Source organism: Diadema setosum, chromosome 6 (genome assembly GCF_964275005.1).
Source record: "Diadema setosum chromosome 6, eeDiaSeto1, whole genome shotgun sequence".
Lineage (NCBI taxonomy): Eukaryota > Metazoa > Echinodermata > Echinoidea > Diadematoida > Diadematidae > Diadema > Diadema setosum.
Window position 1 is genome coordinate 7,800,119 of NC_092690.1, and position 144,179 is coordinate 7,944,297.

A 144,179-nucleotide genomic window follows, 5' to 3' on the forward strand; every position below is an offset into this window, starting at 1 on the left:
GCTTAAAGGGATGGTATAATTATGGTTGAGATGGAGATTTAGAGTTTAACTTTTTTGCGATATACAGTGGGCCCACCTTTTATTAGGACCACTTTGTTTTGCTTTGTTTTTTGGATAAATCAGCCAGTTCAAAATCGATTTTCATTACCCCGGTAATTAAAAAATAATTCCCCTTAAAGTGTTGCATGTTCTTCAATATTTCATTTAAATGGATCCTAATTATCAAAAGTTAAAACCTGAATGTCCATCTCAACCAAAATTATACCATCCCTTTAATTTCACCAAGCTATGTTGTGTGCAGCGAATGGCACCGTAAAAGAAAATGAAAAAAGAGGATATAAAACTTTACAGTAACCACAGCGATGGAATTATCTGATTAAGCTGAAAGATTGCACATTCTATTAACATTTTCGATTCGTGACTGATTCTATTATTAAAGCACCATAGCGTCATCCTTTCAAAAGTGATCAGAGTTGACAGTGAAGAGTGTGTTAAAAAGGTTTTAAAGAAATGAAATGGTGCCTCTATAACCACATAATGAATAACACCCTTCTACTAAAAAAAGATTGTTCTAGAAAAACTGCAAAATACACACACACAATTAGTCAGAAGTGCTCTTTCAAAAAATAGTATAAAAAAACCAAAAAAAAAACAAACTAAAGGTTAAAGGGACTGTACAGTACTGGTTGAGGTGGGGATTCATGTTTTGAACATTCCTAAGTGAGATAATGAAAAGCCTCTTATGAAATATGAAAGAGCATGTAATTTTAAGAAGGATTCAACGTTTATTTGATGAGAATTGGTTTTCAAATGGCTGAGATATCCCAAAAAAAGGCTAATAATAAAAGGCGACATGCCACAACTCACTAGGATCTCTTTGTTTCACCTTGTTTTTGGATACTATTAGCCATTTCAAAACCGATTTTCATCGAATAAACTTTTGATACCCCTTAGAACTGCATGCTCTTTGACATCTCATAGAGTGGTTTCTGAATATCTCGCAAAACGTTAAAAGCTAAATCCTCACCTCGACCAGAACTGTACACACCCTTTAAAGAGATGGTACAGTATTGGTGGAGATAACATAACAATTGGGCTTTTAACTTTTTGTGAGATACCAAGAAAACACTTATGACATAACCATTTTAAGAGGAACTCAAAGTTTAGTTGATGAAAATCGGGTTCGGAATGACTGAAACATCCAACAACAAAGTAAAACAAAACGATCGTAATGAAAGTGTGGGTCCCACACTTTATTAGAATCGTTCTGTTTTGGACATCTCAGCCATTTCAAAAACAATTTTCATCAAATAAACGTTGAATTCCTCATAGAATTACAAGCTCTTTCATATTTCATAAGAGGTCTTTCATTATCTCACCAAAAAATGTTAGAAACCTGAAATTAGGTCTCAACCAAAACTATACGATCCCTTTAAAAAGTTTTGGCCTGTTTTCCTTCATTGAGCTGTCACGTGATATTGAGGCGTGCGACTTTGTGTTGGTTTTGTGATGCACGATCATAGATCATTTTGTTTAATTTGGAGACGGATCAATATCAAATATGACTTTTTATATTCTGAAATCACTGAGTTTTAGCTTCTGAAAATGTTAAGACAGGTCAAGTTCCCAAACTCTTTTCTGATCGACTTTGCTAATGGAAAGTATGAATAATAAGATATGCATATAGGCCTATGTTATACTAAAAGCGAGTCAAACAAAATCATTCTTCTGAAGAAAAAAAAAACGCGACTAAACATCATGACTTCGCAGTGATGCCGGTGTAAATAACGATGATATCGTGAATTCTTGATAAGTTTTTCTCGTTAAATTGCTGTCATCTTTCTTTCTTGTTTTCAATTGAAGTTTTTCTCAGTAGATTTACGATGGCGAGATGAAATAAACATTCATTCATCCATTCATCTCTATTGGTCTATGTCAGACATAGATATTTGGTTTCCATTGACATTGCATTGTACCAAAATAAATGACAATACAAACATATATCACAATTACATAATATATGACAGGCACAATGAATACAAACAACACCCTACATATCTATTACACAATAAATATAATACAATATATCAGTTCGTTATAAACCTATATAACCCAAAGCTATCTTAATCCTTCACAAACCCCAGCATTTTAAATTTACAAAATGATCAATACTACATACAAAACTTATGAAAAAACGCGTGAGAAAAGTCAAAATAACACACTATCACACACACGCGCATGACTAACATGGGTCTCAGTTTACAATTCTCAACAACAGTTTACAATTCAACAACCAGCAATATCAATCATAACTAAATGAAACCTCCTGGGCTTCCCTATGGTTAAATAAATACATCAAAAATACATAAAAATAATATCTCAGTATTAATACTTGCAACAGGGTCACCTGATTATTCAACCTCAGCTTCACCTTACACCCGGAAGTCACCTGTTTGCGTGTCTTTTGGGAATCCTGTTTGATACTATATATAATTTTAACCCTCCCTCACCGGGGTCATCCCACGAGATCGACACCCACGAGTCATTACGGCCCACGAGACAGACATTAAAAATAGGTCCATGAGTTATACAGCTCACGAGTCACACAGCCCATGAGTTCGACACTAGGCAAATAAAGCCCATGAGTTCTACACTAGGCAAATAAAGCCAATGAGTTCGACACTACGCACAAAAGGCTCACGAGACCGACACTATACGCAAACAAATCCCACGAGATCGACACTATGGGTGGGCCTATTTTACTTGATGTCAAACTCACGGGCTTTTTTGCTCACTTTGGCCCGAATTCACGAAGGTGGTACAAATGAAACCATGGTTTAAATCACGGACAAAAACCATGGAGCGCCAAGTTTCGCACGGAATATTTCTTTATGAAATTGGTCATTTCGTCGACAAAATGATCGTTTCGTTAACGAAATTATCATTTCGTGGACGAAATGTTCATTTAGTGACAAAATGTTGTCATTTCGTTACAAAATAATCATTTCATTGACGAAATGACTGATTTCGTAACGAAATATTCCATGCGACACTTGGCGCTCCATAGTTTTTGTCCATGGTTTAAACCATGGTTTCATTTGTACCACCTTCGTGAATTCGGGCCTTAGTGTCGAGCTCAAGGGCTGTATAACTAGTGGGCTTTACGACGATGGGCTGTATGACTTGTGAGCTGTATGACTCGTGGGTGTCGGTGTTGTAACGAGCACCCCCCCCCCCCACACACACACAATCATTTTGCAATTATTATTATCTAAAATTTGATATTGATTTATCAAAACAGAGTCTAGGAAAGAGTATATAATTAAAGGCAAAACAATACTTCTCGTCAACACACATCGACCAAATTTGCGGTAAATCGGACAATCCGTTGGAAAGTTATAAATAATTTTTGCAGTTTCGGAGCAGCCATCGCTGGATGAGAAGACTACTGCATTTAGTGACGCAACTGCAGGACAACGATATAAGAATACATAAAGAGAATTCCACGAAATTTCTTTTCTTATGATAAGTACACATTCCTTCAACATACATATATACATATTTGTACTGACATAATTATGTAAAAAGTGATGTGTCCCCTGATTTCTGAAAGAGGTAAGTACAGTGTTATTTCATTATGCCATAAAAGTGAAAATAATAATTTCATGTCGAATTTTCTTTCTATTTTCTTCATATGTCCATGTGTGACGCTTGTACAAAACGTTGATGGCGGCACCGGCGAAATTTTCAAGATTCATAACTTGAACGGATTGCTCAATTTTCATCCAGTTTCAGTGATGTCTTTTACTGCGGGATATTGCTGCATTCCCTCAATTCATAACACACACACACACACACACACACACACACACACACACACATATATATATATATATATATATATATATATATATATATATATATATATATATATATATAATTGAATTGAGTGGGTTTCATTCTCCTTTAGGAATAAAGACAAAGCAGAATCATGCTCTTAAACCCAGATGTTACCGGTTACATTGGTTCAAAGTCCAAACAGAACTCACCCTCGTATGAAGTTGATCAGAAAAACTTCAAAGAAGAAGAAGAAGCACAGCTGTGTCGGTTGCCCGTGCCCGTGGTGTCACCTACCCGTGCTGTATGAGCGGGAAGTCAGGTTGGCTGAAAACTATATACCACCTCTTCTTCGTGGCTTGCGCGCGAAACGCAGGGTGATCGTCTGCCACGGATCGGTTGGTCGAAACCAAGGAGGACCATCTCGCAGAATTAATAAGGTGCGCTTCCTTATGGTGCGCATGCGCACCATAAGGAAAATGGCTGTCGAACTGACCGCACACTTCGATTCAGTGGCCATTGTTTTCAGGATGGCAGAAAACTGGGACAAACTTTATGGGAGCATTAAATTTAGTTATTCATACCTTTTATTTAAATCATTGAACAGATGAAAAGCTCATATTGATTGTAAATCTTGCTGTAGAAGGTAAAGATGGTTTTGAAGAAGGGGAAGGGGATTAGTTCCCATTTCACAGCCAAATGGTTAAAGAAACATTATATACGTAAAGTAATGGGGGAAATGTCTGAGTATAACTGATTTTTGTAATCGTGAGTGTGCTATTGTACAAAAGCTACAGCAGCGGATGTGAACATCTATAGGTAGGAGTGCTGTAACGTGGATGGGTGGGCGTGAATATGATCATGCTTATTACAAATATGTTCTGTTAATGCTTTGTATATAATTTTCCCTGTTTGTTTAATGGCAATGAAAAACAAAGTTGATTGATTGATTGATTGATTGATTGATTGATTGATTGATTGATTGATTGATTGATTGATTGATTGATTGATTGATTAATTGATTGATTGATTGATTGATTCTATATTTTTTCCCGACCTGTGTATCTCAAAATAACTACATGTATACTGTTATAGAATAGTATATCATTCACTCATTATTTATCTAGCGATCCACGTCCGACAAGCTTTGCTTTTTAGTGGATCACTATTTTCCATAATCGAATTTATTTTCCGCTCGCCCACGTAGTATTTGTACAGTGTTCCTCTTTATTATTGTACATATATGTTGTTCTATAATTTGTCTCGTATATTACATAAATCTTTTGCAAGCGTTGAACAATATCATTTAATGACATGTATACATTGTACTATGTTTTTGATTTTCGTTGATTGGAAATAAACTATGATTGAATTGAATTGAATTGATTGATTGATTGATTGATGCTTTGTGCGTACTCTTTGTGAGCGTTCGCGTACAGCGATAGTGGTGCATGGTAATAGGCGCCACAGAACTCTACATTGAGAGTTCTTTGGTCGTGTGTCATTGATTATATGTGAAGATTAATTTTGTAGCAGCATCTCTGGGCGGATTTATGATGATGATGCTGCTGATGATGCTGATGCTGAAGATGATGATGATGATAATAATAATAATAATAATAATAATAATAATAATAATAATAATAATAATAATGATAATAATAACAATTTAATAACATTAATAATGATGATAATAATAATAATAATAATAATAATAATAATAATGATAATAATAATAACAATTTAATAACATTAATAATGATGATAATAATAATAATAATAATAATAATAATAATAACAATTTAATAACATTAATAATGATGATAATAATAATAATAATAATAATAATAATAATAATAATAATAATATGGAAAATGTATAAAGCGCTGAAGACTCTGGTTTTTGTGATTGTTGTATAACTTTTCGCTTTATTCTGTTTTGTTTGTTTTTCAAAGAGCCAAAGGAGGATGCATGTCTGTTTGTGGGGGGGGGGGGGGAGGCGTTCCTCCATTTGTTTTTGTATGAAGTAGGCCAAATACTCTGTCATTACACCGAAAATACGGTTACAGCTCGTTATTCCAAAGGTTCGTTACTCCGAAGGCTCTTCAGTCCGAAGATTCGTTATTCCGAAGGTTCGCTTTTCCGAATTTCATTTTCGGATGAACAAACCTTCGGAATAACGAACCTTTGGAATAACGCCACAAATGTTCGGATTAACGAACCCTTTTTCATTTTCGGATTAACGAACCTCTAGGTATAGGGAATTTGTGTGTTTCGGATTAACGAACCTTCGGAATAACGAACCTTCGGAATATCAAACCTTCGGAATAACGAACAGCATCCGAAAATATATGTACATGTGGAATTCTTTCTATATTTGTTCATATTCGCGACCTACGCTTCACAAGCTCGCTTTTAAGTAGGTTCCATCATATTTCTTTAGCGTTATACATAGAGCCAAACTTACGAAGATTGACCGCTATGTTTTATATGTTTACATTAATTTACTGTGCATCCAAGCTGGATATATGATTCACTTCATTTTATTATGTTTGATGTACATTCCTTCACTGAGAAATATGAAAATAAATTGAAATTGAATTGGATATTGTTGCCCCACTGAGACATCACAATAGTGTAGTAGCATCCTGTCTAATAGTGTATTGACAGTTAATGGATTTTTGCAAATCTTTAAAGGACAAGTCCACCTTCATATACACAAGGATTGCGAGAATGCAGCAATATTAGTAGAACACATCAGTGAAAGTTTGAGAAAAATCGGACAATCCTTGTTTGCCTAGTGTCGCACTCATGGGCCTTATTCGCTTAGTGTCGAACTCATCTGGGCTGGATGACTCGTGGGTTGGATGTAGGCCCTATAACTCGTGGGATGTATACATGGCTCATGGGCTATAATATGACTCGTGAGCAGCTGTATACGATCCGTGTGACCGGTGTCGAACTCGTGCGTGACGTGTGCACCCGAGCTGTCTTACGCACACAGTGCATGCTGATCTGCTGATCCGAACAATCGGCAAATTACACACAAAAAATAACAAGACGAAAACAAACATTCAAACATACAAAACAAAAGTAAGGCTCAAAACATTAGTATTCGCGGTCAATGATGTAATTATAGTTAGACTAGTGACGTGCAAAGGAGACTTTCTGCACATCTATCGATGTAGTCATCGATTAAAAAGCACGGCAAATTTCTTTCCCCCGTGATGGGCGAGAGCAGTCTGCCCAGCGGCGTGCCCTGCGTCTTTGCGGCCGAGCAACAGCCGGTTGCTTGGTTAAAGTTAAAGGGGCCCTGAAATCCAAATGCATGTTGATTTGTGTTGATTTATGATACCTTAAACATCATTCTTGCGGTGAAACGAATACCTAGAAACGATTTTTTATTCTATTTTTCTTCAGATTACTTGGGAACGCCCACAAAAATAATCCTTCCAAACCAATATTCTTGAGATATTCTATGATATTAATGTGACTAACATTATGCTGAGTCGAGGGGAAGGTGCATTCCAATACCCTTTCTTAAACATTTCAGTACTTTAGCAATGATTGACAAATCAGGTAATCTCAAGAATATTGGTTTGGAAGGATTTTTGTGTGTGTGTGTGGGCGTTCCCAAGTAATCTGAAGAAAAATAGAAGAAAAATCGTTAAAAATATATGGAATGGTTCTGGATATTCGTTTCACCGCAAAAATGATGTTGAGGGTATCATAAATCAAGACAAATCAACATGCATTTGGATTTCAGGGCCCCTTTAAACAAAACACTCCGCGTTTCGTGTTTGCCTTTCATTAACAGAGTAACCTAACAGAATCAAACCTAACGAAGGATAGGTTTGTTCAAAATCTGAAAATTTGAAAACTTTGTGCCATTAAAGTTAAAAAAAAACTGAACAACACTACTTAACTGAGGCGATGAAGTGCATGGAACCTCACAAATTTCATCTAAACCAAGTTTCACATCACATTTAACTGTGGCGATGAAGTGAAACCGCATAAAATCGCAATACTTTGCGTGATATTGAATGAATTAATGTCGCATAATAAATCGATTCCTTGGAGCACTACAGCAGAACTGGAGAGAACATGATGACGTCAGCAACACGGTGAGCAAAACTTTACGAAGTTAAACTTGCACTGCGCAAGAATGAGACTTATGTGTATACGTATCATTGTTGCTTAAAGGACAAGTCCACCTTTCATAAACATGGTGATTGAGAGATTGTAGCAATATCAGTGGAACACATTGGTGAAAGTTTGAGTAAAGTCGGACAATCCGTTCAAAAGTTATGACTTCTTGAAGTTTTAGTTGCGGGATCGCTGGATGTGAAAGCTACTGCAGATTGTGATGTCATGTAGAACAATATAAAGGAAACGTAAAGAAAAACAACATATTTTCACTTTTGTCGCATAATAAAAGAGCACATGACTTGCTACCCTTAAAGTGTGTGTACAGTTCTGGTCGAAGTGAGGACTTGGCTTTTAACGTTCTGCGAGATATTCAGAAACCACTCTATGAGATGTCAAAGAGCATGCAATTCTAAGGGGCATCAAAAGTTTATTTGATGAAAATCGATTTTGAAATGGCTGAGATATCCAAAAACAAGGTGAAGCAAATAGATCCTAATAAAAGGCGTGGCTTGTCGCCTTTTATTACTATCGTTTGTTTGTTTGTTGTTTTTTTTTTTTTTGATATCTCAGCCATTTGAAAACCAATTTTCATCAAATAAACGTTGAACCCTTCTTAAAATTATATTATGCTCTTTCATATTTCATGAGGTTTCTCATTATCTCACTTGAATAGGAATGTTCAAAATATGAATCCCCACCTCAACCAGTACTGTACAGTCTCTTTAACATTGTTATGTCAATAACAAGTTAAGAAAATGTGCACTTTTTTCATTAAATGAAAGTTAGTGTGATTCTCGTTATATTTTACTTATAGTGTCCTACGCATGTGACATCATCAACAGTAAACTGTAGTAGTCTTCTCATCAAACAGTGACTACACAGAAACGTTAAAAATTCATAACTTTTTGACGGATTGTCCGATTTTCCTCAACTTTTCACTGATGTGCTCTACCTACTGCAATCAACATGGTGTGTATGAAGGTGAACTTGTCCTTTAAAGGGTTTTCACTTTCGATTCCACAATACCACAAATTGTAAAGCACGTTGTCCGAACGTTGGTTATACACAAGGTCACTGGAACACTTCGTCGCTGCAACACGGCAAATGCAACCAGTGACATTATAGTGATATTCTACAAAGTCATATTGAAGATGACGTTTAAATCATGTTTGAATCAATCATTTAGCACCTACGACCCCATCACGGTTATATAGGTCTTCAACTCTGTGCGATCATTGTTGTTTACATCTATATTGATGTTTTATCTTAATTCTTTTTGTGCGTAAAGAAAGAAATGATTTATGGGATGAAGATGACTTCATCATTTAAATCTAGTCTGTTTAATTGTGTAATTGTAAGAATCTTTGAAATTACAAAACGTTCTTTTTCTTTGTCCGATTGCAGTGGAGTTAAGGAAAAAAAAAAATTCCCCTGTTTACAATGTGGATATTCTTGCGCAAAATATCTTGGTTTAAGAGAAAGAGTGCAGTACATAAACATCAGTTGCAGATGCTAAGCACCGTGTTGAATGAACCTGCAATGAAGGTAGCCTACACGCATGTCTGTATTCCTATGGGGGCATGCTTATGTATGTTAGGCCTGCACATATTGATACTTTATGTTGTGCAATTGATGTGGGTATTTATTGCGTCCATCAGTGCTATGCAAACTAATGTTGCATCAGTATGAAAATAATGACTATCTTTTAACGTTATCCCACAACAAGCAAAGTGTATAATGTTACGCTTGCAATTCCCTTTACGAATTGTAATTCAATAACTGTTTAATTATATACCATGCACAGAGCTGTGAATTCACGGAATGAGTGGTTGCTGCTGACAGCTGACAACTTCCAGCAAGTATCAGACTCAGACATGCAGAGACGATACAGAATCGTTAAGAAATAGAAGGATTCATGGTAGAGCAACACAAGATGTCGTTGAATGTTAATGGGTTTGGGATCGAAATTGGTTCTGTTTCTTTCCTTTCCTTTTTTTTTTTTTTTTTTTTTTTTACTCTCTGGACGTAACTTTCTCTTATGCAAAAGCATTAGACAAAAACATAGAAACGTTTCTATTGTTTGCAAGACAAGATGTCGTTGAATGTTAATGGGTTTGGGCTCTAAATCGATTCTGTCTCTTTCCTTTCTTTCTTTTTTCACTATCAGGACGTAACTTTCTCTTATGCAAAAGCATTAGACAAAAACATATATAGAAACGTTTCAATTGTTTACAAGGATGATGAATTGTGGCTTACACTTTTGGATGCCGTTCACACGCAAACCACAATCTTTTCCTCCACAAAAAAGAGAAAAGAATGGATTGGATTGTCTTGCTTGGATTGATAGTACATACGATAAGCATTCTTTTTTTTTTCCTCTCTCTCTCTCTCTCTCTCTCTCTCTCTTTTGTGAACACGCACTAACATGCACTCAAGCACTGATGACATTCGAGATTGCAGAGCAATCCACTTCAAATTGTTCATACTATACATGAGTTAAAGTAATCTCGATAGTCAGTTAAGAGTTATTTGCTTGCCCTGAAGCCCTCGAGTTATCGGTTTTTCCAATCTTCGTAAGTTCTCTTTGGACCGTTCTTAAATGTGTGAGGTGTACCTTCCCATTATGACTTTTATATCACTTTTTTATATTTTATTTGTTTGTGGGTGTGTTTCTTTTTGAAATCCTTATGATTCTTTTTCCCCTTTGATGGAAAATATTATACAATGATTGATTGAATTAAGGCGTCGTAAGCTTTTTACTGACTTTAAGATTATTGTCGTTTATACTATGTACCATGTAGGTGCCAAGGTCTTTAGTTCTCTTTGCAATAAAATTATTATTTTTGTAAAAATTTAATGAGCAACTTGTTCTGATCTGGCGTAAAACTTGTTATAATAACCGACAGTGCATGCTGTTGTTAAGAGATACACTTTTATGACAACAGCCAGGTGATAATAATATAATAGAACTCAAAAAATGGACATGTATATAATGCTGTCAAAACCAACAGTTTATTTGAAGAACACACACAACACAAAAAAAAAAAACTGTCGGCCGCTTAACAGCATGATTTCTGAGGTTCTGTTCATTATTCATAATAATTATTTGACCAACACGTGGACTACGAATTACTTAACGTTTATATTATATATAATATGTCCCCCCCCCCCCAAAAAAAAAAAAATACAATCAGATTTTCGCATTGATAACACCCAGTATGACTAAACTGTCTAAATGCTACTTCAGGGTCTTAAGATAATAACATCTTAGCTGTATTACTCCATTCAATTTGGTTAAGCGGTCACAGAGAAATGTGGATTGTTGCAAAGCATGTCATGAGTCTGATTCTTCCAAGTTTAGCAGTTGGATGCTCTTGTGTGTGAATTCACACAATAGACAGAACTTGGAGGGAAGAGATTCGTGACATGCTCAACAAAATTCTTCATTTCTCTTTGACCACTGAAGCAAATCGAATGGGGTTTTCTGTAAGATGTTGGCAATGAGTTACTGTAGTATAGTTTCATATCCTGAAATTGTATTTGGATTGATTCACTATTTTTAAAGTTATCATTGCGGAGCTTCCCGTTGTATTTTTTTTGACATACATTATATATATATATATATATATATATATATATATATATATATATAGATATATATATATAAAGCTATATATATATATATATATATATATAGATATAGATATATATATATAGATATAGATATATATATAAAGCTTTCAATAGCTCAGTCGGTAGAGCACCGGTCTAGTAATCCGGAGGTCTCGGGTTCGAATCCCGATGAAAACCCATTTTCTTTGCTCAAAGTTTTCGCTATTTATTATTACAATTGTTTCTGGTCAGTTTTTCCTTCCTTGTTTCAAAATATATTACAAAAAGCTGCATCGCTTCGGCGATCCCTCACATTTATTCCAAAGTTGATTTACATCATTTGGGTTTATGTCAGGTTAATGTGTGTGTGTGGCACACATACACACACTATAGCTTCTGACCACACGAGCAAAGAGAGTTAAGGGTTTGGGACGAACACCGATCTAGTGCTTTCAATAGCTCAGTCGGTAGAGCACCGGTCTAGTAATCCGGAGGTCTCGGGTTCGAATCCCGATGAAAACCCATTTTCTTTGCTCAAAGTTTTCGCTATTTATTATTACAATTGTTTCTGGTCAGTTTTTCCTTCCTTGTTTCAATATATATATATATATATATATATATATATATATATATATATATATATATATATATATACTGTTTCAATATATATATATATATATATATATATATATATATATATTTATATATATATAGATATATGTACGTATTTACATACATACATATATAAATGATAATGATGAAAGTGAGGCCGTAAAGTGGCTATTAAAGTAAAGTCGCATGGGATAGATAATTTTTCTTCCCTTGATTTTGTTTTTATTCATATATTTCTGGGGCTCGTCAGGAAAATAGAATTGTTATATGATTTGAGACAGATTCGTCCTTCTTCTGAATAATCCAATGGAGAGACTACAACATGACGACCGTCTCACTCACAAAGGTTCAAATTGCATGTATATAAACAACCAAAAGTGTGCACAATATAAGAGTTCACATTGTTTTGCACTGCATATCACACTTGCCCACACATCGTTCTCACATAAAGTCAATGACACAGCGACTATACGTAGAAACCGCATATACCCCAAACCTGCTAACGTCTACGTAAGTAGCTAGAAATCCATGTAAATCCCATAAACACGAGTTCAAACTGCACACCCCCAAAAAGTGTGCACATTATTCAGAATCCACACTGTCTTGCACTGCAATCACACTTGCACACACATCGTTCTCACATATAATCACATCGACTACGCAGAAACCGTAAACCCCAAACCTGCTTACGTATATTTAATGAGCTAGAAACTAATGTAAATCCCACTGTAAAGTTTGTTGACTAAAGAACCACATGCACGGCGAACACACTGTATAGTTTAAATGTATAATGGCATGTAAATGTATAGTGGAATGTAAAGCAAGTCATCCTCTGTTTATGATGTCAGTCTAGTTATATTATTGTTTCCCCCACCCCCCCCTTTTTTTTTTACTATGTTATGACTATAGTATGAAGTGACACTATTTTCTTATCTGTGTTTGTGATAATAGGAACTACGCTGTTGCACAATTGACATTTTGAAATTGACAATTTGAATTTGTTGAAATTGACATTTTGAATTTGTTGATACACCTGAACATGCTGAATATTCGGAAATTTGTCTATCCCAAAAGTGTACAAGACAGTGTGTGGAGGAGCACCTAACGTGGGAAGGTGTGGGAGGGAGGGAGTAGGTCCTACGTCCCTCCCACGCAAGAAAACGTTTGTATGCACATAATGAATGGATATGTGACATTTGAAATCTTATTAGGTTTGATAAACATGTGGAGCATTTTGTCATTATCATTTGTCATTGAAGGTGAAGTTATCCTTTCATCTCTATCCGGCATAATATGTTTACCTATGAATTGCACAGTATGTTAAAAATTTATCACCAATTCTACAGACGGGGCTCACTGCACGTAACATATATAAAACAGAGGAAGAGAGAGAGAGAGAGAGAGGAAAAAAATAGTGAGAATCCTGTGTATGCGACAAGATCAGTGGCATTTTAAGTGTTATATTTTGCCTTATCGCAAGGAAGACGAGGAAAAGGTTTAATAGCAATACTGAGATGTTTGTGTTGTTCCCCACAAGCAATTAAGGAAAATTAGTGTCATAAACGTAGGAGTTTTGTTGCGCAATCTGTTGACATTATGAAATGACTTTACAGAATAAGAAATTAGAGTACAAGGAGGGGAAGCTGGTGGTAATTAGGAAAATTACTCCACGTTGATGAAATCCACCTAAAGGCCGACTCTGTTCTGGTTGACGTGAGGATTTCGCTTTTAACCTTTGGCAAGATATTCAGAAACCACTCAAAGAGCATGCAATTCTAAGGGGTTTCAAAAGTTTATTTGATGAAAATCGGTTTTGAAATGGCTGAGATATCAACAACAAAAAAAAAAACACAAAAAAAAAACAAGGCGTGAAGCAAAGAGATCCGAATTATAAAGGCGTGGCCTGTCGCCTATTATTATTTTCACTTTTTTGAGGATATCTCAGCCATTTGAAAACCAATTTTCGTCAAATAAACGTTGAATCCTTCTCAAAATTACATGCTTTTTCATATTTCATAAGAGGTTTCTCATTATCACACTTAGAAATGTTATAAACCTGAATCCCCACCTCAACCAGTACTGCACAGTTTCTCTATCCCCGAGAGGTGGGCGCCACCTCCCTGCTCTACTATGACTATTGTGTGTGCGCGTTTATACTCTTTGTGCGTTCTTTGATGATGAGTTACATTGCTTCTTTCTTTCTTTTTTTCATTGAAAATGAAAGATTAACGATTTGAGCGGAAGTCCTAGCGCTGCCGGAGCCATCATCAACTCGCGCCTTTGGTGATAACACGCCGAGATAATTACGTCACTGAAAGGCTATCTGGAGATAACCTTTGATGGAAAAACATAACTACTGCTTCTCGTTCTGCTTTTACTTATCAAATAGAAAATCTTCAATCTGTCTTTCTCTCTGTTATTACACAAAAGAATTATAGGTAAGAAGTATACCTGAAGGGGGAAATGTAGATCAGCAGTGCGTGGGCAGATTTCTTGTGTCGAATTAGACTATTCGATTCAAGCAAACTGTTTCTGATTGTCAAGCATTAGATAAATTCTTTCTACCTCAAGCGCGCGTTATATATCATTCATGATAATACACGCGTACAACTTTCGTAATCAATAGATATACGGGGGCATATACCATAATGTTACTTCTACTAAACTGGTTAATCAAGGATGCTATACTACAATGTAGGCCTATAGTGCCACTAGTCTACTACTTCCTACTAGGGCCTACATGCATGCTAAAAGAAGAACTGATGATGCAAATTACGAATATTGTCCTGAATAGTATACTCGCAACTACACTGTATGAGACCCCCATCCATTTCAAGCTTAATCGCTTACGATGGTGGTCTCCTGCATTCAATGATCTCTGTTATTTACTGAAAAATACTGTATATTTTATTTTACAGAGACTCCAACTCTCCCGTTTTCGACGGGAGATCTCCCGCCGAAAGCCCATTTTTGCAAAATCTCCCGTTCTCCCGCTTGAGATTTGATTTCTCCCGCCCTGGCTCTGTGTCTCCCGGTGGAAAGCATTTCTTACTTATTGTTATTGTATGTTTAAAAGATAAGCCTTAGATAGCACCAGAGAACATCTAGAACCCTAGGAACTTCGCGCTTCGCACACATCAACTTGGAGTCTCCCGTTTGCTAGGGGTTTCGGGCGGGAGAATCTCCAGATCAGAAGGTGCTTGGGGTTGGAGTCTCTGTATTTTGTGTTTTTGTGTATGTACACTGGTCAATGGAATCACCTATGTGTATCTATATTTGTGTACTGTTATCGGTTTATTTCACTGCACTTGCTATTCTTTGTCTTTGTACTTTTGAAATTTGTATTTAAATTGTATCTGATTGAATGCAGAAATAAAACATATCAAATTCAAATCAAATCAAACTACACTGTATAACCGTTACTGTTAGCAGAACTAATTATCTATTACTATCAATTGCTTGTTGGATTAGCATTACCACAACTGTTGCTATTTTTTTAGTAGAATTACTATAACCATGTATTACTATACTCCTATTGATATCAATATTGCTGTACTTTCACTGTTTATAGTATTGTGATTTCACTTCTGGTATTACTGTCTCTATCATTACTTTTCGCGTTTGCATCTTAGTTTGCTCTGACTATGCCACCTGCCAATAACCTACCAACAAACAAACAAACAAACGAAGTTTCAGGTGCGAGTTTCTTCACTTTCTCTCCCTCTATAGCCTATATGGTGGTAGGTCTCCCTCAGCCTGATAGTGTTGCCCGGAAAGCAGTATAGATGACAGGTTCGAGTCCCATTGGTTCGTTTTTTTCCAACATGTTTGTTAATTTACAGATCAGCAGTTGCGACCTTAACAAATTCAATTTGCAGAGGGAGACAAAATGAAGAAAATATTCACCTTCACCCCTCTGAATAATATCTTTTTTTTAAAGTGTTTTTGTTTTATTTCTTTCACCATATTGTCACTACATCCCCTCTTGTACGCGCTTCTGCTATTATATACGCCAGTGGAGATATGAGAACAGAGAATTGAACGGAAAGACAAAGAAAGGGCAGAAGAACAAAGAACATTCAAATGGAGAAGGGAAAACTTAGACAACAGGTGCGGTAAGACTGGCAAAAGATTGGTAAGTTTAAGATCGCGTAAGTATTCGCGACCAGCCTTCTTAATTGTCGTCGGCTCACACTAATAGACAAACTTCTCTATCTTTGGATCAAGAGAAGTTTGGGTCATTAGTGCCCGTGCGCAAGAAAGAGGACGGAACGCGCCGTCTGATTGCTAATTATTGTGACGTAACAATGAACACCTGTACAACACAATAGCCGTGCGCTTCTGAGGCACCACCCCAAAACAGGTGGTAATGATCACATGACAAACTTCGCGAAGTTTCAGTTCCTTGCGTTCACACTGACAAAAGACCGAGAAGTCTGGCGGGGATGAGGTCAAGTATCCTTTGTTTGAGTAGGAAGTTTCGCGAGAAGTTTTACAGTTTTGGTTAGGATTAGGATTAGGTTCAGGATTAAAGGATTAATGTTAGAGATAGGGGAAGGGTCTGGGGGTAATAACCGTGATTGCCCAGGAGGTAATTGCCCAGACCCCCTAAACACAATAAACTGAGGAAGAAATAGATACATGCTACTCAGTACATACTGCATAATGCCGAAAATGTTGCAAATGGAGGGGAAGCTAAAAAGCATAGCTTGTAGTATGCGTCCCCCTCAAAACCATTATCAATTAAGTACGAGAATGCAATCATGTACGCGCAGATAAAATACAATGTATGAAAATGATATGAAGTGACTAAAACACATAGAACACTGACGACAGTCAATCACTAATCAACTTATCAACTAAAAAAAAAAAAAAAAAAAAAAAAAATATATATATATATAATATATATATATATATATATATATATATATATAAAACGACTAAGAGGAAGGCAAGAGAAACTTGACTAAGAGAGAAATAATACAAAGAGTGCGAGCTTGAGCGGATAGATTGCATTTCAAATACTGTAAACTTTGAAGTGATTTATAGCGGAAGCATGTACATTGTGTTTGTCAATTTTTTTGTGATTGTGTGGCCTGTATCATCCTATTACCCCATGTAGTTGTATGTATCTGAATGAACTTTTGTGTGTGTGCATGCATGTGTGTGTGTGTGTGTGTGTGTGTGTGTGTTGTGAGTAGGTGTGAAGATTTATTCACATTTCGTGTCTCTTTTAAAGCAGTCTTACTGTTTAGAAATCAGAGATGGACACCAAAAATTTGTTTTCGGTGATAAAAGTATGAGAGATATTTTTATAAGGCCCAGAATTTCAACTTTGATTGGAGATCTAAGAGAATTTCAATATAAATTATTACACGGGGCGATTTATACCAAGGAACAGCTTCTAAAGTTTGGTTTTGTGGCTGATGATTAAATATGTTCCTTTTGTGGAAAAAGCTCTGAAACTTACTCGCATTTATTTTGGAACTGTGAAAAGGTTAAATCTTTATGACATGATTTCATTGAGTACTTTCAGTTAGAAGAGTTGCGTAATTTAGTTTGGCGGGATATACATATTGGTTTAGAAGGAATTTCTCACAGAATCAAATTGTACAACACTCTTATTCTTATCCATTATGTTATATAAAGCGAGGTCACAGTTAATAACACCGACATTGACAGAATTAAAAAAGATATTAATGATATGTCGAAAGGAAGAAAATGATATTGCCATTAGAAGAAATAAATCGGGTTTGCATTTGCTGAAATGGAAATGCTTAAAGGATTAGTTTATTCATGCACTCGTACTTCTCCCCTTTTGTGTGTGTTTGATCACTGACTTTTTCTTTTTCTCTAAATATTTTTGAGTTCAGAGATAAGTATTGTGTATATAAAATATATTTGCAGGTAATATGTGGACATGTATATTATGTGTATTATGTGTATGTGCATACATGTATTGTGTGTATGTAGCATAATCATAAGCATAATTAGTATAATTATCTATGTTCTGAATGCGAGCAGAAATAATTGTGTGTTGTGTGTTGTGTGTGCAGGGGGTGTGGATGTGTGTTTAAGTGGATGTGTGTGTGTTAAGTGGATGTGTGTGCAGGGTGGGTGTGTGAATGGGTGAATGGGTGGGTGGATGAGAGGGAGTGTGTCTGTCTCGGGTGGGTAAGGAGGTGGATGTGGTGTAGAGGGCGGGGAGTTGGTTTGGAGATGAGAGGGACGGTTTCTTTTTGTGGGGGGGGGGGTAAAATTATGAGTGGTTGAAGGTTGGGTATGGTGGAAAGGTGAGAATGAGGGTGGTTTTTGTTGTTGTTGTTGTTGTTGTTGTTATTGTTGTTGTTGTTGTTGTTATTGTTCTTTTAATATAATAGAAATTTCTTTTTTTTTAGTGTTTGGCTAAGTTGCCTACAATTGCAAATGAATATTAATTTTTTTGTAGTGAAAAAGGAATGATCGGATAATTCATTCTATTTTCTTTCTTTTGTTTGATTTCTGCCTTAAAATGAATTGAATGATTATTCTTGTCTTATGGATTATGTCTCATACATGTAGGAACATTCTATGACAGATGTTATGTAGAATGTATGTATTTTTTTTTTTTGGAATTGTTATATTTTCAAAGGAAATGGAATTAATAAAAAGATCACTGAAAACAAAAAAAAAGTGTGCATGAGTGTGTGTTTGCATGAGTGTGTACATGAGTGTGTGTTTCGTGTAAGTGTGTGTGTGTGTGTAAGCTTAAATTGGCAATTCAAAGAGAAACTGTCACTTAAGTTGAGTCTATGCTGTTTGTAATCATTTTTTAGGAGTATAATTATATCAGCGTACTTGTATTTCATTTCTTTTTTCGATGAAAATATCATCATAGTGTCTTTACGTGGTAAATAGTTCGTTTTTCTTTTTTTGGGATGAAAAATGACTGGTTTCTCTGAATCACTTTTTTTTTTAATTGCCAATGTGCTCTGCATTTTACAATCCAGAATAAAATGTGTTTTTTTTTCACGTTTTAATTACATTACTTCTTGTACAAGAAAGAAGTCCTACTTGATTTTCGGAACCATTGATTACTTATCATTTCGTGTGAAACTATTTTGCGATCAATAGCCTACTTTGCTTATAATGTTTTTGTGTAAAAATTTATCACACTAATCACCAATATCTCCATTGCAGCATAATGATATACGAGTAGTCATGAACCATCGTTTTGTGAGATCGTGGATGCAATCCATACAGAGTGAATCTTCGAATATCTTCAGAAAAGTTTCTCGTCAAATTGTCTTTTTCACTGCAAATTTTCACATTAAATGTACATTTCCCGCATCCACACTTACATGTACATTTACAACGGCATAAAATCGCTTGATAAAGCCTGAGACATTGTTGTTGTCATATCGATTCAGTTGCAACAATGATTAGAAATATTTTGTACAATCGCATGTTTAAACATTTCCATTTTTTTATCATTATTATTATCAATTTTACTTGTACTTGTAGGGGTCTGAAACCTCAACCGTGGTGCAATGTTCTGGAATTCCAACGTAGAGAGCGCACTTCGCTTTATAATGGCAAAATGGGGGTTCCATCTGCCTAGTCTAATCCTGTGCATGTGTACAACGGTCAACGAGAACGGTGTTCCAGACCCTGCACCAGGCCAGCTGCAAGGCTCAGGCCACAAGCTGCTGTACGAATTTACGAGGCACCTAGTGAGTAGGCATGGAATTTTGATTGTTTTCGAAGACAACACAGCTGATTACACCATCGTGTAGGAGGATACGCGACATATTTCACAGCCAAAATAAGACAAAAATTCTGTGTGATTTTCACCACAGCGTGGCGTAGTCATTTACCATTCAGTTCAAGGAGAGACCAGGGTTGCTGCTTTGGGTCGTTTTAGAAGAAAAAAGAGTTGTAACTTGCTGTGGTCCTACTCGCAGCACGCCAGCAGCGAAGCAGCCCTGCGAACCCAAACATGGACCCCGCGTCCAACGTAACCTCTGCCAAATCCAACGGGGTGCCACCGGCTGCGGAGGAGGGGACAGCCGCGCAGCTAGATCGAGATGCCCTCAAATTGATCCTACCCGGCCAGGGACAACGAGAACAGAGTTCTCCAGTTCTTATAAATGGCAGCGGCTTGGACGAGATGGACCATGGGAGAGGGAGTGGTAAGTGTCGTCTGTTAGTGGTAGGTAGATTTTTTAAATTTATATTGTGAGTTCATCATCTTCCTCTTGTGAATAGTCTGCTACTTCCTTCTTTACATCGACTTCGATCATGATCGTGACAGCTTTCGTGACAGTGTTTGTCGTGGTCGGATAGGGGTAGGTAGAAGGTTCTATGGTGAATGTGCCAATTTTAAATACAACAAGGAGACAAGCAACTAAGGAACAAAATAAAAACTGCCTCAAAACTACCTGCTGGTGCCTTCCGTCAGCAGGAGACAAAAGCAAAAGGCATTGTCTAATTGACTGAGGTCTGAGGAGGCCGTCACAACATTGTCTGGAACTTGGAAGGAGGGCATTGATCTAACCGATCTAGGTATAGGATTAGGAAAGAATGAGTTTTGATGTAATATCGAGTGCGGGATTGAGGGATGAGGTGTACCATCAGATTTAACTATACACAGCCCAGTCGCTGTATAAATAGCGTGCTTCGCACAGCGTCTGGTTGGGCTACATCAAAGTTAACACATTTAGATACCATTTTACAATGTGTACACTGTATGAAGAATATCTTGGGCCCATTTCATAAAATTTGTCATCAGTGACAACTTGTCATACATGTAGATGTGACAACTTGTCATAGATGTGACAAGCTACTGAAATCCTTGCATCTGATTGGCTGAGAGCAAATTTGTCATAGAAATGTGGCAGTTCAGTTGTCATTGATGACAAGTTTTATGAAAGGGCCCCTGATCTATCTTTACTACAGTGTAAGTACAATTGTAGACAAAGCAAATGCATCTAGGTAGACATATAAATTAATTCTAGAATCATACCCAGGTGAGCTGAGTGAGTCCAGGGGGGGCGTTTCATAAAACTTGTCAGTGACAACTGCCACATTTCTATGACAAATTTGCTCTCAGCCAATCAGCTGCAAGGATATCAGTAGCTTGTCACATCTATGACAACTTGTCACTTGCACTAATGACAAGTTTTATGAAATGCCCCCTGGTGCTATTGTGTCTTGCAATGCAGAATTGGCACAGTAATTTACCACTTAGTCATAATGGAATACCAAAGTCAAAGAGAATAATGTTATGATATGACTTCTGAGGGGGAAAACCCTCAAAACTACAACAGAAGTTATTCATCTTTTGATGTGAGTGCAGGTCATGTGTAGAATTAATTGTGACTAGACCAAACGCTTTGGCCCGAATTCACGAAGGTGGTACAAATGAAACCATGGTTTAAACCATGGACAAAAACCATGGAGCGCCTAGTGTGGCATGGAATATTTCTTTACGAAATCAGTCATTTCGTCGATGAAATAATTATTTTGTGACGAAATGACAACATTTTGTAACTAAATGAACATTTCGTCCACGAAATGATAATTTCGTTAACGAAACGGTCATTTTGTCGACGAAATCACCAATTTCGTAACGAAATATTCCGTGCGACACTTGGCGCTCCATGGTTTTTGTCCATGGTTTAAACCATGGTTTCATTTGTACAGCCTTCGTGAATTCGGGCCTATGCGTTTGGGCTGCGCATTGTACTGTAGGATTTGGGATCTGTTAAGGCTTAATATCACGGCTAAATTTCAACTTAAATACAAAATATTTGTCAATTTGAATACATGTACATGTATACATACCGATGTAGTCCAATTATTGACAACAGGATACAGGGAACGTTTGGTTCCGCTAATAGTCCATTTCTGTCCAAATCGACGACTTTAAATGATTCGGTCAGGAGGGATCTGCGAGAACGACAATTGCTCTGTAGGACGAATTTGAAACGTCTGTGCTTGTGCGAGTCGGTAGCAGTGTAGCCTTTTGACCAGGCACTCTTCTGCGTGACATCGTGTGGTGCCCGATTGCTCTCTGCTGGTGTGGGCGCATTTCACTCTAACCCTTTCGCTTGCCACTACACAGCGCGCTGCAAAAGGGCCTTGTTCAAAGGCTAAAATCATTGCGACTCTCATCGATATTCATTTAGCCAGTGCGCAAAGTGCCACGCAAAGGTTGCATTGAAAGCCAAAGAATGAACTAGAGGTATGGAGATGAACTCATAGAAAAATGTCTTTTTAAGACCACATTGGATCAGTGTGGAAATGAACTTAAGTGAACATATCGTATTAGTTGGGTGAGAAACGTACAAATTATAAAAGTAAGCCTTTTGCTGGTAAAATATGAAACTTATAGAGGCGCGAAAATTTGTGTTTCTTTTTCACTGTACAGAGATATCTTGACTCGGGGTGCTCCCACAGTGTGAAGGAGCACCCTGGGGTTGTGTAGAATCTACATACATTGTATTGACCGATTCTGTGACGCGCTATGTGTATTTTTGGCATGGGCAGCGCCATTACTGCGGTGTATCATCCGACCCCCCCTCCTCCCTCCCCACCCCTCTCACGCGCGCAGAATGAAAAACTGATGCATGGTTGTTTTAGCCAATGGGCATCTCATACTGAGTGCGCGAATGCTTGCTTAGTGCGCGAACCTTTGTTACAAGTGCGCGATAAACATGTTGCCCGTGGGGTGGGGGAGAGCAGGGGGGTCGGCTGAGACACCGCAATTTGAGCTCATGGCTGCGCCCAGTGCCATAAAATGTCTGCTGCCCTCAACGAACCTGAATCGGTCAATACTATAACTCACAGATTTGTAGACTTCATTCACAAAAATCACAGCATCCTTTACAAAGCATGCTCACTCTCAAAGCACTCATTTTGACAACTTTTGAACAAGTTAAGAGTGCGATGACGTTGATAAGTGAGAGGCAATGATGTGATAATAACTAGCTAGTATTAAAGGACGTTATGTTGATTAAGTGAATGCAGCAATATTAGTAGAACACTTCAGTGAGAGTTTGAGGAAAATTGGACAACCCATTCAAAAGTTACACGTATGAATTTTTGAAGTTTGTGCTCAGTCACTGCTGGATGAGAAGACTACTACAGCTTGTGACGTCACATACAACAGTCTGTACGTGTACTTTGTGTAACAATATAAAGAAAATTCAACATATTTTCACTTTTTTGCATAATAAAAGAATGCTTGACTTGCCTCTTTCAGAAGGCAGGGGGAATGATATTACCCTTAAAGGAGATGGCTAGTACCTGATCAGTGGGAATCAGTGGGAATGCTGGGGGATGATTGTTCCAATCCTTGTGGGATTCATTTAAGAGTGCATTATATATCTATTGTTTTGTGAAAATTATTTGCTTCAGAATGGTCTCATATTAAAGTTATGTGCAGTTTATACGTGTACGATCGCCCCGTCACTGTACAGGCATGCTAACTTGGAAACGTTAAAATGCACATTACTTGAATATGAGACCATTCTGAAGCAAATAATTTTTACACAACAATGTACAGTTTTTGTATAATGTACATTGTACTCTTAAATGAATCCCACAAGGATTGGAACAATCATCCCCCAACATTTCCACTGATTCATTCCCACTTATCAGTTACCAGCCATACCCTTTAAACATGATACAACAGTGACAGGTTGAGGAAATGTTTTTTTTTCAAAAGATTAAATTTTGTGAAATTTTCTTCTTTTCCTTATACATTTTATTGTTGTACGCATGTAACTGTAGTAGTCTTCTCATACAGTAGTGACTGCACAGATAATTTAAAAAAAAAATCTGAATTTGAACAGATTGTCCAATTTTTCCTAAACTTTCAATAATGTGTTCTAATAATATTGCTGCATTCACTTTTTATCCACATGGTATAGGTTTAAAGGTGAACTTGTCCTTTAAGTACACTACTGGGTGGGTATTCTCCAGAGAAGAAACACAGAATAACATTGCACAGATAACAGAACACAAAACATGGGGATCAGCGTTCTGTCTTCCTCCCGCTATTCTCTGAAAGCCTTCAATGCCCCCAAATATTCTTTTATCATACCGGTAATTCTGTTCTGATCCTAATCCGCCCGTACGAAAGCAGTCAAGCGGTATATGTACATTGTACATGCATGTATCACCTTTCCACAGTCAAGTGCATTCAATGTGCTATTGAACAATGCAGAATATTGATCGGATGTGATAGAGCGTGGCCGTGCCTTGATGGGCTCACAAACTCTCGTGTTATACGGTACACTGTATGTCCCAGAAAAAAATTACAACGGGACCCGCACCAATAACTTTAAAAGTAGTGAATCAATCCAAATATTCTTTAAAGGTGTGAAACTACATGTATATCTTATTACCCACATTTTTATACAGAAAACCCCATTCGATTTGTTTCAGTGGTCAAAGAGAAATGAGGATTTTTTTACATGTAGACCATGTCAGGAATCCCTTCCCTCCAAGTTCTGCCCATTGTGTTTGCACATCGATATGCAGTTCCAGGTGGGTCAGACTCATAGCTTGCTTTGTAATGATCCACATTTCTCTGTGACCACTTAACGAAAATGAATGGGGTTTTCTGCGAAATATAGCTATGAAAGATGTTATATTTTAAGACCCTGAAACAGCATGCAGATACATGTAGTTTAAACATACAATAAATTGGAAGTTATCATTGCGAAAATCTGGTTGTAATTTTTTTGGGGGACATACATGTACTGTGCACTATTAGGGCACCAGACCGAATGTAGTCGGCTAAACAGAAGACAAAATCTAATGAGCTCAGCCTTGATAGTACATCTTCATGGGTTTTGTAGCAAAACCAGCTTTACTACTTTGGTGGAAAAAGGTAGATTAGACAAAAATACATGTATGCAGTTTTGATACAGAAAAAAAAGAACAGACATTGATAGAAGACATACCAATCTTTCAATCAAGGTAATTTTTTCTGGTCAGCATATTAAACACAAATAAACATGAATTTACATGTACAGTAGGCCAAGAATACAGGTACTCTTGTATACGTTTTGCTAACATGGTGTATCGGGTTCCTGTCAATTGACACCACAGGAACCTGGTATACCAGGTTCCTCTATATAAGGAGTGGGAGATAATGATCTTCTCTGAGCTTTTGCAGAAAAAAAGAAAGAAAGTGTTAACAGAATTTGGCATGTTTTTATATCTCTAGCAAAATAAAAGAGGACTAGACTCACCTCTTGCAGAAAGCAGGAGGAACAATATTACCCCTGAAAATGTGTGTGAAGCAACTTGAGGGAATGTGTGTTTTTTCTTCATGAAAAATTATATTTTGTGGAATTGTCTTTATAAATATTTTCTTTATATTGATCATCTAATATCATTCAGTGATGTCACAAGCTGTTTACATTGTACAGTACATGTACTTTAATAATCTTTTTATCCATCAATGGCAACACTTAAACTTTAAAAATTCATAACTTTTGAATGGATTGTCCAATTTTCCCCCAACCTTTACTCACATGTTCTACCGATATTGCTGCATTCACCTACAATGCAGTCCACCGATATTGCTGCATTCACCTACAATGCAGTCCACACATGCGTATTTGGGTGAACGTGTCCTTATACAATAAATAATGCAGCTACAGAACTGACATCTGTCATAGGAAAGTGCCCATTCAAGTTTTGCACAAGTCCAACTGTACAATGTCTATTATGGTCGTGATATAGTCCCCACTCTATGGGAAACTGCGTGCGAATTGCATGTGGTGGGGACGATTTCACGACCATAGAGTAGCCACTCCCCCTCTGTTATGCTCGTGATATAGTCCCCACACAACGATAAACTGTGCGTGTTTTGAATTGAGGTGGGGATCATTCCAACAGTACAATGTACTTCCACTGCAAGCTTTAGCTTAACACAAGTTCAATACTCCCCCTTCCACCCAATTCTTTCTCTCCCCCCCCCAAAAAAAAAGAAGATATATGGTACAAACAAACACCATCAGACACATGTAAAGTGACTGGTCATAAAATCAACGGTGGCAGAGGTGTCTGTGGCAAGCATGGTGTCACAACACTTGAATCCCACACAGAAGCCATTATGATGCAAGAGTGATCACATGGAATGGATACTCCCTTTTCTTTGTCAGTTTTACTTTCAACACCCTTTTGTTAGGCAAAAAAAAAAAAATTGTTGCATTGGCGTAATCCGCCCGACCCTAAAAATTCCGCCGACCCCATGTTTTTTTATTTTTTTTTTTGCTATCGATATCAAATATCTTGTTGATTGCGATCGCAATCGAACAAACCCGGAAGTGGAAACGGCTCTGGGGATATCGGATGTACGAGGGAGAGATCTAGCGCCTCGCATAAGCCTTCCTTGATCAGTATGTCATCTGTTTCCAACACGGACACGTACTCTAACAAGATTTATTCAGTGTATACGTAGCATTCAGACTGCGATGTATTGTGCACAGTTTTGCCATAGGTTTCTTGTGTGGAGAACTTACACGAATCTGTATATGTGGGACTGTAATAGAGATCGCCGTGTGCGATGAAACGATCGTACATATGGGTCAATTTGCATCTATCTTATCTAAGTCAAAATAGTAAAATATGAAGTGAAAACATTCAGGATAGGGATTTCAACATCTTTAAATTCTGTAAAGGGGTATAATTCCAGTAATATCGGCCTCATAAATGATTTGTAGAATAGATGAACACAGCACATTCGGTGCAGCAGTTGTAACTGTTTACTGAGCTGAGCACGAGTTTTACACGTAAAATGCAGGTAGCAAAAAAATAAAATAAAATAAAATAAAAAAAATCCGCCCGACCGACCCTATTTGAAAATCTCATGTTACGCCAATGCAACAATTTTTTTTTTTTTGGCCTTATATATGTAAAGCATGCCAGCTGGTGTGCCCTTTGTGAAACAAAGCACTCTAGGTTGAAGGTACACAGTTGTATCTCCTGCCCCTTTCTAGTCACTAAATACCTTCCAATGTACCTGCCAAATTTTAACTGAATTTGCTGTTTGATGTGATTTAAAGCTGTGATACAATTAGGGTTGAAAATAGACACAAAATGCTGCACTTTCTTTGGAGACCAAACACAGGGTTAAACATTCCTCAAATAAAATCAAAACCTGGGTAAGATTTTATCTCACAAGCATCTTTTTTTTTTATACCAGTGTGTCATCCAGAAACTACCCCAAGTCTTCCCTGCATGGTTTTGGGCAAAATTTACAAGGAGGTTCTATGGAGGCTACCAGGGGACTATCCACTGTGTTGTGTCTTAACCGACATGAGGTAGCAGTGTTCTTCAGGCATCCTACAGAGCCTGCCCAGAGTTCTATGGTCTATTCAGGCAGGGTATATGACTTGTCTGATGACACAGCAACAGTGTGATCCCTTTAGGTTGTGATACACACATGATAATGTACTGTAAAACACAATACATGTACAAGTATACTTTGGCGGCATTAAATTTTCGCTAATAGGAGACAATAGCCTTCTTCGCGGCATGAAATTTTCATGAGATGCCTCTGACATTCAATCATTTAGTGTAGAATCCAATAAGAACTTTCGCGTGCATTTTAATTTTGCAAATCTTGGCTCTAGCAAAATTCGAGAAATTAAAATGCATGCAAACATTCCTCGTACTAATAGTACCGGTATTTCAAGTTTCATCATTCCAGTACTGTGAGATAAATCTACTGGTATTCAGCAACCCCCATCCCCCTACACACGCATGTGCAGACACAATATTTCCCATGTAGGGCCTGTCATGTTTTCGTTTATGAGGCGCCTTTAAATCTTCAAGGTTGACATCACTGTACTCGATGACACACCCCACATTCAGACTAGGTCTTCCGGACAGTCAGGAGAGATCTTATCTTCTTTTAAGACTGACCATCCACTTGAGTTTCCCCGAAGCTGCAAGGACAGTCATGGTTTTCGGCAGTGCATGGAGCTGAAGAGGCGCCCTCTGTCATTTCAGACGAGAGTTCGTGTATGCGCATGTTTAATGAATACAGCACCAGATTAAACAAAGAAATGGTATTGTACATACAGCTGTAGGAGTGCAATTACAAAGCAAAAGGACCAAAGAAAAAAAAAAGGTGTGTGTATAATAAGTTGACAGCTTGTCATTAATAGTCTTTGAATGAAATGATCAACATTGCATGGATATCTCCAAGCAAATTTTGATTCCCCCTCCCCCCCCCCCCCCCCAAAAAAAAAGAGAGAGAGAGAGAGAGAGAGAGAGAGAGAAAGGGAGAGTACAGACATGTTCCACTTTCAGAGAGAAAGATAGATTTTGACCTTCTAAAATGCATAATTGCCAATTTGTGAATATGTTCAAAATTAAGCAATTGAGAGGCATTGAAAAAATTCTGAAACTGTTCAAAAGAATTAGGCCTATGAGCAATAAAATGCTCATATTACGAAAAGTTTTTTTTTTTCCACTTGGCCTTTAACAGTGATACTGATGACTACTACAGTAGCTGAGATTGTAGTAAAAATATTACAGCACCAAACCACTACTACCACCACCAAAAATGAATAAATGAATGAATATATAAATAAGGAAATAAATGAATAAATGAATGAATGAATGAATGAATGAATGAATGAATGAATGAATGAATGAATGAATGAATGAATGAATGAATGCATGAATGAATGAATGAATAAATAAATAAATAAGTAAATAAGTGGTTTGTGGGACTGATGGGTAATATTTCCAACAGATTAGATACATTCTGTTTCTGGTTCCGGTAAGCTATGGGTTAAAGCTGACAGTAAGGTATCCACTATGCACTGCAGTTGGGCAATACTGTGCCACTCAGCTGACCCCAACACTTGCCATTGTGCACATGATCTGTTGTCAGCCAGTATAAGGGATGTACAGAATTGAAATAACCTCGTTCTGGTTCCGAAATGTTTTTAAAGAGCAGTGCTTGATGTGTGATTCTGCATTAGGGACCATTACAATCATTAACAATGTTTTTCCCATATTTCTTCATCATCTTTTCTGTCATTAATGTAGATCATGTAGATATAATGAGAATTTTCAGTAGTTATACTGTAGTTTATGAATGGGCAAACAAGAACATGAATTTAAATAACTTAACTATCTGTGTGTATATCTGCAACGGAAGCTGTGTGGTACTAATTGTCTGCAGTATAGTGAAGATCTACTTTGTAGATCATGCACTCAACCTCACCTTTAATTATAAAAAGACCCAACAAACAACACACACACACACACACAAGAATCGAATGAGTCCAAAAGTCTACCTCGGTGTGCCCATTGTGTTGGACTCTGATGTGATATGGATGCAATGATAATCAAGACGTGTGGCAGGAAATTGGAAGATTGAGTTCCTGCGTTTCTCTCAGTACAGGGGGAGACCTTTAAGGCCGCTGTCTTTATACTAGCTGCAAGCTAATCTCTTTCACAAAAGAATTTGACCTGTACATCTGTGGGGCCATGCAGGATCTATTGTATACACCGGACACAATAGGACCGTGATGACCAGCTGATGACTCCTTCCTCGGCTATTCAGTTGACCAATGCCCTGGCCTAATATTTCCTGTTCAGGATGTAATCGGGCTTTCCTAGAATATCAGTGCTCTTTTCTAGTTTATGAATATTATTTAGTAAACCTACTTAGAAAGTTGTCTACCAATAATTGTTCCTGTGGTATGATAATCACAATTAATGTGAGTTGTACGCTGTATGCAGTAATGTGCACATTTAAATGCACAAGTCCGAGTGTGTCATGCATTTAGAGGTAAACCTAATTTTTTTTTTTTTTAACCCAAGAGGTACAGCCAAGTGAGTTTAGAGTACATAGTAGATTCCATGTTTTCCATGCATACTATTCCTACTGACTAACAGGAAATGCATTTGCATTTAATTTCTTTTACAGATTGGTGGACAATTTTTTTGCCAAAAATCAATTGTTTTAATCATATTGCCGACACTTACAGACTCTTGGCAAATTTACAGGTTGCATTTCCTTAATATTACTTGCCATAGATGCGACCTGTTCACAATCAGTAAAATACGTCATGGGATGCATGGAAAATTTACTGGATGTATTGCAGAGACTCCAACCCCAAGCACCTTCTGATCTGGAGATTCTCCCGCCCGAAACCCCTAGCAAACGGGAGACTCCAAAGTTGATGTGTGCGAAGTTCCTAGGGTTCTAGATGTTCTCTGGTGCTATCTAAGGCTTATTTTTTTCAACATACGATAGCAATAAGTAAGAAATCCTTTTCGCCGGGAGACACAGAGCCAGGGCGGGAGCAATCAAATCTCAAGCGGGAGAACGGGAGATTTCGCAAAAATGGGCTTTCGGCGGGAGATCTCCCGTCGAAAACGGGAGAGTTGGAGTCTCTGGTATTGCTAGCCTTCTCCTCCTAGAATGTATTAAAGTGCGTGAACACTTGCCTAGTACACTTGTAATTCTTTGGCTACAAGTGCGTGATAGCATAATAGAGTGTCTATCGCCAGTGATCGCAATGATTATTTGGTATCAAATGTGCGACTAGTAAAATTAGATGCACAGCTACTGACCAATCAGATTGCAGAGTTTCTCAACTCGTTTGATAATTTCAAGTTCAGGTTAAATACATACGTATATTACCTTGAACATTCCACTGTATATAATCTCTTTTCCATACCCTGGTATTACAGTTCGACCTCGATTATCCGGCCATGTCGGGACCGGCGCTCATCCGGATAAGCGAATTGGCCGGATATGGGAGACACAATGTTAATGTATATACCTGCCGTCCAAGCTGCCGTCCCAGTGCACTGGCAGCTACATGTAGGCAGGTAGCGTACCCCGCAACGGTGATGTAATCTATGCTAGCCTGCGCAAAATTGTAGTCCCTTCTTCACAAAAATAAAGTTTATCTTTATGTGAAAATCATACATGTTTTACCTCATTAGAATTGAGAAACCTATCATGCGCATCTTATGAAATTAGTGAAATAGATCCATGAAAGTCACTGTTTTTTCTCAATTTTTGGATGAAAAAAAAAAAAAGTCCTTGACTGTGTGAACGCGTCTGGATAATAGAGATTTCCGGATAAAAGGAGGCCGGATAATCGAGGTCGAACTGTAGTTTATAAAATCCAAAGGGTGGATCCAAAATGCTGACATCCTGAAAAAGAGTACTCCGAGTTCATCACATTGTCATCCTCAGCCGATCCAACCTCAATATCCACATTTGATTGTCTCTTGACAACTTCCTTTAATAGGAGCTATTCAAAGCTATCGATACCGTGTTTAAAAAAAAAAAAAGATGTAGCGGACACGATAGGAGAGACAATCGCTTCTTCTGTTATCAAATAAAACAGACTGTCTCCGCCAATTAGACTAGTATTTCCAAATGTTTGCATGGAAAGAAAAGAAAAGGAAAAAAAAAGAAAATCACTGTTACTTTTATTACCAGTACTTATTCCAACGCAGTGTCGGGTTGCCGTTAGTTCAATGTCCCATTTTTGAGGCGAGAGCACTGTACCAGCTGCGAGCTCCAACATGGCGATCGCTCTCCAGGAATATCTGCTCACACTTGGTCACATTCTCTGGCAGTCGTTTGCCTACGTCCAGGATGGCGCGGTTCAATTATTTTACCTCATACTGTGTGAGTACAATGTAGGCTGTATGCTGGAATTGGCTCCTTCGTGCTATTAACCCTTTCATTACTGCTACTTTATAACTTGCTGGACATTATCGTCCAAGTGTAGCCAACAGTGGTATGGACAGAGAATAATACCTACCAATTGTCCAGAGATGCCAGCTGTTACTGTACTTCTTCACAGTATTTTGTTGTTTGTTGGTGTTATTGGATTATTTGTTTGTTTGTTTGCTTGCTTTCTTTTTTTTTTTTGTGGGGGGGGGGGGGGGGTTAGGAATACTTACAGGTTTCATGAATTGTGACTGTTTTTCCCAAATTGTGTTACTCATGTCTACTGCCAGAATATCAAACATACATCAAATAGACCAAGTCTCAAATGACTGGCAATGGAGTACATTGAATCATATGTTACTGTATTTTCAGATCATGAGCAGGGTCCTGCAAACCCGCTTGCCCTGCTGTGAAGAAGGAGTCTTCAGAACCTGGTACATTTTGTTTAATAGAAACTTACTGTAGGGGCAGTCAGACTTACAACCAAACTTCTCTATCTTTGGATCAAGAAGTTTACAATGTAGGTCATTAGTGCACATGGGCAAGGAAGAAGAAAGAGTGTTCCGTCTGATGGCTAGTATACAAATGATGCGCAGGATAGAGTGCGTTAGTGGAGGTGTAGCGCACTCGAGGGTATTTACAATTGTGAAACATGCACGAGGCGAAGCCGAGTGCATGTTGCACTACATTGTAAATACCCAAGAGTGAGCTGCATCTCCACTAACGCCATGAAATAATCCTGTGCATCGTTTGTTTTATAAAATGGGTCGAAAACTAACAGCATTTTTCACGTAGTTCCTACCTTTGTGGGTCGATACCAGTCAGCTACATGTAGCACTCGCTCGAGAGAGTCAAGCACGTCGCACTCGGAAATCCCACACATATAAGTATGCCACATAATGTTATGCACACAAGAGAGGCCGGCCGGCAGGTAGGCAGCCCCAACTAGAAATTGTTTACAGGATTGACAGCGCGTATAGTAGCGCGCGGCGCACTTGTAACAACTGATTGAGTGCGCACTGGTACTGCAGTGCAATGGTACTAAACAACGTCCACGTGACTCATTTCAGCGCTTCCTATTGGCTACATTCTTGAACCCATTTTATAATAAAGTGATAATGACATGGCAATGAACACCTGTATAACACAATAGCCATGCGCTCCTGAGGCGAGCATTCAACTATCCCTAGTTAGGGTGGAAAGTTTCGCGGTAAGTTTGCGGTCACACTAGCAAAACATTGAGATCTCAAAGATCGTGATCTTAAACTTCTTGATCTTTTGCCAGTCTGACCGCGTCTTTGCATATGTATCTATACACCTTATACTGACACTGTATATTTGTTTATCTTCAGTACAGAGGACTTGTTGTTGTTGTTGTTGTTTTTTTTTGGGGGGGGGGGGTGTTTTGTTTGCGTGTATGCATCTTCCGTGCACATTGATATTGGTACATTTTGAATGAATGATTAAATGAGATTCTGTATTCATGGTCAGTGTCTATTATAAAACCAGGGAATACTGTTTGTCCACGTACATTTCAAATACCACGGAAAGGCTATTAATTAGGAAGATCTTTTAGTCCTCTGATACAGTTTGTATCTAGGTTACATGTATATGCACTGACTTCGCCCTTTTATTCAATAGTTGAATACGTGGAAGTTTGCCTTCATATGGGGTTTAGGGCAGTCAGTAGAATGTACCTTCCCCGGTGTATTGTTATCGTATAAAATTTGTTGTATCAATTTTACACCTATAGGCTACTATCCTACCAGCACAATGAACATATCAAATGTATCACTCTGAACACCATCTTTAGCTGACATTGAAACTGGTAGTCAAAGATAATACTTTCTTCTTCTTTCAAAGTGAGTTTGGAATTCAACAGGACTTAGGCCTATGACATGATGTTTTTCAGTCTTCTTTTGTTGTAGAATTTCAGTGATATGCATCAAAGGTACAAAGACATTATCTAAGAGCTTTAGAAAGATTCAGTTTCAATTGCCTGTTGTATTTTTCATTCAAATCTCGTAATCTTATTCCAGTGTGGTAAACTCATATTAAAACAATTCATCATAACAAAAAAAAAAAATAAAATAATGTACTTCTGATCAGTAATGACAATACTGGTAATCAGTTAATCTTATGAAATGAAATCAGCATAAAATTTGATCAGTTTGTATGTACTGTATACAGCGATCAAGAGATGACCAATTAGTAGAGGCTACTATGTAATCCCGTGAGATTTTTGTGCCAAAAATTTTTTTTTTTGGCTAACTTTGTCAATTTTGGGGTGCTGAATCCAAAAAACTTTGGTTCCATTTTTTCCGACCACGTCTTCAGCCGCCATTTTGAATTTCAAAATGGCCGCCATAGCAAACTGTATTTTTATCCATATCTCATTAAGTGAACATTGTAGAAGCTTCAAATTTGATGCAAAATGCATGGTTGTGATGTCAGACACACTGGTATATATCTTTTTTTGATATTGTGAATTGTTTTGATACAATTAGTAGGCTGCCATCGTGAATTTCAAAATGGCCACCATAGCACACAGTATTTTGAACCATATCTCATACAGTGAGCATTGTAGAAGCTTCAAATTTGGTGCAAAATGCATGGTTGTGATATCAGACACTCTGATGTATCATTTTCTGATATTGTGGACTGTTTTAATACAATTTAAAGGCTGCCATCTTGAAATTCAAAATGGCCGCCATAGCATTTTTACCTGTATCTCATTTTGCAATTATAGTAGAAGCATCAAATTTTCAGTAATGCACATGTTTGTGGTGTCAAACGTTCCAGTACAGCTGTTTCCTATTGTCGATCTTTAGATAGGCCACCATCTTGAAATTTAAGATGGTGGCCATAGAAAAACATGTGATACTGTGGCAAGCGCCTTAGATGAATTTGCCAAAATTGTCCTATATAGTTAGACCGAATTCATCTCTTAATTCAAAATGGCCGCCATAAATTCAGACTGTACGGACGAAGTTCCAATGACGTCATCAAGCCATCCTGAGGGGCAAAAACTGCGTGAGGGGGGTGGGGAGGGGAGGGGGTCCCATAACACTACCCATAAGTTTGGGCAAGTCCCATAATAGCCAAGAGGGTATGTGGTTCTCATACAAGAGATCTGTTTTTGCCTCATAGGCAAAACATTATTTGGTGTCGTGGAACCTCGTTAATCATGTTAATAGTTCTATTTAATCCCAGTTATTATGAGTATTTGTACAAAAGCAAGCATTGATACGATTAAAGGTGATCTTCAAAAACTTGATGCTGCCTCGAGAGAATGAAGACAAACAAGGAAAAGTCTCGCAATGGCAAGAAATGCCATGGTCATCCTACCAGACATCCCATTCACAAGCTTGTTTGTTGACCATAAAAAGGAAACAACTCATCAGGGAGCTCATAATTGCTCGATGTATTTCTGGAATAACACAGAATGAATAAGGAATGCCAATGAGTAGGTTTTTCCTGATTGCCCTTGTGTGGGTCATCCTCAATCAAGACTTCCAAGATGCTTACTGCTGTACCGTCAATGATTCTAAAACTATTATTACAAAGAGCAATAATAGCTCAGTTCTGTAGCACTTCGGATGCATCAGAATTCCTCAACAATTTAGAACACCATCACATGAGGGTAATCTAAAAAATTGTCAATGCATTTAAACTGATGAATGTGGTGTTTGGCTATCAGGTATCCCACATTCAAGGGAAAGGGAAGTTTTCTTGTTCGTACAAAGAATTTGTATCTGAAAGAATTAAAAAAAAAAATTAAGTCTGGGATACAATAAGAAAGGCCAGACATTCAGCTCTTGCAATACACCGTGTAAGATTGGATCAAAAGTCATTCAGCTTATAAAGGACCACTTCCTTCTTAAACACTTCTACCGATACAACAGTCTGATAGACCTGTCATTATTCAGTCATTACTGGACGACGCAATTATCGGAAGTTACACGTTCTACTGTTGTATAATTCCACAATCACTCTTCATCTCATAATTTTATGACATTCCCCTCATTCTCACTAACAAAGGTTCATTTTCATACCCATGCCTTAGAAACCCTCAAAACTGAGCCAACTAATCAGCCTGAAAGTTGAAATACTGATCAGTCAATTCCATCTAACAAAGAACGGGGAAAAAAGAAACAAAGGATTCATCAAAGATGCCATGGGAGCTGTCACCCGTCACAAAAAGGAAGCAGATATCCTCATTCCATTGCATGTATTAGATGCCACTTCAAGAGCAACAGGGAATTTCAGAGATATTGATGATTATTACGTATAGACACTGAAATTTTCATTCTCCTAGTGGATCTTTGCTTTTCTTTTAATACTGAATCGCATGTTGTCTGCTCCATCACTGGATAAGGAGATGATAAAGAACGATTGACATCGTTGAGAGATTATGTTCTGCAAATTGTTGCGAAAAACAAAGGTCTGTTTGGTCATGCCTTTCATGGCGCAGGCTGAAGTTGAAAATTTGATGATGTCTCGAAGAGCAGATGGATCAAGAATTCTCTAAGTCTTGAATCATAAACCTTCACAACCTAATTTGTGCCTCTACTTACAGGGGAATATAATATGCTACAAAGTACATTGTGAGTTATTTCCAGTGGATATACATAAACTGTGCAATTAAATGCTTTGAGCTTCCTACACCAACTCTAGCCACAGAATTCATTGTCATGTTCATATGGCAAGAAATACATAAGTCATTGTTTCTGGTAGAATTTAGAACCAATTCTCCCCTGTGTACAGCCCTGTACAAGTGCTGTGACTCCAAAAACACATGCAGGGAATGAGCCTAGAAAACATTAACTGTTAAAGTAAATTTCCGATAAATTTTCTAGTATACACGACTAATATCGTTTATTTAAACTCTACAACCAAATCGTCTAAAATGGGGGCATTTAGTCACTCACACACAGTTATTTAGTTATTAAGTTTTACCCAAATGCAATGCTCTTAAAGGAATGATTCCCATGGCGGCCATTTTGCATTTCAACATGGTAGTGTACCTGCAGGAAGCAGTCCCGTCTATGCAATAATGATATTATTGAAGTAACTGACTTACACATAGGTCCTACATGAAAGCGCTCCAGCATGCTTGAGTTTGCAGGGTAAAGATCTTACAGCACTAATAAATGGGTCGAAATCCATCTTGAATTTCAAGAGTGGCAGCCAATGCGAATAATCCATTATCATAAAATGTATATAATTGTGTGTGTGTGTTTGTAAAAGAATGTACAATATACACAACCATAAACACTGATATGCCTAAAAGTTGCTTTTAACCACAGATATTAGCTGAAAAGCAGCCATTTTGAATGATAGAATGGCAGCCTCAAAAAAAATCTGCAATTTTAAGGAGGGGATCAAAGTGCATCTGAATGTTCAACATCATGAGGCCAGTTTGTGCCCGAATTGTGAACTGTCTGTATTGTGTACAACAAGAAATATGGGTCAAAATGAATATACATTCTGGTATGGCGGCCATTTTGAATTTCAAGATGGCCACCTATGATATCAACATGTACCATCATTTCAGAAAAAAGATGTTTCAGAAAGTCTTATAGCACACGCATGTTCTTTGCCCCAAGTTAGAACCTTACACACTGCATACGATATGTGATATAGGCCCAATTACATTTGCTATGGTGGCCATTTTGAATTTCAAGATGGCCGCCAACCAAAATGATCCACCATATAAAACAAAAATGTTTATATTAGCATGTCTGACACCATAAGCATGCTTTTTGCCCCAAATATATACATTCCATGATGCTTACAACCTGAGATACAGGTAAAAATACATTTAGCTATGGCGGCCATTTTTTATTTCAAGATGGCAGCCCTCAAATTGTATCAAAACAATCTACAATATCATGAAATGGTGTATCAGAATGTCTGACATCATAAACATGCTTTTTGCATCAAATTTGAACCTTCTATGCTGCTCACATTATGAGAACTGGGTCAAAATACAGTTTGCTATGGCGGCCATTTTGAAATTCAAAATGGCCGCTGAAGACGTGGTCGAAAAAAATGGAACCAAAGTTTTTTGGATTCAGCACCCCCAAATTGACCAAGTTAGCTAAAAAAAATCAATTTTGGCACGAAAATCTCACGGGATCCAATATTTCGACATAGCAGACCGTACTAAATACACTTCACACAGAATACACATAAGCTACATGTATGTTCAGACGACAAGCCCTAACCTCGAGGTTAGGAAACCTCGAGGTTTAGCTCTCGCCCCCTAACTTCGACGTGTGTCCACACAACGAATCTTAACCTCAAGGTTACGAAACCTTGAGGTTACATTCCTTCCCCTTTGAGTGCGTTGATTTTTGTGTCCACACGGTGCTTAACTACGAGTGGGGACCCCCTGTGGCTTGTGGCTAGAGCGCTAACCATAAGATTTCTCGTGGCTCTTTGATAACATCGAGCTAACCTCGAGGGTAGTTAACTACGAGTGCGTCTTCACGGTCCCTAACTACAAGCTCTAACCTCGAGGTTTCCTAACCTCGAGGTTAAGGTTTGTCGTCTGAACGTAACTATAGACAGAACAAGATTTTAATATGTATTACTAGCAAGACAAAGTGGTGAATACAATTGCTTTACATTGTACCATTGCTTGCTAGGACCTTGCACTGCAAATATACTTGTGAAGACATAAGGCCAAGTAAATAAAGAAAGCAGTTTCTCGTCAGGATTTTCTGAGAGAGGTGATGCGGGAGGTCCTTGCTATTTGATATCTTATACTATTTTTGATCTGCAGACGTTGCACAGTGCTAGGCGCTAGCGTAGTCTTGCACCACCTCATAAATATGCACAAACTATTACCGTAAACAAATCACAACCTCAACTAATTGCATTTGAGTCTCTAAAGAATAGATGAATATTTACTGTTCATTTTGACACTCTCTTGCACATTTTGGAATGACTTCACAGCACAACTGTGTGCATGCACGTATCGTACCAATGCGTCAGTAGCAGCAGCCGCTGCCCGTGTACGTGTACACATGTACAATGTATCGTATCGCGACAGACTACTTTCTGCTTGAGTACAGCGCATGATGTAAAAACTATTTTTTAAAACAAGATGCAAACGGGGATGGAAAAAACACATTTTTTATATTGTCATCAGCATTTTGAAAAAATGGTAAATAGTAAATAGTAAAAAAAAAAATGACATGGTACCCAAATCCGATGGGCGCGAGGGCAAAAATAAGGAAAATAAAAAGAGAATTTCACAAAACTTTACTTTTTGAATATAGTGCACATTTCTTCGACTTGTTACTGACGTAGTGTTTGTTAAGGGTAATATTATTCCCCCTGCCTTCTGAAAGAGAGAAGTTGAGTGTTCTTTTGTTATGCGAGAAAAATGAAAATATGTTGATTTTTCTTTATTCTTTCTTTATATCATTGTACACATGTGACATCACAAGCTATAGTAGTCTTCTCATCCAGCCGTGACTGAGCAGAAACTTCAAGAATTCATAACTTTTGAATGGATTGTCAATTTTTTCTCAAACTGTCACTGATGTATTCTACTAATATTGCTGCATTCACGCAACCCACATATCTTTGAAGGTGAACTTCTCCTTTAAATATTTGGAATGGAAACACTGTGATATGCGAGAGAGACAGAAGAAAATGGGCCCATCCACATTGGAAATTAACATCACAATAACGTTATTATGTTTTCCTCACAGTTTCACACTGCAGACATTTTGTAACGTTATGGCACTAGAGAAAGATAAGATTGTTGTTGTTTTTTTCTTTGCCTCATCAGAGGATATATATGCATGCCTTCAAAAGTACAAAGCAACTTTATGACACGCCTCAAATTGAACAAGAACAAAAAACGAAACACTGAAATTGTTAGTTTTCAACTCTCGTGCAAAAGTGCTTTGACCAGCGCCACTGTTTCATGAAAAACATAAAACGTTGGGCACTCCAAAGCTTCCAAGTGTTATCATCCCATGTCTAATTGTAGAATGTTAATAATAAAACCTTTTTTTTGGCCATTTTCTTTGTTGGATTCTCTGCTAGTTTCATACTTGACCTACAATTCATGTAACTAGAAGATGGAGTACATGTACATTGTACTTTATTTGATAATACACCATTTTGCTAAGTAATCCCCCAAAGGGAAGCAGGCAGCTAGACACCCCCCCCCCCCAAAAAAAAAAAAAAGTGAAGCATTTACCTTGAACTAGGATGGGCATTGTGTTTGACAATGTATTTTTATTCTTTAGATTGTCTAAAATGTACATTGTTTCAGAAAGCACATTGTTTCAGAAAGCCTGTTCACTTGTTTTAATTTAGCTTTAATTCGTCCATTATTTTCTCTCTTGCACTCACACAATCTCTCTCCTAGCCATTCAGAGATCATGAGTTGCATTTGTGCATCTCTATGTAGTATTACCTGAAGTTTGCATGTTAACTGTACACATTAAGTATCTGTACTGTGAGAATGTGTTCATCACATTTTGCAAATGTAGAATCCGCAATGCACTGTATTTTGTTAGTTGATTTTTTAAAAAAAGAGCAACAAACTAACTCTTCTCTCTTTGATACTTAGCCACTTCTCAATGTGTTCTTGTGATATTTCAGGGGAAAAAATTGTGAAGTTGCTATACTCTATTAAAGCTAATTGGCACAGAACCTTTTTTTTTTTTTTTTTTTTATTTGAACTTCTCTCCAGGACATTTTGTTGTCTGTATTGAAAAGATTGTAAAGTTAAGTTTGTTTGTTTGTTTTGTTTGTTTTTTGCTATTTTATTTTATTTTTTTCAGACTTCAAACTTTTGTGACTATCCCCACAGCTCTCATTTACCAGTTCCAATGTGTTTGTGTGTGTGTTTTCTGTACCTACACGATGATGTGTATTAGTACACGTATAGTAGTGTACATGTAGCTACATGTAACTCTGATACAGTAAGATTTGAATACAGTACAAATTGTATATTGAGCAGCTTCTAGGACATCTGGGACCAGCCATATCTCTGTCAAAACCAAAGCAAGGTTTTAGATATCATCATCACACTTTTTAGAGACAGAAAATGATTGCATATGGATGGTATTAAACTTAATAAACTACACATGCTTTGAGTACAAGTATTTGCTGAAAAAAAAAGCTTTGGCTACACGTGTAACTGCATGCTCACTAATCAAATTGACTGCTTGGGAAGCCTGTATGTTTGACAATCACTTCCAGTAGTAATACTGTAATCCCCCCCCCCCCCCAAAAAAAAAAGAAAAGAAATACTGATGTATGTAAAGTCTAAAGAAAGTGAACATTTCTATAAGTGTCACTACAATACATTGTATGCAAAAGAAAAAGGGCAAAATAAAACAAACTACGGTCAAACCTGCCTTATAGCAGCCACCTGTCTATAGCGGCTATCTGCTGTATGTACAGCCACAAAAAAAAAATAAAAAAATAAATAAATAAATAAATAAATAAATAAATAAATCCCTGCAAGAGAGAAAAGCCATGTGAAGAACCCTGTGTATAATGGCCACCTGTCTATTACATCCCCTTTTTTTCATCTCCCTGTCATGGTTGCTAGTGTTAGACAAGTTTGATGGTAGATTCAATCAGGATGTAACATAGATAAATTGTATTGTGATATCATACAGTCCTATTAACTTTTGAAACTTAAAAAAAGTGTGTGTGTGTGTGTGTGTGTGTGTGTGTTTGGGGGTGGAGGGGGGACCAAATTTCCCCTTGAAATCATACATTTGATAGTCTTATTTGTTGGCTCATCCTGGCCAGCAGTCTTCTTTCCTGTTATCATTAGAATGATGTATTTGCCTACAGGTATGATGCAGAGATCACATTTTGCTGTGTATAATGCCAGGGCATGCCCCCCCCCCCCCCCCCCCATCAGAGCAATTTAATACAGTAATTCCATCTATAGGCTTTAGAATTTTAATAGTACCTTTTTGAATTCTTAGATATGGAGGTACTGTAGTCCTGTGTTTTTGCAGTGAGACAGTCTATTTCACACATTCTGCATATCATAGAAAAAAAAAACATATTTCACTTTAACAATGTAAATGTACAGTGTAGGAAGTCCAAAGGGTAAAAGATTAGGTATCATTGTTCTATTCAATGGTATGAACAATCTCTTTTGCTTCTTTATCTGTCTGTATCTGAATGTTGACAAATGGAGATTGCGAGAATCATTGCTGAAGACACTGTAGAAAAACATGGGATATTTGTTTTATCACTTTCCTAATCTTACTGCTTTATAGATAATGATATCAATTACCTTCTCCTTTGAACATGATGCTAAGGTAATGTACCAACGCATATTGACATTGTGTGTGTGCATTTGCCTGCAAATTGTACGAATGTTGTACAAAGTTGTACGCAAGATTTCAATTTCAGGACAGTACATGGCAATGAGGATAGGAGATGGAGTGTAGAATTGACTGTGCACGTGAGTAAAATTAAACGTCTCTCCGTCTTGTTGATTTACAGGAGGGTTCTTGGTTGAAATAGCATTTATACACTGTATGCCTACAGTGTATAAAACAGGATTGAGCTGCTAGCCACTGTATGCTGAGGTACAGTGATGTGTGTGTGTGTTTGATGTCAAATACCCAGCGCAGTAAATACAAGCATCACTGTTCACAAAATGGAATCAGCAGACAAATCAGGACGGAGTGAAGATGGTCACGGTCAATGAATTCTCCGTCCTTCAAGCCGTACTGTCCCAATTCGAAAGCTCTCAACTTTAAATAGCAGTGTCCACTGTGTGGTCAGTGGTCTTGCTGTTTCTGCAGTTTTCTTTCATCTGTTTATTTTGGCTTTCAATGTTTCATAGTAGTGCATTGTACCAGTAGATTAATACTGTATTACTTCTGGCTATTTAAAGTCCCCCCCCCCCCCCTCGCCAATCTACTTACATAGCGTGTACTTCTGTACCGTGTGCGATTTATGAGTACTGAATAATGACGATTATTGGAACATTTAAGTATAATAGACTATAAAATACTTTTTTTGTCCCCTTTCATGAAAACATTGTTTGAGAATGAATAAAGCACTTCCTTCTATAGAAATGATGACATATTTATGGTATCCCAGGGCACCAAATAAAAATCAGCCATTTTGTTGAATTATTTTTTTGGTTGTATCCTGGGTTGCCAAAAAGTGGGAGATTATTTTGGTGCTTGAGCAAGCGCGCGCTAGCCACTGCACTGCACTGCACTGAAGCACACGCTATTGCTAGCACAGCGTACCATGTATGCATAGTATAACATGCAGTGGCATGGGAATGACTACAACTTATATGTACACGCACACACAGTGCATGCATTTCTCTGCGGCTGTCCTCGAGTGGACGTGAGGTGGCGCTACACAACGTGGTACCCCGGGGTAACGCGTGATGTATCAAATGCAACCGTACTGTAGGTAAACATCAAATGAAAACAAAAACTTGTATTATAGGGTTCTGGTGTTCAACACCAGTGCCATGCATCCACACATGGAATGGAACCACTCCAAGTTAATACTCCAAGGCCCGGTTGCTAGAAACTTTGCGTTTAAACGCAACTTGCAACTGATTGTCACTGGCCAATCAAAATCATTGTTGCATGCATGTCTTCTTAATAGGGCAGACCCTGAGCCAATCAGAATGGTTGTTTCAAAATTAGCAATTATTTGCAATTGATTGCAACTTTCTTGCAACGGGGCCCAAGTGGTAGATTATAAATTTATTTTGAATTGCATTCATTCTGCATGACAAATCATTACATTGTACACTTGAACCTTTCGATCTGTGAAACATATACATGTACTTGAAGTAGGTGCTACTGTAGTAAAACAGGATGTACGGTACACTTTTGTAAACACTGTAGGTGTACAGTGCACCTGTGTTTATATTATGCTGTCGGAAAAAAAAAAATGATTTGTGTATGGTCATTGCTGTTATGGTATAGTGGTCATGACAGACTGTGGGAAAATGCAGTTGTATGAGCCAAACTGTGCCTGATTTCACGATTTTTAGTCATTGAATCATTCAGATTGTGTATGAGACTCAGAGATAGGAGTTATGAGTTCAAAGTACTCTATAAATGTCTAATAGAAATAAAAAAGAGAATTCATAGAAATTAATGAAAGAGCAAATTTATGATGAGGTCGGTAGAACATGGAAAAGAAAAGAAAGCGGATATTTCACAGTCACCTGTGTGTTTGAAATGTGAGCATGTACACTGTACACCATAGCATGACGAATGTGTCAAGCTTTGGATCTTATTATAGCAAGAGGTATAATATGTGAGCATTGAGCCAGAGAGAGGCTTTGTAAAAAGAAATTCTTCAGTATTTTGTGGGTGCAAAAATTCAGTGTTTCCAGCCTGATTGTGATTTCAGGCAATTGGGCCTTCCAGAACCTTGGACAAAAAACAAGGAAGTGAAGTTTTTATGTTGCAAAATAGATTGCTTCATTGCATAGTGAATATAAACTATAAATTTCCAGAGAATAGTTTGTATGACACTTTTTACAAGTAGACAGACTTCAGATTTGTTGGGCAATACATGCAGCTCATGCAATATATCAAGAAGTGAACCAGCTCTGCCCATGGAGCTACCACTTGTACATAGCCCCTCATATCATTAGTAACACCAGGAGCTATCCTGTAGCTCCACGGGAATACATATATTATGTACATACTTTTTTTTTTGTATTCCATTTTTGAGAAACAGCATATCATGCATAAATTTGGAATCTTATACTCGTAGCCAAATTGTAAACGATGGTAGAACAGCAGTGCTCAGTTAATTTTTTATTTTTTATTTTAACCCATTGAGGATGTACTGATTTTGCTACAACATGTATGTCCCATAGACACCTGCCTGAGTATACTCGGGACTTGTCCTCAAGGGGTTAATGATTTTAGCAACATTCAAATGGTGATTGAGTGGTGATCCTGCTCAGGTGAACCGGCTAGTATTTTAAGGCTATCATCTTGTATGTAGGCTATCCTGCACAATGTGTACACTGAAGTGAAACATTCTTGTAATATAATTCACCCATTTTCAAACCACATGGTTCTTTAGTAGTGTCTCTTCTCTTCACTTGTTTTGTTCGTTGAGTTTATACGACTTCAGTTTATTAATACCTCAAGCAAGGAGATTGTGTTTTTGTAGGTGTTGCTTTTGTTTGCCTGTCTGTTTGCAAAATAACTTCAAAATTTGTGCACAGATTGGGATGAAAATTACAGGAAAAGTTGATAATGGCACAAGGAGCAGCTGATTAAATTTTGCTCATTATCCAGGAACATTCTAATGAATTTTTAAACAAATTTTAACCTTTTGGCACATAGGGTCAATGAACTTGATGTTCAAGTGTCTATCGAGAAAAACTAAGTTATAACCGGAAAAAAAAATGTGTACATGCTTTACATGTTCTGAAAACAAGAAATAGGACTGCTTACACATTTCTTAAAATTATTTTTCTTTTGGCAATACTGGGTTGTGATAATCATGTTGCATTTTAAAGGGATGGTACAGTATTGGTGGAGATGAAACTTGGGCTTTAACTTTTTTGTGAGATACCAAGAAAACACTTTAATATGAAATAGTACAGAGCATACCATTTTAGAGGAATTCAAAGTTTATTTGATGAAAATCGGGTTTGGAATAGCTGAAACATTCAAAAACAAAGTAAAACAAAATGATCGTAATAAAATGTGGGTCCCACACTTTATTAGGATCACTCTGTTTTGGATCTCTCAGCGGTTTAAAATCAATTTTCATCAAATAAACATTAAATTTCTCAGTGAATTACATGCTCTTTCACATTTCATAAAAGGTTTCTCACTATCTCACCAAAAATTGATAAAAACATGAAGTTAAGTCTCAACCAAAACTATACGATCCCTTTAAGAAAAACATGACAAATTGCATCCGTTATTTCAAGCCCCTCTGACGGTGTTCTATAAATAATAACACTCTGTAATTAATCCCACAAGTCCTTGGTGTGTGAGATTTCAGCGGTATCTTTCCGATCCGACATCAATCACGATATTGTTGTCGGTGTCTTGAACAATCTCACATTGTACGGCCTCGCTCGGCTCGATGTGAAACGAGAAAGTCGAGCTCAGTCATTCTCTTTACAGTATGTAAAAAAAAAATTACAAAAAATTACAAAAAAATTACAATCGGTTTTTTGCATGGGTAACTCCGAATGTGATGAAACTGTCTAAATGCTACTTCAGGGTCTTAAAATATAACATCTTAGCTCTATGTTGCAGAAAACCCCATTCAATTTGGTTAAGTAGTCACAGAGAAATGTGGATTGTTGTAAAGCATGCCATGGGTCAGATTCTTCCAAGTTTAGCATGTGGCTGCTCTTAGAACTATATTAAAGATAATGGACAGAACTTGGAGGGAAGGGATTCCTGACGTGCTCTCCAAAACTCCTCATTTCTCTTTAACCACTGGAGCAAATCGAATGGGATTTTCTGTAAGATGTGGGCAATGAGTTATACAAATGTAGTTCATACCCTGAAATTGTATTTGGATTGATTCTCTATTTTTAAAGTTATCATTGTGGAAGGTCCCATTGTAATTTTTTGTTTTTCGACATATGGTATAATACTGTTCAGTGTGAGTGCTCTGCACATTGAAGACATGGCAGTCTCATTCCAGATTGCAGCAGAGATGTTCACCATGTCGTTACAAAAAAAAAAAAAACCCAAAAAAAACTTACCAAAAGATAAATTACATGTATCTAGCATGATAGAACAAATGCTGAAGATACAGAAGATTTTTTTTTTTATAGCTCTCCTGTTAAAATCCTATCCTGATGAATTCATAATGTTGCTAGCAAAGAAAAAAAAAAGTATCTTTTGAGTATGTATGTAAAACTTGATGTGACAGAAATAAATAATAATTGTATGACTTCACAGTTGCTGAGATGCATACAGTACTACAGGTCTACAATCAAGATGGATACTTAGGAGTTCCTTAAGAAACCATACTGCATGGTATGTTGCAGGCATGAAAACTCTCAGATCATTTGTCAAAGGGCAATTCATTACTCACTATATATTCTGCAAAGATTTCACAATAAAAGAATTCTCCCCCCCCCCTCTCGCCAAAAGATAAAGGAAGAAAAACATAGTGGACTGAAAAATGATGATATCCTTTTTAAGAGTAAAGGTATTCATTGTACATGTAATTCGTAGAAATAGCTGCTCATTGTTGTCTGACCTTTTATGTGGGCAGACACATGGATTTAATTTGTCATGTTTTTTATCCATGTGATCACTGTTAACAACTCCTAGTGCATACTTTTATGTGATTCCTCCACTAAGATTTGTTGGTTTCAACTGCACATGTGATCAGTTTTGTTTTTTGTTTCTTTTAATATGTGGAAATGAGTTCAATTAAATTCAATCCAAATGTTTCTATTGCTGTCTCACAGCGGGAACATCGCCGCACCATGCCGTACCCTTCTCGCCGTCCCGCACCCCTCGCTTCCCCAAGCACAAGCCGTCCCCGATGGACAGCACGTATGCCGACCTGGCCCAGCAGGTCCTGCGGGAATCCCGGGCCGACGAGTCCCGCTGCGCCAACTACGAATTCCCGGAGGCCATCCCCATCGAGAACATTGAGGAGAAGAACTCGCGGGTGCAGAAGGTCGTAAGCTACGCCAGGTTGGTAGATTCGGGTTTGATAACTTTTGATACTTATGTGTCAGGTGCATCTTCTCCACCTTAATATGAAGTGATAGGCTAAATCTTATACTGTAAAACCATGAATTTTTGAGTGCATGAAACTTGGGAATATTTCATGGAACCAGGATTTGTGAAAGTAAAATGCACATGAAAGCTGTTTGTTTGTTTGTTCTTTTTTTTTTGACACAATGCATTGAATGCCAGTAGCAATTCGGGGAAAGTTTCGTGCTGCGAAAAAAGCCGTAGGCTCCAAGCTGCGAAAGTTCCATGCCACGAATGTTTATGGTTTTACAATAGATGTTTTATTCTTTGTCCCTGTGTTTGCCACTTCTTATCAATTTTCATCCCTTTCCTTCGAGACATTCTTTCTATTACGTTCGGAATTTAGTTTTCGATTGGCAGGCACTCCCGGAGCAGTTGATACGTCAGTATGCCTGAGATGTCCACTCAACATTAGATGCACCATCTCCACCAGTTTGGATGCGGATGCCGCTCAAGATTTTTTGGGGAGAACCCCAGCATTGCCGCTTGGCTGGGTGGAGTGTGGACGGACCCCGGGAGAGATGTGATCCGTGACAGAAATGGAGCATTGCGAACTGCGATGCTGCCAAACCATGCACTTTCTGTCTCGCGAACACGAATCTGCTGTCTCGATTTCTCATTCCTTCTTTGAAGCATAACTCTGAAGCTATATATCTGCCAAGAATACACCACACACTTTGAAAACTAAACAAATGTGTTTCTTTTACCAATGTCACTAACAAAATAATCCCAAACATACTTTAATGACTCAACCCACAAAACTACGATTTTATGCTGCTTATGTGGTTTGAAATTCAGATAGTATACCCCAGTTTCAGGAGGATTATAATTCTTATTTTCTTTTTATTGTAGGTACATGTAGAACATTGAGTATGGCAATGTCTACGTGAACAACTATGGATTCATGGCGACCAAAATATGACTTCCTCTTCAGCACAAATTTACATGTTGTTTATCTGCATATTTGTGTGTGTGTGTGTGTTTGTGTGTTTGTGCTGTTAAATTGTCAACATCCACCGTGGGATAGATGAGCGCAATTGTGGAAGGAACCTCCTACGGCGCTCCCTCTCCTTCTCTTCCTCTATTGTCTTTCTCTCCTTCATTATTTCTTTCTGCATTTCTGTATCTTTCTGTCTTTCCCTTTCTGTCTCGGCTTAAAGGAATGGTACAGTATCGGTGGAGATGAGAATTGGGCTTTTAACTTTTTGCAAGATACCAAGAAAACACTTATGAAATAGTACAGAGCATACCATTTTAAAGAGGAATTCAAAGTTTATTTGATGAAAATCGGGTTCGGAATGACTGAAACATCCAAAAACAAAGTAAAACAAAGCGATCGTAATAAAATGTGGGTCCCACACTTTCTTAGAATCGCTCTGTTTTGGATATCTCAGCCATTTGAAAACCAATTTTCATTGAATAGACATTGATTCCTCATGGAATTACATTTGTACATGCTCTTTCATATTTCATAAGAGGTTTCCCATTATCTCACCAAAAAAAATGTTAGAAACCTGAAATTAGGTCTCAACCAAATCTATGCGATCCCTTTAAGGTTTTGGATGGAGTGGAATCTCAAGGAAGAACTGGGCTTGGTGGAATTCTCGACGACTTTGTTGTTGTTATTGCGGTTTGCGTCGGCGCCGTCATGTGGGTGGGCCAATTGGATAAAAACAGAAAGAAAGACTGTAATCTGGTGGATGAGAGAAGAGAATGCTGGGAAAGGAATCGTGTCTCTTGGTCGTCCAATTGTCATCCTTACTTCCTTGTATCTGTCCGTGCGGCCCCGAATGGTGCAGATGACGCTGTCACTTTTCTCTTCAGTGGCACATTATGTCATCCGTGCCTCAGCTATGTCTGCCCTGTCTCTGCGTGATCCGTGAAAAATGGGAGCCATTAGTGTCGGTTGCTTGCTTGCATGTATGTGAAGTTGTAGAAGACGCAATGTCCTAATTGCAGTGTGGTTGCCCGGTGACGACAGATACGCATGAGGTGGAGAGGGTGAGTGCGACCGACTCTTATATGTATGGGTGTGCAGTACAGTTCGTCAACAGGAGCTTCATAGTTGATTGGAATTCAAAACCTGCCTTTCAATTTCATGTGTGTTGCAACCCTCAGATGTACAAGTGCATGATTTTTATACTCTGCACCAATTTGTTGTTGTATTGAGGACAAAAAAAAAAAATAATAATAATTATCTGCACGAGGCAAGATTTCTGCGTGCTGTTCATTCAGGAATGCATCTCTGGAAGTCGCAAAAAAGCAGATGCAGTCACATGCGGTAGTGCCGACATGGTCGGGAATACGGGAGGTCCACTTTGTCTTTGTGTCAGTTTTCAAGTCTGTCGCTGAGAGCTGGTTGAATGACATTACCTCACTGGGTCTGGATGTATTCGGAAAATTTCTGGTACGGCAGCCTGAGAGTCGAGCTGTTCTGCTGTGCCAGCGTGTGACAAAACGTAGGGAAAATTTCTGTTAATAGAGATGAGTTTACACAGGCAAAGATTATTGCATTAACGAAAAAGATTTGCAGTCCATAATTGACACACAATAAAGATTTTCAGCTCCAGCAACTCTTGTTCAGCAATGCAGTGTGGAAGTAATGCCAGTCGTCTAAAGGCAAAGTGATTGTCATGGGGCTGTCACAGCATGACTTTCTATTGGTGGTCGTAATTTCACATATTTCCTGGGATGAATTCAGTCGTTTTTGCCGTCACTGGCAATTTGGCGTTTCTCTTCTGTAGGAATACAAGCGGAGAAATGAAAATTCTTCTACAGTGTACAGTCTGTACCTATTATGATATATCATACACCATGTGAAGTCGAATCTTTGAATTGGGCTGCATTTGAGTGCTCTCCTAAAGCGTTCTGTCCCATACCATACCCACCAAATGTTTTCCACTTCCTGACGTCCTCCAAAAGCATACTACAATGTAACTGTACCATGACAGAGAATGTTTGAATGCAAATTGGTCCAAAAGCATATTGTACCAAAAGAATAAAAAAAGTCAACTGTATGATGTAAGGAGAAGAGAGTGAAAAGAGGGAAACAGAAATAAAGTTTTAATTTTCATTTCATTTCATTTTCATTTTACACATGCATGTTCACATGCATGTTTTTTTATTTTCATTTCCAATCAAACACAGGTAATACACTTTGACATGATTACATATATTGGAACATAATAATACATATTGGTTCTTAAAAGAACTTCATGGAAATGGAAATTGAGGGGCTGCTAAAAAGCGAACTTGTAGATTGCAGTCCCCTCACTTACGTTACATTACTACAATACATTAATTATATATGACTTTATAACACAATACAACGGTATGTACCGTACAAGCTAATCATTTAAAGTATACAGTTTTCATTCAATCAAATCGGATGGTTACATGAAGTACATTGTGTACGCTTTCACATGTATACACATAGACATAGACAGACATAGACATACACATACACATAGACATAGACATAGACATACACACATACACATAGACATACACATACACATACACACAAGCACACACACGTACCCACATACACATACGCACACACACGCACGTACACACACATGTATGCATCCACATACATTGTGCACACACAGAAGAGAGTAGGGAAAGAGAGGGAGGGAGGGGGAGAGGGAGAGTAGAGAGAGCGAAGGGCAGGTCAACATTCTCGATACAGGCAGAAGAAAAAAGAACAACAATTCCAAACAGTCAAACTAATCATGGGGTACATATGAGCTAATCAAATATTTCTTTAAATTACTAGAGAATGATTTCAAACTAATGGAATCTTTTATATTTTTCTCAAGGGAATTCCAAAATTTTGGGCCACTGTAGATAAACGTGGATTTTGTAAATAGAGTTCGGGTAAGGGGCAAATGATATTCATCTGTTTGACGAGTGGGGTATTTATGAATATTTTTATTCTTATTAAACATATTTTCAAAAACTGAAGGAAGTGACTTATTATACAAACTGTACATAAATTGACCAAGGTAATAATAATACAAATCCCTTACTTTTAAAACCTTATTCTCCACAAATAATCCGTCAGTATGGGAATATTTAGAGGTATTACATATTACTCGAAGTGCTTTTTTTTGTAACAAAAATAATCTATCCAAATAAGTTGAATGTGTATTTCCCCATATTATAATTCCATACATTAAATAAGGTAAAATTAACGTTGAATATAACATTAGCAACTTTTTAACAGAAAAACAAAACTTTACTTTATTAATTACACCTATGTTACTGGAAATAGTGCGGCATATGCAATCTATATGCTGTTTCCAAGAAAGCTTACTGTCTACAGTTACACCAAGAAATCTGACAGAATAAACCTGTTTTATCACTTCATTTTCAAAAATTATATCATGTGGCAATTTATCAAGGGTATTACTAAACAACATCACATTTGTTTTCTGCAAATTAAGCGATAATCTATTTGCTCTTAGCCATTGCATTATCTTGTTCAATTCTATATTCATGACATCAACTAATGTATGAGGATTTGAATGAGAAAAGAAAAGATTAGAATCATCTGCAAATAATATAAAAGAAAGAACATTTGAAGATTTTGGAAAATCATTGATGTAGATAATAAAAAGTAACGGCCCTAGTATACTTCCTTGTGGAACTCCACAATCAACTGAGCGCAAAGAAGATTTTTCATTGTTTATACAAACAAATTGTTTTCTGTCTTTCAAATAGCTTCTGAACCACTCCAAGGCCTTCCCACGTATACCATAATGATTAAGTTTATAAAGAAGAATGTCGTGGTTAATCGTGTCGAAGGCCTTGGAGAGGTCCAGGAAGATTCCTGCAGTATGTTGAAACCTATCAATTGCTCGAGATACTTTTTCAGTGAAAGATAATATTGCATGTGCTGTGCTATGTTTCTTGCGAAATCCAAATTGATATTTTGACAAAATGTCATTTCTATTTAAAAAATCTATAACTCGAGAATATATTATCTTTTCTAATATTTTAGATATATTAGGCAAAAGAGAAATAGGTCTGTAATTATTCAATTCTTCCCTATTACCCTTTTTAAAAATTGGAACTATTTTTGATATTTTCATAACATCTGGTACCTGCCCTTGTGATATTGATAGATTAAAAATGTGAAACAAAGGATCAACAATATAAGGTATTATATTTTTTAACAGTATATTATCAATATCGTCATAACCAGAACTTCTTTTAGAAGGTAAATTATGAACAATATCTAAAATCTCATATACTGTTACAGGGGAAAAAAAGATTGAATTTTGATTACCTACGTCCAGATAATCATAGAATTCTTTAGTAGACAACGGAATATTTGCACAAAGTTTCCGGCCAACAGTTGAAAAATGTGAATTAAATATTTCTGCTATCATACGTAAATCTTTTATTTCAAATCCATCATTCTTAATTTTAGAAATAACATTTCTTTCCTTATGCTTATTCAATGTTTCATTTATCAATTTCCAAGTATTGCGCATATCATTTTTAAACAAATCTAATTTTCTCATATAATAATTCCTTTTTTCTCTACGCAATACCATAGTGAGAGTATTTTTATATGCCGTATACTTATCACGGGATTGCTGTGTTTTTTTAGCCTTACTTACATAATACAAATTATTTTTACGATTAATTGAACGTAATAATGACTTTGACACCCATGGCAATCTTGGATCACGTTTGTAACTACCCAACTTCTTTTTAACTAATGGAATATGTGTATCTAACAAAGTAACAATCTTATTTATAAAAATTTCATAAGCTACATTCGTATCTTGCACCACATATAAGTCAGACCAGTCAATTTCCATCAAAGATTCCTGAAACTGGGCTATATTCTGAGGTGTAAACTTACGCCTTCTTTCATAATTCTGAGGTATTTTCGTCTTTAACTGTAAAGATGAACACATATAAATAGCATAATGATCAGATATATCCGTAAGTATAATAGCAGAATCAGGAAAAGGGTTTACATTACAAAAAATATTATCTATCAAAGTGGCAGATTGTTCTGTTACACGGGTTGGTTTTGAAATCAAGGGTGAGAAATATGCAGAGAGCATAATATTGAGAAATTCCTCGGGATAATAAGAATCATTACATTTACTTAAATCAATATTAAAGTCACCCATTAAATAACATTCCTTATTCAAAACTGAAGATTCTTGTAATAATTCATTAAAATAATCAAAGAATAATTTCGTATTAGCATCAGGGGGCCTGTATATTACGCCTAATAAAATATCTTTCCGATTAGGCACTTTGATTTCTATAAATAAGGATTCAACAAAACTTTCCATTCGACAGATATCTTTTCGAATGAAAAAATCAAAATTGGATTTAACATAGAAGGCAACACCCCCGCCACTTCTATTATATCTGTCGTTATTTATCAAATGATATCCTGGGAGATTAAATAAAGAGGCAGTATTATCAGTGAGCCATGTTTCTGTGAGCCCAATTACAGAAAAAAATGAGTCTGTAAAATTATCTAAAAAAATACGCAAATTTTCAAAATTTTTATTTAAACTTCTTATATTCATATGCATCAGGGAGAACTTTTCGCTAACATCTTTAGACTTTAATTGATTAACAGTGACATATGGCGAAGAAATATCTTGAAATTTATCATTAAAAGTATCATTTGTATGAAAATTAATATCTTTGGATATTAGGTTGTCAAATGACAGTGAAGCAGTAGCATTCTGGTCATTTGAATCAAATACAAATAAATCATGAAAATCCTGTTCATTCAAACGACTGAAGCCAAAATCAAATATCGAATCAGCCATTAAATCGATTCAATGCTGGAAGACCCTGACGGTAGTAACAAAACCACCGCATGTCCTGTAATGAGAAATCTACAGACCTGTTGAAAGAAGAAGAGGGAATGAAAAGAAAGAGTGTACATACATACACACACACATGGTACATACAAACACATGCATACAAACACATACACAAACATACACGCAAACACACACACACACGTTCATATAAAGACGCACACACATACAATGTACTCATACACATCAACGTCATAAGGGGACTTACACATCTATCAATTTAAGGAATCACATCGGTCTCTCCAAAGGAGCACAGGAGTAAAATAACCTTATGCTCAAACTACAATCTTAGAATTTGTACCGTTCACTGATTTCATTGGTACTTTCATTACCTATCAATAACTATCACACACACAAAAAAAAAGTTAATGTACCATTATTACTTACAATTATTAATAACAGATCTTTCCTGGAAGCAACGAAAAGAGAAAAAAAAAATGTTGAAAAAAAGTTTGTAATTAAATCTCATAAAATCAAAATTATTATGGGACAGAGAAAAAAGAAGGATATCAAAAGAAGACAAAATAATAATAATAATGTTTCTTACTAAATCAATCATTACTATATCCTAATCTTTTACTGCCTAAGAGGCATATTATGAAAATGTCCTAATCTCTTACAAACAGAAAAATTAAAATAAATACAGGATTTTTGTGTAGTGTCAGGGTTACTGCAAATTTCCAATCTGTTAACATTACAACTATATTAAAAAAAAAAACAAAAAAAAAATAAAAGAACTCTCAATAACAGTACAGAGATTGTATAAATGCAAAAAGATATATTACTAAAACATAATTACTAACTTAATAAATCGGTTAATTCATACAAAAAACTAAGAAAAATATAACACTATTCTGTACTTTAATAAACCAATTTCAATATTTAGACAATAAAAGAAAAAAATTGACGACAAAATAACGGTATTCACGTCTCATTAAAAAAAAGAAAAATTAACTAGATATTTTACGATCCATGACACGTTAAAGTTTCGATAATAACATTAAATCATGATCGGTTGCAAATCAGAACGTGGTTACTGAGTAACCCTTTAACTTGATTAATACATCGAGCCATACGATTTAAAAAAAAAAAAAAAAAAAAAATCCACAATCGATTGCAAGTCAGGGTATTGATGAAGATATCGAGCATGGTCGTTCGTATATCAGAGCGTGGTTACTGAGCAACTCTTTAAATTGATGAGTAAATTGGGCCATAAGATAAGATATAAAGGAAATAACACTTTGCAAAAAGACAAGAAAAGAACAAAATCAAACTTCGACCGTAAGAAAGAACAAAAACAGAAAAGATATTTCAATCTCACGGCATAGTTGCGACATAATATTCCTTGATCGATTTTAATTCGGGGTGTAACAGTGCCTATCGATTCTTACCATTAGGATACATTATTCAAATACCTGATTTACTTATGGGGGACGATTACAATCAGATTTGTTTAACCTATCCAAAACTAAACAATACAAAACACTCAATCATTCAATGCAATACCTTAGAAAAAATCATTCGGAGATACATCATTATGATGTATCAAATTAGGTTGAGAGAAAAAAAGCTACACTCACATCATAAACAATGAGCGAACGATCATGATCGAATTGGAACGTTCTCAACTATCGGGGGAGACTGCAGTATTCATTATGCTTGAAACAAAAACAAAAAAATAAAAAAAATAAAATAATCTATACTTATCAAAACACCAAATTTCAGATTTCAATACAACCCTTTACCTAGATCAATTCAAATGAATATAAAATTTAGTATATTCATACCGTAAAAGGAAAAAAAGAAAAAATGTTAATCCATAAAAAGGGAAAAATCAAAAATATAAAAACAATTATATGTTATTCTTAACGCTGGGATAATGTGTCAAACATTAATATAATCAGAGCGGGGCAATATAAACACAATAAGTAGAATATTCAAAGTAATATCAAATATCCAGTATCATAATAATTTATACAAACTTTGCATCGATATTAATTTCAAATAATAATATATTCAGTACATTTATCGGATATCAATCAGAAAAAAAAATAAAAAAAAATACAGAACGTTTACTCAAATACATACGGGGCGCCACCGAGCTGGCGCCACTTCCCGGCGTAGAAGCGGAGTTTTGTTCCCGAACCGTAGAGCTGTTGGACCTGCTTTGACCACCTCTTTTTTTCCGCGAGGTCGACTGCTGTTAGATCATCGATGGAGCAAGCATCCGATTATTTATGAACAAAAATATTTTTATTGCCTTTTTTTGTGAGGGATGTGATGAGAAAATGGTGTCCCTTGACAAATCTTGGGTATAGGGTGGTTAAAAAAATACTTTCTGAACAAAGAAAGAAAGAAAGAAAAATACCATATTGCAGCAAATGACTTCAGTGTTGTTTGGATTGGAGTGCTGGTTGGATTGATGTTTAGAAGTGAATGGCTTGTTCAGACCATCTCTTCATTGAATGCCAGATTTTCTGAATTCCATTAACCCTTTGCATGCTTTTGAGTACCAATTGGCACAGGAAAAACCCTAAGCATATTACACACTGTCCACAGTCCCTGGCAGTGAAGGAATTAAATCAACAATTTTGCATTTTATGCCAAACTTCATGACTCTGTCAGCAAGATTGCCTCTCTCAGTCAGTGACGTGACTTCACTACACTCTCTCTCTCTCTCTCTCTCTCTCTCTCTCTCTCTCTCTCGAGTTAGGAAGTTTTCTACCAGCTGTTTCATCACTGTCAAAAACATGCTCTTGAAATATACTCAAGTATGTGCATGAACCAGAGAGATGATTTATTAAAAATACATAATTATATTCTCTGATAAGGAAAGTGAAACTTTTGACATACAATCACAAAAGCATTCTGTTTGCATGTGGAGCAAGTACCACCAATATTAAGATGGGCTAACCGCGGCCAAATACCAGGATGTCCACTCTGATTTTAACATACTTGAAGCCTCATTATTTTGGGAATTAGTACTAGTAGTACCTGTTTTCTAGTATAGAAATATTACATTTTTTTTTTTTTTTTACAGCAAGTACGATTCATCAAAAATGGAATTCTCTTTTGTCTTGAGATTTGATAGTTGATTCTCATTTTGCATTCTTTTATTTTCATCATTGTTGTGATCGGGTAGTTCAGTGACCAATCATGCCACAAGGTAATTGACTTCTACTTTCCACACGGGGTTCATGTTCAGCTGATAGTCGTAGCCTGCCCTCTATAGGTTGTACTTCTACAGTCGTAGCTATGATACAGTAGTGCAATCACTCTCGTCCTTTGCATGGTCATGAATGTTCATCAGTACTCCTTCTACCAAAACATACCAGTAGTGGTTTAAGGACATATTTTCTGCTTTCATTTATGTAGCACAGTGAATATTTATTTCCCACTTCTCAGATTTAAAACAGGGCACGAGAAACAGACTGTACCGGACAGGTAATACATGCCAATTTTATCATGCACACACATTTTACTTCAAAAAAACACATGAACCCAAATAAAACCAAGGTTATGTAAAACACTCCAGTCTCATGAATGTTTTTGCAGGTATATATATAATCACCATGCTTTTCTTGATCATATATTCTGCTGCCTCATCTATGCATAAACCCTATACACAAGTATTAGATTTGCTCCCCATTTTCTACAGGGAAAGTACCAAATTTACTTTTGTCTTTTTTTTTTATTTGTCTTTTTTAACCTTTGATTTACTTTACTTACCTGTTTCTTCTTTTTTTTTTTTTTTTTTGCCCTCTGCTTTATAGAAGGATTATAGAAGCTTTGTAATTTCAAGACATTTTGTTTGTGTATATATGCATGTCCACATAGCTGTTCATTTCCATGACATTTTCCCTTGTCATTCCCTAATTTTGTTTATTGTCATATTAGTTGGTATGCTGAGAAGTAGATACTTGTATGAAACTACTTTTGTATTTGAAAGTTGGACAAGTTCAGGTAGATTTTAAGGTGAAAAAAAAAAAGAGAAGAACTCTGCTTATCAAAATACCCTTGTTTCTACGTTTTGAAATGATTTCAACAACCTGAATTAAATCTGGTATGTAAACATGTTCGTATGACAGAGTAGAGGTTACAAGGTCACAGGTCAAAAGTAATATGACGCAGAACTTTGAATTTTCATCTGTGAATTGACTCACTGAATGAGCACGGGAAATTATTTCTGATAATTGACCGTATGGTAAATACAATGAAAGCCAAAACTTGTCAATAAAACAGAGTCTAGAATTACACCTGAACAACAATATTCTGAGACATGACAATGTTGTTTTGAAGGCTACACTGAACAGTGGAAAAATCCAGCGAAATTACTCCGATTGGGAAATTCCTTTCTTGCGATAATGTCTCAAAGGTTAGGGGTCAGAGTAGATCCTCGATATTTGACAAGACTCAAAATCATGAACCATCAAACAGAGTGGAGTGATCAAGATGAATGAATGAATGAATGAATGAATGAATGAATGAATGAATGAATGAATGAAAGGATAAGCTGTTTTCACATTTTAATGACAGCATGACCACGTTCTGTTCAGTTTGGTTTTTTTTTTTCGCTTTGTTCCTCATTTATTAACAACAGTCTTAAGATTTCGTACGATTCCTAGAGCTTCATCTGTGTGTTATATTCCTAATGTATGTCATTTTTGCATGATCTGCTCAGTTTGTGGAATGTGCATTTGCATGAGCATGAAACGGTTCTGCAGTTGCATTCTGCATATTAAGTGTCGCCAAATGATTTTTAAGACCATCTGTCAGTGTGCTTAGTCCCCGTTTGTGGCGCCCTCATCTGGCAAGTGGCCACTCATTTGACCTTTCACCTTTTATAGCTCTGATATGCTGTATGTACAAGCGTAACATTTTTTTTTCATGTATATACACATGCATACCTCTAAAAAGAACATTGTTTGTTTTTCCAGTAAATGTCATTAATTTCATTGTCAGGGTATTCATAAAATGTGTGATGAGAGGAGCAATATATACAGTATAGATCTGCTTGTTGTACACATGTACACAACTTGTATGCTACACCGTTTGTATGAATGGATCTTTTAAATGGATGGTATAATTTTCATTGAGATTGGGATTCAGCTTTTAACTTTTTGCGAGATAATTAGAAAGTAACCACTTATGAAATATTAAAGAGCATATAATTCCAAGAGGAATTCAAAGTTTATTTGATGAAAACTGGTTTTGAAATGGAAGAGATATCCAAAAGCAATGTATAAAAACAGAGTGATCCTAATCAAAGTTTGGTTTCACATTGCTTTGTTTTGGATATGTCATCCACTTCAAGACCAATTTTCATCAAATAAGCTTTGGATTCTTTTTAGAATTGTAAGCTCTTTCATATTACATAAGAGGTTTCTCATTATCTCACAAATTGGGAACCTGAAGCCCCATGTCAACCAAAACTACATGTATATCATCCCTTCAAGTGGTTTGAACTGATACAAATGCAGTTTGTTGGACTACCATGCTGAAAGTTGATATGAGGACTTGATCAATCACATTTTGAAATGTTGGCTACTTTGAACTGTCAACCATCCAGACTCTAAATTTTCATTACCAATCGTTACTGCAGTATCAGTGGTACAGTAATAAAGTCCTCATCATCACAGGATTGATTGTTGGAACCAGTGCCGTATATAAAGAGAGTCTGGCCAACTCTGTTTTTCGGCTTATGAGTTTTGAAGCCTGTGATCTTTCTGGAGCCATGTCGTTACCAAAGTGCGCTCATATGCAGTGCCCATTGTTCACTACCTCTTTTGGATAGGTTTTCATTATTACGTCTGAGTGTACATGCTAACCCTGTAACGCGTAATATGCTTAGCAACGACGTGGCATCCAGTTTATAGTAGTTGTCCAGACTCTTTTTATATACGGCACTGGTTTTGAACCATTCTGGGCTTCGTATAGTTTGTACAGTTTGTGTTGTACATGTAGAGTGAGTCAACCACTTGCTTTAATACAGAGTTTGTGGTATCTGTAAAAGTGCAGAACATATTACTCGAAATTTGTTCAACAAAAGAACAGAGCAATCTTAGTTTTACATTATCTTGCCTGTTAAGACCTGAATTGAAGGAAGCAGTACACAAGACAGGCAAATCTTGTTTTTTTTTTTTTTTTTTTTAACTCAAGATATTCGTTTTCAAAGGCCGTGTGTCACAAAAACAGGTGTTTTACAAGTTTTTTATCATTCTTTTGGTCATTTTGTGGTGCTGCATACATTTGCACCATCATATATGGACAACCATGATATGTAAGATAGCATTTGTGAACTTCCAACTCATGCTAGATGTACATGTAGGATCTAGAGTAATCATCCCCATTTGCGACAGGGTGCCTATTTGTGACAGGGGCCATTTTATTCATCAAGAAAGCAGCTAAAAAGTGTCAAGTGTGCTTACACTGTAATCTCACTTTAGAACAAAAGCAGGAGTTAATCGCAAGTGTTCTATGAAGTGAGGGTACTCTTGCACTTCTGATTAGGCCTTTTTCATAACAAATGTAACTGCCCTTGCTGCGAATAGGCACCCTGTCGCAAACAGCGGTGACTGCCAGTACTCTGCTGTAAAATTTAGACTGCAGTGGTTTAACATCACTGGTGATTTTTTCCTCCTTTCCTAAAGTTTGCTGTGAGTTATGATTATCAATGAGTGTGCTTTAACACCCCCTTTTCCCCGCTTGCCACTTGTTTTTCTTGCATGAATTTGTATGAGCATCACTTTGATTTGTTGTGCTGACTTTCTTATTTCAAAGCCCGTGTAGAATTTTAAGGGAAGAAAACATGATTTAATTATTCTTCCAAAAAAAAAAAAAAAAAAGAAACAGTCCGAACATAATGAGGAACTGGGAACACTATATAGATTTTTGGATACACCCGAAGGCTTGAGACCTTCAGGAAACTATACAAATTAAAAGGATAAAAGATAATGCTAGATACTGTATTGTCAAAAAGTACTAACATGAATATGAGTGTGTGGGATCAAGTTTCATGAGTACAACTATTGCTATTGGAAACTGATTGAAGAGCTAGAGAAACAAATGACCTTGGAACGTTACTATGTAAAGCATGAGGCTGCATGTAGACTGCATTCGTGATGTATGGTTTCTTCCTTGAGGGGATTTGAAAGTACAACTTCGAGCAATTTTTACCAGCAATTATTCCTTGTTTCCTTAACTGTCAGTTTCATAAAATTGTACATGGGCTTCTATGTGATCATCTATTTCACACTAGCCTTGGTTTCAGGAGAATTAGTAAGAGGTTCATAATTGGCAATGATTTTGAGTGTGGCTGCAAAGGGTTCAATCACTTTAACTTTTGATCTTATTAGAGCTACTTCCTGGTTCCAGTGAAATATAAAGAGTTTTGTGATTATTGCATTAAAGTAATAACAGCCAGAAGAAGAAGAACTCCTCATTAAAGCATCCTAATTTATTGCAGTGGTTATAAATATTGTGGCCTGTTTACCTAGATCTTATATATTTTGTCAAATTGCCCCCATAATTATAGGCAGTGGCATAGAGTTAAAGTTTGGGGTAGTCCTGATGATATGAAAGCTTTATATAATGCAGATTAACTGAGAAGTGGTTGTAATACTGCATTACAAATTGCGCAAAGGTCCATTATATAGTATGCATGCATCACAGAATTTGATGACATAATGAGCCTGAAACCAAGGCTAGATGTGGAACGAATACCATTTTTTGAGTATTCATGCATGTGTGGTTATGTTTTTCTTTAATAAGGAGTAAGCTTCATATCCAGTAAAATGCTTTTGTCTGATCTGCCAAGTTTTAATGCTCGGCCTCTGTTGCATGTGTAATGGTGTCGTACAAAAAGTATATCAGTTTGTTATGAAAACATGGCCTTTTTTGCCTTGTTTATTTACTTATTTCATTGTACTTTGATACAAATATAAGGCATGTTGCACTGAAAAAAAAGAAAGAAAAAAAGATTCAAAAAGAAGGAAAAAATAAAGTACAAGTGGAAATTGATATTTTTCAGCATATCTTCTGTATTTATACTAGACGAAAAAACTGAATTATTCTTTCAAATTGGCAATAGCATTACACATGTCAACATTCAGAAGCCAAAGGGCATTCAATACTAAATTCCTGTTTGTGGTGTTCTTGATTCATGATATTATGCTGATCAAATTTTATCAGTTTTTGTGCTGTTCATAACTTTCATGTTCCACCCGTGATTGGTGAGTAGTAGATTGATGTGATGATATTCTAATCTTTCATTCTGAGTTTGGTTCCAGAACTGACGACTAATCATTCTTTTCATTTGTTTTTTCTCTCCTTTCCCCATTTCAATTTCCTGCAATGGTGCCCCCTTCCCCCCCCCCCCCACCACCACCACTCACCACTTCCATGTTACCCTTTGTCCACTTGCTGCCTCTTCCCTTCTTTAACCCCGACAATCTCATCCTCACCTTGCTTCTGTGTCTCTGCACTACATCTCTTAACCTTCAACCTATGACTCGTCCTTCATCTTGCCTACTTGGCCAATATCGTTTCATTTTTTTTCCCTTTGATATATCTCTAATGATTGCCTTTAATATCATTTATGCTGCCTCTCTGATATTTCCATGTCCACTGATCCAAAACCATGAACTTCCCATCTTGTGTAACAATTTCACAAATGATGTCATTCTTTGTTGCCGGCTTTCCTCCATGGACAAAAATCATGCTCAAATTTTGAAACAATAACTTACTTTACTCCCTTTATTCTAAATTCTTCACATTGTTTGATTCATTAATATGAAATTATTATCTTCTCACTACTTATACCAACATCATTGCGGAAATGTTGTGTTTAATGGGCGTGGTACCCTAATGTCTATACAATATACTTTATACCCATCTTATCCTTCCATCCCTGACGTCCTGTATGCTGTCATGGACCGCATCTTTGTCCCTCTCATGACTTCTATCTCACTATGTGCACCATCTTTATCTCTATGCTCATCTATTGCCATACAATTTTTTTATACACGATATCAATCTGTTTATCATCATCATCATCATCATCACCATCATCGTCATTATCACCTTCATCACCACCATCACCATTTCATATCGATGCCATCATCATCATTATCATCATCATCAACATCATCATCATCTTTATCACCATAATCATTATCACCATCATTATCATCTATTTTGGTCTCCGTCATTAACATTATTATTGGTGTCATCAAACATTGTAACACAAACAATATGGCATAAATCACCAATTGTCCTCCCACCTCCCTTGCCAATTTTTCTGCCCATCGCCCTTTCTGTAATGTTTGCCATCCTCATCTGCTTCTCCGTAATGTGCAACCCAATCTCTGTAACCATGGCAACCTTTGATGTATCCCTGTCCCCCCTCCATCTTCGTCCATCGCTGCACTTAAAAAAAAAAAAAAAACCCATCAACAACAACAACTTCCCTCCAATTCATCGATTCTGGTTTGCCGTGATGTGGGGAATAATCGTTTGGTAACCGTGGGGCACCTGCCGTCTCATCTCACGCCCCACCTCGGTGGTTTTTTTGACGGAACGCAAAAATAGCGCCCGCTGGCGTAGTATGATATCCAGCCCCAAGAAGGGGGCAGTAGCTACCGCCACACAAACCACATCTGCAGCACCACCTGCCAAAGTCAACTTGCCGTGAGTTTGCTTGCCTTGATGATCTTAACTTCATTTTGTCGATTTAACCACATTGTGTGATGCCTTCAACTATTCCTCATCTACCCTTTTTCGTTTAATAGTCACATTCTTTTTTTTTCCTCTACATTGTGTGATTTACAGACAGAACAATTCACTTTGCATATTCATTCAAGTTATCAAAGTATTGTATGCTTTAGATTTTGCTTGAACATTATACAATTGTAGCTTTATGTGGTATTTCCCAGGCTGCCACTTGAACGTCTCAGATATTTTTTTTTCCTCTTTATAGAAAGTTTTTGTAATTTGTCACTTAATTTATCAGATATATCTCAATAGGCATGGATGCCTTTAATTCCCTCCTATACTTTTGAAGTCGTGCCTTATCCTACTTTTATCCTCTTTCAAATGTTCAGTTTTATGAATGTATATATTCATATATTTCTTTGTGTGTGTGTGTAGAAATATACCAGCAGGATGATAGTATATATGTATCTCCTGTATATATTCATTTCCATGTCTTTAAAGTGTATTATGTTTCTCTCATCATAGTGCTTACAATTGTACTTGCTTTGCATTCTTGATTCAGAAATAAAATATCAAAGCATACATGCTTCATGATATGCACCTGAATAATGAAATGATATGATTTTTGCTATGATTGCAATTGAAATTGCTCATGAGTATGATTTTGATTTTCATGAAAGTTGAATATGGAACGGTGTAACCAAGGTGAAATCACAAATTATCATTTTATGATGTTTCTTCTTTTAGGTCTAATATGTTTATTTCATAATGTTTTTATCTAGATTATATTGATTCATAGTATTTCCTTGTTTGTTATACTGTATGATAAAGATACAAACATATAAACACATCGTTATCTAATCCTTGCCATTGTATTTGCATAGATGTTGTTACTTGATTTGTACACATCAGAAATATATAGTTTAAATGTACACCACACGTTGGAGCAGAAGTAGAATCATTCATTGCAGATCAGCCGAGTCTCTTTGATTCTGCAGAAGACTTTCTGAAAAACAAAGACAACTAAATAAATAAAATGAATGAATATCTGTTCACATGACCCAATGAGAGAGGTACATGAAAATTTCCATAATGTATTAAATATATATATTTTTATTGATTGCTAGGATTTTGTGTGCAAATTTTGGCAACCATTTCAAGGAATTTCTTCATTGCTGCTCCTGGTTACAGAAATATCTTTTGCTACATTCATATCTACAGTGGATAAATTAAGCATTCAACATTCCTCCATGTATATACTGTATACATGGTATATTTTGCGATGTTTTTAATTATTTATTAACTTTGCGAGTCGATTGATTGTCATGATAGTAACAACTCATTATTATATATTGCCATGCATATCTAAAGGCAAGTTCCTTGTGCATTGTCTTCATGTTGGGAGATCACTCAAAATCTTCTACTGAAAAGGGATAATACATGTACTTACAATTGTATACTGGTTTTCAAATTCAATCATTCTGCTTTTCAAATGTGAATTCAAAACTCACAAAATTGTCTTAAAAATCCCAGCTTTCAAAATATTATACTTGTTAAATATTTGGCATATTATACAGTCAGTATAATGCACCCATAGACTATGTGTATTGCATAGTAAGAGTGGTAATACCAGTATTTGTATAATGTTATGGAGTATTGCACCTAATTTACTATAAACTTCAAATGTCCCTGCTCATTTGCTGTGAAAATCATATTATGTTGATTATATTCCAAGAATTTAAGAGGTATCAAGCCATGTGCTATGGTACTTTCATCAGTAAAACCATAGACATAAGTTTACTGAAATTGGCCCAGTGCAAAAAGAAAAACAAACAAACAAACAAACAAACAAACAAAAACTCTAATGGCACAAAAAAAAGAAAGAAATGAATTTTAATTTGCAGTTCACATGAATGCATTTGATAGGTACAGGTGAAAATTACATCAATGTACATCCCCAGATAAATCATGCGTAAAAACAGGACAGAAAGAAAAACACACAGGTACACATACTACATATAGCCAACTTCTGACAACGTAACTGCTTTGTCCAACTTTACCTCGATGCTTTAATATTGTAAGTCAATGGATGACATTAGTGAAACCATTGAATTGCCTTGTCTCGTTGCACTACTTTTCCGTGGCAACGAACCTATCGAGGTCAAATTTTGCAATCTGAGGTGTAGCATTAATAAGACTTAACAGATGTAGAATTTCGGTCAAGAGATTCTGCTGTGTGAACGAAGCCCTGTCACGGTTTCATCTGAAAACAAAGTTTCGTATCACGCAAAGAGAGAGAGAAAAAAATGTTTTAAAAAATCTCCCTCAAAGATGTGATCAATACTATGACTACATCAACGAGTGTTTTAACATTGAGTATGTCCAACAAACGATAGCAGTATGAATGTTTGTAATCAAACCATTGTTATTCATTGGCAGATAAAAGATCATAAAAGTGACATTCACATTCAAGCATTTAAAGTGTAATACCACACCATGTTAAGTGCCAATTTAATTTATTTGTATTTTCAACTCTGCGTAAATCCTTCTCTTTAAGTACAATTCAACATCATGTTCATATTGGCTTTAATAGAAAGAGTGAAAGTAAACCAGCAGAATGGTAAAAGTATACATGTGAAATACAGATGTTATGGAAGAGAGTTGTATGTACCGGTATACATCATTCTGCTTAAAGCTCATTGGTCGATACTGTATCTTCTGTATAGAGATTCTCAAAAGATTATAGAATGTATTTCAAGTCGCTGACACATTTTGCATAGATATCTATTCATTACTTGCCATTGCGTCTCACAGCCTTATCTGATGTACTCTTAACATTTGTTTCATCTTGTTTTGTTTTTCCTCCTTTGTTTTATGTGTTTTGTGATGCTGTTTCCACTGAATATGTTTCCTCTCTGTCTGCCACTGTCTCTTGTCTGTTTGAAAATCTCCATGTCTCCCTTACCTTCATCTTAATGTACATTCAATCTGTCTATTTCTCCGTTCTTTCATTCTTCCATCCATTTCTCCCTTTGTTCTTGTATGCCATCTACTACTCTTTGTCTTTCTCACTCTTTCCTTCCATCCATCTCGTCCTCCTTCTTCTTCTTCTCTCTCTCTAATGCTATCTTCTTGCTATGCATGAAACCACGCCTGTCTGTGTATATATTCCCGTTCCTTCTTTAATACCATCATTATGTCCCATCTTCCATTTGTTACCCATCTTTGATTCTTCCCTTGATTCTGGTATCCATTCTCTACTCTCCTTTTCCTCATATCTTCCACCTTCTCCCCACGTCCCTCCCGTGGTTCCTCCCCTCCCCTCCCTTCCCCTCCCCCCACACACCATCCCCCGTTCACCCCCATCCCGCTCTTCCCCTGGCGCCCGTCGTCAATCACAGATCCCTGTCCAAGAACTTTGAGAAGGAAAATGGGATGGAGGAGCAGCACAGCCCTCCCCCGTTGCCCCAGGAGATTGAAGACTCCTACAGTCACATGACCACCAGGCTCGCCCTCGAGTTCCAACGCGTGTCCATCAGTGGGGAAGATAAAAGCGGGGTGAGATGGCAAAACCTCTGTTAAAGGGATCGTAAAGTTTTTGTCTAGACCTAACTCCCGGTTTCTAACATTTTTTGGTGAGGTAATGAGAAACCTCTTATAAATGAAATATGAAAGAGCATGTAATTCCAAGAGGGATTTGGCATTTATTTGATGAAAAATTGGTTTTGAAATGGGTGAGATATCCAAAACAGAGCAATCCTAGTAGATTGTGGGACCCACCTTTTATTAGGATCGCTTTGTTTTACTTTTATGTTTGGATGTCTCGGCCATTCCAAAACTGATTTTCATCTTTTTTTTTTAGAAATTGAATTCCTCTTAAAAGGGTTTGCTCTGTATTATTTCGTATATATGTGGTCTCTTGGTATCTTGCAAATAGTTATAACCCCAATCCTCATCTCCACCAATACTATACCATCCCTTTAATACAAGATGGAGAAAGATCCATCAATGTCCATATAAAATTGTAGGATGAAAAGGACGCCAGTATCATATACACATTGCAGAATGTACACTGTATCTTGTGCAAACCCTTTGTTCTTACCTATTGCTACAGCTTTTCAAAGATATTGTGTAGATATCAGTGAGGGTTTTCTTCCATAGTGAAACCAGGCTAGGGAATTCTGTGCTGATGTTGCATCAGATCAAAACTACTGCATCACTCCTGTTTCCAAAATGATTTATGTTACAGAAATTATGGCGCCTGAGAAAAATGAGCCCTAGTATTGGCTGTTTTTAGTTTTATTTGAATGTGAAGGACAACAAGAAGCAATGAACATGTATTAAGAAGATATGGAGTGCCATATCTGTCATCCTTGAGAAAATTTCTAAAGCACACAATAAAGTTTCAGTTGATGGAAATGGCTGTGGATTGTTCCTCACGAGAACCACAGGTGTTCGTGCAGCAGCCAAAGTTTGTGCCATGATAATCCCCCTTGGCTTACCAACACCAATACCAACTCACTCCCCCCCCCCCCCCAAAAAAAAAACAAACAAACAAACAAACAAACAAACAAAAAACAAAAACAAACCAACATCAAACAAACCAAACAAACAAACAAATAAAAGAAAAACAAAACAAAGACAAGACAAGATCCCATCATATCCTATCATAAGTTACTGCTTCACCCTAATTTTTTTTTCTATTATCTTTATTGTTGCATTGTTGTTGTTGTTTTTTGTGGGGAATTCCCCCCTCCCCCGCCCTCCCCAGGTGCCCCCAGAGGACCTACACAACGCCTCCCTCTCCCTGGTGGAGGCCCTGCTGATCCGGGAGAAATACATGCAGCAGGCCATGCAGACCTTCCCCCGCACCACGGCCTTCTACCTGCGCCAGGTGGACAAGAAGCCACTGGAGGAGGAGGAGGCCATCAGCCCACTCAAGGACGTCAGAGGTTAGTCAGTAGAGGGCGCTCTCACTTTTCTGTTGTATTCGATGCTGTAGATGGAGGTCTGGCCAATGGCAGTGCTAGGCGCCATGTTGTTACTCAGTCCAGAGTCTATTACCAAGTCCAGAGCTCATTACCAAGCACGGAGTGTGTTATGTTTGTTCACACATTCTATACATGCAGTGCTTTCTGCATCTGGTAACAATAACCACTGAGTGGGGTGCTCGGTGTTGAGTAACGATATGGCACCTGGCGATTGTGGGATCAACTATTGACCAATCACAGCTCATTAGCCAAACACTGGGTTGCCCAGACTCTCTCTGCGTGTATACGGCATTAGGTTTAGTTGATATTGTTTTCATGTTTCTCATTTTGCATCTTTCTGTTCAGTTTGCGCTGTACATGGTAGTATGTTTAGTTTTACTTTTTGCCATGTCCTATCATGCTGCTATAAACCAGTTTAGTGTCATAGGGAACACTGCTGATAATTTCCTTTCCTAGATTGAATTAAGTTTCTTGATTTGCTTTGTTTGGTTTTTTAGCTCACCTGAGCCAAAGGCTCAAGTGAGCTATTGCGATCGCCCTTCGTCCGGCGTCCGTCGTGCGTCGTGCGTCGTGCGTCGTCCGTCGTGCGTCGTCCGTCGTGCGTAAACTTTTACATTTTTATCTTCTTCTTGAAAACCCCAAGACCGATTTTCATCAAACTTGGCAGGTAGCATCCCTAGGGGGTAGGAACTCAATTTGTTAAAATGGGCACCATGCCCCACCCAGGGGGCCCCCAGGGGGGCCCAAACCCCCCAAAATTAAGGAATCTGTAAAAATCTTCTTCTCTAGAACCAGAAGTGATAGAGCTAAGTTAATACTATGAGTTAGTACATTGATGACTGTAGTTTCAAGTTTGTTCATGGCAGAATCAGGGGTGCCCCCCTTGGGACCCAGGGGAGGGGGGTGGGGAGGGGTCCTAATGGGGCCTAAATTATACATTTTCATCTTCTTCTTGAGAACCCCATGACCAATTTTCACCAAACTTGGCAGGTAGTATCCCTAGGGTGTTAGGATCTCAATTTGTTAAAATGGGCACCATGCCCCACCCAGGGGCCCCAGCGGGGCCAAACCCCCCAAAATGAAGGAATCTTTAAAAATCTTCTCTAGAATCAGAAGTTATAGAGCTAAGATAATACTATGAGTGAGTACATTAATGACTGTAGTTTCAAGTTTGTTCATAGCAAATCCAGGGGTGCCCCTCTTGGGGGCAGGGGGGGGGGGGGTTGGGAAGGTCCAAATGGGGGCCTGAATTGTACATTTTCATCTTCTTCCTGAAAACCTCATGATGGATTTTCGTCAAACTTGGCAGGTAGCATCCCTAGGGGGTCAGGATCTCAATTTATCAAAATGGGCACCATGCCTCACCCAGAGGGCCCCAGGGGGCCCCCAATCCCCCCAAATGAAGGAATCTTTAAAAATTTCGGCCCTTATTGTACATTTTCATCTTCTACTTGAGAAGCCTGGTCAAATTTTAGTAGAGCTGTGAATAATTTAGATTAGTGACTGCGTGAAAGGTGAACTTGCGATACTCAGGTGAGCGCTAGACCCGCGGGTCTCTTGTTTCATGCAGGATGCAAAACTTAAAGGGTGTGTACAGTTCTGGTCGAGGCGAGGATTTAGCTTTTAACATTTTGCGAGATATTCAGAAACCACTGCATGAGATGTCAAAGAGCATGCAGTTCTAAGGGGTATGAAAAGTTTATTTGATGAAAATCGGTTTTGAAGTGGCTGAGATATCAAAAAACAAGGTGAAACAAAGAGATCCTAATAAAGCTGTGGCATGTCGCCTTTTATTATTAGCACTTTTTTTGGATATCTCAGCCATTTGAGAACCAATTTTCATCAAATAAACGTTGAATCCTTCTTAAAATTACATGCTCTTTCATATTTCATAAGAGGTTTCTCATTATCTCACTTGGGAATGTAAAAAACATGAATTACCACCTCAACTAGTACTGTACAGTCCCTTTAAAGTTTCTATACTGTCTAGACAGTATCCGCACCTAGCATTTTTCATATTAAAGTGCTCATCTGAATCATGTTCATGTGAAAGTTACGCTCTGTAACACTTTGTTGCAAGGCTCCATCAAACCCTGCTTTGAATTTAAAGGGACTGTACAGTACTGGTTGAAGTAAGGATTCATGTTTTGAACATTCCTAAGTGAGATAATGAAAAGCCTCTTCTGAAATATGAAAGAGCATGTAATTTTAAGAAGGATTCAACGTTTATTTGATGAAAATTGGTTTTCAAATGGCTGAGATATCCCAAAAAGTGCTAATAATAAAAGGCGACATGCCCCAACTTTATTAGTATCTCTTTGTTTCACCTTGTTTTTGGATATCTCAGCCATTTCAAAACCGATTTTCATCAAATAAACTTTTGATACCCCTTAGAACTGCACGCTCTTTCACATCTCACAGAGTGGTTTCTGAATATCTCACAAAACGTTAAAAGCTAAATCTTCACCTCGACCAGAACTGTACACACCCTTTAAAGTGGTGGTTCACCAGAGGAGATTTGACGTAATGGCAGTTCATTAATTTTCCAGATCAATTACCATGCAAAGTGCTGCTCATTTGTTGCACCTGGATATTGTAATGACACACATATTTTTTTTTTTTTTTGGTCGTACAAAGCTTTCTGTAAATTCCCATGTGTTGCATTTTTTCTTCTGTGCAATTAAAAGTCATGGCACTTTCACTTATCACCTACAAGATGCAAATTCGTAGGCCTGTGTCTTTCATTAGATTTCAGTCTAATTTATCTAATTGATTTTATCTTTAGCAGAATAGTGTATCACTGAACATAACAACTCCATTATGGGGCACTGATGAAGGTTATACAACCTAAGAAGTTGCATAGCATTTAAATCCGAATATTGGTAGCCCCAAATCTTTATTTTTTATTATTTTTTGTTTGTTTGATATGCACTGTTTTTATAGATCAATTTTAATATGCATACGCACATGCAATATGTACAAATGTGTTTGTTTTATTTGAATAACAATCATGCACATCTACAAAATAGATAGTATGCACATTGTATGTACATACATATTTCAAATTTTGTCTCTGTTGTTTTTCGCTCTCTGTACATGTTCCTAGGCGAGGGAGGTGAGTATTTTGAGCATGTTGATGCTGGAGAAGAACACGACACGTTTACAAACATTTCACTCTCGAAAGGTCCACGTGTGTCGTTACGTACTCGAGAGTGACTGGGTTTACATTTGCAGTGCATTGAAAAGGCATCCACATGAAAAATACAGGTGTTTCCTAACCACATTATGCTTATTAACCTTTTATTATTGTTATTATACTTCATTATAATCTGAACGCACATCTAACGTTCGGATGTGGTTGTGTTTGTTCATTAATGGCAAAGGAAATGATTTAAATAGAAGCGATGTGCATAAGCTGCGAATCTGTGATTTATTGCTATTGACAAATTGCCCTTTATAAATATAAATAAGTGCTGATCTTTCAGTTTACAGTACTACACTTTTACAAGTGGTTGAATTCATGATCCCGGAGTACAGCAATAAAGGGAGACATGTATGCTTGTATGACACATCCATGTGGAGGTCAGAGTTAATAATTTTCCGTGGTCTTAAATTTGCAAATAGCACCTAACCTGCAGAAATTCACAAAAATAAAAACACTGCAAAATACATGACCTATGTACAGTAGTAGCCGTGTGATGAAAAAATCATGGTTGTACATGATTTGGACTTAAACCAACAATCTTTGATTACTATAGACAGGCCTCATAACTACTAGACTGCTGAGCTTTTGCAAGACAGCTAGTGTTGGTCCTGATCCCGTATGGCAGCGGGTCCTGCATACTTATGTCAAACTTATCATGCTTCTGCTGAAACCGCTGAATAATCAGAGCTCATTTGATTTGATGAAGGGCAATTTTTCAATCACTTAAGAAAATAAAAAAGACTCCATGCAAAAAAAAAAATCATTCATTTGAAGTCTGAGATTTGTGCATGTTGTGGGATTCCTTTTGTATAATCATCTGATAATACTGTAATTCCTCAATTTTTTTCCCTCTTTTTTTTTTCAGTAAAACCATTCAAACTTTCTCTTTTGAGATGGGGGGGGGGGATGGATATAGCAATATGTGTTTTTTTTTTAAGAAGAAGAAGCACCTTTAATCTTTTTTTAAAGTGAGGGGGAGGGGACAGAGGACAAAAAAAAAAAAAATACAGACATGGATATGAGTGTGTGGGGCTGGGCATTGCAGTTCAGTTGTTTTTGCTCTCTTTTTTGTTTTTTTCTTCAAAAAAGTTTTTTGTGAGTGTTATGATGTGCCTTTCATGTCACATTTATTGTGATCACAATTTGATATCATTGACCCCGCCATCACAGATACTGTATTCTGCTTTCTTTACCATACCATGATTATTCACTCATTCATTCATTGTGTTATGCATTTCAAAATGGGAAGACCCATGCAGCATAAGCTGTTTTTCAATGGGTTCATATATAAAAATTCCTGACAGTGCACAATTCAAAAGTATGAACGAATAAAAAACAAATCATGTACAGTACATCAAAACAGAAAATATAACTGTATTTAACATGTGAAAAGTTAAATGATATGTCATGTAATGGACATTGTTGTTTTTTTTTAGGAAATGCACATTCCCTTTTTATTTGACATAACACATACTTCTGCCATATACTTGGTGACAACCTGATTTTTGACAGTGTTACTGGGTGTTTCACACATCATGGGTGCTTTTCTCACAACCTTTGCAGTGACTAAAATCTTTTGCCCCCTGAACACCCCTTTCTATTAACTCTTGACAGATAAGCAGCAATCTTGCAAATTTTTGCCGGAGTGTAGTGAACCGATCCTCACTCCTGTCTGCGTGAATGTTCTGTGAAAACATGGGAACCTTTATGGTTCCTTGGCTTTCTCATTTATGAGCCCATTTCTGATGAAACTTGTACTTTCCCATGCATATGATTTTACTTGTTATCAGAGCGGAATTTTGTTGTGGTGCGGAAGTGTATTCTACACTTTCCATATCATAAATCCACTTTCATCATGGCCTTCATTTTAACGAGAAAAATTCATTCAGTGTAGTTTTAGAGAAAGATATTACGGGGGGAAAAACAAAGAAACTATCAAAATAGTACAACCAGAAAAAAGGTTTTTTTTTTGTTTTTTTTAGATGGCTTGAAAACGTGTCACTGACAATTTTCATGAGATCATAACTTTATATCAATAATTTGAGATACTCAAATTCATGAAATTCTTCTGTCAAGATATTTTTATTGCAACTGATTGACAAATTTCTGCCCTACATGGGCGTAAATAAGCACTGAATTGATCAGCGTTTTTGATAGTAGCCATGATTAAAAGAAATCATGGGCGTACGTACATGTACTTGCACAGGATTCGAAGCTTCAACCTCCTGATCTCCAGACAGGCCTCTTTTCCACTAGACCACCAAGCTTCCACCTGATAGCCAGTGCTGGTTCTAATTCTTGAAGTATGCAGTGGGTACTGCATACACCCATAATTTCTTTTTATCATGGCTACTAGCAAAACACTGATAAATTCAATGCTTATTTATGTTGATGTGGGGCAATTTGTCAATCAGTTGCAATAACTTCAAATGTAACGAGTAATACTTTAATCTGACCCAAGTATCCATCAAAACTAATCTGTTTAAGAAATTTTTGAGACTCGTCAAAACTAGCAAATCTTTAACGAGTGTGCTGTGCGTCTGTGCGTGAATAATACCGGTGGTGGAGACTAGACAATTTCAGGGTTTCTGTTCTGTCTGTGAACTGAGAAAAGATTTTGACAAATTTTGAAGGAAAGAAAAAATTTAAAGAGTTGCATCTTAACAAGACAACATAACTTCCCGGGTGCTGATTTAAAATGGCTTTTATTTCTAATAGCTTCTCTGAAATGACATACTTCAGTGAAGAAAACAGGAGATTCAAATATTTCATCTGAATATTTTGTTTGTGTGTGTTTTTTCAAAGATATTACCACAGATATCGTGTGAATTTTTTCTTTGCTCGTGTTACATTCCCCATTGTGGAATGAGCAAAAGTCTAACATTTTTTCATTTCCAAGATTCTAGCATGAACGCAGCATATGATTTGCACCACATTGTAATTTTCTTTGAATTTCCTCTTTAAAGCCAAAATTGAAGAAATGTCAAAATTTTCTGCACCAATGTTGCTCAGTGGTTAAGGCCACAGACTAGCAGTCACGAGGTCTGTGGTTCAAGTCCCCTAGCAGCAGCAGCTGTGTCCCGAGGCAAGGCACTTATCTCCCATTGCCTAGTCCTTTGGAGGGAACTCTGAGCCATCTTGTTCTGTGGTTGCTTGCTTTACAAACATTCAGTACCTTCCATGTGAACAAATCAATTTAAATCTATTCAAGTCATCCAATATTTTGTTGATGGCAATGCCCAGATTTAACTGTCAATATCGCATAATTCCTATGTTGTGTTGTTGCTTTCCCATTGTGCAAAACAACTTGCTGCTCAGTCACCTTGATTTTTTTTAAAGCACATTTCATGCAGGCAATAGATCTATGTAGGTTTGTTTTTGTTTTTGTTTTTGCTTTTCACTCCAGATGAACAGTGAGGATAGTACAGCTGTAAGAGTGAGCGATGTTGTTACAAATACTATTCATTGCAAGTTTGAGCCTGAACTTACGTTTTAGATTGAGATACACTAGTAAGTACATTTGTATTTAGAAACAAATCGCAATATTTGAAAGATGATGTACAGTCAGAGTTAAGAAATTAAAGTAAGAGAAACAAATGATGTTTCCTGTATGCAGCTTGTGCGTACAAAACCCTTAAATACAGAAATTGATATAGTGAAAGGCAAATGCGCCATTTCAACTTATTGCTGCTTACTGCCAGGGTTAACATCTCATTTGGCAAAAAGAAGAAAAAATGAGTTGCCCGTTTGGTTCATCAAAATTAATCACCGTGAGCACTTTGTTTGTCAATTTCATAACATGTGCCACCATTTTAGCAGAAGTGAGAGAGGGCTGGAGAAAGCTAAGAGAGTGGGAAGATACAAGTGTATGAGGAGAAGAGAGAGAGAGAAAGAAAAGGAGAGAGGGAGGGAGAGAATGACAAGTTAAAAGAAAAGGGTGAGAGTGGGAAAATGAAGGAGGAGAAGAAAGAGAAAAGCTAGAGCAGGAATGAAGAGAGAGAAGAAAAAGAGAAAAATAGAATAGGATGAAAGAAAAAATAAAAATTGGGGAAGAGAAAGAGCACGGAGACAGAAAGAGAGAGAAGGAGAGAGAGAGAGAGGATAAAAAGTGAAAAAAGTAGAAAGATAGAAAGATATTTTTGTGAGATAATTAGAAACCACTTACATGAAATGATAAAGTGCATACAATTGCAAAAGGAATTTAAAGTTTATTTGATGAAAATCAGTTTTGAAGGGTTTGAGATATGCAAAAACAAAGTAAAACAGAGTGGCCCTAATAAAAGGTGGGTCCCACCTTTCTACAATTGTATTAAGAGTAGGACCTTTGTTTTTGGATATCTCAGCCGTTTCAAAACCAATTTTCATCAAATGAACTTTCAGTTCCTCTTACAATTATTGTATGATCATTAATATTTCATGTTTAAAGGACAAGTTCACCTTCATTAACATAAGGATTAAGAGAATGTAACAATATTAGTAGAACACATCATTGAAAGTTTGAGGAAAATCGGACAATCCGTTCAAAAGTTATGAATTTTTGAAGTTTTTGTGAAGTCACCGCTGGATGAGAAGACTAATGCAGTGTATGATGTCACATGCGTACAACAATATAAGGAAAATATAAAGAGAATTTCACAAAATTTCCTCTTTTGAAAAAAGTACACATTCCCTTGACTTGTTACTGACATATGTTATGGGTAATATTATTCCAATTGCCTTTAGAAAGAGGCAAGTCAAGTGCTCTTTTATTATGCGAAAAGGTGAAAATATGTTGAATTTTCTTTACATTTTCTTTATATTGTTGTACTCACATGACATCACGAGCCTTGGTAGTCTCCTCATCCAGCGGTTGCAATGCAAAAATTTAAAAAATTCATAACTTTTGCATCGATTGTCCAATTTTCCTCAAACTTTCATTGATGTGTTCTACTAATATTGCTGCATTCTCTCAATCATTATGTTAATGAAGGTGAACTTGTCCTTTAAGTGGTTTCTAATTATCTCACAAAAAGTTAAAATCTGAATCCCCATCTCAACCAAAACTATACCATCCCTTTAAAAGGACAATGAGAGAGTAGAGAGATAGAGGGGAGAGAGAGTTATATGTTCCCTTTCTTGATTCTCCCCCATCCAAACATCACCCATCATACCTTTGCTGTGTATATATATATTTGATATACTTTATATCGAAGATATATTGCTCTAAATGCTTGCAGTGGCCCTGTAAGTTGTGGTGTATTTCAAACAAATATGTCTGAATACGTTGGACTCTCCTATTGGAGGTGCACTGATAATGTATGTACTTCACTGCCCCATAACATATAATCTCATCCTCCCCATACAAGAATGAGGAATCGGTATCAAGTAATATTAAAGTTTGCTTGTGAGTATTCAAATGCATGAGTAGATCATGACGTGTAGGTATATCTGTTTGGGGGGAGGGGGCTGTAAGCAAGGCACAAAGGTAATGCCATAAAATAAGATTGATGGATTTCAAAACGTCACTTGATAAGAGTGGCAATTCTGAAGGAAAAAAGCCAAATTTTAAAACTGTGCATTGTGGGAGAAATGTCTGTAGCGCAAACCTTCATTAACAAACAAGACTTTGGTTTAGACTGTTGTGTTCTGGTGGCATGCAAAACTGGAGGAAATATGACTCCACCTCGCAAAGGATGAAAAATCTTGAATTCATCAAGAGTAAAACTTCAGCATCTGTCATGATACAATAAAGTTGGTTTTACTGATTACTTTCTATGCCCTTGATGTATAGTGATGCTGTGGGCATAAAGTTTTTGGCATTTGTCCATCCGTTGGTCAACTCTGAATCGTATCTCAATACACTGTAAAAGATATTTGCAGATGCCCTGCTGAAGTGTGAACTGTATGTATATTTTGTACATATGACTGCTGAAATGAACAGCATAGACTTCTGGTCATGGGGTCAAAGGTGGGCATGGTCAAAGTCAAAGATGACATGAGTGAGGTAGAATTAACTTGACTTTCAAACGAGCAAAGGATGACTCCATGAAGCATTTGATGAATTTGATCAAAGTTCACATGTCACAAAGATAGGAAATAATAATTTTCTTCAGGTCATGGGGTCAAAGTCATAGATCACTTGAGTGAGGTAAAATCTTCCATTTCAAACAGCAAATCCAAGTCAATCAAACTTCACTTATCACAAGAATAAACAATGATACTGCAAGTCTTTGCTTCATTATAAAGTGTATCTGAACAGAATCAGACTGAGATTTTGAAGGTGATGATTTCACGTCCTGTCTTTCTCTCATACGACCTCTAGATCACCCCATAAACCCTCCGTCGAGGTCGGACCCCTTCTCCCTGGAGATGCCTGACGCCATCTCCTGCGAGCTAAGGATCGTCGACGGGGTCGTGCGCGTCTTCGAGGATGCTGAGAAGATGGAGCGCAACGAGCCAATCGAGCTGGCGTACCCGGACCGGGCGACCTTCCTCATGGACATGAACAAGCTGCTGGCACTGATTGCCAATGGACCAATGTAAGAGGATATCAAGATTCCTTTTGCCTGGTAACAGGGGGTGAAAGTGACAGGAATTAGAGAAAGAGTTGATAAAATCCTTCTTCCACTTAAAGGGGAATGGAACCCAAATAAACATGTGTTTATGTAGATTGAGGGAATGCAGTAATCTACACTGTAAGTAGAACCTATTAGCAAAGTTTGAGGGAAATCAGACAATCCATTGAAAAGTTACACATTTTTGATATTTCAGTGCCACCATCACTGAATGAGAAGACTACAACATTCTATGGTGTCATGCATGGGAAATAATATAAAGAAAATATTGAGGAAATAGGCAGAGGCAGTTTTCTCAAAATACCAATTTCCTCGATCACTAGACGTAATCTCATAAAATCACCAATATCTCTGCAACTGAGTATTTTTATGAGTCGTATTTTATATGAAATTAAAGCGGAAGAGTAAGGGAATAATTAATGTCATGTCATTCTCTGAAAATCGACCTCCCTCAACTTTTGGATCCTTTTGTTGCAGCGGGTCACATATTAAGAACTTGATACCATCATCCTTATGGTTATCAACACCAAACCCTATCAATCTCATCCCTTACTTTTCTCTTGTTGGGTTTTGATCGTTTGTTTGATTATTTCAATCTTTTGCAGTAAGTCGTTCTCCTATCGCCGGCTGTCCTATCTGTCCTCCAAGTTCCAGCTTCACAACCTCTTGAACGAGATGAAGGAACTCGCCGCACAGAAGAGCGTGCCTCACCGTGACTTCTACAACATCCGCAAGGTCAGGAACGAATGCCCCTCCCCCTCTTCTTTATATTAGCTTTATACCTGAGCCAATTCAATTCAATTCAATTCAAGTCTTTTCCCACTCATCGTAGATACAACTGACCAGTCTTTCATTGGAAACAAATATAAATGAGATTATTAAAAAAAAAAAAAAAAGCTCCACATATAATAATATACAGTCAAACCTATCTACAGCGACCACTGTCTATAGTGACCACCTGCCGTATTCGACCACTAAACACAGTTTCCCTCAAGAGAAAAGCCATGTTAATGACCTTGTCTGTAGTGACCACCAGTATACAATTGCCACTATTTTCATCTCCCTTGGGTGGCCGCTGTAGAAAAGTTTGACTGTACTTACATTTAATTGATATGTGAAAAGTGTCAACAGCACAAAACAGGAAATATCAGGATGTGAGTTAATGTGAAGGGGGTCAACAGTTAAAAGCAATGGGCCTTGTAAAAATGCTGACCCCCTAGAGCATTGCATTATAACAGGAAGCCAAGTATAGAAATGAACAAAGGGAGAGAGAAAAAAAAAAGAATACAAAAACAAAGCAAAACACAAATCAAAGTGCATTTGCAATAATCAGGTCATTTGAGAAATACAATATGGCTTCAAGGATAAAAAAAAAAATTGTAATTTTATATGAAACTATTCAAAGATAATTTTGGATTTAAATTCATAAGTTTATTGTTCCTTGCTACTTATTAGTTTAGAGTGTAATGCACATATGATTTGAGGATGCATAGTTGATATAAATATATTGCTTCCAATTTTCCCTTAGGTGGATACTCACGTCCACGCAGCGTCCTGCATGAATCAGAAGCACCTGCTGCGCTTCATCAAGAAGAAGATGAAGACGGAGGCGTCGCGGGAGGTCTATTTCGACAAGAAGCTTGGACGAGCCATGACTCTCAAGGAGGTACGTGGAAGAGCGATTACTGTTTAAGCTGTTATTTTCGCGAGGATTTGATTTTCGTGAATTTCGCGAATCACTGTTGGAGCACGAATTAGCAACACTTGAAAATATCTCAAACTGACAGGCATGAGTGTGATAGCGTTGGTATCAAAATTGTGAAAACAACATCTCACAAAAATGTTCATGACCTCCTCATTCACAAAAATATCTATACGCGAAAATAACAGCTTATACAGTGTATGTTGCCCGCTTTTCAAGCTCTGTGACTAGATGTATGTATCTCTTCAATGTCCTGACAAAAGAATTCCAATTCTTTCCTGATTTTTTTTTCTTTTTTTTTGGGGGGGGGGGGGGAGGATGAGTTGCTTCTTTTTTTTTTTAAGGCAAATGAAACCAGTATTTATGCATGGATTATTGAAGTGAATGCAGCCATATTAATAGAACATGTCGGTGAAGTTCAAGGAAAATCGGATGATCCGTTCAAAAGTACTAACAGTGATTGATATTGCAGTATTCTCTCAATTTAGATTTACTTGTGCATATTGGTTTCTTCTCCCTTTAACGCCTAATGAGGTATATGTAACACAGACATCTCACTGATTGCTTTTTGGAATCTACATGTTTGGATATGTGATCGTTAGCCGCCCTGTTTACTCATCAAAAGTTGTAACTCTTGCTACCCTTAACCCTTTATACTGTGCTTTATTTGACAATTGGTAAACCTACTGGAGTGCTGTCTTTGCTGGAGAAACTAAACGTCAATGAATAATAATAATAATAATAATTGATATGATTTATATAGCGCCAAATCCACTCTGCAGAGTGCTCTAGGCGCGGAAGGAAGAGAAAGTGAAGGAGATAAAGGACATACAAATATCAAGTGCATGTAATAAGTAGTCAAATTGAGGCTTTAAACAAGTGAGTTTTTAGACTGCTTTTAAAGGAGTCTGATGAAGAACAATTTCTTACGGCTGAAGGTAAGTTATTCCATAAGGTGGGAGCAGCATGGCCAAAGGCACGTGTGCCCCATATTGTAGTGAATCTTGGAATTATCAGAGAACCGGAGTTGGATGAGCGTAAAGATCTAACAGGGATGTAATTATGGAGTAAGTCAATGTTATACTGAGGAGCAGCGCCCTGAATGCAATGAAAAGTCAAAAGTAAAATCTTAAAAATAATGCGATAATAGAGATAAACTGGTCCCCATAATCCTTATTGTATCACCATGGCCTTCCTGTTGGCCTGGGGGCACATTTCTATCAGATGTCGCTCTCTGCCAGTGCTATAGTTTGCTTGGAAGTTTTACCCAAGGCAACATTATTGAATAAAAGCCGTGTCCATTTCACTTTATGTAGTTACAACATAGCTGAAAGTTTCAACAAACAAAACAAGAATGTGTCTCTTTACCAGTGCTTTGTACAATAAGGAAGCTTCTATTATTATTGTAAGAGTGGAAATTTTTGCGCATTTTATGTGACGTGTCCCTAGCGCAAAAATGATAGCACGCGAAAATTTTTGCTTCCTTTATGTAATACTAGGTTACTTTTTGATTCTGTGGAATTAAAGACATGCAAAATTCACTTTACCTGTCTGAACATGAAAAGTTTGATATTCACATGAAAATATCCACTTTTGCAGTATGCTAATTTGTGATTTCTACTGGATTTTTGCCGAGGAGCTGCTGTGAGATTTCTGCTGGGTTATATGCAAGACACCTCTTTTATGATACAGCGTCCTGTAATCTTTCACCTGAATTTCATGTTCATTATCTTTATCTTCTTCTTTTTTCTGTTTTCCCCACCATCTCCCAGGTGTTTGACAGTATGAATCTCAATGCCTACGACATGAACGTGGACATGCTTGACGTACATGCTGTAAGTTTGCCATCAGTCCCCATCTCTCACGATCTCTCTTTATATATCTGTTATTCTTTGTTCTTCTCTGTCATCCCATGTCTATCCATCTGTCTGTCTTTTTGTCTATTTGTTTCCATTCCTTTGTTTTATCTGCTCATCCTTTATTCCCTTAGTTTGTTATCTGTCTGTCTCCTCCTGTCTGACTGTCCATCTTTCTGGGGTTTTTTTCTGTCTCTGTCTTCCTATCACACTTTCTTTCTGTATCTTTGATAATTTCTATGTGTTCACCTATCTCTCCTTAGTATATGACTGTCTGTCTATCTGTCCGTCTGTTTCCATTCCTTTATTTTATCTGATCATTCTTTGTCTCTCTGTTTGTTCCGAATCTGTCTCCCCCTTTATGACTGACAGTCTTTCTGTCTGTTTCTTTCTGTCTTGTCTGTATATCTGTCAGTCTGTCTGCCTATCTGACTTTTTGTCTCTTTGTCTGATATAATTTTTATTTTTCTCCATCTTACTGTCTGTCCGTCTGTCTGTCTGTATGTCTCTCTCTCTCCCTCTCTCTCTCTCTCTCTGTCCGTCCGTGAAGAATTGCCAACATGTGGATTTGTTTCACCATGGTAATTGCCGCAAATTCTTCTGGACTGCATATTACATGGACAAGCCAGTCAACAAATTGGGCTACATCGACCGAGATAAGCACTGATTGTTCAGTGTTTAAGCTCGACGCAAGAATTCATTTATTTGGATCAGACAGTCCTCCTGTATTTCCTCGTAATGACGTAAAAGGTTTTCCTTCTCTGATAATGAGCACATGGCTTTTGGAGCATTATCTACGTAACCTGTTGAGGACGGGCTGATTTTGCTACAACGTGCATTTCCCATAGACACTTGCCCGAGTATACTCGGGACTGGTCCTCAATGGGTTAAATATGAACATTGACTTTCCATTAACTTTAAAATTGAGAAAGGATATTGTGTTGCAGTTGTGGACAGTTAGGAAGCATGATCAAATTTAACATTAAAAGAAAAAAGAACTGAGAGAAAGCAAATTGCGGTATGTATCTGATTCAGGTATCACATAGGAAAATGCCATAGTCTCATCTGTTTATCAGGATACAGGTTTTAAATGGGATCTGTCAGTTTTATTTACATCTAGTATTAAATTACATTCCATTGCAACAACCACTGCTATACCTTGTCACTGCTGCCTGAGTTATACTAGCACTGTATGTCTGTTTGAAGAAAGATATGAGCTGTGTAGTCTTATGTGCTTCCACAGTCTCTAACACTGTGCCAAAATGAAGCTGTTAGGAAAATTAAACTGTGTTTGAAGATGAATGCTTTTAGATATTTGAAAATCTCTGAAGTGTCCAGATTTACCATGCCAAATTTTCTGAGTTTATGTCAGGTTCCTAATAGCTTCTCACCACACAAGCAGTGAAAATTAAGGGGTTTCAGGAATGACCATCATACAAGGGCTTTTCATAGCTTTAAATAGTCAGTACCAGATCAGGAGGTCTTGGGTTTGTATCCCAATAGAATCCCTTTTACATTGCTCACTTTCATGCACGTTTTCTAAGGTGGCTAATTGTTCGTATTTTATTTTTCCCATGGGTATCCAGGACCGCAACACGTTCCATCGCTTCGACAAGTTCAACTCCAAGTACAACCCAGTGGGGGAGAGTAAACTGAGGGAGATTTTCATCAAGACGGACAACTTCATCGAGGGCGAGTACTTCGCGCAGCTCATCAAGGTTGGTTGTTCATCAGCAGTTGGGGGCGCTCTTTCTCATGTTCTTCTCCCTCATTATTGCATGCATGAACGATGCGAGATTTTTTTTAGAGTTCGCATTTGAAGGGGCAGCTATTAAAGTCATGTGCTGTATAGCTCTGATATCATTCACTGGTACCTGTAGGATGCCAGATTGTGTAGTACGGTACCGACAGCGAATTATTTTCCACATATTCGCGAATGTTTGCGCATATAAGCGCATAAGCGCGCATATTCGCGCATCGTAAATTCACGAATATTCAAGCGTTGCAATGTACTTTGTGATATATTTCACTTTGGATATCAAGCGACAATTATTTTCTAATATTCCTGAATATTTGCAAATATTCGCAAATGTGCGATTTGCGAATATTCGGAAATATTCCCGCATGTTTGCATGGAAAATAATTCGCTGTTGGTACTGTATTTCCATTGTCGGCAATAGTGGTCGTGAAGTTTTACGCGCACTGATAATTGTTTGCCATAGTCCGGCACTTGCCCACGACTCTGCATGTGGTGCACAAGAGTTCTACACTCTTTGTACACCATCGGTGATACTGTCACAAGTATTTCGATCCTTTCTGGCCAGACAGTCAGATTTTGCGAAAGAGTGTGGATTGTAGCACATGTAATCAATGAAATAGGTATGAACATGGTTGGATGCAAGTTTGGTGACATCACTGAAAATGCATGCATTGCCAGTGAAATCCAAAAAGGTTGCCACTCTTCTTGGAGTCTGGCTTTCTTTTGAGATACGCTGCTTCACGATCTTACAAGCCCACTTACTGTCAAAAGATACTCCTCTCTCTTCCTGTTTTCTTTCTATGTCAACTGTTATGAATTGGTGAGATATTAGTGTATCTCAGAAAGTACCCCTCCTCTGCCAGGGTCATCAGTTGTGTAGATATCTTAAAGCTATTTACCATGGGAACATTTCTAGTTTTATAGTAAGTAAGATCTTTTCTCTTATTTCTGGAATGTGCCATCATCCACACATGCAGGAAGTAGCAGCTGATCTAGAGGAGAGCAAGTACCAGAATGCCGAATATCGGCTGTCGATCTACGGCCGCAACCGCAAAGAGTGGGACTCCCTAGCCAGGTGGGCAGTGAAACACCATGTGTACTCGGACAACATCCGCTGGCTGATTCAGATCCCTCGTCTCTAGTGAGTGATGTTCTTTCATTTTTCTCTGACAGCTCAGTTGCACAATTGCGTTCTTAAAGGGGACCGAAACCCAAATATACATGTAGATTGAGTGAATGCATCAATACTACTCAGTAGTAGAACAGGTCAGTAAAGTTTTAGGAAACTGGAACAATCTGTTCAAAAGTTATGAACTTCAAAAGTTTTGGTGCCACCATCGCCGGATGAAAAAGACAATTTTGTGACAGTTGCGCAAAAGCTTTACTAAAGGGGAATGAAATCTGAATTTATATTTGTTGCGTCATCACATTACACGTTTATAGAGCAGGAGATCTTAAAAGGATGAAATATGTGTGTAAAGCAGACTTTTAATGTTATTTTGTAACTTTTATTTCTGTTTGAAAACATTTTCCTTGTAATGAAGTAGGGCATATCATATATCAATTTAAAGGTTATCGTCTATTAGAGAATTCATATCTACCCAAAACAAGAAGAAATATTTTTCCAACTGAAATATGGCTTCCATGATTATGCATCACATATATTATGTGGATTGAATGAATGCAGCAATGTTAGTAGAACACATCAGTGAAGTTTGAGGAAAGATGGACAGTCCATTTAAAAGTTATGAACTCTTAGGCCGGAATTCACGAAGGCAGTACAAATTAAACCATGGTTTAAACCATGGGCAAAAACCATGGAGCGCCAAGTGTCGCAAGGAATATTTCGTTACGAAATTGGTCATTTTGTCGACAAAATGACCGTTTCGTTAAAGCAATTATCATTTCGTGGACGAAATGTTCATTTAGTTACAAAATGTTGTCATTTCGTTACAAAATAATCATTTCTTCAACGAAATGACTGATTTTGTAACAAAATATTCCATACGACACTTGGCACTCCATGGTTTTTGCCCATGGTTTAAACCATGGTTTCATTTGTACCACCTTCGTGAATTCGGGCCTTTAAAGTTCGGTGCCACCATCGCTGGATGAGAAGACCACAACAGTTTGTGACGTCACTGCAGGAAGACACAATATACAGACAATTCAACTTATTTGCACTTTTCTAGCATAATGAAAGAGCACCTGACTCTTTCATAATGCAGGGAGAATGATATTTCCCTCAACAGACAATATATCACCAACAAGTTGAGGGAATGTGTACTTTTCATAAAAAAAAAAAAAATGAATCTGTAGAATGTGTTTAGTTTGAGCTAGGACATGTACCCAAATTGACTCCACCTTCTTATCCTTCCTTGGAGCATGATAATGATAGTCATGACTCTTAGAAGACATGTTACACGAATGAAGTGGATTTTTTTTTTTTTTTTTTTTCAGAGCATGCAAAAATAAATAATATTTTCCCTGTAGCGTTTCTGAACTCTTTACGTGCTACGTTCGCACGCCTGATTCGGTCGAGGGCATGCCAACTTCGCATATTCTGCTCAAACACGTAAACCCACCCAAACTGATCAATAAATCATCAAATGCCGCAGTACAGTGAAAGTTTTTCTCGCTATTCTGTTCCTCTCATATTTAGCTTGCATTTTGTGCAGTGATTTACTAGCAATCAATGTTCCCTACTGGATTTGCATGTAAAATCTAAGTTTCTGCGACTGTTATGTGTGCAAAAGTCATGCCTTTTCAGTAATGTAGCTTCTGGTCACTTGAAAGAAAAACAATCATAGATTTGACGTACAATTTGCATCTAAGCACAGCTTGGCATTTTCTGTACAACTTTGCCCACTACCTGTCCAGCTCAACAGAAATCTGTAGAAGTTACATAGATTTGAAAAACAAAATGTTTTCTCAAAGCATGACTACGTTACAGTCTCAAAATAATGTGGCACTAGAGGTTTCCACCATGGCACATAAAGAGTTTAGTAGGATTGCATGTTCCATCTGTACGTAAATAAACCAAGTGTATAAGAATGAAACTAGTGTTGGATCTGATGATTAGTTATCATTGACCTTTAACCTTTGTTCATCCTTCCCATCCAGTGATATCTACAAGTCCAACAAGCTGGTCTCCAACTTTGCCGAACTCCTCGAGAACATCTTCATGCCGCTGTTCGAGGTGACCCGCGACCCTAGCTCGCATCCTGAACTTCACCTCTTCCTCAGATACGTGAGTTTCCATCACCATGACGACAGAGGTTGCACTCGTTGAAATGCCGGTTGTGTGTGCTACTTTCAGAGCTCTTCTATTATTTTTTTTTAATCCTGTTCCCTTCATAATTCAATGAGCAGAGTCAGTTCCACTCCCCTCCCCTCACTAAAAAAACAACAACAAAGAGTACTGTACAAGTGGAAAATTTTCGTGGTGTTGAAATTTTTGCGCATTTCACGCAACCAGAAACTAGCATGAAAGTAAAATTTGTGCTTGCCATATGTTCCAGGGGTTGATGTCTTAATTCCATGGAATTGAAAACATGCGAAACTTATTAGATTAGTCGCACAAAAATATCCACTTTTACAGAAAATCAAGAAGTCATATTTCACTTCTGTTTGGCCATCATCTCCAAATGTTTTGATTGAATTCCTTTTTTTTTTAGCTGCTCTGTCTGTCAGCAAATTCTCTGCAGAGTGAATTCTGTGTGAATGATTTAGATGATGCTGAGAAAGAGAGGTTTACGGTAAAACCATGTGTATGTGGTCCGTGAACAGACTGTTATTTGGTGAAAGAAGACCCTAACTAGAAAAAGCGGAGTGGAGGAGGAAAGCAAACTAGGGAGAGTGTAAGGAAGGCAAATAGTGACAGTTGAAGGGCAGTGGTGAGCTGGAAATGGAGGTTTGCACTAATACAAATGGGAGGATAGGAGACTAGACTGAGAATCAGGTTAAGGGTCTGGAAGTTGGTGGGAGGAGAAAGATGAAACAGAAAGGAGGGAGGAGGAGAAGGTTGGAAAGTCATGGAGATATAATTATTAGAAAAAAATTATGAAGACATGAATACATTTGACGAAAGGAAGCAAGACGATGATAGGGAATGTGAGCAACGGAACACTGATTCGAAATTTATAGAAAACAACGAAGTACAAAAGTTGACTAATGCTTGAGTGAGAAAATGCTATGAAAAAAAAAAAGGCAATCACCCTGTTGTTTTTGCATCTTTTTTCGACTCCCAAAATCAGGTGAGTGGCTTCGACAGCGTGGACGACGAGTCCAAGCCGGAGGACCTGGTGTTCACCTCAGACAGTCCGGAGCCAGAGAACTGGAACGTGAATGACAATCCGCCGTACAGCTACTACCAGTACTACACCTACTCTAACATGGTGGTCCTCAACAACTTCCGCAGGTTCGTGGGCTAATGTTTGAAATTAGGGGCTTTCTTGTGTGCGTGTGTATTTCATCGCTTTTCTTTTTGCCTGAGAACACGTTCTCAGCAAAAGTGGCAAAGGAGCCATGTTACAGTCCAATCTCAGTTATCAGGCATTCAGTTTATCCCAATCTCTCTGTTGTCTGAACGTGGGCTGCCACATGATTGTCGTTGCATTTTAAGTGTGGAACTTTACCTCAAAGAGCAAAGCAACCATTTTCTTGCAAATTTTAGGAAACAAGAAAGTCTGGACGTAAATGTTGATCACTATGATAATTATGATGTGTATGCATACCAGCCAAATGTTGCTGTTAGTAAAGATCAAGAGAAAGATGTGTTTCCACTTATATTCTGTTTCATTTCCATATTATTTGAATTTAATATGAAACATGTAAGTTATCAGTGAATAGTCAAAGTACGGTAACAATCCTTCTGTATATCCTAACCAAACTTGCAGAAAAAATGTCGTGCTTGAGTGTATGTCACTTATCCGGCAATGTCCCGTGTCAGGATGACTGCATTTCCCGATGTGCACAGATAACTGAGGTTGAACTGTACGTAATTGACCAGGAATAAAAAACGAAGAAGGTGGTCACTTCAGTGATTACCTTCAAATTTTATTATCGTCACGGTTTATCTTGGTAGTAGAGCAGATAAGCCGAAGAATTGTGCAAAATTTGACTAAAGCATGAAACTTTCACCATTGTTAGTACATGCTATAAGATTAATTTTAAGATCGGGAGGTAAGTCTGAATTGACCTCTGATGACCTCTAGAGGTCAATGACCTCAAAATCTAAGAAAATTGATATTTTGCGTCATTGGTTAATGATAAACACAGTAATGATGTACTAAAACTTAATATTTGTCACAGTGAAATTGTCTTTATGTTCCACAGAGCCCTGACAGGTTTCTACCTTTGACCTCTGATGACCTCCAGAGGCCAATGACCTCAAAATGTCAGAAAATTGATATTTTGCATCATTGGTTAATGATAAAACACAGTAATGATGTACTAAAACTTAATTTTTGTCACTGTGAAATTGTCTTTATATTCCACAGAGCCCTGACAGGTTTCTATCTTTGACCTCTGATGACCTTCAGAGGTCAATGACCTCAAAATGTCAGAAAATTGATATTTTAATGCGTCACTCATAACTGAAACACGATAATTATGTACTAAAAACTAATTTTTGTAAGAGGAATTGCCTCAATGTTCCACTGAGCCTTTCGAGTCAGATTTCTGCCTTTGACCTCTGATGACCTCAGATGACCTATGATGAGGCCAATGACCTCAAAATGTCAGAACATTGATATTTGGTGCAATTGGTTGATGACAAACATGATTTAGATGTTATATTCATTTGTATTACAATTGAATTGTTTTCCTATTCCACAGAGCAAGAGAAATTACTCACGTGTCTCTACCTTTGACCTCTGAGGAAGGTGACAGGTCAATGACCTCAAAATATCAGAATATTGATATTCTATGTATAGTCAATGGTCAACTTTGTAATACCCGATGTACAATCATTTATGCTATAAAAGAAGAATCTTGTCATTCCATGGAACATTGGTCATTAGCCTGTGCATTATATCCAACTTTGACCTCTCAGGACAATGAGAGGTCACTGAGGTCACATGTGTAGGCTTACCTGTATTGATGTTTGGCTTCATTGGTGTAATCGTAAATGCTTAATCATGTACAAATCACGCATTGATGTTTTGATCAAAGTATGTATGCATATTCCACAGAGCATTGGTTTATAGTAACAGGTCTCTGAAATGTGAGAGGTCAATTACTTCAGAAATAAAGCTTAAGTTTCTTGAGTGATGGCAGTGACCTCAAATACAACTGTTATGTCTGGGTTAGTTATGTAGACTAGCAAATATGGCCATTATCTCGACACTCGAGGAAAATAAGGCCCACGAGACTGATATACAGAGTGTTTAATCTATTCAATGTAAGTCTCATAGATCTTTTCCCCCATTTGTCGGACTCATTATGGGACTGGTTTGCCTAAGTGTCAAGCTCATGGGCAATATTTGGATAGTTTCCAGCTGGTGGGCCTGTATTGGCCAGTGTAAAGCTGGTGGGTTGTTACAGTGTGACTGCGATGAATGACTCATGGTCCTGGAGTATACAGTCCACTGCTGCGACATCATGGACCATCTTGAAAACTTCGACATACTGTGAGGCCCAACATGCATTCTACATGAAGCAATCCTGTGTATTGCAACTAGCTATTGCCATCCGAGACCTACCCAGGGAATAGATAAGCATTCATGGCAAACCATGGAGAAAGCGGATTGTGCAAAATATTTTGGAGTTCCAATAGGAGGCTCAGCTGGAATCAAATCGCCACAGCAGCTTAAAAAGGTTATACTTCAACCAAAGACTCTCTCCAGACGAAGATACGAGTATCATAAAGTTCAGGTGTTTTGCTACTCCATGCCGCTCAGGACTGTCCTGGAATATGCATGCATCATCTGGGATCCATTCACCCAGGTGAAACATCATGAAGTTTGGAATGATCCAGAGAAGATATGCACTCTTTAGCTGCAATGACCATCATATGCAAAACAAGCAGTCTTACAGCCACACTTGAAAAACAAAACAAAGCAAAACAAAACATAACTACAATGGCAATCCCTGTAAGAAAGTACAGCTCAGGCAAATTCAGCGATGATGTTCTGCATCAAGAACCCCACAATATCCACTCCGCAGGAAGTTGTGGCTCTATTGCTGCATTCTTCAAAAATTGCAAATGACCAAAAATGTCAGGCATCATTTGCAAGAACACAAAGTAGGCCTACTCCCAAAAAAGGTGGCGGCTACTCTCGGCCACTGTCTCTTGTATCTCTTTGAAACACTTCAGGAGAGAGATACTCAATATTCAGCTCTGTTATTAAAGACACATATGTCTCTCTTTTTGTTTTTGCATTCGTTTGTTGTTTTTTGCTTCATATAGCTCTTTGGATGCCTTCTTTAACCAATTAAGAAAAGGCTCCATGGCAGAATATTACAAGATTACACGGTATAATGAAGAAGAAGAAGAAGAAGAAGAAGAAGAAGAAGAAGAAGAAGAAGAAGAAGAAGGAGAATAGGAAACGAGATCTGCTGTCAATGATGCAGAGCCAATACCAACCAGTTCCATGGCAGATCTTAGTCGGCACTGCAAAGGTTTGGATGTCTCTCTCTGTTGACAAAGGATATTCTAAAGCTCCAAGTAAGTCCATGGGGTGGTTTACATTGTCTGGGCATAGAGGGTTGGGTTAGGTATATGAGGATATGATGCTTTGTTATAACAATTAGGTCTGAGATATCTATTTTTTATGTTTGTTTTGACCATCCCGCATGGATCTCCAACGAAAAGGAATGATAATGTGTTAGACCCAGCCGCCACCGTGTTTTTTCAATAGATTTTGATATTACAGTGTAGTTGAGAAAAAAGTAACCGCTCATTGTCCTAGATGGAAGTCAAAATTGAACTGTGTGTGGAATACTCTGCATACAATTTTGGACACACACACACACACACAAAATGCATTTTTTAAATATAATTATTATTTCATAAGCAGCAGGCCATTACAAACCAATGAGACCAGACATCAATATTCTTACATTTTGATGCATATTTTTCAATATCCTCCAGAGGTCAGAGGATCATCGCTAATGTTCATGTGAAATGAGTACATGCCTTTTGAATTGCTCACTTATATTGCTATAGAAATACACAATGTGCATCATGTCAATCATTAAATATTGTATCAGTTTCATTTTCAGTCTTGGATGATTTTTTCTATGTACAAATAAAATCGTGGCAAAGTAAACAACTTTCACATCAAAATGTAAACGAGAATACTAAAAAAGAAATAGATGTAATAACGTGCAAGGCAAATACCAGGCCTACATCATCTTAAGGTATACTGGTGAAGGAAATCACCTTGTTGATAAACAATTTACTTGACTGGGATAGCGACCACTGAACAATATTTCGAGGTATTCCTTCAAAAGTGCCTGTGTGCCAGGTCGTTGAATCTCATTTCTCAAAATACAAGAGCTCTGTCGAATGGGAGTGGAACACCCTACCCTCGCCAACGCTGCGCTTCCTGGGTTCCCATCCATATAGACTTGGTACACCTTGGTGATCCATAATTTTCCAAATATTCCCCAAAACGTATGCATCAGATTCTTAAAAAAAAAAAAAAAAAAAAAAAAAAAAACTTCGTCTTTGGGAGGAGGGTAGGTGAGATGCGCCCACACCCCATCAACTTCCGTATAAGTGTTTACGCACACATTAAACAAGAGCTACACTGAATCACTGATTTCAGGTCTAAACCTGCAAAAATCCAATCCCCCACCCACATCCTCCCCCTCCCCCTCCGCTTCATTCCTTTGCACCATGAACTTATGCTTTTACATTTTTTCCAAGTCCCCCCCCCCCCCACGTGAAAACAGATCGACACCCCTTGCTCCTGTGCACATACCCGACTTAGATAATTACCTGAAAAGTTCTGCGGAATGAGTAGCCACTTTTTTGGTAACAGAAATGCATGGTTTGTAAGACCTACATTATAAACAATTATTAACTATTAACTATCGCAATATCAATATTAACATCCTCACATTTCATTCGAGGTATTTGACCTTGTGTGATTTTCATAGGTGAACGGTAATGGCTCGTTAATAAACAGGGCCTACGAGTGCTCTCTAAAACATCATCATGTTTACCATTGATGATGCCAAACTATTCTGATACTTTGAGGTCATTGACCTCTCGAGATCATCAGAGGTCAAAGGCAGAAACTTGTCTGTGTGCCTATATGAAGACGATGTCATTGTACACAGATATGCTTGTTTTGTACATCCTTGCCATGTTTGACCTTTCACCAATGATGTCATACTTCAATATTCTGATATTCTGAGGTCATTGACCTCTCAAGGTCATCAGAGGTCAAAGGTAGAAACCTGTCTGCTCTTTAGAATATGAAGACAATTTCATTGTAAGACAGATATGCTTGTTTTGTACATCTTAACAATGGTTACCATTAACCAATGACATTACAGATCAATATGATATTTTGAGGTCATTGACCTCCAAAGGTCATCAGAGGTCAAAGGTTAAAACCTGTCAATGCTCTGTGGAATCAGAAAATGGTTTCCCTGAAGTATAGATGCATGTTTAGTGAATCATAACCACATATATCATTCACAAATGTCTAAAAACATCGATATTTTGATATTTAAAGTTCATTGACCTCTGGAGGTCATCAGAGGTCAAAGGTAAAAACCTGTCAGTGCTCTGTTGAATCTGGAAATGATTTCTCTGTGGTATAAATGCATGTTTAGTGCAACATAACCACATATATCATTTGCAAATGTCTAAAAACATCGATTTTCTGATATCTAAAGTACATTGACCTCTGGAGGTCATCAGAGGTCAAATCAGACTTACCTCCCGATCTTAAAATAAATCTTATGGTATGTACTAACACTGGTGAAAGTTTCATGCTTTAGTCAAATTTTGCACAATTCACGTGATTTTGAGGGCTTATCTGCTCTACTATGGTGGCTGGGTTAGTCAAATACAAGTCAGAAATATTGTAAATGCAGTGTAGATTATTCATTATGGTCGCACATAGGCAAAACATTCTGTTATGTTGCTCTGTGGGAGCATGTGTGTATGTAAACAAGTGGCAAATGATATCGAATGATGGAACAATATTTTTTGGCGCGAATCATTTGATAATGTTTTCGTTTTGTATGCAGTGCTAAAATCTGAATGACTGCTGATCTATAACCTATATGGAAATTTGACTTTGTAAATCGTGTTTAGAGGAACTTGTGAGTTCCACTGCAGAATGTAGAAACCTTTCAATGGAACACTCTTAATATTCCCTTCCGCACTGATCATTGTCTGCATATCATTCTCTTATATTGTACAGGGAGTCTATTTTCAAGTCTTTTACATTCATATGTGGACTTTTGTGGGTAGTGTTGACATGGTTTATGAAATGATGCAATATCTTACAGGGAGCGTGGTCTCAACACCTTTGTGTTCCGACCCCACTGCGGGGAGGCAGGACCTATCCACCATTTGGTCACCTCCTTCATCCTGTCTCAGAACATCTCTCATGGCCTGCTTCTCAGAAAGGTCAGTTGCTCTGCTTTCCCCAACGCTTTAGTCCCATATGCTCAAAATTGTGGGTGTTTCCTTTGCTGTAGTCCTGTGTGTTTGACTTGGTGTCAGTTCTCTCCCCTCAGTCCCACATTGTCAATTTGCTGTTCTTTTTCCTTAAGTCCTATATATTTGTATTGATATAACTTCGCACCTTTTATTTACACCTGTTTGAATCATAATGATATATCGCTCTATGTAATTGTCTAATGTATTATAAAATTTTGCGTATGCATGTATCTTTTTGACAGGAAAATTTGCTGAGTTTCATGAATCTATGCTTAGGAAATCAGGGGGGCATTTCGTGAAGGAACTTGTCAGATAAAATATCTGACAAGTCAATTATATCCGACAAGTTTTGAGAAATTCTTTAGTCTGATTGGCTGATTTCTCTGAACTTGTCGGATATAAATTGACTTGTCGGACATTTTATCTGACAAGTTCCTTCATGAAATGCCCCCCAGGTCTCGTACCGGGGTTTGAAATATTTCCAAATCTCCAGAGGTTACTTTATTTGCCTGCTGTTCTATTGTTCCCGTAAATTAAAAGAACACAAGTAAGAACACTCACACCACAATAAGATGCAACTCCCGCCATATCTTGGCCCTACATTTCGAAGAGATGCAAGTGATTGTATAAAGTTCATAGACAATGCAATCAGGTGATGTTATGTATCAGAGCGACAACACCAAACAGCTGCTCTTTTCCTTCAGTAATCTTGCTTTCCTGATACTTTTCATGTCTCTTGGACAGTCGCCTGTTCTGCAGTACCTGTACTACCTGAGCCAGATCTACATTGCCATGTCGCCGCTGAGCAACAACTCGCTCTTCCTCAACTACCACCGCAACCCGCTGCCGGAATTCCACGCCCGCGGCCTGTGCGTCGCCCTCTCAACCGACGACCCTCTACAGTTCCACTTCACCAAGGTGAGGTGGCCGAAAATGGCCCCAGGCCTCTTTTTTTTTCCTACTCTTACCGGTACTCGTTTGTCTCTTCCTTCTCAAAACTTTTCTGAGCTGATAATGTAAGGTGGATATTTTTTGCAAGATTCAGCTGCAAAACTGTTATGGAATCTTGATTTTTCTGTATCCACTATTGACTGAAACATGTTGCCTGAAAATGTTGGACCAAAAAAAAAATTATTGAAATTTCATGAGAATGTTAGATGAAAAATGGTTGAAAGTTCATGGAAATGTTGGATGAAAAAAGAAAATATTGAAATTTGAATAAAAACATTGGGAAAAAAAATGATTGAAGTTTCATAAAAGAATGCAATAAAGTAATTGAATTTCAGAAAAATGCTGGATGAAAAATGTTTTGAATTTCATAAAAAAATTTGATTTGTTTATTTCCAGGAACCACTGATGGAGGAGTACAGCATTGCTGTGCAGGTCTGGAAGCTGACTTCCTGCGATATGTGTGAGCTGGCTCGCAACAGTGTCTTCATGAGCGGATTCTCCACTGACGTGAGTTTGTTATTTGTGCACTCTTACGACTCGATGCAATTCGAGACCAGGGTTTTCCTAACCATGGGTGCGTTTGAGCCCTCTCCTAAAGTGAAGCGAACCGTATGTACCAAACCCATGCTAGAGGAGCGCTTGAATGCTCCTAATGTGTACCGTACTGAACTGAGCCTAGCCAAAAGTAGACCACTTCCTGATGTGTTGCGAAATGGTACCAAAAACGCACCAAAAGTTAGCATGTGAAGAATGCGCGTATCATGCATATATGTCATTATGCAATGAGTTTGTACTCTTTGTTCGGGGCATCTGTAAGTAGCTTAAGTGCAGCGGGCGAGTAACTCTTTTGCTACAAAATGCATGACCTCCTCTAAAAATAGTGCACGAGGTATGCTTTCTCAACAGAGGGCTTGATCGCTCCAAATCTGGCACAGTTCAGTACGGTACGCTTTAGTTCCGTTTGCTTTGGTTCGCTGTAGAACACTCGAATGCACCCTATGGTTGTGGTACATTCATCGTCTTAATATTCAGCACGCATACACTGTACGTATGGGTGGAAATCACTGACCTCTATGGAAGAACAAGATCAGTGGTGGAAATTAGCTGCTTGGTGGAGGTCTGCACTCTCAGAGTGCTTCTCTAATTTGATTTTTTTTTTCCTGTTTGAAAATGAACCAGTAAAAACCAGCATAGATTTCATTTCTTCTCCCTCATATATGGCCTTTCAGACCAAGAACCACTGGCTTGGACCCAACTACCGCAAGGAAGGACCGGCGGGCAACGACATCAGCCGCACCAACGTGCCCGACATCCGCGTCGCCTTCCGCCACGAGACGCTGTGCTGGGAGCTCAAGACCATCTGCGATGCGGCCCAGGGCAAGCTGAAGGACTACCCACCCTTGGATGTACCCCAGAAGTTCTAGGGTGTGATTGCCAGCGAGCAAGAGAGAGAGAGAGAGAGAGAGAGAGGGAGGGAAGGAGGCCTGTGCTAACTTTGACCTAGCCTCGCGCTTGACTTTTTTTTTTCACGAGGTATACCAGCTGTATCACATCAAATCTTAGATATGATGTAATGGCAGCTGGGTTTGTGATATGCAACTTCTCTTCACCAGGGTCAGGATTAAAGCTCTTGGTGCACTTAATTGTGGGTACTACCAATGAGCTTTTAGGGTGTATTTCATGGCAGCATGCTTTATGTGCATCATCTCCACTTCCTGTAAGAGCACTCCTTACATGTTGCTATGTTGCAAGTACCTTCAGAGGTTAGATGTCTTATCGCCAGCCTCACCTTCTTCTTAGAGTGGCTGTCGTGCCATAAGTAATTCAGACTGCGTTTGCCGGGGCTTGAAACAAGGGCCGAAAGACCTTAAGTCCAGGTCTTGTATCATAAGACCACTGGGCCTTCTGCTGTCCCAAGAAAGAATCGGTAACCATGGGCATATATGAATTGAAGCTGACTGCTTGCAGTCTTTGCTTCAATAGATTTTCCAAAGAGATTACAACAGTAAAAAGCAGTAAGATCTCAAACAGTAGGCAGATTTTATCAGCAAAAAAAGAAATATATATATATGTGTAAATAACTACTCACTGGTGATGGGACTGTGTGTAAAAATAATCTGGTACACCAGGTAAAAAAAAAAAAACAACAAGCAAAGAAACATATAAGTCAGAAACATCAAGTCATCATTATAAGAAAGAGGTTAAGCATTGTTTGATGCACTTACACACGGGTATTGTCATCACTGCTAGAAGAACAGTAACACAAGGGTTACTTAAGCCAGCAGGAGTTAAAAATATCATTTTCTGATTCTCTTTTTCATCGATATCTACAAGGTAACAGTAAGGACATCAAGGTAGAGATGTAGACTGTATGACTGTATGCGCTGTGGCCTCATCTTAATCTTATCTTCTTCTTCTTTTTTTGTACAATGTGTAAAAGTTTAGTCTTGTCTGTGAGTTTAGACCTCTGCCAAATAGTTGGGGTTTTTTTTGCTAGGTATATCAGAATAACTCTGAGCCACCATAACAGAATACATGTGAATATGATATTATGCATGAGGAAAATTGAACATTAATTCAAATGTGTCGCAAGAGTTTGTTATATTTATCAGCAAAATTTACGCATCAGAAAGCATTTCTGTTAAAGACGGACGGGAGGAACGGTTGCCAAATGGTGCAGAGATAAGATTGTGAGTGCCCGTCGATTTTTACGCAAATGCGCCGAGGTGCCAAATACAATTACACTGTGCACAATGTATGATATCACAGTGTACAATGTACGTGTTAATTCATAGATTAGAGTATATAAAGTAGTTTCACAATACTTTTACGGTTAGTTTCGTATAGTTGATACAAATAAAGATCTGTATTAGACTAACTGCTCAGGGTGATCGCTTTAGGTTTCTGGGTTGGGAAGATTTTCTGATGTGGTTCTGCCTTCACTCTTACATTCAGTGTTTTCCCCCATGTGGGAATGTTTTATATGTGCCATCAGAGTTTTGCTCTCTTAGTTTTAGAGTGTGAATTGGGGTGCATTCGAGCGCTCAAAAGCAAACCAAAGTGAATGGAACGAAAGCATGGCAAACTGTGTTGTGCCAGATTTGAAGCATTCGAGCACTCTGTGGAGAAAGTATACCCTCATGAGCTATTTTTAGAGGGGGTCACACATTTTACAGCAATAGGGTCATTCACCTGGCATGCTTAACCTAATTACAGATGTCCCGAGCAGAGGGAATGAACTTTTTTTGCATTATGATGTATGTGCGCATTACACGCGTTCTTTCTTCTGGTACGGTTTTGGTACGCTTTTGGAGCACATCGGGAAGTGGTCCACTTTCGGCTCGGTTCAGCTCGGTACGGTACACTTTAGGAGCCTTCAAGTGCTCCTCTGGCGCTGGTCCGGTACGGTTTGGTACGCTTTATGAGAACACTCAAACGCACCCCTGGTCCTCTTTTAATTCAGAGCTTCATAAGCATGCAAGACCTGCAAATTATCAATTCAGGCCTGTATATACTATCAGAATTAGGATACAGCAGAGTTTTATTGAATTTTGAAAGGATTTTAAACATATGAAATATGATGTACGCATATGTTGAATAAAAACATGAAATATTTGTTGTTTTTACATCTAAACTCAAGCAGCAAAATGTAGTAACAACCGTTTTTATGTACCAGATGTTCCCGTATTATAGCAAAGCAGATCTGGTATCAATACATTTTTTTTAGTTCGTGGCACATTAATTTTAGTTATGATACGTAGTGTTCACTTATTTATGCAGATCTCTAGTGGTGCATTTTTAAGGACTTTTAGTGGCAGGTTTTTATAAAGCTGTAGATGTCACTGATATTTACAGAGGGAGTTCTATGAATGGGTGTGATTCTTGGGCAGAGTGTGTGTTTACACTTGTGTGTGTCTATTTGGTTGTATGAAATTGTGTCAAAAAATGAAAAGAGGCATACAGCACATAAGCCCTGAGGTGATCTTTGATCCAGACAGGTCACCCCGAAGGACAAACAAGCTGAGTGAGTATTTTGTCGAGAGAATATGAGTTTCAGAGAGAGTCTATGCAGTAAGCTCTAATTTAACATTTTGATTTTTACTTACTCCTTCATATATATTCATATTGTACCTATTGTATGATAACTACCTACAAGGTTCTGTGTTTATCTTCGCACAATTTTTCAAGGGTTACTATAAACTATGCAGATCAGCCACGTAGAAGCCAGGAGCAGGGCGAAAAAAAGGTAGAAAAAAACAAATGAAGGTGGGAAACTTTTTTTCCAGGTTGACATTGCATCGCTTGCCTAATCGTCTACTCAAGAAGAAATAGCGCAAAAACTTCGCGTAGGATACCACCAGTCTTGTGTGAGTGCGGCAAGAGAGGACGTTTGTGAAATGCAGCTTGTGCCTTGCTTTGTAAATGTTTAATCATACAGTATGCCAACATGATGAAGACTAGGTGAATCAGCTGACATTGTCTAAGCCATAGTATTAGCATAGATTTAAAAAAAATGGAATGGAGGGATCTACAGGAGGTACATGTTTTATGCTCTCTGTTCATCTCATGTACATATAGCTACATTGGAGAAGGATATTGAAGTAATATATTTAAGAGAAATATATCTTGCAGATGTACTTAATGATGTTATAATGTATAATATGTTATAATGTATGTTATATAATTTCCATGATGAAATATTAGGATGTATTTCTATGTGTGGAGAAATTGGCAGAAGTTTTGAAATGTTTTAACATGCGTTTAAATCTATAAAACAAATATAACAACTGTACACATTTTTGTGTTATGCACATGTTAAATTTGCTATGAAAATGTAGGCAAATAGCAGCTCCCGTGTAGATATTTTCCCCCTGTTTCGGTTTATCTGATAGCTGCACAAATAGTGTCAATGCTTTGGATGTTTATGTGCTGCGTTCCCCTAAAAAATTGCAGGACGAACCATTTTCTGAGAGTAGGATAGTGAAGCAGCCGAGTATAATCTTTATTTTTGCAGATTTTATTCACTTGTATCCGAAATCAGCTTGATTCTCATTTTCCGCATGGCAAAAAACAGAAATAGTGCTTCATGCTATCTTTCTTTCTCTTGGGAGCTGGATTAACCATTACCCATTGGAAATTCTGTGATAGTGTTAGAAGACTTTTACATTATACGAGAGAGGATGGAGTCTATTATGTGGCTATATGAAACTGAATAATGTTGTGAATATTTATGTGACATGTTACACAGTCCAGGCATTCATTTATTCATGTATGAAAGGTATAAAACAGCTTGACTGGGGAAAGTGTCGGAGGAGATTTGCTCATTGAGAACCTGTGGTTCAACTTTATGTCATTTGAATGTAGGCATATTTAGCAACTTAACCACCACATGTTAAAGTTCACCTTCCACCTGATTATATATTGTTTAAATATCTTAAATTTTGTCGTTGTTGATGATGTTGGGGAATGTATGAAAGGGAAAATGGGTAGAGGTAGACAGGAGTATTCTCTTTGAAAAGCTTACACTAGTAATCTCTTTTTAACAAGCCCATGAAACTTATTATGATTATGCATTTAGTGACTGCATAGCCTGAAATTTGTTTATTTTACATAGCGCCCTCTTTGTCCATGATACTCACAGTGCTTACCTAGTTGTCAGTGCTCTGAGAGACATGCAACAGTAAAGAGGTTCATGGAAACAGACGTACAACATACACAAATATTTTGATATCTCTTACCATATTAAATAGATAGTGCATCATCTCACGTGCACTATACAGGATTATGTGCATAGGAAAAGTATAATTGGACCAGGTGTAATTGTCTGTTGCCAATACTGAGGGCTTGGATTGAGTAATAATGCATAAGGGCTACCAGAAATTAAGCCTTTTGAATGTGTACAGTCAAGAATGGTAGATGGCAGAGCATGCAACATTTGATGTAGTGAATAAACAATATCAATAATATTGATCCCTTGTAAAAGATGCATTTGCTCATATTGCACAGGTGTGCACTATAACAAAAATATTGAACATCACATGGTGTCAATATAACTGAACACAAATCATGTTTATATGAATGCGCTATTCTACGTTCTAGTTCATCATACAGCTGTACCTTAATGCTTGATGCCGATATTGTCTATTTACGCTTTTTTTTTCTGTGTCAACAAAAGGTGTTTAAGTTTTTATATTTTTTTTTTTCATATGCTCAGCAGACATCCAACCTGTGTATGCTACTAATTTTAAGTTTATTATGTTCTTCTGACATTATGTATTGGTCATTATACAAATAGTGCATGCTCTATGATGCACTATACTGGATTAGAGAACGACAAATACTAAATTATCCCGAGTGCTGTTTTGTTTCACCGAGGCCGCAGGCCGGGGTGAATAGAACTGCACGAGGGATAATTTAGTATTTGGAGGTCTATAGTCCAGTACTGGTGCATCAATAGAACATGCACTATTTGTTATAGTAAATAGGTCCCTCAATCTACATGTATTTTCCATAGGTTTAGGCCCTACATCTAACATCAGACTCACCGTACCGGCACCAATTTCTTGCACGCAGAGAGTTAACCACCGTACAACCTACTGTACTGTAGTTTACGTACACAGCGCGCGATGCTAGTTTAGCCGCGTATGTGTATTGTACATCACAGAGCAGACTCGCGTATAAACTCCTACATTCTGCGTCCAGTGCTCTACGGGTGCATACGTTGAAATGCTTGGCCTTGTCCTACTACGTCCCTCCCTGCGCGAATCTCTGCGTACATACAGCGTAGGCACGCGCTGTAAGCGTTCGGTATAGTCGCACAGTCGTGCCACAGTACCGGAATTTTTCCACAATCACGTGATGCTATCCAACCAATCACAACGCAAATTTCACTCTACCTATTTACTATATTCAAATATCTCACTGTACAAAAAAAAAAAAAGCATACTGTATTATTCTAGTTTGTAATCAAGATACAATTTTGATGAGTCAGTTTAAATAGTCTTTTTCTGTCTCTGATAAAATCCAATCTGTTTGTAGTATTTGATACAGTTTGAGGGATGTTTCGTTTACTCGTCACTTTTTACATCCTCTGTGATTTCAGTTGTATTTTTGATGAAGGTGAAATAAGCTCTGTGAAAGTTGAGATGTTGCCAGGTTGTGAATCTGCTTCTAGTAAGAACATTTAATCCAGTGTATCTTGAGATACAACCATTTCCCACACAGCTGTGGTACATTGGGTTCCTGTGGAACACTGGGTTCCTGTATTGATTAGGTTAAGTGTGGAGACTGCTTACCAGGGTATTATGAAAATATGCACCGTTATCTTTATGTCTATCACATGTACCCAGATTAAAGACATGTGGCTAGAATGGCCCTTTATGTTATAGTATTTTTGTCAAGCAGATATACTGACTTTCATATTTTGTTGCTGTATATGGTTTGATGATTTCACTTATTCCACTTTCTTTATTCCAAAGAACAGTCCTCTTGTTGATAGCTGTGTCCCTGTAGTTAGCCATGCTCATCCAGTCTTGGGAGTAAAAGACATTGGCAACTCTTGCATCTACTCTGTAAATGCTGTCCGTTCGTATAATACAATAGACTACCATATTCCCCCCCCCTTTTTTTTTTGGGGGGGGGGGGGGGGTCAGAATGCACATACAATTTGATGATATTGAATTTCTGTTAATAATAAACTCCATCAGAAATGAGCTCCCCTTATAAATTTTCACCTGCTATTCATAATGGGATGAATTTTGTGGTTACTGTTCAAAATGACCGCTTTCACTTTCATTACAAATTCAATTTGGTCAACTGGAGCAACATGGAGATACATGAATATATATATATATATATTTTTTTTTGGGGGGGGGGAACAGGATAGGGCAACAGGAGGGTGTAGGATGGGGAGGATATTATTATTCAATAGTGAAATCTCATATCTATGTTTCCTCATTCTTTAAAAAAAAAAAACAAAAAAAAACACCTTATTGATATGTGCCATGTATTATTTTTTGGGCGAGATTCTCTACCTGTAGCTGTGTTATATTCTTCCTGTTTGTTTTTTCTGTACAATGATATGCAATAGTACAAGTTACTCTGCTTTGTTCTGTGAAGATTCATTGTTATAGTAGAGCTTAGTCGTGTTATTCCCACAAAATTGCTTTAATTTTGTAAATTGACTTGTATGTGAGAATTTAGAGTCAAACCTTGGTGTCATTTTATTGTTTGTTTAATTCTGTTCTTTTTGTGTGGTCATCCTTTCTGACAGTTGAAACCAAACAGTAATTGGGAGCAGGATAATGTGAAAGTGTGTGTAGAAAGAGATTGGGGGAGGGGGGGGGGGTGGTCAATATTGCTTACAGGTAATGACAAATTTCATTTTCTCTCAAGAAAAACTTGAATGCAGAGATTTCTTTTTTAGGAAGATGCGAGGCATTTGAAATGTAATTGGCTTAACTCATTACCTATCGAATTGTAAGATCTCCATAGACTAAGTGCAGGACAAACCAGGATGCAGTAGGCCATGGGGTAACAAGGAATTCACCTGTAAGTCAGCTGATTAATGTCTTTTCCAGCCAACAGTTGTTGCTGATTTAGTTAAAAAGGCATATTTCATTCAGTTTTGAATATTTACACTGTCCCCTGCATTTATGTGGGACCATATATATATATATATATATATATATATATATATATATATATATATATATATATATATATATATATATTGTCTTTGGGAAATGGAAATTACGTGAGAAGTTCTCAACAACCTGTTGTTATGTGTTTTTTTTTTCACTTTTCTTGCTTTTTTCCTGTCTTTTTATTGAAGGAAAAGCTTCATCTGACAGTAAAATGTGAAGGCAGGGGACAAGAACTACTACTGAAATTTGTAGTTATCCCAAGCAGTCTTGCCCACGTTACCAAACCCGTTTAGATCCATAGATGTTTAATTCGTGTTTCAGCCGAGTTTTGTGACTGCCTTGTACAGTATGTAGCTGCTGAAGATGAAAGGCTATGTGCGCTGAGCTTCCAGTGGTAGTCCGGTTGATGGTTTGTTCATACTTGTGGCACCATTTGAGAATTTGCCATGCATCATTGTTCATAAAAAATCTGAAGTGATGGTCTGGAGAAATGGTTTGCCATGTCTATTTTCCTCGTAGGGTTTTTTTTTTTTTTTTCCTTTTTTTTTTCCTTTTTTTGGGGGGGTTCTTCTCCTCATATAAGATCATTTATTTTGCCACCAAGGGAAAAAAAAAATCACTTACATGTGTAGATGCATTCATGGTTAAAGTTGTAAAGGGATTATTTACCTGCTTGTGCAATTGAAACTCAGAAGAATGATTAAAGAAAAAAAATATGTACGTCAATTTGTTCATTAAAAGATGGTGCGCATTGGAAATTGTTTTATCTGTTGTGATGTATGGTGTATGTTTTACTTTGGCAGAAGTGATTCATGATGGTTTTGATGATGGTGTTCTCGAAGCTCTCACAAACAAACATACGCATATTTAAAAAAAAGAGAGAGAGAGAGAGAGAGAAGAATACAATTGAGCACAAAGCAAGAAAGCAATGAGCAGTAGATACAGTGAGAGATATATGTGATATAGAAGGAGTGAGATATAAAGAGAGGATAGAGAATAGAAAGGAGAATACTATTGAACATAAAGCATATATATATATATATATATGCGCACCATCTTTTAATATATATATAGATAGATAGATAGGATGACGGTAGGATGAGAAAGCTTATGTTGGTTGATCAGCATGTGCGCGCCTGTAAAAATGGCTGCGACTGGCTGGAATGCTCCCCAGGGAGTGGAGAATGAGCACTGTTAGTGCTGGTTGGAAATAATGTATCCAGTGACCATGGTAATAATAGTCTGTAAAGCGCATTGAAACCCTGAAGTGTGTGAAATGCGCTATATAAAAAACCAGCTATTATTATTATTATTATTATAGATAGATGTAGATATATATATATCGTATGTCCCAAAAGAATTCAATGGGACCCTCCGCAATGAGAATTTTAAAGATAGTGAATCAGTCCAAATACAATTTCATGATGGTATGAAACTATAACTTATTGCCCACATCTTACAGAAAACTTCATCCAATTTGCTTCAACGGTCAAAGAGAAATGAGGAGTTTTGTAGAGCATGTCAGGAATCCCTTCCCTCGAAGTTCTGTCCATTGTGTTCACACATTAGTAATGCAGTTCCAAGAGCACCCAAGTGCTAAACTTGGAAGAACCAGCTCCATGACATGCTTTGCAACGATCCATATTTCTCTCTGACCACTCAACCAAACTGAATGGGGTTTTCTGCAAAATAGAGATAAGATGTTATATTTCAAGACCCTGAAACAGCATTCAGACAGTTTAATCATATTGGAAGTTATCAATGCAAAAATCCGATTGTATTTTTTTTTTTGGACATACTGTATATGATTAAGAGAGAGAGAGAGAGAGAGAGAGAGAGAGAGAGAGAGAGAAGGAAAGAGAAAGAAGGAGAAAAGACAAAAGACAAAAATACAATTGAACATAGACCAGGAAAGCAATGACAAGTAGATGCAGGGTGAGATACATCGAAAAAGAAATATAAAGAAAGAGGAGATAACAGAAAAAATATATTTATACAATTGAACATAAAGCGAGATAGTAAAAGACAATTGATACAGAGAGAGATATATAATGATATAGTGAGAGATAATTGATACAGATTGATATAGTTAGATAATTGACCGAGAGAGAGGTATATAATGATATAGTGAGAGAGATATAATGATATATAATAAAGAAAGAGAGAAAAGAAAATATATATACCAGTAATCAAAGAAAGCAAACAAGTAACAAGCAATATTAGCAATTGGAAGAGATACCACACAGACAAAGAGAGAAAAGAAAAAAATAATACAATTAAACTATAAAAAAGAGCAGTAGATACAGAGGGAGAGACAGAATGAGATATTAAAAAAGAGAGGAGAGTAAAGAACAACTCAAATACTACTAAACACAAAGTGAGAAAGTCATAAGTATAGCAGATACAAAGAGAAAGAGAGAAAGAAAATGATCAAGACAAGATTTTCAGAATGGACGTAGGGCCTAAGTGACCAAGATCAGAAAGACATCATTTCCGCTCTTGTGTGCTTTCTTCGCCACTCATTGTCAAAATTGATGTACCTGGGCTCCATTTCACAAAAAGTTGATATGATAGCAACTTTTGCAGGAATGGCAAGTGTCATTGTAATGACAAGAATCAAGCTTTCTGATTGGATGTTATCATGCATGGCATGCATGGGAAGTTGCCAATCTAGCAAGAGTTGTTATCCTATCATCTTTAAATCTCCCGAATTCCTATTCTGTTGTTGCCACGGCCTCATTGCTGAACTGAGGCATATTAGATTGCTACGCCTGAGTGGGCTTGATAACTTTACAAGTAGTATCTAAGTCTTGTTTGGATAGATTACTGAATGCTGTTGTAGAGCTTGATGAGTTAGGCTGAGTGCCTGAGCACACAAAGAGGTTTGATGCACATTAACGCTGACATTATTTTTCCTGTGTCAGAGACGGAGTTTTCTGGAAAGTTTCATTACCCATGGTAGAGATAAATCTCAAATAATCAAACGTGCTCTGACACTTCAATTTGTCTCGCTCTACAAATGAAATTTGTAAGATCGCAACTGTTGATCTATAATATTTTAACAAACATGTCGGGGGAAAAAAGGAACCAGAAGGGATCGAACCTGTCATCTGCTTCCCTGGCAGCGACAATACCACCGCAGGCTATCCCCAAAGTTGGAACAAATACCCAAGCTCCGTGATTGCGACATTCATTCGAAATCTGTCTATGATTGATGTCAACTTTCAAAGGAGTAGCATTATCTTTTCTAAAGTTATTGATAGACATGATAGAGTAGAAAGTGACGTGTGTTTGTAAAGGATTTGTAAGAAATTAAAAGGGGCATCTGATATATGTCTAAGACATGCCTAATCACACTATTCTACAAAAAAAGGGGGGGGGGGGGGTTGTAGAAAAACTGCTGAAAACACTCTTTCCATTCGTTTTATGATCCCAGACAATGTAGAAGAAGAATGACTCTTTCAGGAAATACGACAAACTTACGATTGACTTGGTTGACCCGTTTCACCTCTTTTGAGTCCTCACGTACAATCAAGTGTCGCGACTTTTTGTTGATTTTGTGATGCACCCGGTCACTTACGATCTCACAAATTTCATTTGTAGAGTGAGACAAACTGAAGAAAACTTACACCTCAACCTTCATCCTCTCTGCTTAATCTCTCGCTCTCATGCTCAGAAACATTGCATTTTCCCCGTGCAAGGCAACTATTTTTCATGCCTTCATTTTTCCTCCCTAGATCAAGAAAAACAAAACGAAATACAAGGAGAATGTGGCTTGTTTGGAAGGGGATCACCCTTAATTCTGGACTCCACAAACAGTTTCTGGACACCTTTTCAGGAAAGTTGTTAGACCTGAAACCAATTCTCATTCTCCGACAATTTCCACAGTAACAGCCAGTGATCAGAGCTTCTCAGCCAGTCAAAACCGATTTTATAGAAATTGCCAGAATTTATTGACAGATGTTATCAGCTCTTCTTTTTCTTCTTCTTCTTCTTCTTCTTCCTCCTCCTCTTCTTTTTCTTCTTCTTCTCTTTATCTCCCTCTTCTTCTTCTTCTTTCCTATTTTTTTTTTCTGCATGACAGCGACTTTAATAGTGTTGGAATTTGTCTGGGTGTTTAGGGCTAGTTAGGTTTGTATTCTTAGCTCATGTAATTCGGTTTGGCAATTCCTCATGTTTAAGAGCAGGAAAATATGTAGGTCTGTATTGTTTTCAGATTCATGTTTGGGGGAATGCACCATACAGGCTGCACTGTATTTTAGCATTCCTCCCCATCTCCAGCACTTTTATTTTCAAAATGTTTTTGTCGGTTGTTTTTTTTTTCTCTTTCTTTTCACCTTCCTTATTAATGGCAAACAACATTTAGAAATGTTTAGTTTATTATACTCTGTAATGTAAATATATGCACTTAATTCAATCAATTCAATTCAATCATAGTTTATTTCCAATCAACGAAAATAAAAAAAAAAACAAAACAAAACATAGTACAAAGTATACATGTGATGAAATATTGTTCAAACGTTTGCAAAAGATTCATGTAATATATATACGAGGCAAGTTATAGAACAACATATAACATGTACAATATTTAGGAAAACACTGTATAAATACTTCGTGGGAGAGCAGAAAATGAATTCGATTATGGAAAATAGTGATCCACTAAAAAGCATAGCTTGTCGGACGTGGATCGCTAGACAAATAATGAGTAAATTATATACTATTCTATAACAATATACATGTAATTATTTTGAGATACACCGGTTGGGAAAAAAATATAGAATACCAATGCTAGTGCCCGGACACTTCTGATAGGCCCCTATCTGATAGGCCCCTATCTTCTGAAAAAAAAAAAATCATGTTACATGTTTTCTTTGAGATGGAAGATAAATGAATGAGTGAATGAATTGATATAGAGTATCACAAATTCTTTGTTTGATTATGGATGTAAATGACTTTTAGCAGTTCCCTCCATTCCTGGCATCTTTTCCTTGGTACGATTCAATTACAGTTTGGCCAGGTTTCCTTGAAAAATAGGTATTTGTTTATGTTATTGTAAAAAATGACCTGCATTAATTTCGCCTGAATATGCAAAAGTCACATTTTATTCTTTCTTTTTTGGTATATGCAAATGTCATATTGTATTGTATACTTTTGTCAGAAATGAAATGAAATGAAAAAAAGAATGATTGTGATTTGACTGATTTGATTACAATTTCTGTAGCCAAATGTAATGAAAATGAGATTGCAATTTCAAGATCCAGTTCATTTTAGTTTTCTCCATCTCAGCTTAATCAATTATGCACAATGTACACAACAGTAAAGAAAATAATATCAACATAAGTAATCAATAAAGGAGGGTGCATTATACTTTTGATGGGGGTTGCAGAAATAAGCATTTTGGTGATAAATAGATTGGAGGATGGAGTAGATTGGGAACCCACTGAAAAGCGAAACTTCTAGAAAAAAAGTTTGTAGATAAATTCAAGAAAAGAACTGAATTGATTTGATAAGAATTGAATGGAAAAGAATGAAGATCCACGAGAAGTGTAACTGAAAGAAGAAAATAAAACGTGTAGTAAAAGTATAAATCATTTAATGCATTTCGGTTGCGTTGCGCCATCTTTTGGGTTCATGTTCCCCCCCCCCCCCCCCACCACCACCACCTGTACGCGTATCGCGACGCGGAATGTTTTACAATCAAGAGAATCGTATATAACTTCGCAATTAAAAAACATTAAGCCGCACAAAACAACAAAAGAAAATTTCTACGATGTATAAACTACGTCGAAGGACGGACACGTTTTACTACTACGCATTATATATACATGTATATGACCGTATCCATATCTTTTTGCTTTTTGCACGTGCACGTGATTTTGCTAAAAATCAGCGTTAGGGACCGCGAGAAAGAGAGTAGTTTTCACTGTTTCTGAACTTATACAAGTTGCCCGATGTACCGACGACGCTGCCCTCTGCAAAGTGAAAGACAGGTCAGGTAAGTTTAAGAAATTTTACGCTTAGGCTATTTAGTCACCACTGTTGAATGAGAGATGATGGTTTGTGAAAGGAAACGTGACGATACATATTGATGAAATCGCTCGGCCAGGTAGGAAGCCAGCGGGATTGAGACATCGTAGCGCGCCGATTCTACCAGGGAGAATCCCCGTGGATTTGCGCTCATCTCCCCGACCCTGGCCTGGCAGTCCGCACTTCTTCCGGCGCCATTTTCCGGCACGTGTGCATTAACTTGTTACCACTGTTAGCTCTGCATGAAAATGAATCAGTCGTCTAATTTGTGGCGTCACTTATTTAATCTGTGAGATTTTAGTAGTGGTGTGTAGAATAATTGGGATTTAAGGTATTAGCTCTACAGAAAAAAAAATGTAGACCGTCTAAAAAAAGGTAAATGGATAAGGAGATAACTATAGAAACCTAGGCCTGGACAGATGTCCTCAGAAGATAGACCATTGTAAAAAATAAGAAATAAATCAAAACTAGAAATGTCGCTATGGCGACTGGTATGCCTCTGCCATAATGCATGATTCTCCTAATAGGTTTAGATAGTACATGTGGACAATGTGTGATTACATTTTCACAAAATTGGCAAAATATTAAAATGACCTTGAGCCCCACAAGCTGGTTCTTGTTAAACAGTATCCAGCAAACTGGTTTCTATAGCTCCATGGGCTGGTTTCTGTTTCCCACAAGCTGGTTTCTGTACCTATAGCAAGCTGGTGCCTGTATCCCACAGGTGGTGTCTGTACCCCACAAGCTGGTGTCTGTACCCGCTAAGGAAGCTGGCTTATGTACCCTATACTCCAGAAGCTGGTTTCTGTACCCCACAAACTGATACCTGTATCACACAAGCTGATTGCTGTACCCTACAGGGTGGTTTCTGTAGCTCCACAAGCTGGTGTCTATACCCATAAATTGGATTTCTGTATCCCACAACCTGGATTTTGTAGGCCAACCCCCACTGCACTGGCCTGATTGATTATTCAAAACCATTCACTGCGCTTTATTGTTTCCTTTACCAAAGAATGTAGCCCATGTATGACAATACACACAACACACACACATAAATGAAATGAAAGCTGGTAAATGCAGTGGAAACTCGGTTCATAGAGGCCCTTGCAGTACGTAAATATTATCATTTCTTGACAAAAATGTTACAGCTTAAGACCATGTTCTTACTGTGACTATTCATATGGAGAGTTTGCAGATATTTCACTATCATCAGGTCTATTTTTGATTGGTTTCTTGCTGTAACCTGAAAAGCTCAGCTTCAACTAAGATCCAACTAATGGCTTAAGAAAAATTAAAGACAAAATGCTGCATTTGGAGCAAAATTATGATCCAAAGCTACATATTTATAGCAAGAAATGCAACACCATAACAATTACATTATATTTGTTAATCATTGTTGAATTTATGATGAAAATTATGCAGTGTGCTTATATTTGCTGTCTTATTTCTTTTTGGAGAATCAGGGGAGGGGACTTCATTTACTCGATACAAATGAAGAGCAATGGAGAAACAGTTGTAGTTTATACTACTAGTATTTTTGCAAAAGAAATATTTTGTCACGATGTGGCATGTCATGATGGCCCAAAATTCCCTCTTGTCAAGAAATAGCAAAATGAAATGATTGGAATGGGGAAAAGTAGGAAAGAGAAAAGTGAAAAAAGAGAAGTTTTTATTAGTTAGTCTTTGTCTGAATTAGATTTGCATGTTAGCTCACAGTTGCTTTCTTCAAAACTCTTCTTTCTTTCTTTCTTTTTTTTTTTGTTCTTTTTGGGCAACGTCCTTGAAAAAGGAATCGGGCAACAAGGAGATCCCCTGAGGAAACAAACTGTATAAATCATCAAATTATGGCAAGTTGGAAAGCAATCTATTGATCACTCTCCAGGGGCGTAAATGGGTTGAGAAAAAATAGGGTGGGGGGGGGGGGTTCTTGCACCCCCTGTTATCATCCGGTCTTGCCTTTCCACCTTCCCTCCTGGAAAATATTCCAGCCCCTGTAACTGGATTAGTAATTTCCCCCAGGATAGAGCCCCGGACAGACAAATTAAGTTATTTGTGTCTGGGAGGGGTCCCCGGGGGGCAGAGACCCATGTTTTAGTCCAAAACCAGTCACAATAATACATTTTACAAAATGCAATTCTCAGTTATTCCTGGAAAGAAACAGGATGCTATGAAATAGGCTCTTTCTATTTTGTCTTAATCTTCTTTTACATTTGTACAACTGTCATTTATCATTATCATACTTCAATAAAAGGGTAAAAAAATAAATTCAAGGCAAAAGCAACATGTATAAATAGAAAAAAAAACCACAAGATCGCTATTGCCTTGAAGTAGTGCAAGATGTAAGTGTTTGTGTGGAATATTTCACCCACTTTACTGTCAAGACTGGTTGTTATTTTGGGATAGTTACAAAGCACTGAACAGTGTTGAAACTGTGTTTTTGTTTTTGTTTTTTTAGCTTGAACTCAATTGCCCTTCTTATATCTTCTTTAGATGTTAAACAACTGCTGAAGTGATGTTTAGTCCAAACGAGGAAGAAAATTGGATATGTTCATATATTTTAATGCAATTGATTTTAGCTACCATAGCAATGGTGAAAACACACCATTCTGCTTGGTGTCACACCATGGTAACATAATCAGTGGATACTATTACAGAAATCCAAGCATGCAGCAAGCAAGCAAGCAAGCAACAAGCTTGTCTAAAACCTGCAGAAAGCAGTAACAACCTTGTCCAAACAAGATTATTTTTCCCCTAAAAGTTGCGTGCAAGCATCTTACTTTAAATTTGCTGCAACCTTGCTATGTGTAACCATGAGCCTATAGTATGTGTGTTCCCAGTTCCCAATGTGCAACCTCTAATCTTGAGAGCTAGCCATATGCATCTTCTGCCCTTGCAGGGAGAGCGCAATGGACTGGTGTAAAATGGTGCTTTACCCTAGTTGCACAATATTAACATTCTTTTCATTTTCCTCTGCACTTTCTGGGCTTATAGATTTACAGATACAAGAAATTATATATCCTAGAAAAAAAGTAACTAGATTTCCTCATGTTTGTGTGTTCATCAAGAGGCAAACCAGGGCGCATTTCTGTTGGTTTGATGCTAACTCTGATCAGACAAATATGGCAGTCTTCCCGGAGGCAAACATTATTGTCCACTATCGGATCAGCTCAAATCTGGGGCGGAGGCCGCTTCATTCGAAATTTCCTCACATCGCAAGCAGTTGAAATTGTATACGTTGTGATGTTCAGCATGGAACGGGTTTAACCAGGGCAGGAACGTGTGGAGAGATTCTGGAGTGTGGGAGGGGCGGAAGACGCCCGCTAGTGATGGTATCATAAGATAGTGGTGGCGACATCCCCTCCCGCCTCTCACCGCTCCGTCCCCCGTCAGCGATGTCCAAGCTGATGATGCATCAAAGACAAAGAGCTTGTGTGAGGTAGCTATTGTTAAACTTTCCACCGGCTTTCACGGAGACCGGGAAACTTGCATAGGGAGGAAGGGAAGGGTGGGATGGGGGGATGGGGGGATGGAAAAAAGGGAGTAGGATGAGGTTATGGAACTCTGTGGCACTATTGAGGGTAAATATTTTGCCATCTTGCCAGAGAGTTCTTAGAGATAAAGGATGAAAAAAGGGTCAAAGCACTTCCATGAGGTTAAAGGTGTATGTCAGACAGAGAGATAAAATGTTTTTTTTTTAACTTTCATATTCTTATATTGCCCTGATGCTGCAGTAATATTGTGATATGAATGTAATATCATTAATGACTTTGAGCATCCATAAATTTAAAGAAATGTAGTCAAATTTGCAAGGGGATGGGAGGCAGCATGATGTAGGTATCCAGACTCCAACCAGTGCACTAAGCCAAATAAATAAGGGTGACAGAATATCACTAATACACACAGAACACTCACACACAAATTTGATACAGAAAGCAGACACTTAAGAAGGTCTCCCTAAAAGAAGATAAATATTGAGAAAATGAAAGGAAACGAGTAGACCTCCTTACTTCAGTACATGTAACCCTTTGCTACCATGGTATCCTGATTTCACTTAGCTTTTCAAAATACATGGTACACCTGGTTCACATCTGCAGGGGCTACATCAGAGTGACTTTGAAAAGTTCCACCAGATGCTCAGTAGTCTAGTGGATGTGATCCACCTCTATAGCAATCAAGAGGTAGTGGATTCAAGTCCTACCTGAGTATGTATGTCCATAATTTTTTTTTTTTGTCACGGTTATTTCTTTAGATACTAAATAGTCAGTGTTCATTTATGTCAATACAGGGCAGTTTGCCTTTCAGTTGCAATGAAAACAACTTTGGGCAAAAAAAAAATATTGATTTGAATTTTCTTCTTCAACAGAATATAACATAATATGAAGAGTTTGTTTGCAAAAACCGATAAGTCCATTTTTGGAGATTTTGAAGTACGGTCTCTGTCATAAAGTACGAAATAATACCTTTTAAATGATACATTGGTCACTACATATAAAGGTATATTTTTGAAGTTATGGTCAAAAGAAGCAAAAATTTTCTTATTATTCTCTTTAATTTTCTTGACCTTTAATCGCAAATATCTCCATTTGACAAATATGGACTTATCGGTTTTTGCAAACAAACTCTTCATATACAATCATGACAAATATGACCTTCAGTACACAATTAATTGATTTTACGATGATAATTACGGGTAATTAATGAATTTAAAAAAATGGGTTCACGTAATTTGTGTGGTCTCTTACACAGTGTTCTATCTCAGACAATAGTGGTCTGCAGGACAGGAAGGCGAGGAAGATGATTGGGCAGACAGTGATGACAACAAGGGCGAATCCAGGAATTCTGTAAAGGGGAGGCGCCTTTACAAAATTAAGGGGGGGGGGGTGCACCCCCATCTTTTTCTTTTTACATCTTTTGTTTCAATGAAAAATAAAGAGGGGGCGCACACCAGGTGTGCCCCCTTCTGGATCCACCACTTGACAAGTTGTTGGTGAAGAAGGCTACCAAAGATAAAACCATAGAGAAACAGAGAAACTGTTGGAGCCGACAGCGTGGTGATTTCATATCTGCTCTAGATGATGTTTCCCTTAAGTGGCTCCATTGGGGGGGGGGGGGGGGGGGCAGGAGAAATATGAGTGACTGCAGAGATATTTGTGGTGCATGCTCCTATCTCAAGCATCAAGCACTGTTTGCATTGTTGATGCACTACCTAATACACACTTCGGTCATCCCTAGGTGAGACATTTTAATTTCACTGAATGCACTGGAATGATGAGATTGAGTGATCTACAGCAACATTAAAAAAAAAATAGAAATGAGTCCAGAGTTGTTTGTTTATTTGATTTCCTTCAACATGCTTTCATATGTGAATCAGAATGCTTTGCAGTAATACCTTAAAAAAAAATCAAAGATTACAATGTACATGGTTTGATGTCTAGTTTATAACTGAATTCATGTTTCGAATGGACAGGGTGTGCACGCATTCACACACATACACACACACACAAAATACACACACACAGACAAGATAATCTAGGTGTACTATTCATTGGAGCTCTGTCTTGGGCACCTTGACACGTTCATAAAATTACAGAAAGCTTCGGTGGGTAAATCAATAGGCACATATATTCTACCGATCAGGAAGAGGCAGACAGACTTCATCGCCATGGAAACCGCATCAGATTGGTTTACAGCATTTATCACTTTGCTTGTTACACATAACCTTTGAGGTCAGTTACATCATGTACATTGAAGGAACAATATTAGCACACCTCCAGAATACAATATTTCCTTGGCTGACGCTATAAATAAATGTTCACTGCAGCACTCGGTCTACTTTACCAGATTAAGGCCAGCGGATTTTGCAGCCAAATCGTAAATCCTTATCAGTTTTACATCCCTTCATGTGACAACAGATTACTTTTATTCCTTCAACAACTACCACAATGATGAACATCTTCCGTACTATTATGTTCATGGTACGACAGCTTGACTTTTCTATAGCTGTGCCAATGCAAGGGATGCACTAAATTTGATTGCCACTGCATTTTTTTTCTCTATCAATGATTTCTGTCTGATCAAAAAATACATGAAGAACAAGATTAACCTGTTGAGGACAGACTGATTTTGCTACAACAGGCATTTCCCATAGACCCCTGCCCGAGTATATTCTGGACTCGTCCTCAGCGGGTTAAAAAACTAACATTCTCCTGGATAGAGTGAGGTAGGATCAGCTGGTAATGTTTCCTTATTAACATTTTTGGATCATTTGTGAACTTTACCCTGGCAGTATATATGCAGTATGAGTGGACAATCTCGGGCGAAAGATGCAATTTTTTCCTTTAAGCTCTCGAGATGCGGTTTCCATGACAACGCAGCCATCATCAAGTGCCACGATGCATCTTGACTTCCCGGTATGAATCAAGTCAAACAGAAATCTTGTCGGCGCCCTTCTCTGCCGATGACCATGGCAGAGACAAAAGCGCCGGAGTGACGCGACCTTGACAATGCGCTTCTTCGGCCGTGGCGGCATTGAAGGATGGGGGGGGGGGGGATAGACGCGTCGCACCTTCTGTTTGCGCCCCGTCTGAACCAATAAATGCACATCCTCCTCCCCTCCTCTCAGGTAGCGCGATTGTCCTCTCTTCGTTTGTGTAGAGTGGATTCACGTTTACGGCCGGATGAATTGTCGGGGAGATGCTCCGGACATGGGCGCGCCTTGTCCCGTTTCTGTTTGTGGATGTGCTCAATGCGTCATCCAATAAAGACCTCATGCAGAAAAATATTCCTGTATGTCTGTGTGTGTATGTGACCATAATTCGTTTTTATCGGCGCCAGTTTCTGAATCTTACCAGGAGTGAAATAGTAGTCTAAGCTGAGCAGACCTTGCTTGGACAAAGTAGATCATTTCTTCCTTTTTATTCAATATAGATAATAAGTTTAATCTATTACAAGTCACAGGGAAATTGTTGCAGGATTCATCATGTTGTCATTGATTGGCAACTTGGAATGACATTGCACAGTATCATCTATTGAAGAAACTTTATTTGGAGCTGGTTAAATTCATTGAATCTTCACCAAATCGAAAAAAGAAAGACCACAAGAATTGGTTATTTTGACAGGAACATTAAAGGCATTGTTTACCATTTGCAGATGAAACAAAAACCCAGCATTAGTGCTTCCAAATAGTTCTAAAATGTGAGTTAGGGATAGAAACAACCACTGTAAAAAATTGAATCTGTATAATCGATGTTAAGTGTTGTTAGATACACAAAATGTTACAATAGTTATAATAAGAATGCTTCCAGATTAAACCGTCTACAGTTACAGTTTATTGAGAAAAATACTAATATCTCCATATATTTTAGGCTTTATTGCAAAAATTTTATATGGTAGGATGTTTTGTGATACAACAGACCTACACATATGCATCAAATGTGATATCTTAAACATTTTTAAAATCACTGCTCCCAAAGGTAAACTGGACCTTTAACTGTTATCTTCCCAAATGTTTTGCCTTTTTTAAGGGATTACATACAAACTTTGGAAAATGGATGCTTTTGATGGTCCTACAATAAAAACATCTACAATGAAACTTGCCCAGAATGGAGCTTGGATGAAAGAAAAGTTTATTCTATAGTATGAAATGCTTCCAGTGATTGACAAAATTCATCATTGTTAATGAGATATGGCTTCAGAGTACAGAAATGTGGTTTCTTGGATGTAGCGATTTATCACAGTTAAAGATACACTTGTTTTCTGGAACATTTGACATCAGGATTCATGAACGTGCATTGCTCATAGTGATAGAACAACGTTTTGTGGACATGGCTCAAGAATTTAGTTCATGAAAAATTTCCCAATAGAGTACAGAAGTGATGATGTCATAGTTTTTTTTTTTGATATATAACTTGGATTGGAACCAGGAGTGTGGATCAACATTTGGGGCAGGTGAGGTTGTTTAGAACCAGTTTCCATGGCAATGAATGGCTATAACATCACACTTTGGTACTCTGGAGCTGCAGGGCTGCAAGAAAATCTCCACTGCTAAGTGACCTACTAAGCCTAATCTTACTGGACTCATATGAAAATGATGCTGTACCTTTTGATTTATCAGTACACAGAGGCACAGTTACTTTCCTTTATTTCATTTCTCAGTTTTTAGGCTGATTTTAGGATGCTTCACAGGCTACATGTTGTGAAGTACACTTTGAATAATGTTGGTCTAATTCTTAGTGTACAGTAAGGCCAGGAATGTTCGCATGCATTTTAATTTCGTGAATTTCGTAAGAGCCAAGATTTGCGAAGTTAAAATGCACATGAAAGTTCTTGTCTACACTCTACGCATTGAATGTTGAGGCATTTCGCAAAAATTTCAAGCCGCGAAAATATTTTGTTTTAGAGTAATTTGTTTGCCAATATCCACATCGGTGGTAGTGCTTTCTTTGGCAGTATGATATAGGTGTCTGTAAACTAATTATCAATGAAAAGAGATTACCTAATCCCCGAGATTACCTAATCCCCTTAATCCCTATATTGTGTTACTATGGCCTTCCTGTTGGACTGAGCACAATGTAATACCTGGGTGAACTGGCTAACTCATATTTAGGTCATGATTGAAGGAAATGACTGATTACTGATGAAAATTTGGAAAGTTATAACTAACTCCCAGAGCACATGTAGTGTTCCAACAGATGTCACACTAAATTGAACAATAACAAGTCATACATACACACAAGAAAAAGCTGAAACTATTTCTATTTGAACGGAGTCATACTTATCAGTTTGTCCTCCTAGCATCAGCACAGGAGTTTACAAGTTTGGTCACCATTGAACCAGTATCATTCCTGTGAATGAAAGCAGCGCTGAATGGAGGAAGGGGAAAAAAAGAGTCTGCCTGCACATTTAACCCATTGAGGACAAGCTAATTGTGCCCTAAGATGTATTTCCCCTTGACATCTGTCCGAGTATAAAGCGGGGCTACTCTTCAGCAGGTTAACCTGTTGAGGACGGGCTGTTATCGCTACAACACGCATTTCCCATAGACACCTGCCCGAGTATACTCGGGACTCCTCTTCAGTGGGTTAAGGACCGCTCTTCACTCACTGTTTGGTGGGAGATTGATGAAACTGGTCCTCAAATTGAAAGCGCTCTACACAGACTCCTGCCAGAAGTTTGGAGGAATGTCGTCCATTCTCACCTCCATGGTGTCAGAAAGGAAGCGTTCACCTTGTTTGAGCCCCAAAGCGCGTTTCCATGACATTTCCCCCTCCCCTCCCCCTTTTTCCCGATAAAAGTTTCTATACCCCTTTCAGAAAGTACTCATTCAAAGTCAACCACATTCATTCTCAAATGAAGCTTTACCATCCAAAGCTGCTTTGAGCAGACATTTTCACAACGATAAACCCACACATGCACTATTAAGACTAGTACAATCGAGGAGAAATAAGCTTACGCATCACTTATTCATTTTTGTGAACCTATTGAAACGTGACCCCTTTCTCTTCCCGAGAATTGATCCCCACAACTGGGGAGAGAAGTCATTAATTGAAAGAACTGCATGAGCCCGCTCTACGAGAATTAACACATTTTCCGTACAGCTCATTATTAAGTCATTCACTGCTTTAATGATTCATGCAAAGCAGAAGTGCAAGTGTTAATCCGCATTGTGCATCTAGCATCATACGTTCACTTGCAACACAATACAAGAATCACTTTGAGTGGGACTGAGTGTACCTGGTCTTTCAATGATTGGTGAAGGAAAGGGGAGCGTGGATGCGGTGTTCAGATTGGAGCCAAAAACGTCACATCTTTGGTTAAAGGTGAGATTCTACCATGGCTGTGATGTCACAATCCCGAGAGCTACGATTGTGACTGGTGTCAGGCTCTCTCAAAGAAAATTAAACTATTGGGGAGAGACGTAGGTACAGAGGTGTTACTTGTACAAAGTTTAGTCTCATTTCAACAGAAAGCTCATAGAAAATATATTGTTGTGTGTAGGAGATATGTGATAATCAAAAAAAAAGAAGAATATCTTCTCAGTCTTCCTGCGATTTGGGTGATTGAAAAGTGGTAGACCATTTTCACCATTGCGTGGGATGTTATTACTCCCCCCCCCCCAAAAAAAAAAAGAATGATGTCATGCAAACATGACTTTGTAAGAATGTTAGAATTCAATTAAGTCATGATCATGTCAAAATGAATTGTGATCTGTAAGAGCAAATTGTAACTGTTATGGCAACCCTGCCCCCCCCCCAAAAAAAACCCTCAGAGGATATTGTCAGCAAAGAAACTATACAGCAAAAACATCACTCTTCTGAGGAGGATAACATTTTGTACCACAACAAACCTGCACCAGCAATTTATAACCCTGACTTGTCAATAAAGACAAGCGTTGTTTAATCCTCATTAAATGAGTTGGCCCTATCTGGCCATCAATTACATCATTATTGTTTGATATCGCCGTATTGATGCTGAAGATACAGGTGCGAATCAGAAGGGTATTCCATAAATACCAGCGGGCCAAAATGATTTGTAGCGAAAGGTTAAACTCTCGTCAATGTTTCTACTCACGCAGCTCACCCCAAGAGCATCAGAATGTGAAATAAGTTCAGTATAGGTGTGCTGAACTGCATCCAACAAAGTGCGATGAAAATCCTTCAAAGCTGAGCAAAATTCACATGAAGCACGGTAAAATGCCAAAAATCGAAGAAGGGTGAAAATATAGCCTCAAATTTGGCTATTAGTGGCTGCTGGTCAACGCTGCCTGTTTCTCTGGGGAAAAGAGCGCTAGAAAAACACACCGCTGCCACCAGTTGTAAGGCTCGGGTTCTCTCAGCTCTCTAGCACTCATCACACGTACACCAACAGCAGACTAGAGCAGCACACATCGGGCAATCCACACCGCAGCAACGGGTATCTGGTGAAACAGCGCACCAACCAACCGCAGCCCGAGCACAGGGAGAAACCAGGGAAAGACGGGTTACCCAGACTCGTTATGGTAGACAGATTAATAGGCCGCAAAGATTTCGAGATTATGAAATGTGAGATGTTTGGATTTATCAGAAGGATTGGTTATATTTTGCCAAAAGTGTAATTACTGTGATAATATGAAGTTTGAAGAAAAAAAAAAGGTAGAAAATAGGAACATTAAGGTGCATTAGTTTGTTTATGTTAAAGTTGTTAGCAGTTAGTTTTTGAAGGCAGTAAGTGATTAATGGTGTTTGAAAAGCACTATTAAAGTGAGAAGAGTATTAATTGTATTTTGGGTGTATATAGAGAGATGAACCAAAACTATTGATTTTATTTTTGGTTTTGAAATTTATATAAGTATGAGAAACGCCACAGGAAGGTAACTGGTGTAACATAGATGGAAAAAAAATAAACAAATTAAAATTAGAGTAAATGATAGTATATGAATTGATAGTGTTTGTATAGCACAGTGTTTGTATAGTGCATAACACAAGGTGATATTATTTTGATGTGTTTATATGATGAAAGAAGTATGGAAAAATGGGTACGGAAAAGAGAATTGATTAGTTATGAGAGGTAATTTAATACATATGTGTGTAATTTAGTAAAAGTGGATTAAGTAGTGTTGTTAACAGAAACAGAATATTGGTTGTGAACAGAAATGGAATATACTGTTGTGAACAGAAATGGAATATACTGTTGTTAACAGAATATAGTCGTTAGGAAGGAATATATGTTACTGTATATTTTGATTAGGATAGAAAGAAGGAAGATTAGAAGGAAGTGATGAATAGGGTTAGGGTAGGAGATAGACTGAGAAAGTGTATTTATACGGGAAAAGTGATGTTTAGTGTTATAGTATATATTGTATGTAGATTGGTGATTTTGGAAGGAGGATAGAAGATGAGTAAGCGCAGTGGATAAAGTTGATTTTAGAAGAAATAATAGTAGTTCGAGATGATGGAAGGAGTATATAAAGAAGAAGGAATTGCGTTTTTGATGTGATCAGTGTGATCAGTTTGACAAAATAGGATATATGTTTGATTTCATTTTTTTGGAAAAAAAAAAAAAGGTATAAGAAAATGAGGACATTTTATTTTGTAAGAGGAAGACTGATTTGTAGGGACTTATTTTGAACCATTTATTATCAGTGTTTCCCCCTTCTGTTATAACATGTACCACCCCTCTACTCACCAATACATCAACCCACACTACATACATATTCACATCCACATGCATCCACGCACCCCACCTATCACAGACACACCACATATCACATGACATTTTCCCGCTCTTTTCACTTCACATCCATTGGTCCCTGTAATACTGAAAACATGCCAAAATCACCCAAGCCTACACATCATTTACATATTATGAATATTTAGCTGTAACCTTTGTTTCCTTATTTGCATGTTTTGTTATGTTGATTCTGTATATGAATATTCATGTTACAACCTGGATTTTCATGTGAACTCATGCTAAATTACGAAGAATAAACTGGCTACAAGTGAGTTAGCCAGGGGACTCCTTCCAGGTACCACGTGTGTGCTGCTCTAGTCTGCTGTTGGTGTACGTGTGATGAGTGCTAGAGAGCTGAGAGAACCCGAGCCTTACATAAGCATTAGAAAGTAGACTTCTGGGAAAGGCCTATCTAACCTTTTGCTCCTACCTGACCCCGTAGGCCGCCCGGCGCAGCACAAGGCTTTAATGGCGCGAATGGCCATCAAATATGAAAGGGGTAATGGCCGCGTAGCGTCACGTGGAAACCCGTCGAAAGTCCACAGGGTTAGTATATGAAGAGTTTGTTTGCAAAAACCGATAAGTCCATTTTTGGAGATTATGAAGTACGGTCTCTGCAATAAAGTACAAAATAATACCTTTTAAATGATATATTGGTCACCACAGATAAAGGTACATTTTTGAAGTTATGGTCAAAAGAAGCAAAATTTTTCTTATTATTCTCTTTATTTTTCTTGACCTTTAATCGCAGATATCTCCATTTGGCAAATATGGACTTATCGGTTTTTGCAAACAAACTCTTCATATTCAAATCCAGTTCTTGTTCTCGATGGATTTATCGAACACGAAAGCCATTGAGGGGTCAGGACGTGCTGTGCCATGGTGCGAAGATTTTACGCTATACTTGTTTAAAGTTGTATGCACACTAAGTACGTGATTCGCTGGCACAGAGGTCGTGACCCTTGTTAGCCCATTGCTACGATGGCTCTTGATAAGAAATTACTCCCTCACAGCCCTCAGCAATGGTTCAAGAATAACAAAAGTGGGACATACTGTATCTATCAGTGGTGAGAATGCTTGGAGTGTGGAGAAATTCTAAATTACACTCTAATCAGGAAATCAACTTTTGGTGATGATATGCAGCTTTTGTGGCCGGATGGGTAGAATAATATGTGTCTTTAGATCTTCAGATGAGAAGTAGAAGGTTCTCAATCATGTGCAAGGTCAGCTGGTTCTAATGACCTTCTGCGGTAGAATTCAGTCATGGCCATGTTCCATGATTGAAGGAAACAAAAGTTGTGTGTGTATGCCTGTGTGTGCACAGCCTGCACCACATTGTTAAACGTGGGGCCCACTTTATCGTTTGTGGTGCCACTTCCAGGTTTCATCAGCTAACAAGCACCCCCCCCCAAAAAAAAAAAAACAAACAAAAACAAAACAAAAACAAAAAACAAAAAACAAACAAACAAACAAACAAAACAAAATAACAAAAACCAAAAGCCAAAAACCCCCAAAACAGAAAACAACCCTTCGGTGTTTCTGGTGCCAATTAAGGGGTAAAAAAAAAGTGGTTAGACCCTATACTAGGTATTATGCAAAAAAAAAAAAAAAAAAAGTGGGGGGGGGGGGAGACGCCCTAGCCCCCACCCCCATTCTGCCAGCCCTCGTGTGCTAGGGTGGGGTAGGGGAGAGGGAAGAGATCAGGCAGATTTGTGCATTCTCATCAGTGAGCTTGCCAGTTCGTTTATCAATAAATACACATGTACGTGTGTGCACGTACATGTGTGCATGTGCGGTTGTGTATGTGTAGGGGAAGGGGAGGGGGTAGGAGAAGAGGTGGGGCAGGATAGCAAGTTCTCTTCAGTCAGCTTGCCTGCTCATTTCTTATTTATCAATTAGCCCCTGAAGAGTTTTTAATGATGTTGCACCTGGGAATGACTTCTTGTCATAGGGTAGCAGTGAATAACCCCATACATTCTAACACCTGTCAGTGAGCTTAGAGCGTAGCAATCTATTCATGGAAAGTGCAAATAATGGAGGCAATATCATCACATGTTGCTGAAACAACATTACAGTTTCCATTACACTTATGCCACAACAAGACATAGATTTATTATGTATTGTGACCACCAACCTAAAAGTTAACAAAACAAGTATTTTTTATTGTATTGTTACGTAATTTTCAGACAGTTTTTAGTTGAGTATCTGGGTAGAGGTACAGACCCTATTTGCCTCTTGAATTTCCATGGTAGGGGAATGTTGTTTCAAGTATCAATGAGGATGGGGTTGTCTCACCTAATCGTGTATAAGACCAGATTTTTTTTTTTTTTATGATGGTGCAAACTGGTGATATTTGTACTGTAGCAGTAACACAAAATAAAACAAAGTGGTTCTAATAAAAGGCAAGTCCTACCTTTATGAGGACTTCTTTGTTTTGGGCATCTATTAAAAACCAGTTTTTATCAAATAAACTTTGAATTCAATTGAATGCTCTTTCATATTTCGTAAGAAGTTTTTCATCATCTCAAAAAAAGTTGGAAGCCTAAAGCCCCATCTCAACCAAAACTAGATCATCCCTTACAGGTTATGCACTTGCACATTTTTCTCTTCCACTTTTAAATCAATTCTTGTATTTTGTGTTACATTACTTTTTCTTTCTTGTAATTGTATCTGAAAGGATGTATGTTCACAAGATTGGAAATATTGATATGAATGCAATTGAAAAATTACAGAAAGAGAAAGAAGTATCATTCCTTCTCAAGAAGCTGATTTAGCAAATTCCCACCTTGTAGATGACACACATTGAATACTTGTTACCCAAGGCAGTGTAGAAAGCATGTAAATTTAACCAAAAAATTACTTAAATTACCAATCAGAAAACAGCAGCAACTGTGCAATACTATATTGTAAATTTGTGTTACATCTTCCCTTTGAAATAAGAAAGGAAACATATAAATATGTAAACCAACCTCAAATCACTATTTAAAAAGAAACAAGGAAATGAAATGCACTCCCTCAGTTGCTGTAACTGAACACTGCTTAGTCTTATGCAGCATGTGGCTTGCTCACGAGCGGATAGAGGTGTCGCCGGTGAATGGGTGATAAATTTTAGATGTGAATTGGACTGCATGTTTCATCGACCTATCGCACGATTCTAAACCTCGGGTTAGCCCCGCCCACTCCTATTGAATACCTGTCGGATGCTATCCCTGGTGTCCCCAGCCTCGTCAACTGGCCGGATGCCCCTCCTGATTGGTCAGGCACACTCCAGAGAGGTGCACTGGGTATTTTCAACGTCTGAGAGAAATTTAACCCACTGAAGACTAGTCCCAAGAGTACTTGGGCAGGTGTCTATGGGAAATGCATGTTATAGCAAAAGCAGTCTGTCCTCAACGGGTTAAAAAGAAGCAGAGCGCGCTTGCAGTGCATGGTGTGTAGGGTCTGGTCAAGCCCCCACCAATTTAACAGTTAATTGTAAAGAAAGTTTATTATGAGAAAAAGTATCCACTTTAGTATCATACTTCATGATTTGTATGCTTTACAAAATGTGAAATAGTATAATTTGTCAAATGTGTACTTTGTATTACGTATCACCTTTTTTTGGATGGAAATAAAATATGATTGAATTGAATTGAATTAAATTGAATTAAATTGAATATACAGACCTAGTGCATCTTGATGGTCTATTTTGTGGCTGCTTCAGAGCATTCCATGTGACATTTTCAGTTTACAGATACCATGAGCAATATTATCCACTCGCTGTCTATCCTCATTTTTATCTTTTATCATTCTCTCTCTCCCTCTCTCTCTCTCTCTCTCTCTCTCTTTCTCTCTTTGTTTGCATATTATGGGTGTTTTTGCCAAATGTTTGGGCCTCATTGATCCATTTTAATAAGCTTGGCTGATCTCTGGAATAGGAGGTATCTTGGACCAGCACATGTCTTGAAGGGGGGGGTGGGAGGAAATAGATAGAGCATAGTATAGAGAATGGAAGAGAAGGAGAGAAAGATGAGAAAGATAAGTCAAAAAGAGAGAGGGAGAGAGAGAGTGGGATATATAGATAGAGCATATAGAGAGAAATAGGAAATTGGAGAAATCAGGAAATAGAGTAGGAGAGAGAGAAAGATTGATTTCAAGATTTCAAGAGAAAGGGGAGAGAGTGAAACATGATTATTAAAAGAAAATAAGATATTACTGAAATATGACAAAAAGAATGTTATCAAAAGGGAAGGGATATTTAAATAGTTGTAGACACATAGCTGAATAGGTAGATATATCTATAGATAGATAGATAGATAGATAGATAGATAGATAGATAGATAGATGAATGTACAGGTATATTTATTGGGGAATACATAAATAGATGAATAAATAGATTGTTGACCAGAGTTAGCAGAAGAAATAGATGTAAATCATAAATATATAGGTAGATAGATATATGAAGAAATAGTATCATGAATAGATAGAAACATGAATGAATAGATAAATAGGTAGATGAGAAAGAGAGAGAGAGAAAGTTTGATAGACCGAGAGAAAGAAACTTACAGGCGATCAAAGATGAGGGTGAATAAGGAAAGATGAGGGTTTTAGACAGAGTCTTTCATTGGAGCAAATCATTGTGATAGGCAAATGTTAAGAAGACGGAGATGGAGTTATTGAGAACTTGGGACACAATTGCCACCGCTTATTTGGGACAAATACTCCAATAATGTAAAACAGCTAATTTCACACTCATGTTTGAGCATGATTATAGGTCACTCTTTTTAAGGCTAAAATTCAGTATGTAAAAGAGTCACTCTACAAAGAGTTACATTCACATAGAAAAGATTAGTCCCAAGTATAGCTTGGCAGGCAACATTTAGAAATGTGTGTTATAGCACGATCAGCTCATCCTCAAGGGCTTAATGTTGCTGTGATATTGTCCCATAAAAGAACCGTTCCCACCTAGCTGAGTCCTGATTAAACGGTGACGACTGTACTTATCATACCTGCCTGTGACATTCCTTTGAAGTAGAATCGCTCCAATGTTGTTGTTTCTTTCCCCATGATTAGTCTTAAGTCCATTTGCTCAAGGCGCAGGTGGGCAAATGTGTTTTCCCATAGGTGGATGCATTTCAAGTTTCTTTTGCAGCGGTTTTGCCTCGTGAAATTGTCTCGTTTTCTAATATATTGCCTCACAGGCCTTGTCATTCATCTGCCCCTGTTTTGACTCTATGAATATAAATTAGCTTTAAGCCGCAGAAGGAAAGAAGAAATGACTGCGATTTCTACCCCTCATGAGTCTATGATCTTTGGATGTTCCTCCCAACAGCCGAAACCAAATCGTGTCATCAGACCATGCTTTACTTTCTTGATTTCTCGTAGGGTAACTGTTTCATCTCAATATGGGATTAGCCCTTCTCTGTGGAGATATTTGATTTCAGGCACCCAAGCCTTCCCGAATACCAGCGAACTCAAGTTACGACGGTTTGCCTTTGTGAACTTTTATCCCAATTTTTCTTGCAGAAGTCCTGAATTCCTTAATTGCATCCTCTTTGGTTACAGTCCCCAGCCGACAACGAGTCTACCTGTATAATCTTGCTTAAAACGTGGCAATTGTAAGTGTGTAAGTGTGCACCCCAGGATCTACCCATCTGAGCTGCTTAGATTTGTTTTCATTCCCCATAAATCCTGAAAAGATTATACCATGATGTGGAGCTAGTTAGCGAGCCCAGAAACCAGCTAATGATCTCACAGTATCGCAACAACTGGGATGAACGCGTCACCTGTTGGCGCTTTTCTGTGAAGTATCACATTTGCAATTATAAGGAGGAGTTCATTAGAAGAGCTGTGGCCACTATAAGTAAAGGAAAATTCTGCACCAGTTAAGATTTGGTGTGAAAAGGAAAGAGCTAGTCAACTTTTATGAGCACAACAGTGAAAACTTGATCGAAAACCTGCTGAAAATTAAGGAAGTTATAAAATTGTGAAGTTTTGTTAATGTTCATAAAACAAATATTGACTAGTCAAGATGAATATGCATATGAGTGAGTTGATGATGTCATTGCCTCACAACTTGTAATATAATTTCTACACAAAAGCTTGAAATTTCCCTTTTTTTCTCATATTCAAATGCAATGTTGCCCCAGTCTCATAATGCCACTAATTTGTATTTTTCTAAAATATTTTGGCACAGACAGAACTTTTCTGTAACTATGTACTAAACACAGGTCTGAAGACATTTTTCTTGGGAGAAAAGTGAAAATTGGTAACTTTTGTGTTCAAACCATGTGGAGAGCTGCTCAACACCTAAAGAGTTACCAAGTTGTCTTACTCTTTAAACTTGTGAAGTTCATCATTTTTTTATGGGGTGTCTCATCTATTTCCCAAATTGACACTGGTCCACTTCTCTGATTTTTCTGTTTTCATACAAAGCAAGATGAAATAAAGATGGAATTTCCCTTTAAAGATGGAATATGTAATATAATTTGACAAATGACAACACCCAAGTTTGGAGTGTATTCTTGCAGTGGTGGACCAATCAGAATTTAATTTCATGATGTGCGAATAGTGACAGGACTATGCCCTTGTAATGGGCAAGTGTAATAGGTATTGGTGTAGTGTCAGCTTGTTAGCTGGCTACTGCAGATATGAAACAACTAATGAAGGGCTGGTGCGGTATAGATCAAGTTAAAAGAAGGTAAAAGGTCATGTATCCCTTTTGCAAATGTCACAGAATTTTGCATGGTTGAAGAAAAGTCTCCCTACATTGAACAAGAAGTCTTACAATGATAAACCTCAAGAGTATTAAAAAAAAAGAAGAAATGATAAACTAACCCCATGTCACTTGAGAACATGCTCCCTTGTGACTCAAGAATAACAGTTTTATTCTTTTTTCAGGGCAATAAATTCACTGGAAATCATTGTTTCTTCTTCCATTATAAAGAAGTTCAGTTTTGCCATTCTGAGGAAAGGCCTGAAAATATCACCTAACTCTACTATACCAGCTTATAAAAGGAATCCAGTTTTCATGGTTGTAAAAAGGAAACATGAACTTTTAGTTTCAAGTATGTGCTTTCAGGTGAAATGCACCATCCACACCAGACTGAATAAAATGGTATCGTTACTTATTAGCTTAAGGTGTTTATTAATCATATGATATGATAGGGGATCTTAGAGTGATATGCACCATTATAAACTTCAAAACTTTCCGGTTACCATTCTTTATACTGGACTTTAATTTTCAGTGACTTTCTCTTGTGTGTGATTTTGAGTATGTGGGTATTCCTGTTCATATAATCATCAACATCTTGAAATATGTTTTCATTATGATTTTTGAGCCCATTAGGTAGAGCAAAATATTGATAGTTATTTTGAAGTGAAAACATAAAAAACTTGGAAGGAAATTAGAAGAAGACAAAGAAGATGAAATATCTATCTTAGGTTCTGCCAGAAAAAGGAAATCAGACATTATGAGGCTGTTTGTAAAGAAAAGGGGATAGCGACAAATATTTTTTGGGGTAAAGAGATGAATTATGGTAGAAAGAAATGGCATAAACTGCAGTAATGCTCTTCCCAATATTTTTAATTCAATGTTTCCACGAAATCAATCTTTTCATGATTATCCTACTAGGAGCTCTAATGAGTTTCACTTACCCCTTTTGAGAACCTTATTAGCTCAGAACACATTTATATACATCAGCCCTAAATTTTGGAATTCATTAGGTCCTGAAATAAAAAATTCTTCATCGTTATACATTTTTAAGCGTAATTTGAAATCTTTTTTGTTAAATTCTAGCTAAGATATTTATTTTCGTTACCTATACAGGTTACAGCAAACATGAGGGTCATCATCGGTTATTTAATTCATTATTACGCAGTGAAAAACGGCATTACTAGGCAATGAAATACGGCATGTTATTTGCATAATTTCTACACAGCTGCGTGCAGTCACCAGCTGTTCGAAGCACCTCATCAATTCTCTCTTCCGTTTCTCTTGTTCAGCGTGTAGGCATTCTCTATCTTTCCTCTCCCTCCCTCTCTCTCCCCCTTCTCTCTCATTTCTCTCTCTCTCTCTCTTTCTTCCTTTCCCTTTCTTCCACTAATTCTGTTTTTGTCCCATTCCGTTCGATTGTATCTCCTAAGTTTAGTTATGCCATGTTGTTGTGCATATGTGTAATGTATTTGTAATTGTATGTGTATTTTTGGAAGAAATTCTTGAGTGGTCCACAATCTACAAGTGCTGCTTTTTAGTGGACCTCTCAGTTCTCTTTTTTTTCTCCTCAAAATATAACTTTGTATTTTCCCGTATGTATACATGATTCATCTCTATTAGTTTGTTGGATATCGTTAATCCTTCGCACTTTGTACTGTATACATGCTTATGATGGATTTTCTGATTTACCTCGTGTTATGTTTTGTTGGAAAGAAAATGAGAATGAAATAAATGAATTGAATTGAATTGAATTGAGTTGAATTGTAATGCTGCAATGGTAACCCCCCCCCCCCCCCAAAAAAAAAAAAAAAAAAAGTATCAGTATTTAATTCTCATAGTTTAAGAGGGCAAAGATAGACGAAAAATCTACACACTGCAGCAGCAACAACAGTACTGGAATAGTGTCTGCAAGTAATTTGGATTTTTTTCTTTTCCATTTGAATAGGTTCTATTGATATTCGTGTCACCAACCGAAGTTAGAGGGCATAAAATGTAAAGAAAGGGTCCAAGGGAGAACAAAAGATGAATGAGACTAAAGGAAAAGAAAGCCTAAGAAGCAGTCTATCACTGCGAAACATGATAGAGCTTGACGATGAATAAAACCGATGATCTTGGATTGGATAAAGAATTCTAAGACAACAAAACTGTAGAGAACAAGTTATGGACAGAATTGAAGCTGATAATCCTCAAGTCTAGAGAGGTGGCAGTAGTAGATTAGATAGAAACTTTTTTTTTCCTCAGACAGGGAGGTGCCAGTGAAAATGGAGAGACTTTGCAGCGAGTGTAAACAGAGTTTGGCGATGCACGGTAGTGGCTTTGACGACTACCACGGAAACGTGACACTGCCGTGTTCCAAAATCTGAGACTGGGGGAAGGTAAATAAAATGCAGATTTAAGCTAAAGGGGCAGAAAAAGAGCGAGGAGGAATCATTCCAGAGACAAGATGGTATTCATTCATTCTACCACATGAACTCCTCCGACAAACGTGGCGGGTAGAAAAACATTGGCGTTACCGTCGGTAACCAGACCCTCCGAACGGCTTCATGTTTTATTCTAGCTCCATTGGGCGTTGCGCGTTAGACATCGCGGGATCGTCCGCATCCGCGCCGAATCTATTTTCTCTGGCCGGCAATGAACCAGCCCGAATTCCCGCGCACGTCTCGACAATGCGCAGTCACAGGTCCCCCGGCCTTCCCCCATCCCCTCCCCCCTCCCCCCAACTCGGCGGGTCGGTCCCCGGTCATGCACGACCGATTACATCTCAATCCGAATTAATGAGTTTATCATTAGGGGTTGATTCGTATGCTGCGTGTTTGTTTACAGGCGATTTGCAAGTTATTAGGAATTAATCAAGCTTAGAGATCCGGTGGCCACCAATTTTACTTGGATGAGGATGGGGGGGGGGGGGGGGTTGGGGTGGGGGTGGAAGGGTGATGGTGGAGGTGGTGGTATAAAGGAGCATAGAGGTATCTGGCAAGGGGGTGGAGGGTGGAGTTCAAAGGGGGCTAGGAAGGGGCTACAAAGGGATTCATGGGGGGGGGGGGGGAAGGGTGATGGTTCAGGATGCTCGTAAAGATTTTCAGTCAAATGTGCTCTCCAATTACAGGTTTCCTTTAGTGATTCTAAGAGTGAAATGAACACAGTTAAAGGCCCCCTGTAACATGTACAGATGAAAAAGAAAACGGCTTTAGTGCTTCAAAATAGTTTTAAAAGGTGAGTTAGGAATAAGAAAAATCAACATAAAACTGTTATTTAACATAATCAATGTTAAGTGTTGTTAAACATACAAAATGTGAACAGCAGTTTTGTTAAAAAAAACATTTCTTGAATAAGCCGTCGCTGTGATGGCTTATTGAGAAAATGATTGATATCCCCTTTATACATTTGCGACTTAAATGGAAAATTTTTGTACAGTAGGGTGTTTTGTGATACAATGTTCAGAACGGTTTTTATGCATCAAATGTGATAATTTGAACATTTTTGCTGCTCCCAGTGTCGAATATTGGCTTTAAGACTAAAGGTGCTACATTTTGTCAAATCATGTTTTTATTAGTCATAAAAAGCATGCAAATCAAATGAGGTGATAATGCCATTACGTAAAAGCAAATCACTGGCTTCCAAGCCAAACACAGAAAAGATAAGTGGCTAACTAGAAGGATGGACAATAAATTTGATGGGTAGATATGGTTTACCCTAGGTACGTTTGCAAATAGATAGATAGATAGATAGATAGAAAGGTAGATTGGTAGATCGATAGATGAATAAGTGGATATATAGAAAAGTAGACAGATGGATGGATAGATAGATAGGTAGATAGATTTGTAGATAAATACGTAGATAGGTAAAAAGGTTGAGAAATATTTAAGTAGAAAGCTAGATAGCTAGATATTTATAGATAGATAAATAGTACATGAAGAGATCAAGAACTGTAAGTGGAAATGCTTATAAGTGATTGTGTAAAATCATACTGAAATGGATGATGTTTGTTGTTCTGAAGCTATGTTAATTAAAAAACACACAAATTTGGTGCACCTAGAGGTTCATTAATCTGAAAATGAAAAAGGGTTAATTAATCCAAACATTTGTGGCATCATTCCAAAGGTTCATGATTCTGAAAATAAGTTAAGGTTCATTAGGTTTGTAATCTGAAAATGTAAAGATGGGGTGCACTTAAGGAAGCTTGGGAAATACAATCCTTTTTATTTTTTTTTTTTTATTGAATAAGCAAACCTCATTTCATTTTTGGATTAACAAGCCTCCAGAATAACAAACCTTATTCATTTTCGGAATAATGAACCTTCGGAATAAAAAAAAAATAAAGCTCACGAAACAATTACAGGACTTGTATAGCCTCAGCTGTAGCTGATTTAGCTGGCATGAATCAGGATTCACCTGCCGCTCCTATGGTGATGTTGGTTACCCTCTTAGGGAGCAACATGGGGTGTACTTGTTGACCCTATTCTGCCATGGTGCCCGTGACTCATGAGTCAAATTCAAATTCTCACCCTCACCTAGCCCCATTCCCCTGGTCCAAACTTTGTTTTGAGCATGTCTGTGTTGTTGTTCTTTTTCAACATCTAGGACAAGAATTGATGGTGCAAACCAATCACCAAATCCATCACCTGCCTTGCATAAGCCAAACTTTTGGTCACTGATCTCGATTCAATTCAAATGGACAAGGACAATGTCTATTCCCATGGGAGAGAACCCTGAAATAACATTTGTCCATCAAAGGCCCCTACCACTCACTGGTCTTGTATTTGATGTAACGACCATCTCTCTTTCTATTCCGTACTGAATCAAGAGCTTCTCACCTGCGGGCGATGTGACACTTGTGAAGAATTTTTTTATGTCAGAGTGAAAGGCCAGGAGACATATTTCACGGGATGGACATTTTTTTTTTTTTTTTTTTTTTGGGGGGGGGGGGTAGCACATTGGTCTGCTTATGACAAATGGGCATATGTAGAGATACATCTTATTTCAACCAAATTTACTACCAAATTGAAAATAACTCAAGATAGCTCATCAAAGGAAAGAAAACTCTAGCGCAAATGAGAGTTGGCTAAATGAAATTTTGGCCCCATCCCCCCCACCCCATGGAAATATCTATAAAATCCACATTTTATTAAGATGTAGGATGTGGCAATGAGGTACCTTGTACAAAGACAGACTTGAACTGTGAACCTCAGGATCTAGGGTCCATGATTCTTAATCAATAGAAGCCAAGACAACTCGTCTGTTGGCTGATTTTGTCCAAAATAGGACAAAGTCGGCCAACAGATGGGTTGTCTTAGTTTCTGTTGATTGAAGATAAAATAAATAATGGAAGTTTAATCCTGAGGTCCACAGTTGGTAGAATATGATTGCAGCCAAAGCTATCTCTTTTTTTCATGATTATCCATCTACTATCAGTAGCTCTCTCTCTCTTTCTGTCTATCTATATGTCTATCGATCTATTTATTTCATATCTGTCTATCTTTATCTATCTCTATTTATCTATTTATCTGTATCTATTTATCTATCAAACTTTCTCTACCTCTGTATTTCTCTATTCTGCCTATCAATTTATCATTCCATCTCTCTATCACTTCTATCTATCTCTCAATCTTTTATCTATCTAATTTCTATCTTTCTATCTATCTATCTATCTATCTATCTATCTTTCTGTCTGTCTGTCAGCATGTCTATCCATATTTCTGTCTTCAGTGACAAATCAATGAGCTACCAAAGTTGTGCCAATTTTTCCATGCAACTTTTTGAGAAATCTGTCCTTTTCCTCTGAATATGATGGGAGACAATGTTAACCCATTAATGTCTGACATAGGATTGGTCCTCTGGTGTAGAATTATACACTTACAGAACATGGTAGTCAATGAGTTAAATTGAAAACTCTGGAGTTATTAGTTTAAGTGCATCAAATCAGGAGTGCAATATGAGAGGCTGATACCTTTCTTATTAGTTTTCTCATTTTTAGTTGGATGGCTGAAGGTGATATTAAAAAATTTTCTCAGGAAGTGGCTTCAGGTCTTTGTTACAAATGATTGTAGAGGAAGATTAAAAAATAAGGGAAAAAGAATATGAGATTATTAGTAAAGGTGCTAAAATAACACCTGTACAAGTAGGGTGTACTCTTTTGGTGTTGGAATTGTGTAAGGTGAAAAGCCTTGTGTAAAGAGAAAAATAAGATATGAAAATGCTTTGAGTAGATAGGGGTGTTTAACAAAGGAAGTCAAGTGTGAAAGTGAAAATTTGTCCCGACAGCACCGAAGCACAAACCAATCAAGTTAAGCGTACGTTAGCTGAGAAAGCAAACAATTTTTCCAGTCGTTCTACTTTTCACTTCCCATCTCCTCAACTTCGGCTGCTTCCATCCCCTTCCCCCCCCCCTTCCCCCACCCCACAACACACAAACACTTTCACTAATTTCATCTCTCCTGAACTTATAATGTAACTGTACGGCTTGTTTTTTTTTTTTTTTTCTAGTGTGTTTGTATCCTTAAAAATCAAACAAACAAAATTAGGAGATGATTCGCTACCGAGCCATTTCAATTTAGTGGGTTTGTTTATCGGGGCAAGGCACTTGACGAAAAGTCCCCCTAAGCCATTTCAGGTGTTCTTGACTCCTCTTCCTTCATTAACCCCCCCCCCCCCCGCAATCTTTCTCATAAAACAGGGACAAAAAAAAACCAAACAGATAGAGAAAAAGGTAGAAACAGTAAAATTTTGCTCAGAAGCGAATTTAGGTACAAATGGAATCGTTGTGATCCTTAGGGGGGTCTCGTTTTCCCTTGCTCAGGAATTATTCAATATCGTCGATCAAATTAAAACCTCCACCAGGTGTGAGGGGGGCAGCGTGATGAATTCTCTGCCACCGCCGTCCCCGTTTTTTTTTTTTTCTTTGTCTGATTTGATTTACCGCCAAATCAAATTGCGGCGTAATCTGTTTGGACAGGCGCAGACAAATGTGTTCTCTTCTTGGAGACTTTCCAGCTGACGAGTAATTTGAAAATGATGAGATATGTAATTATGGGCTTGTGCATTTAAGAAGTAAAAAAAGGGTAACGACTTTGTACAATTGCAAGGTGCAAAAGAGAATTTCCAGGATTGTAGCTGTTACCAAAGTGAATGAGAGTTCTAAATTACCTCTTTTTTTTCCTTCTTTTTTTTTTTCTTTTTTACTGTATCTCTTGTTTTGCCAAAGAACTTACAAAGTTTCTTTTTTTTTTTCTCTTTCTCTATGACTTTCTGCTGTTGAACTGCCCAAAGCTTTTTTTGCTTCCCAGAATATTTCAAGCTTGGAACACTTTCTTCTTTACATCATACAGGATTTGTGTGTTTGTTTGTTTGTTTTTGTGTGTGTGTTTGTGTGTGTGCATGTCTAGATATAGTTTATGTAGCTACTAAGGAAGCACTTCAAGGCTTGTGAGCAAGCTACTTAATTGTACCACAGGACCTGCTGGTTTTGAGTTCCCTTAGAAGGACTTTAGGTGAGGACACTGCCTGTAGACTTGAACCAGGGACCTTGTGATTGAGAGTCTGTGTTTTTGACCACTGAACCACAAAGGCTGATGTGTCCCCAGTATTGTTTCTTTTTGATTGGCTGCATGCAAATCACATGGTAGGGGTTTTGTGAATTGCATAAACTGTCATTATACTCATTGCATGTTTGTTTGCGTGGGTTCTTTTGTCATACATGAAGACCTTTGATGTCTTCGTGATGTCATAATCAAACAAGGGCCCCGTTTTATAAAGATTGATCATGAGATTGATCTTACGATCGATGCGATTCAAAAAAGTTATGCTTGATCTGCTATCAAATCTGTGCTTATAATCAAGTGTTAGTATCTCTATGAAACAGACTTTACTAGGATCAGTATTAATCTTATGCTCGATTCACTGAGTTAAGCTCAACAAAACAAGCGTAAGTTCAGTCGTAGCTCTATTATGAAATAGGGCCCGATTGGCTGTTACTTTTGAAGTGAATACTTTTCGTATTCTGCTGTGTGTGTTGTCTGTGCTTTCTTTTGCACATGCATTTTTATCTATTAATTTCATCCCTCTCAATTCTTTTCATTTTCTCAGCAACTGTTAGCTTCTTCTCATGTTCTCCCTTTTCATGACATTTCCTCAAGTTTTTCTCCTGATTATCAAATTTCCTTTTTCTCCTTTAATTTGTGACCACTCCCAATTCACTTTAAGATTTTTCTTTTCTTCCAGTCTATTTAATTTGTTGTCATTTTTTTTTTTGTCTATACCTCTCCCTCTCGGACTATCTATTCTATTGTAATTTCAATTTCTCTTTTTCTCTTTCTTTCCTTATAGTCTATCTCTTTCTGTCTCTCTCTTTTCTCTATTTGTACCATGTTTGGTCGTTCTGTGTTATTTCTTTCTTTCTATATCTTTATTTCCTTTTCATAGTTCCCCCAGGGAAGACCCACGCAGACAAAGAGAGAAGATGCATGATGTTATTATCGGAGTGTCAAATTCAATTAAACTTTCAGGACACCCATTCTGCCGCATTCCGCACCACCGGGATGGGAAAAGGGAGAGGGGATGGCACTAATTAGGGACGCTGCGGAGGAGCGGGCGTACGTAATATGACGTGTCCAGATAAAAATGTTTTTCTTTAATCTCCGCCGATCGGCACGCTCGTCACCTGTTGGAATCGTAACGGATGGGGAAGTCTGGGGAAGTGACGTCCTTCGAGCCGGCCCCAGCACTCCTCTCTCTCCAGGAGGAGGACGACTTGCACCCTTGTTAAACGTCCCTCATCCCCTGGTAACACATTCTCATCCCCCCTCCCCTATCACTTTCTGCTCTCTAGAAGAATATGCATATAGAACGTCCCAAGTGATTTCTGTGTTAATTGCAAACGTCGGTATTCTATCAAAGTTACATTCATGTCGCTGGTGCGCCCACAACTAGCCGCATCTCTTGACAGCCGATGTGTTCCACTCGTCCATCGCTACGTTCATCCAGCGGGGAAAGTGGGTCGGCTTGAAATATTCACAGACCTGTCATAGCGTATATATCCCAGGCCTCGTAGGGCATCGTCCCCTAATTGACACCGAGCCTGACCGTTAACAAAATTTCCCCGCATCCCGTTGGCGTGGCGATGTATCATCATAAGCTGTCGTGGTATCCTCCTCTTTTGTTTGTGTCCTACTTTGTGGTCGAGCAGCTGGCTTTGCCTGCGTGGCACAGTTTTCCCTCAAATTGTTTCCTGGTTATGGCTGTGAAAGATTTAATTCAGTTTGAATGAAAATATATTCATCTCTAGATGTATGTTTCTTTTGAAAATCAGTGATTTGATCTTAACAAAAGTGAAAGTATTCATTGGCGTTCTTTCTAAAAGTCTCTTAATACGATTTAGATGAAAGTATTCATCTTTAGATGCACGTTTCTCTCAAAAGTCTATGAGTTGATTTTTAATGAAAGTGAAAGTATTCATTGATTTTCTTACTAAAGTTCCCAGCATATGTTTATTGCTACGAGAGACGTCATGAAATTCAAGTTAAGTCAATTCATCTTCCAATGACTTCTTCCTGAGAACCCCTTCCCGCTCACACCACCACTATGGGTGTGGTATAAGAGATGAAGGGGGCTGATGGATGCTGAGTCATCTCCATGGTACCCATCTGAAGAGTAGAGAGTCGCCACCGATCATCATCCCCCTTCCCCCTCCCAGTGGTTGGCAATCAGAGACTCGGGCACTCCTCCTCAAACCCTCCGGGCGATCGGCGGAGATAGGAGTTGGCGGACGGACTGAGAGGGGATTTCAGACTCGCAGAATGATCTGTTTGTGATCACATTTCTCAAGGGCATTTCTCTGAAGGCACTCAAAGTTACGGAGCATTCACACGCCAAAGTTTATCTCCTTGCGCACTGACTGCGATTTGCAGATGACAATTCTTGTAACGACTTGGTTCCAAAGTCCATTGCTCCTGATAAAGAATGCAACTCTTGAAATATGCTTACACGTAAAGATGATGTGAAAATGTGCTTGCTGTGATGGTGGAAGTGAACAGAAAGCTAAGGTTAAGAACATGTCCTAAAGTTGCAATGGAGAGGTCAAACAGCTCAGAACGTACAGAAGATGCATCCAGATTTCTCCAAACTTGATTATACCCTATACTGGTTTATTGCTGGATCCTATGTTAGTGTGGAAGCCCCCCCCCCCTCTCCCTCCCAACACACACACACACACACACACACACACACAAGAACATTTCAAACTTCCCTTTCTTGTTATGAGGTGTATGCGCAGAGAAAGTTGGGGATTAAGTTGAGGAGGAAGAGTAGGAAGAAAAAAGAAGAGCAGAAGAGGAAGAGGGAGAGATAGAAGGGACAAAGATTGGAAGAGGTTGGAGAGGAGAAAGAGAGAAGTCATTTAGTCTTGCATTAGGCATTGGTGTTTGTAACTGTTAGTCTATGAAATTTGAGTAAGGGGGAAGATGGGGGGGGGGAGGTAGAGGATTGAGAGAGGAGGAGGGGAGAGGGGAAGCCAAGAAGCTGAAAAGATGAGGCAGTGAAATGTTCATGAAGATTTACTGGGATAACTTGTTTAGTCAATTGCTTACAAAAACTGGCTGTTCCATGTAATAATATTGTCTAGAGATTACCCTGTTTAGAAAGTTGTGGGTTAAGGTTTCAGTGAGGATGTTCAAATGATGCTTGACTGTACAAATTTTTGCTGTCAGGGAGAGGGGGAGAGGGAGATGTTGAAGCTCGTGTAAGAAGAAAATGCATGCTTGTCTGATTCTGTGTGATGATCAAGATGTCAAAGGAAATGTGTATAAACTATTGAGAAGATGATTGATGTTGTAGGAGTGATCTCAGGCAGCTCCGGTCCCTCCCCCCCCCCCCCCATTTGCTTTGTTCTTCTCAGGTAATAGTCTGCAAGAATGCATGAAAGGAGAACTTGCCATGTTCTGATGAGCACAAGACCTACTGATCATTCGTTTCATTAGAGTATACCTCTGGATTAGAATATGACTTTATGATTGTAATTTAAATTCATGACTTTGGTTACACATGACCTAAAAAAAAATCTTAATTTCAGTGTTGTTCTTTTTTTTCACTGTAATCATTGAGATCAATTTTTTTCTCATGTGTTTAACCTCTCACATTTACCCTTAATGAGGTGAAGATGGGGAAGGGTTGGGGTGGAGACCACTGATTTTTACCCCCTTCTTGTATGTCTCTTCCAGAGGAGATAGGAGGGTGAAGGAAGAAGGGGGTGGGGGGGGGGGGGGGAGAAGAAGAGGCAAAGAGGAGTCGCGGCTAATTAACTTGGTGTCGAGGGGCGCATTGTGTTGGTGGGCTTGTGGGATTTGGAAGTCGGTGATGGTTTTGAGGAATACGAGACAATTTGTTCCCGTCCGTACTCTTGACCTTGCAGGGGGGGCTTTAATGATGCTCAAAATTCATTACCACCACCCTTTGTCGGAGGGGGGGGGGGGGGGAAGGGGTAAGGATGACTTCTTTTTTTTTTTATAATTTGTCTTGCTATCTGCGCCTCCTTTGCCGCCCATCCCACAGGAATCATTTCATTGTCTCGCCCATTTGCAGGCATTTCGTCAGATTCTGTCATGCACTTTTTCAGTGCTATTTAATTTGGCATTGTTGTAGTTTGTGTAAAGATGCATGACAGATGCATAAAGGAAATGTGAATACTTTACCAGTTGGTACCAGATCCGATTGATTCTAGAGTACATTGACTCCGATGCTCAGGTTCTTTGTTTTATTTTTGTATTGAAGACAGACAATAGAATATTCACCTTCGCTATCCAATGTGGCTATTAGTTGAACATTGAATGCTGTCTGAGCTCATAGGGACTCCAAGCAATCGAATGCTATTAAATGCTGTTGAATGCTATGGAATGCTATTAAATCCTATTGAATGCTTCTCAGTAATAGAAGCAGCATAGTTGCTAATTTTTGATAGGTGTCTAATTTTCACACATGCATACAAAAACATTTTAGTGTCTAAGATATTCATGATCAGAATTATAAACAAAATGAAATATGACTTTGTAATCAATGTATGTGTGTATGTCCTGAAAAATGTTCTTTTTCATAACATTTGCTAAATAGGAATTAATCATAATGACAGTGTGGACACTGGATAGTTTTCGTGTATTTTATCCACCCTCTGCTTTGACATACACAAATTGAGTAATTATATGAAGAGTTTGTTCGCAAAAACCGATAAGTCCATTTTTGAAGATTTTGAAGTACAGTTTCTGTCATAAAGTACAAAATAATACCTTTTAAATGATATATTGGTCACTACATATAAAGGTACATTTTTGAAGTTATGGTCAAAAGAAGCAAAAAAATTCTTATTCTCTTTATTTTTCTTGACCTTTAATTGCAAATATCTCCATTTGGCAAATATGGACTTATCGGTTTTTGCAAACAAACTCTTCATATGTAACTAATTCACGCAAATGATTTACAAAATTTAGCAAATTTTATAGCATGCAAAAATTTCACAAAAAGATAGGCATAACTTCACTCATGATAGACCCAGTGTCTAATCTTAAAAACAGCACCTACCGAAAATGTGTGTGACATCCTCCCTGCAAAAAAAAAAAAGGAAAAGAAAAGAAAAAAAAAATCTGTACACAAAAGTAACGCTTTTGCAGTATTACCATGAAGACAATACTCGTATGTATATTATGTGTGTATTAGATAATTTCCTTTGTCAATGATGTATCTGTCTTGTCTGCTGACATTACATCATCCTACCTTTCTGACCATCTTTCTACTCTGTCTCTTTAAGTGCATTATCACCTTCTTCCTCTTTTCTCTATTTAACGAAAAAAAACTTTGTCCCTTACATCGCCAACTTTCTTCTTCTCGATTCCGCCGGATCATCTGTCAATTAGTATCCACGACTTGAACTCCAACCTGCCCCCGACAATCGATAATATCGTAGCTGGGAGGGAAGCCTCTCATGCTTCGTGACCAAAACACAGTCGTGCTCTTACTCACCATCATCGTTGTCATCGATGACGGTTGGATCCAGGAAGAGAAAGAGATAGTATTAAAGACGGAAAGAAAAGTGTGAGAGAGAGAAAGAGATAGGTAATAGTGGATATGAGTTTGGTGGACAAAATGAGAGATAATAGAGAGAGGGGGAAAAATGAGGGAGGAATATATAAAAGATAGTCAAATAGAGTAGACTTGTGGAGAGGCAAAAAGTGTAATATATGAAGGAAGAGAGAGAGGGGAGATGAAACATATAGAGAGGAAGAAGAAGAGAGATGAAATATATAGAGAAAGAAAGAAGAGAGATGACGTTTTAGAGAAAGAGAAGAGAGATTAAAAATATAGAGAAAAAATGGAATATATGGAGAAAGAAAGAAGAGAAATGAAGTATGTAGAGAAAAAAAAAAGAGATGAAGTATATGGACAAAGAGAAAGAGATGAAACAGAAAGAAAAAAGAGATATGAAATATATAGAGAAGGAGAGAATAGAGATAAAATATATAGAGAAAGAAAGAAAAGATATGAAATATGGAGAGAAAGAGAGAAGAGAGATAAAATATATAGAGAAAGAAAAAGAAAGAAGAGAAGAAATAAAGAGAAAAAACAAGAGATGAAATGAGATTGATAGAAAGAGAGATACAACTAAAGTATGCAGAAAGGGAGAATGATAAGAGGACAGAAAAGTGAATAGAATAGATGACATAAAGACAAGTAGAGAGAGGTTTGTGAAAGAGAGAGTAATAGAAGAGAAGATAGAGAGATGGAAGATATTGTGCATACACAAACACACATATACACATACACACATGCACACATAGGCACACTCTCAAGATAATAGGGGAAAAAGAAAGATACCAGGCGAGATGAGTGCATTTTTGCCCACATTTTAATCACTACCACTACCACCACCACCACTACCACCACATCGAATACATCTTCAGCATGGAGGAAAGGGAAGCTTTCAAGCTGGATCGATCCACCTTTGAGAATTTGACGTTCAAATTTTCCTCCTCCGTACTCTTCATTCTCTGCTGCGCTCCATGGAAGCTAGCGGGGCACCTCAGAGTGGCCGTAATTTGCGGCGGATGCTATGACAAGTTGGAAACGGAGAGAGAGTGTAACTATGGAAACTGGCAAATTACAGGTGTTTTGATTGATTCTGAAATTGAAATGCACATAAAGGAGTGATTCATGTGCTAAATTTCTTTCACTTTGTGACTATTCTCTATATGTACCAGTATTAGTGAATCACTTCTTTAGTGTACAGTATTCTACAAACACAACAAACAAAACATACCACACACACACACACACACACACACACACACACACTCTTCAGTGTGTCCTAATCGTGTTATTTTTAACCTTTATGTGTTTGTTGTAATACCTTTGTCTAAGAGGTTCCAGGGATATCCTCTTTGAACATTCTCTGAATATGAACTTCAAATAACTTTATCTCTTATGAAACACCACTCTAACATGCCCAATATCTAAGTGTCCTTCTTTATGTATTCCTCTATCTTCATACTATTCCCATCATTTCATTGTGTGTTACTGCAACTTTGTCTCTTTCTTTCATCCTTTGTTGTTTATATTTACATCTTTTTTATGCCTCCGCCACGAAGTGGTGCCGGAGGCATTATGTTTTCGGGTTGTCCGTCTGTCCGTCCGTCCGTACGTACGTCCGTCCGCATTTGTTT

At 37.7% G+C, this 144,179-nt stretch overlaps 1 protein-coding gene across 1 annotated transcript; it reads left to right on the forward strand.

Annotated features, from left to right (window-relative positions):
• The first annotated feature begins 20,159 nt into the window (after nt 1-20,159).
• On the forward strand, nt 20,160-97,372 carry LOC140229933 (AMP deaminase 2-like). Its single transcript, XM_072310133.1, has 16 exons — nt 20,160-20,381; nt 47,388-47,619; nt 67,664-67,820; nt 69,034-69,214; nt 78,760-78,976; nt 79,618-79,747; nt 80,541-80,678; nt 82,487-82,549; nt 84,157-84,288; nt 85,307-85,470; nt 87,453-87,579; nt 88,586-88,749; nt 94,806-94,926; nt 95,704-95,877; nt 96,307-96,417; nt 97,140-97,372. Exons 1-16 carry the CDS (start codon nt 20,189-20,191, stop codon nt 97,332-97,334), a joined length of 2,499 nt encoding a protein of 832 aa, XP_072166234.1. The 5' UTR covers nt 20,160-20,188; the 3' UTR covers nt 97,335-97,372.
• The last annotated feature ends 46,807 nt before the right edge of the window (nt 97,373-144,179 follow it).

Excerpts from the sequence above, each read along its gene's own strand:
- LOC140229933 (XM_072310133.1), top strand. The coding sequence starts at position 20,189 with ATGGACCCCGCGTCCAACGTAACCTCTGCCAAATCCAACGGGGTGCCA. Across the intron at positions 80,679-82,486 it reads GAGCCATGACTCTCAAGGAG|GTGTTTGACAGTATGAATCT; the intron begins GTACGTGGAAGA and ends ACCATCTCCCAG. Across the intron at positions 82,550-84,156 it reads ACATGCTTGACGTACATGCT|GACCGCAACACGTTCCATCG; the intron begins GTAAGTTTGCCA and ends ATGGGTATCCAG.